Raw genomic sequence first — 144,179 nt, forward strand, 5'->3', positions numbered from 1 at the left:
AAGAATTCTTACAATGGCCCAAGCCCCTGAAATCGGAAGCCGACCAGCGAAATCCTGACAAATACTGTCAGTTCCATCGTACTTATGGTCATGACACCAATAACTGTTTCCAGTTGATTGCAGAAATCGAGAGGTTGATAAAGAGAGGGCACCTGAAGAACTTTGTAAAGAAACCAGAAGGACAGAGACCTCAACCCAATCCGGCAGTCCCAACGCCGAGAAGAGCAGGAGCTAACGCTGTGAATGACGGGTCCAGTGGAACCATCAATATGATCGTAGGAGGCACAGGAGGTCGGATGAGCCAAAGGGGGAAAAAGAGAAACCGAGAGGGAGAAAACAGCTGTGTTGAGGTCATGCAGATCATCGAACACTCTTTAGCAACCATCACTTTCTCCTCGGAGGACGCTCAGGGTGTTCAGATGCCTCATGACGACGCCCTTGTCATTGAAGCTGTCATTCAAAACTACTAGGTAAAGAAGATCTTGGTGGATGACGGAAGCAAGGTGAACCTGTTGCCTTATCAAGTCTTCCAGCAGATGGGAATTCCTGAAGAGCAACTAGTTCGGGATCAAGCCCCGATTAAAGGGATTGGAGGAACACCAGTGACGGTGGAAGGGAAAATAAAGCTAGCCCTTACTTTGGGAGAGGCTCCGAGGGCTCGCACCCATTATGTGGTGTTCCTGGTGGCTAAACTCCCCCTAAGCTACAACGCGATCCTGGGGCGACCTGTGCTGTTCGACTTTGAGGCCGTCACCAGTATCAGATATCTGGCGATGAAGTTCCCAACAGAAGCAGGGGTGGGGATAGTTCGGGAAAGCCAAGAGGAAGCAAGGTCAGTATACCTAGCTACAGTGGCAGAGCCGAGCATAACAGAGGAAGGGCTGGATTCAGAAGTCTTAGAGGTCAGGGACGAGAAAACAGAGGCAAGGACAGAGCCGGTAGGAGAACTGGAGACTTTTCCATTATCAGAGGGGGAAACAGACAAATTCTTCAGTCTCAACGCTGGCCTCACAAAAGAGCAGAAAACCGAGGTCATGACTCTGATCCAAAGTCACGCACCAAGCTTCGCCTGGAAGCCTTCTGACATGCCCGGAATTGATCCCGAAGTGATGACACATAAGCTGAATGTCCTCCCCGAAGCCAAACCAGTGAAGTAGAAGAAGAGGGTGGTAGGAAAGGAAAAGCAACAGGCTACCAGGGAGGAAGTACAGAAGTTAGAAGAGGCAGGCTTCATTAGGGAAGTCATGTACCCGCAGTGGTTAGCTAATCCTGTACTAGTCAAAAAAGCCAATGGCAAATATAGGATGTGCATAGATTTCACTGACTTGAATCAGGCTTGCCCTAAAGATTGTTATCCCCTCCCTGATATTAATAAAATGGTCGATTCTACGGCCGGTTTTGATTATATGTCGTCTTTGGACGCAATGTCTGATTATCATCAAATCCCAATGGATAGGTCGGATGAAGAAAAGACCTCGTTCATAACAGAAGATGTGACTTATTGCTATAGAGCCATGCCTTTCGGATTGAAAAATGCTGGGGCAACTTACCAAAGACTGATGAACAAAATCTTCAAAGAACAGATCGGCAAAAATGTAGAAGTTTATGTGGACGATATGGTGGTCAAGAGTCTAACTTTCCAACAGCACGTGACAGATTTGAGGGAGGTGTTCGGAGTGTTAGATCAGTACAGAATGAAGCTGAATCCAGCAAAGTGCGCCTTCTTCATCAGAGGAGGAAAATTCTTGGGATACATGGTGAGTGGGAAAGGCATCGAGCCCAACCCGGAGAAGGTAGAAGCCATACTAAATGTAACAGCCCGGAAACCGAACTGCCACCGGCACTAGGATCCAGATCGACTTAAGGTCGCCGGGACCCGTAGTAAGCCTGCTAGCCTGTCTGTATACCTGTGAAATCCCATACATGATCATACATTTGCTGTAAAAACATAAAACTTTTCTTCATTCCAAGGCTTAAACTGTGCATGCACTCTCTCTGTGCTCTACTAATCCCTACTAGAGCTCCTCATGGCTCTAGGCGGATCAAACTCATAATGTTAAGCCTGGTTTTGCTCATAAACATACAAGAATAAAGAAACATACATAAACTGATCATGTGACTCCACAAAGGGATTACAAGTCTTATAAATCAAGCACCATTCTATACATATACACTATCTCTATACAATTACATGTCCACACTAGCTATTACAAAACTCTGAACTCTTCCTGTACCCTGCTGAGTTCTCTCTGACCTCTGAACCTGCACAACTGGAGTTAGGGGAGAGGGATGAGCTACTATAGCCCAGTGAGTAGAATAGTCAAATAACAGGTGCTAAAACATGCTCTCATGGAATGCAACATATAAGCACATCACCTCGGCCGGACGGATCAAAAATCCCTCTATCTCATCTGGGGTACCTAAGTACCATGTGCCTGGTCCCCGTAGGGCTGTTCCAGGTCTTTGTGTGCCTGGTCCCCGTAGGGCTGTTCCAGGTCTTTCCTCTGAGGGCTAATGAATCCTCACGAAGTCCGTGCCGTCTCACATAAGCAATGTACAAGGAGCAGTGCCAAGTACAAGGATAAATGCAATGCATCATCTTTGTGTACACTAATGCACTCACCCTATAGCATATTCATGATGCATGAAGCATGATAAAATATTCAGTTCTCATATTAAAACATTAAGTTAAATTCCACTCACCTTTAGTTATCTCTGAACTGACTCTGCAGGTTCTGACACTGGACTCACTGCTGATTTCCCTGATTCCTCTGGTCCGTACCTACACAGGTGGACTCAAATGAGGGACCAAACTCACTCAAGAACATCTCTAAGAAACTCCCCAAAACCCCTCTAAACAATCCTCAAACCATCACCTAAAACATGCAAAAGAAAGCTAGACAGGGCACTTTCGGCGGCAGGTTCGGCGGCCGAAACCCCACTCCAGAGACGAAACTCATGCATGTTCGGCGGCACCTTCGGCGGCCGAAGGTCTCATCCAGAGACGAAACTCACACACTTTCGGCGGCCGAAAGTCCCTTTCTAAACCGAAAGCCTAGCTTTCGGGGGCAACCTTTGGCAGCCGAACTGCCTCCACAAGGGGTTCGGCGGCCGAACCTTCCTTCGGCGGCCGAACCTGGTTTTGCCCGAAGGACAGAACCCTGCTCTGTTTCATGCAAACTTTGCCCAAAAACCTACAAACATGCATATCAACTACTCCCAACTAGCATATACACATATATATGCACAAAGGGGTCTAAAACTACCCTAAACCCCCAAACAAACATAGCACATAACACGTAAACATGTGTGAACACCACAAATCACCAAAAACCTCACCTAAACCTAAACATGCATACTACCCATACAAACTTCATAAAACCTTTCAAAATCATCAAAGAAGCTCAGGATCTTCACTTACCTCTTAAAGAACTTGAGGATGAAGGATCCTAACGTGGAGATATGAAGAAAAGCTCTTCCAAAGCTCCAAGCTTCAAAACTTGGTTCTTTTGCTCAAAACCTTCATAAGTCACCAAAACTCTTAAAACTCTTGAAAGATTTGATGAAAATCATGGAAAACATGAAAGTCAACGTGGGAGAGGCTGAAATTCACCTCTGGCTGCAAGTGGAGGAGAAATAACCTCCTTCCACCGACCCTTGGCCCTTTTATAGGTGGCTGGCCAGACCACCTTCGGCAGCCGAACGTGAAGCCGCAACCATGAAATGTTCGGCGGCCGAAAGTGACCTTCGGCGGCCGAACCTTTGCATTTCTCCCTTGTTGCTTTTCTTTCCACACTCAATGCTTTTTAACATGTCAAAACATGAAAACAAGTGAAAATACCTTGGAAAACATATGCATTACCCTTCTCGAGGGTTCCGACACCCGAGATTCCGCCGGACTACAGGAATTCCGATGCCGGACTCGAGCCGGGTATTACACTAAATATGCCAGAACCGACCTGCGTAAGGGACGTCCAGAAATTGACCGGGAGAGTAGTGGCACTTAATCGATTCATGTCAAAATCGGCAGAAAAGTGTTTACCATTCTTTAGAAAGTTGAGGAAAGTGCCAAACTTCGAATGGACAGAAGACTGTCGAGAAGCCTTCAAAGAAAAAAGTTATCTCAGCTCGCCTCACGTGCTTAGTAGTCCCATAGAAGGTCAGTAACTTCTGATATACCTGGCAGCCTCTGAACAAGTAGTTAGCGCCGTATTGGTAAGCGTGGAGGAAGGAGAGCAGAAGCCTGTTTTCTATGTCAGCAAGGTGCTTAAAGATGCCGAGGTCAGATATTTGAATATTGAGAAGATAGCGTATGCTCTACTACTGGCAGTCCGGAAGTTCAGGGTTTACCTGGAAAGCCATCAAGAAGTAGTAATGACAGATCAACCATTGAAGAAGATTCTGCATAGACTAGAGACCTCAGGTCGGATGTGTAACGACCCCAAAATGGACCGTCACCGGCGCTAGGATTCAGGTCGGCTTAAGGCCGCCAGAACCCGTAGCAAGCCTGCTATACTCTCTGTGTACCTGTAAACCTCATACATGATCATACATTTTCTGTGAAAATAAAACTCTTTTCTGAACCAAGGCTTAACCTGTGCATGCACTATCTCTGTACTCTGTACTCATGTACTCTGTACTCTGTATCCCTGACTAGAGCTTGCTCTAGATGGGTTCACTCATACCTGTTAAGCCTGGTTTTTACATACAGGAAAACATATATACATATACAGATCATGTACAACACATACATCACTAGGTCAAGCAACAACTATTACATCTCGTTAATATTACATGTCCACTCTAAGCTCTTACAGATCTCTTTACTTTTCTTGTACTCTGCTGGACTGTCCCTGTACACTGTACACTGAATACTGAACCTGCAAAACTGGGGTTAAGGGAGTGGGATGAGCTCTATAGCTCAGTGAGTAGAACAGTAAAACATCTTAGTAAAATATGATCTCATGGAATGCACCATATCACAGACAAGCCACATCAAGAGTAAACCTGTCACCACGTAGTCCCAGTAACTCTGTGCCAGGGCGTAGAATCGAGCACCTGGTCTTCCTGTCATATATGTATATGTGTATATAACACCTGTGAACTTACCATTGCCAGGGCATAGTCAAAGGCTCCTGGACTTTGCTATACCTGCCAGGGCGTAGTCAAAGGCTCCTGGACTTTGCTATACGTGCCAGGGCGTAGTCAAAGGCTCCTGGACTTCCTGTCTGAGACTATTGGATCATTCAGCATTCACTCACATCACCAAAGAACAATGCAATGCAACATATTCGTGAATACTAATGCAATCAACCTATGGCATAAACATGATGCATGAGATATGCTAAAAGCAGTTTGTGGTTCAATTAAAAGTCATAAATTTAGTTTCACTCACCTCTGGCTATCTGGACTGACTGACTCTGCAGGCTCTGAACCTCTGGAGCAGTACTCACTGCTGCTCTCTCTGGTTCCTCTGGTCTGTACCTATACAGATGGGCTCAAATGAGGGACCAAACAAACGTAGAAATAACTCTCTTAAACTTCCCCAAGACTCCCCTTAAACTCACTCAACTATCCATGCAAAGCATGCAAAAGAAAGCTGGACAGGACACTTTCGGCGGCAGGTTCGGCGGCCGAATGTCCTCTCCAAAGACGAAACTCAAGCACCTTCGGCGGCACCTTCGGCGGCCGAATCCCCCAAACAGAGCCGAACATGCAAAAACACTCGGGGGCAAGCTGTGGCAACCAAGCCACCATGCAGGAGGTTCGGCGGCCGAATGAACCTTCGGCTGCCGAACCTGAGTTCATCCAGAACTCAGCTTCAGCGGCAAACCATCTTCTCCTCCCCTTCAACCACTCAAACCATATCTACTCCAACTCCTCAACATACATATACTCATGTATATGATCACAGGGGTCCAAAACTAGCTAATAACCCCAAACAACAAAACAAACATAACACATAAACATGTATACATGCATAAAACATCAAAACTACCATGAATAACCTAAACATGCTTCTCCTTCCTTTAACCCTTCAGAAAACATATAAACAGGGTCTAAAACTGCCCTTACCTCTGGAAACAGGAAGAGACACACACTGAACAAAGGAAAAATAGATCAACCTCTCTTCAAACTCTCAAAATCTCACAAGCGTAACTTTTGTTTCTCTCAACTCTCAATACCTTTGCAAGCACCTCAAACTGCTGTGAGAACAACCAAAAACATGTACAGATGAGTCATAAGAGACGTGGTCATTCCATGGCAAGAATCTGAGGCCAACACTTGTCAAAACAAACATGACTCAGCTCACTAGCCAACTCAGCTTCGGCTGCCCAATCGCATGCGAAACCATGCAACATTCGGGGGCCGAACTTACCTTTGGAAGCCGAACACTTTCGGCGGCCGAACTTACCTTCGGCGGCCGAACTTGGCTTAACTGCCTTAGGTCATTTCAACTCAAAACTCACTTCAAGTATTCTACTACATCAACACAAATCACACTACTTGAGTAAAACATAACTCCTACCCTTAGAGAGAGTCCCAACACCCCGAATTCCACCAGACAATAGGAATTCCGGTGCCGGATTCTAGCCGGGTATTACAGGATGCTAGCATGGTCCCTTGAGATCAGTCCTTACTGCCTAGAGTACCGACCTCGAACAGCTATAAAATCTCAGGCCCTTGCCGACTTCATAGCAGAGTGCACATTCAGTAAGGAACAAGGAGAATCATCTTCAGAAGTATCGGGGAAGGAAAGAAAGGAAGAACTCTTCCAAAAGTTCAGCTGGAAGTTATATGTGGACGGGGCTTCAGGCGCCGGAGGCAGCGGTGCAGGAATAATGCTTAAGGGGCCTGGAGAATTTAAGGTTTGCTACGCCCTGCGCTTAGGATTCAAGGCCTCCAATAATGTGGCGGAGTATGAAGCCCTAATAAACGGAATGATGGTGGCAATGGAGGTAGGGGCAACCGACCTCGAAGTAAATAGCGACTCACAACTGGTGGTCAATCAGATAATTGGGGCATATCAGGCCAGGGATCCAACCATGCAGAGTTATCTGGCAAAAGTAAAAGCAATAGAGGCTGAGTTCATAGATCAGGGAGTTACCATCAAATTTCAAAGAATACCACGAGAAGAAAATGAAGAAGCAGACCTGCTTAGTCAGTTGTCCAAAGAAGAACTAGAACAGCTCCTCGATGAAGTGTACATACAACATGTCCATACCCCTGCTTTTAGCAAAACAAACACGGTGCTGCAGGTAGAACAAAGCCCGACTTGGATGACCCCATACCTAGAATACCTGGAGAAGGGAAAGCTTCCCGAGGATAACGACGAGGCCAGAAAGATAGCAACTCGTGCCGCCAACTATCAAGCAATAAGGGGGACCTTGTACAGAAAAGGGAAGTCCAGCCCGTGGCTCCGGTGTGTGAGCCCGGAGGAGGCTACAAAGGTGATGGAAGAGATACACAGGGGAATATGTGGAGCTCACGAAGGGGCAGGGACATTAGCCAACAAAATATTCAGGCAAGGGTACTACTGGCCCACTGTTAAAAGGGAAGCAGAAGAGTTCGTCCGAAGGTGTGACGTATGCCAAATATTTGCTAATGCCATCAGAGTCCCAGCCACTCCTCAAGCTAGCATATCCAGCCCATGGCCATTCTCACAATGGGGAATAGACATCCTAGGACCCTTCCCCAAAACTACGGGCAGAGGAAATTCATGGTGGTGGCTGTAGAATACTTCTCAAAATGGACGGAGGCGGAAGCAATAGCCACGATCACAGCTCGCAAGATGATAGACTTTGTATGGGGAAATATTATCTGCAGATTTGGCATACCAAGAGTACTTATTTCAGACAATGGCAGACAGTTCGACTGTAGCACCTTCCAAGCATTTACGGCAAACATGGGCATATGGCACAAATTCTCCTCCATAGCTCATCCTTAAACTAATAGTCAAACAGAGGTTACCAACAGAGCTATCCTCCAGGGATTAAAGAAACGGCTGGATGGGGCAAAGGCGAACTGGGCAGAAGAGCTCAACAGTATCATATGGGCACTCCGAACTACCCCTAGAATGTCCACAAAAGAAATGCCCTTTGCACTTGCTTACGGCACAGAAGCCGTAGTCCCAGTCGAGCTGCAAATCCCCACCCATCGAGTCCAATTTGTCAGCGAGAACAGTAACGACGACAAACTAAGAAGCAACTTGGACGCTCTCGAAGAAATTAGAGAGGAAGCTCAAGTCCGAGCTGCCGCCTATCAACAACGGGTAGCCCGTTACTACAACCAAAAGATCAGGGAAAGAAGTCTAACGGTAGGGGACCTAGCCCTCAGAAACTTGGAAGCCACGGGAAGAAGAGCCGCAATGGGTAAGTTGGCACCGACCTGGGAGGGCCCATTCAGAATAACAAAAGTGGTCAGGCCGGGAGTATACCGAATTGAGGATATGCAGGGAAACCCTGAGCCCCATGCTTGGAATATCCAGCACTTGAAGAGGTATTTCCCTTAAAATATTTGTAAAGAAAAATATTATACTCTGAAAAACACAACTGAATAAAATGACTCCATTCTTTATATGATAATGTTATTTCTATTATGAATGTCACTTTTCAAAAGGAAAAAACAGAATATGAAGACCCTGTAGCAGAAAAACCTCAGGGGTAGAAGACCGGGATCCCTAAGAACTCCCAGGAAAACAAAACAAAAACGGCCAGTGAGGATCTTAAAAGACCTCCCGGAGCATGAAGACTGGGATCCCCTAGAACTCCGGGGAAAACAAAGAAGACCGGGATCCCTAAGAACTCCCGGGAAAACAAAACAAAAACGGCCAGTGAGGATCTTAAAAGACCTCCCGGAGCATGAAGACCGGGATCCCCTAGAACTCTTGGGAAAACAAAGAAGACCGGGATCCCTAAGAACTCCCGGGAAAACAAAACAAAAACGGCCGGTGAGGATCTTAAAAGACCTCCCGGAGCATGAAGACCGGGATTCTCTAGAACTCCCGGAAAAACAAAGAAGACCGGGATCCCTAAGAACTCCCGGAAAAACAAAATAAAAACGGCCGGTGAGGATCTTAAAAGACCTCCCGGAGCATGAAGACCGGGATCCCCTAGAACTCCCGGGAAAACAAAGAAGACCGGGATCCCTAAAGAATTCCTGGGAAAACAAAACAAAAACGGCCGGTGAGGATCTTAAAAGACCTCCCGGAGCATGAAGACTGGGATCCCTTAGAACTCTCGGAAAAACAAAGAAGACCGGGATCCCATAGAACTCCCGGGAGAACAAAGGAGACAAATCCTAAGTTACCGATGAAAAATCAAATTCTGACCTCCCGAAGGAGCTCGGGGCACAATAGCCAAGAGCGTCACAGCCCCAGGCCAATCTCCAAAAGCGAGCTCGGTACAGCATCAACTTCGCAAATTGACCTCTGGCGCTGAACTAGCTAGCCTAGAAAGAGGTCTGAACAGCAAAGAGTCCGGACAATACTCAAGGGTACAAGAAGCGTTGCAGATTGTAGGTATAAAAGCGTAAGCAAAAAGCAAAGAACCGATCTCCCAGCTCAGATAGACTCGCAACATGCAACATTCAGGAGGATAAATACGGGCAAAGGATCGTGTTCCTAGCTCGAGCCAGTCGGTCATGAACAAACATTTAGCAAGAACAACCCAAGCAGAAGGAAAACGACAAAAGCCGACCTCCCCGTCCCAGTGGAGCACGCAGATTGAGTGGCACCACCCGATGAAAGGTCACTTCGAAGAGGACCAGACAGCCGGGCTCACAACTAAAAAAGCAAAGTAAAATCACCTAAGAGGAGGCCATGCAAGTACAAATAAAATACAGGGATCCACTCCCTCACTATTCATGTAATAAATGTTGAGGAAGTAAAGGGGCAATCCGAGGAAAATCTAATGGCACGAAACAGATAAAACCTCAGCTCCAGTCCCCGTCAAGACAGAACTAGAGGCAGAAAGGCGAGTCCTGCGCATCATCACGACAGGTACATGATTCGACTCATTATTACACAACAGAGGCTATGTGCCCGAGCTCACATTAATAAAGTAACAAGGATAAAAACTTATAAATTGAACGACTAAAAAACAAAGCTCATAAAGCATGGTTAACCCAGCTCGGAAAGAGCTTACGGATAACTGAACTCCCGGTTAATATTTTCAGTCTTGATTAGCTGAGCGCCAAAAGATGAAAAACGATGTAGTCAATTCTTTACAAAGCTTATTAAGCCCGGCTTAAGTGTTTCTTGTCAAAATCATTAAATTTAAACAAGTCAGACTGTTTAAACAGAATAAGTAGTCAGGCCTGATAAGGCTGAAGCAATAGGCAAAGTAAATGTAAGTGAAATTTCATTAAAGACAAAAAGATATTACAACTTATTTATCTGATGAGTTTGAAGGACAAACAGTCCTTAAAGGACTTACATTTCTCGGAATGTCATCGCCTATAGTATCTTTATTTACATTTACATCTGAAGGAGATCTGGCACTCTCCAACTCAGATCTCCCAACTCCAACAACAGGCACAATCTCCAACCCTGGGCTGGGGTCTCCCTCTTCAAGCTCGGGGTCGTCACCTTCAGTTCCGAAGTCCTCCATATTGTCCCCCTGTTGCTCGGACTCTTCCCCAGAAGACCCAGCTGCAATGCGAGAGGTTCCTCTAGGCAAGGGGAAATCATCTTCCCCGTATAGCACGTCCTCACCATCAGAATCCACTTCTTTAGCTCGAAGTTCTGCCAGAGGAGTATTAAGAGCACGTCTGGCTTCTCTTAAACCCCTATTGTAGCCAGACCTGAACATACGGAAGGCTTTCTGCCAAATAGCATTCTTCATCTCCGCAGAGGCTTTATACTCGTCCATATGCGACTCACAGGCCTCAGCTATAACCACCTTTAATTCAGAAGAATCCTTATAGTCTTGGAGGTGAGCTTCACAGGCCTGCTCAATCTTTCTTTTCAGCTCATCCGACTCCTGATACTCCTCCAGACGCTTCTCGCACTCCAGCTGGATCTTATCCTCAGCATGTCTAGCCGCCTCAAGCAGGGCCGAACATTTACGATCTAAAGTCCTGACTTCATGGCTAAGCTGTTGATTACGAAGTATAGACTCCTCTGCCGATGAAGCCAGGTCTCTGATACGTTCAGAACTCGTGTTCAGCTCCTGCTCAAGGACCTCCACCCGAACCAAGGCCCTCTCCTTTTGAATGTTCACCTTATTCAGGTGAACTTGAAGCTCCTCAAAATCAGCCTTCAGGGCCTCATACTGGCGTTGGACCTCCTCCTTCTGGCTTATAGCCTCATCCCTTTTACAAAGGGTCTCCACCAGGGAGGACAGCTGCTTCAAAACTTCTTCACTTCAAATCTCTGCTGCAGCCGCCCTCTCATCAGACTCCTTGAGAACCCTGCGAGTATGAGACAACTCTGCCTCCAGGGACTTGGTATGCTCTTGCGCCTCAGCCGTTCTCTCGTCAGCTCTTTTGAGGGCCTCCAATGCAGAATGCAGCTCCGCCTGGAGGGACTGGGTATGAGCTCGAGCTGCTGTAAGGTTGCCCCTAGCATCACTAGTCGCGGACAAATTCTCCTCCAGACGAGCCTCCTCTATCCGGCGGTCCACAGATTCCCGGAGGGAGTGATCGCGGGCATCCACCTCCATGAAGAGGCCCATCACCTAAAACAAAGGAAAAAAACTGTTAAAATAAAGAAAACCAGAATGCAAACAAAGGAGGTACATTAGCTTACCATCAAAAGCATCTCCCTGATCGTGTCTCCGAGCTCCCCACGAGGTCGGGAACGGAACGCTGCTTGCTCCTTGACAGAGCGGTTGTCGAGGCCGGTCAAAAATAATACAATTCAGCTACCAACAATTTTACAACTGTAGATAGTGGTGAAAGGATCGAATCCACAGGGAATTGATACTTACCTATTTTCCTTATCAAGACCAAATAAACAAACAGAAAATAAATAGACAATGAAAATAAATTGCAAGTAAAGTAAAAAGGGGGGTTTTGAGATTGATGGGATTAAACTAATGATGAAAGCAATAAAAATAAAGCGAATAATAAAATAAAGAGAAAATAAATATGATAAAAGCTCTAGTTGAAGAATTAGATCCACTTTAGTTGATGGGATTGTTCATTGACACATATGTTCCTTTGTTGATTCAATAAATTGGCCATGGAGATTGAAGAAGCTTCTCACATCCATTATCTCTCTTTTAGATTAAATCAATTAGGGAAAGTCCTCAAATTAATTACTAATTAATAATTGCCAAAGAACGTCTTTGAGCCATAGGCCTTATACAATAGTCAATCGCATAAAGAAATAGAGAGAACCAATTCTAGTCACCCACATGCATGGAGACAACACTAGATCATGCAATTTCCTTGGTTGTGCACCAAGTGTTCTTATGGTTGAACAAATCAAGCAATTACGGACTTAAAATCATTCAAACCAACAATATATCACTTTGCAACAAAAAATCAATGGAGACCTTAAATAACAAAGCAATAATGTCCTTAAGCATGAAATCACAAGAATATTGAATAACAAAAGATAAACAATGTAGTCCAAGTCTCTCAATCCACAATACAACTAAAGCTTCACTTGTTCTTCAACTAGAAAAAAAGATTTCAGCCTCTCATGGCTGAAACAAAAAATAAAAATAAAAAAAAAAAGAAATGTAGAAGAAGAGATGTGAATTTCGTAGGTGTCTCCCAAGGGGAGCTTAAAGACCCTGTAGAGGCTTCTTATGTGGCTTTTTATAGTTGAAAAGTGTTGCCCTAGGTCATACTTACTGCCCAAGAGGTATTTTCTGCCCAAGATGTGTCTGAAAAGGAAAGAATCGCGCTTTTCGGCTTTAGAAGGAAGGCTGCGCGAAAATGCACTGCGGAAGGAAGTTGGTGCGCTCGGTTTGGTCTCAGAAAGGGAAGGAGGCGCAGATTGTGCTTCCTAAATAAGTTTAGATGCTGACCTTGCTTCCTAATTAGTGTAGAGGTTGCCCAAGGTGCTGCCCATGTGCAACTTGCTGCCCAAGTTGTTGCAAAAGAGGAAAGAATCGGACTGCAAGGCTTCAGAAGGAAGTTGGCGCGCAGATTGCCTTCAGAATAGGAAAGGAGCGTACCTTGTGCTTGGAAAGGAAGGAAGAGCGATCCAAGGCTGCCAATAGAGGAAGAAAAGTCGTGGCTTGATGTTCATAAGGAAATATGCACGTACTAAGGCTTTCAGAAGAGGAAGGACGCGCGGATCATGCTTCCAGAAGAGGTGGCGCGCGCATGGATTGCAAAAGAGGCAGGAGAATGCAGTCATTAATGTGCAGAATTGGAAAGATATCTGTCCAGTCTTTCCTTTTTAGGTGGAGCCTTCATTTGAATTTTAAACGCTGAACGCAGAAGAGGCAAGTGTGCCTTGATGAGACCTTGCTGCCTAAATTGGAAGATTTGACTGCTGCAGTACGTGCACATCTTTGAATAAGGAAAGAAAGATCTGCGATTCGAAATTCAAATAATTTCCTGACTGAGCTTTCCTTGTTTACTTTTGCTTCTGCACTTTCCTCATTTGAAGACTTTCCTTTTCTGAAAACTTGCCTTATTTGAAAACCTTCCTTTCCTGGCCCATGTTCTAATTAAGGCAGGAAAGATTCTGCAGTTCGAATTTCGGACAGTTTGTTGACTGTGCTTTCTGACTCTTTCCTTATTTGGCACTTTCCATACATGAACACTTTCCTTATTTGGAACTTTCCATATATGAAAACTTTTCTTATTTGGAACTTTCCATATTTGGCACTTTTTGGCAGTTTTAAGAGCATTTTCTCCAGATTGTCTTTTCACACCTAGTTTCTGCAAAACATGAACAAAACCACAAAATTAGGTAGAAAAGGTGTAAATAAACATCAAGATTATCATGATAAAGTGGGCTAAATTATGCTCTGTCAAATACCCCCACACCTAGCCTTTTGCTTGTCCTCAAGCAAACAAACATAGTTAAACAAACTCTCTTTGCTTTGATCCTTATTTCCACTTAAGCTCTTACTCTAGACCCCTATTTTGAATCATTGCAATAAAGAATGTATGCATCAAGGTTACTGTAACGCCCCGAAAATCGGACCGCTACCGGCGCTAGGATCCGGGTCGACTTAAGGCCGCCGGGACCCGTAGCAAGCCTGACATAAAACCTGTAAACCTGTATAATCCCATACATGATCAACAACATGCATAAAAATTAAAACTTTTCTTTCTATAAACATCAACCAAACTCAACCTGTGCATAAATATGAACATAACTTTGATCCCTCTGTGGGATCTCATCTGTGCCCTCAAAGAGGTAACATAACCTGTGTTGAGCTGGTTTACATAAACATCATCAAAACCTCTAAGATCATGTATAAAAAGGGATACAACATTCTATGGTCAAGCACACACTAACATCCATAAAACTCATTACATAACTATACTATACTTTTACATTACAATTTGATCATGTCCATTGCTAGCTATTACAAAGGCATAACTTCTTTACTCTATCCGGACTCCCGTACTATATCCTGTACCTGTAAGCCTGGGGGAAAAGGGAGAGGGGTGAGCTAAAAGCCCAGTGAGTAGAGCTAGTAAAATACATTAACACTATGCTCAAATGGAATGCATCATAACACAAACAGTTCACATAAGGGTTGGGTGAACTTGTCACCAATTAGTCCAAGTTAACTCTGTGCCAGGCCGTAGCATGGGGTCCTGGTCTTCCTGTCATACATACATTACTTACCATTATCCCAGGGCCTCCTCTGGGCTCCTGGTCTTCGAGTCCACTATCGTGCCAGGCCGTAGAATGGGGTCCTGGTCTTTCCTTACTCTGTGCCAGGCCGTAGAATGGGGTCCTGGTCTTCCTGTCTTGGACTAAATGGGTCATCCAACATTCACCCACATCAACAACAATAGATGCAATGCGACATATTCGTGAAACTAATGCAATCATCCTATTGCATAATCATGATGCATGAAACATGATAAAACATTTAATTTTAAAAGATTAAGTTTAGTCCTACTCACCTCTGGCTGACTCTGACAATACCGAAGCAGCTGAACTCACTGCTGGGGTCCTCGGTTCCTCGGGTCCGAACCTACACAGGTGGACTCAAATGAGGGACCAAACATATCTGAACATAACTCTAAAATATTCCCCAAAAACCCCCTAAAACATCCTGAAAATATCACATAAAAACATGCAAGAAATGGCTGAACAGGGCACTTTCGGCGGCAGGTTCGGCGGCCGAAAGTCCCTCCAGAGCCGAAAGTCATGCAGGTTCGGCGGCACCTTCGGCGGCCGAAACTCCCAGACAGAGACGAAACTCATGCATGTTCGGCGGCACTTTCGGCGGCCGAAACTGCCCGACAGAGACGAAAGTCTCTCTTTCGGGGGCAACTTCGGCAGCCGAAGGGCTGCCTTCCCAGCCATGTTCGGCGGCCGAAAGTGCCTTCGGCTGCCGAACCTGGTTTCTGCCAAGGGCAGAACTTGGCTCCCTTTGCACATTTCGCCTCCAAACCTTAAATCATGCATAACTTCGTTCTACAACATGCATACCACACATACATTACACCTAGGGGTCTCAAACTATCATATACCCCAACTACAACACTTCAAACACACAAAAATCAACATACATTGCTCAAATCATCAATATAACCCATAAACTCAACATATAACCTAACATGCATTTCTACCCATAGATCTTGCATAAAACTTATTTAAAACACATAAGGAGCTTAAGATCGGCCCTTACCTCTTGGAGATCGAGAGGGAGACGACCTAAACTTGGAGATCCTCGAAAATGAGCTCCTGAGTTCCCAAAGCTCCAAAACTTGTTTCAAAAGCTTAAATCTTCAAAACCAAGTGAAAATAAGTGAAAATCTTGAAAGATTTAGAGGAAGAACATCAAAAATGGGTGAGGGACGGCGGAAAGCTCACCTTGGCCGAAAATGGGAAATAGCTCGCCCGTTTTCGGCTAAGGGACCCTTTTATAGTGGCTGGCCAGACCACGTTCGGGGGCCGAATGTGCCTCCGCATGCATGCCATGTTCGGCGGCCGAACATGAGGTTCGGCGGCCGAACCTGAACTTCCCTCACTCATGCTTTCGGGGGCCTAACGTGCCTCCAAAACGCATGCATGTTCGGCGGCCGAACTTGACTTTCGGCGGCCGAACCTGGGTTTTCCTCCAACGCTATTTTCATGCAAAAACTCATTTTATTTAATACTTAAAACCATTAAAACATGAAAACATTTCATAAAATATGATTCTACCCTTCTAGAGGTCTCCGACATCCGAGATTCCACCGGATGATAGGAATTCCGATACCGGAGTCTAGCAGGGTATTACATTCTCCCCCCCTTAAGAACATTCGTCCCCGAATGTTCCTCAACTAACACATGCAAGGCATACAACACAACCTACACATAAAATACATAGAGACTAACCTTAAAAGAGATGAGGATATTGCCGGAGCATGGACTCCCGTGTCTCCCAAGTGCACTCCTCAATGTTGTGGTGGTTCCAAAGGACTTTCACCATCGGGATTTCCTTGTTTCTCAGCTTCCTGATCTGGGTGTCTAGGATCCGTACTGGCTGCTCAACATAGGTGAGATCCTCTTGGATCTCCACATCAGGCTCACTAAGAACCTTGCCCGGATCTGACACGAACCTTCTCAACATAGAAACATGGAAAACTGGGTGGATTCTTGCCATAGAAGCAGGTAAATCCAGCTTGTACGATACATTCCCAATCTTTTGCAAGACTTCGAAGGGTCCGATGTACCGCGGAGCCAGTTTACCCTTCTTCCCGAACCGAACCACTCCTTTCATTGGAGACACCTTGAGCAATACCAGATCCCCCTCCTGGAACTCTACTTGCCTTCTACGGATGTCTGCATAACTCTTCTGTCTGCTTGCAGCTGTTTTGATTCTTTCTCTGATCATGGGCACCACCCTGCTAGTAATCTCTACTAGCTCGGGTCCTGCTAAAGACCTCTCTCCTACCTCTTCCCAGCAAACAGGTGATCTGCACTTCCTTCCATATAAAGCTTCATATGGAGCCATCCCGATGCTAGCATGATGGCTGTTATTGTAGGCAAACTCCACCAAAGGTAGATGCTGCCTCCAAGAACCGCCAAAGTCCAGCACACACATTCTGAGCATATCTTCTATGGTCTGGATGGTCCTCTCTGACTGTCCGTCTGTCTGTGGATGGAAGGCAGTGCTGAAATCCAACCTAGTACCCATAGCATTCTGCAGACTCCGCCAAAATCTGGAGGTGAACTGGGGCCCTCTATCTGACACTATAGAAACAGGAACCCCATGCAGTCTGACTATCTCATCAACGTACACCTGCGCCAACTTGTCCACAGAATAGCCACTCCTGACAGGGATAAAGTGAGCAGATTTGGTGAGTCTGTCCACAATCACCCATATGGAGTCCAATCTGTTGGACGTCGCCGGTAACCCCACTACGAAGTCCATAGCTATATTCTCCCATTTCCACTCTGGAATAGGTAGCGGGTTAAGCATTCCAGCCGGCTTCTGATGTTCCAGCTTCACCCTCTGACAAACTTCGCAGGCTGACACAAACTGTGCCACTTCTCTCTTCATAGCTGGCCACCAATAAACCTTCTTCAGATCTTGATACATCTTGGTGGCTCCGGGGTGAATGCTGTATCTTGCATTATGAGCCTCTCTCATAATGTCTCCTTTTAGCCCTATGTCATCTGGTACACATAAACGACTCCCATAGCGGAGGATCCCCTTATTGTCAAACCTGAACTCGCTGCCTTTGCCCGACTGAACAGTCCTGACAATCTTTACTAACTCTGGGTCCTCATGCTGTTTCTGAGCCACCTGCTCTAGAAACACGGGTGTCACTTTCATCTGAGCAACCAAGGCACCTGTACCAGATAACTCCAACTGTAGACCTTCCTCAATGAGCTTGTAAAACTCCTTCACCACTGGTCTCCTCTCAGCCGTGATGTGGGATAGACTGCCTAGTGACTTCCGGCTTAGGGCGTCTGCCACAACATTCGCCTTACCCGGATGATACTGAATCTTGCAATCATAGTCACTCAGCAGCTCTACCCATCTCCTCTGTCTTAAGTTCAAATCTCTTTGACTCAGGATGTACTGCAGGCTTTTATGATCGGTGAAGATCTCACATTTTACCCCATAGAGGTAATGCCTCCACATCTTGAGTGCAAAGATTACTGCTGCCATCTCAAGGTCATGTGTGGGGTAATTCAACTCATGCTTCTTCAGCTGCCTAGAAGCATAAGCAATCACCCTCTCATTCTGCATAAGCACACAACCCAGTCCCACACGGGACGCATCACAAAAGACTGTAAAGTCTTCATCACTAGCTGGCAGAGCTAAAACTGGTGCTGAAGTCAACCTCTTCTTGAGCTCTTCAAAACTCTCCTCGCACTGGTCGGTCCACACAAATTTCTGATTCTTCCTGGTTAGTCTGGTTAGAGGAGCTGCTATCTTTGAGAAGTCCTGAACGAACCTCCTGTAGTAACCTGCCAAACCCAAGAAACTCCTGATCTCTGTCACTGAAGTGGGTCTAGGCCAGTTAGCCACAGTCTCTGTCTTCTTGGGGTCTACCTCAATCCCATTCTCTGACACTACATGCCCCAAGAACGAAATGCTCCTTAGCCAAAACTCACACTTGGAGAACTTGGCATACAAGCCATGCTCCCTCAAGGTCTGTAGAACCAACCTCAGATGATGGGCATGCTCCTCTGCATTCCTGGAATACACTAAGATATCATCTATGAAGACAATAACAAAGTGATCCAAGTACTGGCTAAACACTCTATTCATGAGATCCATGAATGCTGCAGGGGCGTTTGTTAACCCGAACGGCATCACAAGGAACTCAAAATGCCCATATCTGGTCCTGAAAGCCGTCTTTGGAACGTCCTCTTCCCTGATCCTCAACTGGTAGTACCCCGATCTCAGATCTATTTTGGAGAAACAACCCGCTCCTGCTAGCTGGTCGAATAGATCGTCGATCCTTGGCAATGGGTACTTATTCTTGGTAGTGACTTTGTTCAACTGCCTGTAGTCGATACAAAGTCTAAGGGATCCATCCTTCTTTCTCACAAACAAAACTGGAGCACCCCAGGGTGAGGTACTCGGTCGGATGAAGCCCTTGTCTACCAGCTCCTGTAACTGCTCCTTCAACTCTTTCAATTCTGCTGGCGCCATCCTGTAGGGAGGGATAGAGATCGGTCGGGTTCCAGGCATCAGTTCTATCTCGAACTCTATCTCCCTAGCAGGTGGTAATCCTGGCAGCTCGTCTGGGAACACATCTAAGAACTCTCTAACCACTGGCACCGAGGCGGGCTCTCTGACCTGACTATTAAGCTCTCTCACATGAGCCAAATACCCCTGACATCCCCTCCTAAGCAACCTACGAGCCTGAAGAGCTGAGATCATACCTCTAGGTGTACCCCTCCTGTCTCCTCTGAAGACGACCTCTGATCCATCCTGACCTCTGAACCTGACTACCTTGTCCCTGCAGTCCAAGGTAGCACCATGGGTAGATAACCAGTCCATCCCTAGAATGACGTCAAAGTCTGTCAAATCTAGAACCACAAGGTCGGCGGACATGCATCTCCCCTCAACAAAAACTGGACTACACTGACAGACTGACTCTGCCACTGATGGATCACACTTGGGTCCACTGACCCAGAGAGGACACTCTAACCCAGAGATCATCAATCCCAACCTCTGGACGGCTCTCGGAGCAATAAATGAATGAGATGCACCAGGGTCCATCAATACATAAACATCCGAACAACCTATGATGAGATTACCTGCCACCACGGTGTTGGATGCGTCTGCCTCCTGCTGTGTCATTGTGAAGATCCGTGCCGGAGCTGATGGACCTTCACCTCTGAAACCCGCTGAAGAAGAGGCTGCTCCTCTCCCTCTGCCTCTGCCACTGGCCTGAGTCATGGCTGGAGCTGCTGGCTGCGCAACACTGCCTGAAGCTGTCTGCTGGGACTGAGCCATCGGGGCCGCTCTTGGACAGTCTCGAGCTATATGCCCCTCCTGACCGCATCTGAAGCAGGTGTTTGTCCCAAACCGACATACTCCCTTGTGTGGTCTACCACACCTCGCACAAACTGCATTATCCGCACCAGAGCTTGAGCCACTTCCAAATCCCAGACTGGACTTAACCTTGTTCCAGAACTTATTCTTCTTGCCCTTGGGTTTACCCCATCTCTTGCTGCCTGAAGCTGCTGCACTAAGGGTAGAGGGATCTAACTTTCCCCCACCCGGAGTTTTAGAACCAGAAGCTTGTGCCACTGTCTGCTTAACTGTCCCCTGAATGATGGCACTAGCTTCCATTCTCCTAGCCATATCTACTATGGCGTGAAAACTCTCTCTATCTGCTGACTGTACCAAGGAGGAATACCTGGGATGGAGCTTCATGATATACCTCCTCGACTTCTTCTGGTCTGTGCTAAGGTCTTGCCCTGCAAATGGCAGCAACTCCATAAACCTATCGGTATATTCGTCTATACTCATGTCATCAGTTTGCCTCAACTGCTCGAATTCTATCATCTTCAATTCCCTTGAACTATCAGGGAAAGCCCATCCTGCAAACTCATTTGCAAACTCTTCCCAAGTCATGTTGTCCACTCTCGGGTTCACATAATTCTTGAACCACTCCCGTGCCTTCTTGCACTTAAGCGTGAACCCGGCCATCTGAATGGCTCTACTGTCATCCGCCCCTATCTCATCTGTAATTGCCTTGACCCGCTCCAAGTACACGAACGGATCATTACCGGTTTCAAACTGGGGAGCACCCAGCTTCATATAGTCTGTCATCTTAACCTTGCTCCCACTGACTGAGCTAGGTCTAGGTGGTTGAGCAACTGGGGCTGCTGGTTCTGCAGGTGGTGGAGGTGGTACAACATTTTCTGAGGTAGGGTTTGCTGGATTTGGATAGTAAGGTGGAGGTGGATACATTGGGTACTGAGAGTACGGTGGGTAGTATGGTGGGTATGGCATCTGTGTGGGATAAGGGGTGAAACTAGGGTAATCCGATGTACCTCCCATCGAATACCCGGGATGTTGTGAGAAATGTGGGTAGTGAGGTGGCTGTACAAATCCCGAGGCCTGAGTGCCTCCTTGGGATTCTCCCATCCCTTCTTCTGACATACTGACTCCCAAACTGCCATCCCTCCTCTGTTCTACGTCCATATCATCCCCCATATCCTCAGACGCTCCTCCCTGAACTGTTCCTCTGACTGATCTGCTTCTACCCAGATCCAGAGACCTTCTAGGGTCTCTTGCTACTCTGTCCCTGTTGGACCTGCTAGACATTGCCCTAGGCAATGCTGGAGGACGGGCGCTCATGCCCTCATCCTCAGGTGGTACTCCAGTCAATCTCGCTGATCGACGAGTTCCTCTCATCCTGTTTTCTAAAAAACCGTGCACATCACAAGCAACATTAGCATCATATGGTTCATGTGAGCACACATGAACCCTCATCACATACATCACATATCATAGCATATCATTAATGCGCATGCATAAAGTCATGGCATTTCACATCAACATGCATGACAGGACTCCACATCCTATCCTAGTGGACATGATCTTTTCCTATTGTGCTTGACCTTCTATAACCTCTATGAGCCCGACACTCTAGGTCCGACCATATGAACCTAGGGCTCTGATACCATTCTGTAACGCCCCGAAAATCGGACCGCTACCGGCGCTAGGATCCGGGTCGACTTAAGGCCGCCGGGACCCGTAGCAAGCCTGACATAAAACCTGTAAACCTGTATAATCCCATACATGATCAACAACATGCATAAAAATTAAAACTTTTCTTTCTATAAACATCAACCAAACTCAACCTGTGCATAAATATGAACATAACTTTGATCCCTCTGTGGGATCTCATCTGTGCCCTCAAAGAGGTAACATAACCTGTGTTGAGCTGGTTTACATAAACATCATCAAAACCTCTAAGATCATGTATAAAAAGGGATACAACATTCTATGGTCAAGCACACACTAACATCCATAAAACTCATTACATAACTATACTATACTTTTACATTACAATTTGATCATGTCCATTGCTAGCTATTACAAAGGCATAACTTCTTTACTCTATCCGGACTCCCGTACTATATCCTGTACCTGTAAGCCTGGGGGAAAAGGGAGAGGGGTGAGCTAAAAGCCCAGTGAGTAGAGCTAGTAAAATACATTAACACTATGCTCAAATGGAATGCATCATAACACAAACAGTTCACATAAGGGTTGGGTGAACTTGTCACCAATTAGTCCAAGTTAACTCTGTGCCAGGCCGTAGCATGGGGTCCTGGTCTTCCTGTCATACATACATTACTTACCATTATCCCAGGGCCTCCTCTGGGCTCCTGGTCTTCGAGTCCACTATCGTGCCAGGCCGTAGAATGGGGTCCTGGTCTTTCCTTACTCTGTGCCAGGCCGTAGAATGGGGTCCTGGTCTTCCTGTCTTGGACTAAATGGGTCATCCAACATTCACCCACATCAACAACAATAGATGCAATGCGACATATTCGTGAAACTAATGCAATCATCCTATTGCATAATCATGATGCATGAAACATGATAAAACATTTAATTTTAAAAGATTAAGTTTAGTCCTACTCACCTCTGGCTGACTCTGACAATACCGAAGCAGCTGAACTCACTGCTGGGGTCCTCGGTTCCTCGGGTCCGAACCTACACAGGTGGACTCAAATGAGGGACCAAACATATCTGAACATAACTCTAAAATATTCCCCAAAAACCCCCTAAAACATCCTGAAAATATCACATAAAAACATGCAAGAAATGGCTGAACAGGGCACTTTCGGCGGCAGGTTCGGCGGCCGAAAGTCCCTCCAGAGCCGAAAGTCATGCAGGTTCGGCGGCACCTTCGGCGGCCGAAACTCCCAGACAGAGACGAAACTCATGCATGTTCGGCGGCACTTTCGGCGGCCGAAACTGCCCGACAGAGACGAAAGTCTCTCTTTCGGGGGCAACTTCGGCAGCCGAAGGGCTGCCTTCCCAGCCATGTTCGGCGGCCGAAAGTGCCTTCGGCTGCCGAACCTGGTTTCTGCCAAGGGCAGAAACTTGGCTCCCTTTGCACATTTCGCCTCCAAACCTTAAATCATGCATAACTTCGTTCTACAACATGCATACCACACATACATTACACCTAGGGGTCTCAAACTATCATATACCCCAACTACAACACTTCAAACACACAAAAATCAACATACATTGCTCAAATCATCAATATAACCCATAAACTCAACATATAACCTAACATGCATTTCTACCCATAGATCTTGCATAAAACTTATTTAAAACACATAAGGAGCTTAAGATCGGCCCTTACCTCTTGGAGATCGAGAGGGAGACGACCTAAACTTGGAGATCCTCGAAAATGAGCTCCTGAGTTCCCAAAGCTCCAAAACTTGTTTCAAAAGCTTAAATCTTCAAAACCAAGTGAAAATAAGTGAAAATCTTGAAAGATTTAGAGGAAGAACATCAAAAATGGGTGAGGGACGGCGGAAAGCTCACCTTGGCCGAAAATGGGAAAAAGCTCGCCCATTTTCGGCTAAGGGACCCTTTTATAGTGGCTGGCCAGACCACGTTCGGGGGCCGAATGTGCCTCCGCATGCATGCCATGTTCGGCGGCCGAACATGAGGTTCGGCGGCCGAACCTGAACTTCCCTCACTCATGCTTTCGGGGGCCTAACGTGCCTCCAAAACGCATGCATGTTCGGCGGCCGAACTTGACTTTCGGCGGCCGAACCTGGGTTTTCCTCCAACGCTATTTTCATGCAAAAACTCATTTTATTTAATACTTAAAACCATTAAAACATGAAAACATTTCATAAAATATGATTCTACCCTTCTAGAGGTCTCCGACATCCGAGATTCCACCGGACGATAGGAATTCCGATACCGGAGTCTAGCAGGGTATTACAGTTACTTACCTCTTTCCTTGTTTCCCTTTACTTACCATGGCTAGGATTGGTTTTCCTCAAGAGAGACCATGCACATTATATATTAAGACTTTTTCTAGCTTTTGGTGTGACTTGCCCTTACCTTGAAGTACTTTATTCAGGCTTTTGCACTTTAGATCTTGCTTGGAAAGGTCACCAACCTATTTTTGATGTACTTTTAGATCTTTCAGTGGGTCACCTATCCAAGTGGCTATTTAGCCTTGTTCATAGTCTTTTGACCATTGGAACAATTTTCTCCATTTTTTTTTATGCTTTTGAGGGCTTTGCCTTTGCTGAATTTTCTTTCTCTCAATGATTTGGGCAAATCAACACCTATTGCTAAATCAAGTCATGTTAAGTTCATTCACACAATTTCATTTTTGTCATCTTCAATCGAGGGTCATCAGTATATTTTTCACCATTGGTAAGCTCCAAGATTCAATTCAAAAAGCAATTCCCAAACATGAATACATCTTATTGCAATTGATTCAACATAGGGTTAAAGAGTCATCACATCAATGGGGTCATGGAAAGAAAGTTCATCAACATAGCTCATCAATTTGAGTAAAGCAAATCAGAAAGAAGAAGACCATGGTTGATCAAACACAAACTGAAAGGAAAACTGAAAAGAAAATGCAAACTGAAAGGAAAAATGTGTCTAAAGCAAAAAATTAAAAATTTCAGAGATCCGCACCTCCACACCTAAATCATGCATTGTCCTCAATGTATAGAAAACATAAAAGAACAAAGGAAACTGAGTACTCCCCTGGTGTGGTGTTGTATGGTGCGATCCACTTGGCAAGTTGCCTCAAGTAATTGGGGGAGGAAAAAGGGTCCCAACAGAATTAAGTGAATAGTGTAGCACGCCTTTTGATTTAGTCATAACCCATCTTATTTCTTTCATGTACTCGTGAAGTAACATGATCAGTTTCTCCTCTTTCAGATGAGGTGTGCCTCTAGCCCTTATGTTTGCATTTTTTAGCACTTCGAGCTTCAATTGATATTTCTCCATATGTAGCTGCAGTTTAGCATTGAGTTCGGGCAAAACAAATTCTACCTTATCTGGAGGCTTGGGCAAGCATAGATCTGCATGCTCCTTTGGTTTGGGTGCTTGGAATACCATTTGTTCCTTGTGAGCCTGGGCTGTTTGCATTGGAAGGCTGAAAGGAGTTTCAGATTCTTCTTTCTGCGCAGAACTTACCTGAAAGGGAGGCAGAAGACCACTGATCTGCGATTGAAGCTGAAAGGACACAACTGAAAGGCTTTCAGGTACTCCTTCTTGCGCAAGGTTGGTCTGCAATGGGAGGCTGGAAGGAGTTTCATGCGATGGAAGCTGAAGAAGTGTGACTGGAAGTGTTGCAGGAATGTCCTGCGCAAGGTTGATCTGCGCACCAAGCTGAAGTGGTGCGATCTGCTTCTGTTCATTCTGCGCATGGCTGCAGTCCACCTGTTGGATGCAACAGTCAGTTTCTTTCAGTTCTGGCTCTTTCTGGCTCTCTTTCCTGCAAGGATCATCATTTAGCATATCATTTTGATTTACATAAAAAACATCTTGGCTCATAAAATCAATGATATCTAAAGCAACAAGTTCTGTTTGATCAGTTGGATTGGACAAACTATCTTCTGGTTGGGTTTCTTCAGCAACTTGTTCTTGTACTTGCCATCTTTCATCATCAGCTTGACGCTCTTCCTCTTTTCTTACCATGTCTTCTCTCCATTTGGCGGCTACTCGATCCACTTCCTGTTGGAAATTGTGCAAAGTCTCCAACATCTTATAAAGATTAGTTCTGGTATCTTCAGGTATTGCATATCTCGGCTGTCCATAGAATCTTTCACATGCATGTACTTGTTAGAGTTGTTGTTCTTCAAAAGCTTGTTCAGCTTGGTCTATAACAAAACTTCTCATAGCAGCGATTTGTTCATAAAGTTCCACAAGGCGGAAAGGTGTACTTACCGCGTCTTGTTCTATGGTTAAATCTTTCAATAAAGATGTTAGAAAAGAAAGATCAGATCTACTTACCTCATTCATGATTCAGATGTGCAATTGAGATGTTTCAGAAGATGGTTCTGCGCAGAGTACTATTTTTTTTTTTTTTTTTTTATGTTCAGATCTGGTCCTGAAAGAAAAACAAATGAGTTAAATCAATTCCCCGGCAACGGCGCCAATTTTGACAGAGCGGTTGTCGAGGCCGGTCAAAAATAATACAATTCAGCTACCAACAATTTTACAACTGTAGATAGTGGTGAAAGGATCGAATCCACAGGGAATTGATACTTACCTATTTTCCTTATCAAGACCAAATAAACAAACAGAAAATAAATAGACAATGAAAATAAATTGCAAGTAAAGTAAAAAGGGGGGTTTTGAGATTGATGGGATTAAACTAATGATGAAAGCAATAAAAATAAAGCGAATAATAAAATAAAGAGAAAATAAATATGATAAAAGCTCTAGTTGAAGAATTAGATCCACTTTAGTTGATGGGATTGTTCATTGACACATATGTTCCTTTGTTGATTCAATAAATTGGCCATGGAGATTGAAGAAGCTTCTCACATCCATTATCTCTCTTTTAGATTAAATCAATTAGGGAAAGTCCTCAAATTAATTACTAATTAACAATTGCCAAAGAACGTCTTTGAGCCACAGGCCTTATACAATAGTCAATCGCATAAAGAAATAGAGAGAACCAATTCTAGTCACCCATATGCATTGAGACAACACTAGATCATGCAATTTCCTTGGTTGTGCACCAAGTGTTCTTATGGTTGAACAAATCAAGCAATTACGGACTTAAAATCATTCAAACCAACAATATATCACTTTGCAACAAAAAATCAATGGAGACCTTAAATAACAAAGCAATAATGTCCTTAAGCATGAAATCACAAGAATATTGAATAACAAAAGATAAACAATGTAGTCCAAGTCTCTCAATCCACAATACAACTAAAGCTTCACTTGTTCTTCAACTAGAAAAAAAGATTTCAGCCTCTCATGGCTGAAACAAAAAATAAAAATTAAAAAAAAAAAGAAATGTAGAAGAAGAGATGTGAATTTCGTAGGTGTCTCCCAAGGGGAGCTTAAAGACCCTGTAGAGGCTTCTTATGTGGCTTTTTATAGTTGAAAAGTGTTGCCCTAGGTCATACTTACTGCCCAAGAGGTATTTTCTGCCCAAGATGTGTCTGAAAAGGAAAGAATCGCGCTTTTCGGCTTTAGAAGGAAGGCTGCGCGAAAATGCACTGCGGAAGGAAGTTGGTGCGCTCGGTTTGGTCTCAGAAAGGGAAGGAGGCGCAGATTGTGCTTCCTAAATAAGTTTAGATGCTGACCTTACTTCCTAATTAGTGTAGAGGTTGCCCAAGGTGCTGCCCATGTGCAACTTGCTGCCCAAGTTGTTGCAAAAGAGGAAAGAATCGGACTGCAAGGCTTCAGAAGGAAGTTGGCGCGCAGATTGCCTTCAGAATAGGAAAGGAGCGTACCTTGTGCTTGGAAAGGAAGGAAGAGCGATCCAAGGCTGCCAATAGAGGAAGAAAAGTCGTGGCTTGATGTTCATAAGGAAATATGCACGTACTAAGGCTTTCAGAAGAGGAAGGACGCGCGGATCATGCTTCCAGAAGAGGTGGCGCGCGCATGGATTGCAAAAGAGGCAGGAGAATGCAGTCATTAATGTGCAGAATTGGAAAGATATCTGTCCAGTCTTTCCTTTTTAGGTGGAGCCTTCATTTGAATTTTAAACGCTGAACGCAGAAGAGGCAAGTGTGCCTTGATGAGACCTTGCTGCCTAAATTGGAAGATTTGACTGCTGCAGTACGTGCACATCTTTGAATAAGGAAAGAAAGATCTGCGATTCGAAATTCAAATAATTTCCTGACTGAGCTTTCCTTGTTTACTTTTGCTTCTGCACTTTCCTCATTTGAAGACTTTCCTTTTCTGAAAACTTGCCTTATTTGAAAACCTTCCTTTCCTGGCCCATGTTCTAATTAAGGCAGGAAAGATTCTGCAGTTCGAATTTCGGACAGTTTGTTGACTGTGCTTTCTGACTCTTTCCTTATTTGGCACTTTCCATATATGAACACTTTCCTTATTTGGAACTTTCCATATATGAAAACTTTTCTTATTTGGAACTTTCCATATTTGGCACTTTTTGGCAGTTTTAAGAGCATTTTCTCCATATTGTCTTTTCACACCTAGTTTCTGCAAAACATGAACAAAACCACAAAATTAGGTAGAAAAGGTGTAAATAAACATCAAGATTATCATGATAAAGTGGGCTAAATTATGCTCTGTCACTCCTTAGTAGAGCTGGCTAAAAGACCAGTGAGAGCAAGCAAGCATGGATCCGAAGCCTCCAAGACGCCACCAAACATCCGTTCCTTGACAATCTCAGCAACCACGCTCGCTGGGGACTGATGGGTGATATCCTCTGCATTCAGAATATCGTTATCAGGAGCGGACATCAGTGGTATCACAAGGGCTTCTTTCTCTTTTCCAATAGGAGGGAGAGCTGGAGCTGATCCCTTGGAAGCTTTGGATTTTTTCTAAGCTGGAGCTGGGGAGGGCACTTCGAGGGAGGCAGGACGTTTGTCCCCTACCTTCTCTATGACATCCTTGTCCTTGGCAAGGTCCGACCCCACCTCTTCAAGGGCATCCCTGGTAGAAGCCTCCGGGACACTATCCTCAACAAGAATGATCTCCAGCCCTGTCCCGGGAGCCTCCTCTTCAATAACAGGGGATTCAAACCTTCCCTTTGGTGCCTCCTCAAAAGGAAGAGCAGGATCCGCCCTCACCTGTTCGATGTCCCCAGCCTGCTTCACAACAACTAGGGGAGCTCCCTCCGCATCCTCCGTAGAACCCTGACCAGACTCTGACTCCTGAACAGGTTTTAGTGCAGGAGCCGACCTGCCACGGCCAGACGGCCGAGAGGACTTGGCACCGTGGGAGCTCGACTTAGGAGCTTTAGAGGAAGCTCTGGCAGGAGGTCGCCTAACCTTCTTGGCAGAAACAACCTGAGCCACCTCTGCAGCGACCTCAGACACGCGGCGCCCAGCCAGAAGGGCATCTAAGGCGGCGTGCATACTCTTCCGGGACAGAACTAAGTTCTTCGGGGGCTTGATCTTATCTATTTTAACGTTAGAAGCTGCCAAAAAATACAAAACCAGAAAGAGTTAGCGTACTTTCTAATATCACTTACGAGGAAAAAGCGTAGTTGCTAAACAAGGCATTATACCCGTGTCCCGGATATCCCTAAGGTTAGACACGAGCATACACCTCTCTACGTCATACTTCTTGTCAACAGAAGTCAGTTGAAGATACCCCACCTGCTCGGTGAGGCTTAGTTGGGGCAGGTCGTTGATGCCCGTGGGGACATCCTTCCAGTCTAGCCCCACTCCCCACGACAAGTCGGTCTCTTTTCTCAGCTCCGCCACAAGGAAATTCTCTACCCATCCCTTTATTGAGTCCTTGTAGCCCGTGAAAAGAGACAATCCACCACGGGGGGAGAAATAGTAAAAATTCTGAGTCGCTCTAACAAGGCGAAAGAAAGTGACAAATAGACACGCTGTGGGTGTAAAACCCTAACTCAAGCAAATGGATTCAAAACAAGCCATGAACAAAATGGAGTTTGGGGACAACATCCGGGGGGTTATCCCAAAGTACCGGAAAACCTCGATGAAGAAAGGGGTAAAAGGGAAAGTCAGACCGAAATCCCTCTGCTTAAGGAAGAAGATTATGCAACGACCCCTTTGGGGATCTACCAAGCCAGGAGGGAAAGGGTTTGGAAGAACTATCCTTTCATTTCGGAGAGGAGCTCGAATAAGGTATAGTGGAGTGTCTAAGTAACTCTGAGAAATATACTTAGTTATGGAAGAAGGAGTAATGTGCGACTCGAGATTAGCAACATCGGGAAGCTTAGGACCCTCCATGGAAGAGTAAGGGAGCGTACCTGAAACGCAACGAGGTCGAAAAAGCAGACAAGAACAAGTTTCTTCAGAAGATAGAAAGAATTCAAAATGAAAGGCAATAATGAGACGAAGCGTTGCTCTGCACAATTTTGTCTTGGAGCGGCGCAGTCATTAACTACTCTCGAAGTTTACCCCCTCATCAGTTAGACAATAACTGATGAGAAGGTAAAGGGGCAATGATGACCGCTGGATTCTCCTCACCCAGTCTAGGGCCAAGCCCATGGCAATAGCTTGTCACCCGAAGGCGCACAGGCTATCTACATAAAACAAACCCAACTTGCTCAAACATTAAGATCGGGCTCCACTTGGACCTCTCACTCAGTAATAAAGACCAAGCCTGCTCATCACCTAAAAAGATAAGGAGCTCGGCTCACAGGTTAAAAACAGAGCTCACGGTTACGACTAGTCCAGCATGGAAAAAGATAAGCCTGCTCATCACCTAAAAAGATCAGGAGCTCGGCTCACAGGTTAAAAATAGAGCTCACAGTTACGACTAGTCCAGCTCGGAAAAAGATAAATAAAAAGTTCAAAGATGCAAGCAGATGGAAGCATGATAAAGACCAAACCTGCTCATTACCTAAGAAGGTCAAGAGCTTGGCTCACAGGTTAAAAACAGAGCCCACGAGTACGACTAGTCCAGCTCGGAAAAAGTAAGTCAAAAGCTTAGTTGGCTAAATGAACTCTAGTTCTGAATGACTAAGGGGGCGAGAGGGAAAAAGCAATACAGCAGATCCCTCAGAAAAAGTTACGGAGCAAGCAATCTAAGTACTTCATTTATAACAAGGAAAGAACAGCTCGAGTATGAACGCAAAACAAAAATTTCATTAAAAGAAAAACACATTACAGCATGTCACAAATACCAACACTACGGGATAAAAGGCTATCCTCAAAGGATTTACATGCCCAGATACATCATCATCTACGTTTACATCACTGTCGCCTACCCCACTATCCTAGCTTTCGATTCAGACGAATTCTCATAGTTCGGAAGATGAGCTTTGCAGGCCAGCTAAGCTCTGTCTCGTTATTATAGGGGAATTGAACAGGCCGATCCCCATAAGCACCCTTCACTGTTCCGTCATAGATAGGCGTTCTGAAGAGCAATGGAACAAGTGAATGTTGCAAACCTACACCGAAATGTGATGCACGATACACTCGTGCACACCCAAGAAAACCAGCGAAACATTCTGAAGAGCAATGGAACAAGTTAAACTTTCAATATCTTGAAACATATGTGGAAAGACATCATCAGGAGGTGGGGCAGGCTTTGTTCCTGTCGACCTAAAGTCCTCGATTGATCTCAAAGTCCAAGAGGACCTGAGAGTTCGAACAATTAGAGCAGCTGAGACTGACTTGACGCTGACGTACAGCCTTGAAGATTCGAAACCTCGAGAGCTCGGCATGGAAGCCCGAGCTGGAGCAAGGGAAAGGCAAACCATACCCCTTCCGCACAACAAAGAAAACTAAACCCGCATCTTTCGGGAGATTGGTTGAACAAGAGGAAGAAAGATCGAAAAGAGAAATCTCGCTGTTTCGTTAAGGATCCCAAGGATGAGAAGGAAATGTTAGTAATATATAGTCAGAGGCTGAGCTTTTAATGTGAAACAGGGCGACTTTATACTCTAGGCTAACAGCATCAGAATCCTTAAAGGCTATTCACCAGAAAGGAAAGAAAGTGTACCGGGAAGATAAAAGTAAGAAAGCGAGGAAAACAGCGCGCACAAAGAGCAGAGGAAAGCTAAAAATAGAAAAAAGACAGAGAAGATTTAAAGCTACAAGTGACAATAAGATGAAAGGGCAAGCCAAATTCAAACAGACGCAGTCATAATGATCCTAGGGGTTTACCCCCTCGACAGTTGGGGCAATAACTGCCGAGAAGGTAAAGGGGCAATTGATGACTTCTGAGTTCACCTCACCCCAGTCTAGGGCCAGGCCCAAGAAAATAGCCCATTACTTAGAGACCCTCAAGCCACTCGCGCCAATTGGGTCCAGTCCGCTCAGCCTCACGATCGGGCTTCATCTGGCTTTCTCCACCAGGCCGGCCTTGTCTTCACTATACCTCGGGCCTATCCCATTTGGGCCCTGCTTTATTCCTATTCTTCGGTCCAGTCCGGAACCCGAAGGAGGATTCATCCACTCGCCTTGCAGACTCGCCTACCCGCGCACAGAGAGAATCAGAGACCGTTGCGCATGGGGCAGAGATCTGATTCCCTCGTACGTCCGTATCAGCGTAGCAGGGACAGGTGGTCTAATGATACTCGTTCTGTTGGCACGTCACTAGCAGACAAAAGGAAACCTATAAAAGGAGAAATACTCGCCTCTAGGTTTAAGCTTTTTCTAAGTTTTACAGAGTCCATTGTAAAAACCCTATTTCTCTGAATCTCAGATCATCACATACTATTATTAGAATCATGCGCATGATCATAAATGCACATGTAACGATTTGGAATTGTCTTTATCAAAATATTTGTATAATCATTGTAGATAAATCTAAAATATCACAATATCTAGGAATAAGTTTAAAAGGTAAGTGTGAGTTTTTTAAATTAGCCTTTCTTTTTTTCTATATCTTCTGATATTTTAAATATTTAAAAAATTTAATCAGAGAAAAATAATTTATTACTTAAAAAAATAAAAAAATTTTTTAAAAAATCTCTTTTGAAATAATACTTAATAAGATCTCTCTATATAAATTTATTAATAAATTTTATTTTTTAAATTAAAATTAAACAATAAAAAAAATAAATTATATCGTTAAAAAATATTTTTTAAAAAACTATTTTTATAAAAAATATTTTCTATAAAAAAATTTTTTTACCTAATATTAATAACTATGTATACAATGCTAATAACTAAACTTTTTTTCTTTTCTCCATCCTTTGGCAAAGAATCCTTAACTCCACTTTGCTTGCATCTTCAGGAAGAATATGTCTTTGTACTTAGAAACAAGTTAAATGATACAGCAAAAGAGTAACTAATCAATACTCCTTGAGTTGTGGTTTTTCTACATCATCCATATACAGCTGAGAGATATATACATATAGAAAATAAATTAAAAAAGACAAAGTCTTTATTTATAGTATTAGCATACAGCGCAACCATTCGGTTTTCAAATGGAACCGAATCGAATAAATTAAAAATTGAAATTTTAGTATTTATAATAGTTAAATCGAATCGATTTTAGTCAAAAATCAAATCAAATTAAATTAGTCTGATTTAATTTAATTTAATTGGTTTGAATTTTTAATAAAATTTTTATTTTTTATATTTTAATTTTAGTATTTTAAAATTTAATTAAAATATTTTATTTTAATATGATATAATCTCTTGAAAATAATATACTATTATCATTAATCGGTTCAATTCAAATTTTTCAATTTTTTTTGATTAAAATCGAACCAAACTGAAATAATCAAAATTTTAAAATTAAAAATCAAATCAAATTAAAATGAATAAAAAATTAAACTGAATTTTTAAATTAATTTGATTCGATATTTTTTTCGATTTGAATCGAATACAACTTACCTAATTATATAAATAAAATTCATAATAAATTAAGATACAATATTTATTATAAGATTTATATATACAATAGGTAAAATTTACGTATATATTTTTCGTTAAGTATATAGAGTATCCATAAAAATTATCTTATTTGAAGTCATTGCCTAACAAAGACAGCCTAAGAATCAGAAAATATGGTTCCTAATCTAAATTTAAAATTTTCAACACACTGAATTATAAAAAAAAAAGTATTTCAAGTAATGAATTAATTTTTTTTAATATATTCATGCATTGGATATTTATAATGGATTTGTACTGGAATTATCTGTAATGGTAAAAAAGGAAAAAAATGCTGGTGAAAACTGGAAACGGGTGATTAACCAATGGAAATTAAGCTTGTCTACACGTGTAATCGCACGTGCAACCCCCTCCATCACGCTCGATTTCTCCACCACCCCTCCTGGTCCACCTCTCCTTTCCACCCCATTTCTCCCGTTCACTCACCTCCATCGACTCCGTTTTCTGTTTTTCCTTTCTTTCCCCCATCCTCTATCATTTCATATTTTCGTAGCTGAAACCGTCGAGACCAGAGAAAGGAAGATAAAACCGAAATCGGTATAAGCTACTTTGTGATTTAATTGAGTGTTCATGGCCTCGGAGATCTCCGAGCGAGTCGAGCTTGCTAAGCTATGTGGCTCCAGAGATTGGTCCAAGGCGATTCGAGTTCTCGATTCGCTCCTTGCTAAGTCCTGCACTATTCAAGACATTTGGTCTGTATTTTTTGTTTCATTTAACTGTTTTAGCTTCTTTGATCTTCATTTTCATGGCGGATAGATTGATTTTTGCTAATGTGAGCTTCTTTATCTTGTTTTTGATTGATTGTTGCAGCAATAGAGCCTTTTGTTACAGTCAATTGGAGCTTCACAAGCATGTAATTAAGGACTGTGACAGGGCGCTTCAGCTCGACCCTACTCTTCTCCAAGCTTATATCATCAAAGGTATTTCGCTTTATTCACCCTTTTTTTTAATTATATCTCTGTGAAACTTGAGCTTTAACTGCAGTCATTGGACTTCAAAATAATGAGCTTGAGGCAATTCAGTTGTGTGCTTTGTTCCAGTTTGGACAATTAGTCTGTACTGAACACTGTGATGCTGATTAAACTCTGAAACGAGGTGTTAGACTTGCATAAGTAGCCATTTCTGAGACATCTGTATGATACACTGCTCTTGCAATGACCCTAATAGTTACGTGATGGATCAGTTGTATTATATGATAGAAATATTAGCGAGTAACAATTTGGGTGTATGCAACATCCTTTTTCCTGTAATTGGGAACAGAAAACTGCATGTCGTTTTTCCTCAGTCAAAATGCACTTCTGTGTTTTGTTTTTCCCCCTCTTCTTTTTTCTGTATGTATTTCTGGATTCATCACGTTGACAACTTATATTTCTTTCTTGATCTCTTGTAGGGTCAAGTTTGCTATTGTTGTCTTGCTTATTGCCTGTATTTAGGTGACCTTATATTTGAAGTATTAACACAGAATGAAGAAACTGAAAATGGTTGAAGCTGCTGTTTTATAGCATCTGTGGCGTGTATTTATTTCTGTTGCTACTTGCTAGTTTGTTAGTAATTTGATAAGGTTTGTTAGGAAGACAATTATTCTGTTGTAACTTCTCTCAATCATGCTGCCAACTTTCAATTCTTGTATATAAAGGCTTCTCTGCTGAATGGAGAAAAGCAAGTTACAGTTTCATTTTGTTGCCTCAGTAGTCATTTCTAATAGATACTACGGCATTAGTATTATGTAGGAGAAAATTGAATACTTCAGAGGCTCATTTGAATGCACCACCAGATTAGATAATGCAATAGCTAAAATTCTGAAAGTTGAGGGGGATCTTAAACTGATTCAGTTTTCAATTTGCTGTTTAGTTTATCCAATAATATGTTGGTTTCAATTAAATTAGGACTTAATATCACCAAACTAAATAATCGAGGGATTGAGTATCAAAAACCTGAAAAATTTAGGAGCTTATTTCTGGGTTTTGCCCATTTTCCTATCCATCTTAAACATTGAAAGTTGAATTAGTACTTTTTGCATGTGGTCACAAACTTTCTTACAAGTTTCAACAAGAAAGTTGGTTACATGTTTCAACAAGAAAACTATATTATTATCTATGTTTGTTGCCCATGAAATCAAATAATAGCCATTATGTAACATAACAGCCGGTGCGTAACGGGATTTTGAGGGGCTGTTACCTGGTTCACAATTATTTATAGGTCTCTCGTGATTTGCAAGTGTAACGGCCATTTCATAACGGCAAGCCGTTACGGACCATTATGTAACTGTAATGGCTATTACAAATAATTCACCCTTTCAAAATTTTTTATTATCTACATGATTATTTTAGCTATTAATTAATTAATGATAATAATATTTAACAATGATATTGTAGTCTTTATTTGACATGTTATGCTTATCATATAGTTGTATATCTTAATTCCACTTGTATCTACTAAGATTTATTCATTTTATAAACTTTGCAAATTTTAAAAAATATTTGCATAGTTCCAGGCCATTACCTTATATTATAGCTGTTATAGGCATTTTTCTGTTACCTGCAATCATGATTGCGAATGTGGCTGCGACCGCGATTTAAAACCATATTCCCAACAGCTGATAATAAAGTTAGATTGTCTTGCCATTTGCTCTTAAATGTACATTGCTATATTGAGGATAAAAATTGCTCTTGTTTAGGTCAAAGTGAGATGCAGAATGAATGGGTCTCAGATTTGGGGCTTGAGGGTTTTCTCCTGACCTTGGCTCTCTGATTTTTGTCATCTAGGTCGTGCATTTTCATCTTTGGGAAGGAAAGATGATGCTCTTCTGGTGTGGGAACAAGGTTATGAACATGCTTTGCATCAGTCTGCTGATCTGAAACAATTGTTGGAACTCGAAGAGCTTATTAAGCTTGCAAAGCAAGACAAAAATAATAGCCGTGAAAACCATGTAACAGAATCTAGATCATCTAAAAATCTATCAGAATCTGGACATAATAACAATAGCAAATCAAGTGAAACCTCTAAGAAACAGATCAGTGAGCCTGAGGATGCATCTGATATCTGCAGCAAGTTTGGAAATAATGCTGAACGACTCAATGGGATAAGTGACAAAACTGGAGGGAAGTCACCAATGCCTGTAGCTGAATCGGAACCTTGTATGAATGGAAAATCATATGAAAGTTATATGAATAACCACAAATTAGGTGATACCCCCAAATTACGTACCGAGTCAAGAGATGCATCTGACATCTGCTGCAAGTCTTGGGATAATTTTGGCATGCAAAATGACTTGAGTGAAAAAGCTGAAGGGTGCAAAAAGGATGATAGAGCGATGGGTGGAGCTCATAAACATGATAAACTAAGTTATGATTCTGACTTTTGTAATAACTTGATCAAAACATCAGATCTGTCAAGTAATTTACCTATGCTATCTAGTAGCTCTGGTGATACAAGTGAAGTTCGCAGTAAATCCAGCAATAAAACTGAGATACCTAATGAAGGAGGTGATGAAGCCAAGAGAAATAAAAAGTTCTGTGTAACTAGGATTTCAAAGACCAAGTCCATAACTGTAGATTTTCGACTGTCAAGGGGTATAGCACAGGTGTGGATTGCCTTGTTAGATTTTGCTAAGAAGTCTACTCTTGCTTGTTATAGCATCAATTTTTTAAGTCTTGCATTCTGTTTCAGACCACAAACTGCCCTTTTGCAGGTTAATGAAGGGAAATATGCTTCTGCCATATCTATCTTTGATCAGGTAAATTGCTGTCATTCTAACATTGTGGCATTTTGACGGTTTTCTATCTTGTGGGTATGTGTCTATACCTTCCTGTTATGTTTTATTTGGTGCATTTTTTTGAGTCTTTTACACAAAAGTTAGGGGTTGGGCATCTTGTTCCAGGTTTTTTTCTGAAAGTCCAGGTTTATTTGTTAAACTTGGTTTATTTTTATTTTTTATTTTTAAAATTTTTTTCTTATGCAGATATTAAGGGAAGATCCGACATATCCTGAGGCATTAATAGGTAGAGGAACAGCATTTGCCTTCCAAAGAGAACTAGAATCTGCTATTGCTGATTTTTCCAAGGTATTTATATTTTCAATGCCATAAAAAGTAGGTAAATAAGAAATGATATCGGTTTCTACTTATAAGTGCTTTACATGATTGATATCTTAGGCTATTGAATCAAATCCATTAGCTGGTGAGGCGTGGAAGCGAAGGGGGCAGGCCCGAGCTGCCTTAGGGGAATCTGTAGGGGTGAGAATCTTGAAATATTCATTAAAGATTGGAGTCTTTATTACCCAAACGAAGAAATTGTAATTTAATTACATTGCCTATCATAGAGAAATGTGCTTTCTTTTCTTCCTGTTTGTTTCACCTTTCTTTTCATATATAAAAACTGATGTTTGGTCAATTTTATATTTTATGGGGAAAGAAGAATGCATTAAACATTCTGCAAAGCATATCTCACATGGATCTGTGCCTGTGTTCATGAATATACAATTGAATGTTTTAGTATTTTTCTTACCTTTTTCTTTCAGTTTTGTCCTTTTATTTCTTTTTCATTTAATTGACTGACTGCAAGTTCTTAGTTCTCATGATTCCACCAATACTTTTGCTTTTGTCATAACTTGTGTTTCCTCTTCATAGCAGGCCATTCAAGATTTGACTAAGGCATTGGAATTTGAACCAAATTCAGCAGATATATTGCATGAAAGGGGTAACTCTTAAATCTAGATTCTAGTCTTTTCATTTTATTTAAATATTTAATCAACTTCACTGATCTGATATGAATGCCATTCATTTCCGCTTCATCTGTCCCTTAATCGGTTTAACTGCCCATCTTGTCAGAAATACTTCTATCTGGGGAATGGGGATTATATTGGAAATCCTGTTGATGGTTATATGCATCTTTGTAGTATTTTGGTGTGAAAAGTAGTGGAACTGTTCTTGTTAAAAGTGACATTGTAGTATCCTACCACAGCTTGGAGATGTGATCCAATCAATGTACTCATGGCAACAATAAAATTTTGTTATGCACTGAAATAATGCAACGACTGCTCTTTGGCAACGGCAAACAAGTGATCTATATAATTTTTAATTATGCAGGAATTGTTAATTTCAAGTTTAAGGATTTTGATGCTGCAGTTGAAGATTTATCAGCATGCGTGAAGCTTGATGAGGATAACAAATCTGCCTACACATATTTAGTCAGTCCTGAATGTCCAATACTCTACTCATTTTATTTTATTTTTTTAAATTTTGCATTTTAGTTTGCCTTTGATGTTTGTACAATTATGCTTGGACTGAATATATATATTGAATTAATAGGGTCTGGCATTATCTTCAATCGGTGAGTATAAAAAGGCTGAGGAGGCACATTTGAAATCTATCGAACTTGATCGGAGTTTCCTTGAGGGATGGGCTCATCTAACCCAGGTAACTTTTCAAACAGTTCAACTGATCTCTTCAAGGGAAAACCATGATTTATTCATATTATTGTTATAATCCTATTCATATCAATAGATTAAATTTATAATGAATAATGTATCATAAAGATTTCCTTCTCTCAAAAGTTGGAAAATTGTTGAAGATTCATGTTGCTTCATTCCTCAATCTAGCTGGATAAAACATAGAATGGGTAGGTTAACCTTTTACCTTGTATTTCAAGTTGTAGGGTAACAGCCATATATGATGTTTGAACACTTGATGCCTTAACAAGCTTCCCTTCATAACAGTTAAATGCACATTGTTTTGTCAGTATGCCTAATTTCTTCTATCAAGAAGTATTTACTTACTGTAGCTGTAATGCTTGTACTGTTGGCAGTTCTACCAAGATTTAGCAATCTCGACAAAAGCTTTGGAATGTCTTCAAAAGGTTCTCCAAATTGACATGAGGTAGTAGGTGTCAGTCTGCACAATTTTTCAGTCTTGTTTGGAATATGTAATATTGAATTTGTGGCATCTGATTGCAATTGTGTTATACAACCGTGCCACATGAATTAGTATTCTTATGCGTTTAATAGGTTTGCAAAAGCTTATCATTTGCGTGGGCTACTGCTTCATGGGATGGGAGAGCATAGGTATGTTCTGTCAAATTATTTATTTTCTATAAATGGTTTATTTTGGGTGACTATTGTGTACCCTTGCTGATTTTGCCATCATTTTATGTAAGTCCATTTCTCTATTTTCATTGATTTTGCTGTCATTTTATGTAAGTCCATTTCTCTGTTTTCATCAATTGTTCAATTCTTCTTCCTTTACCATTTTGTGCTTTTTAATTTCATTGTCATAGGATATTTGTGGTGTTGGGAAAATCCAGGAAGAATGATTAATGGAAAATCATACTTACTGTGTATTTGTATTTTAAAAGGGTTAATTTGAGATTATGGAACATAGAAAATTGTAGTTAGAATTGACCTTATGTCCAAATTACATGGGTTTTGATTAGACAATATATGCCATTAAATGGACAAAAGGTCAATTTACCTCTCGTCTTGGCAATAAGGTTCAATTAAAATGCAAAAGTTGCGGCAATTAATTAGAATCTGAAAATGGCAAATTGGCAACTTGCCCCAAATTCTCGCATGTGCAATGCAGGAAGGACAAATATGATTGACATTTTACAATTTCCTCAAAATTTATGAAAAAATAATAATTGTTCTCTCTCTCTCTCTCTCTGTGCTCTATATTCTCTCTCCTCTTTCTTACCCATTCAATCTATTTGAATTCCCTCCAGAAAATAAGATAAAAGTTCATCAATTAATTTCTCTCTCCCAATCAGTCAATCTCACCTTGAATTAAAGATCAAAATAATAAATCTAACAAATATTCAACATTCCATAACAACACACACACGCACACACACTTATATAACTTTTTGAAAATATCTTCCTTGGAATTTTTTTAATGAAATTCTAGAAAAGAGATGAGAATTTATTACTTTCATAAAACATTAGGACTAAATAGTAATTTATTTGTGGCTTATAGTGTAATTTCTCTTTCAATTTTTTGGGCCTAATGCACCTGCTATGCATTTTGTGGCAAATTGACTTAATTTTGCAATTTCAGGATCTAATGACCCAACTTTTGTGTTTTCTCTTAAATTGGAGTTTGCTGCCTGTATGAGAGGGAAAATTAGATCTTATTCTGCCATTCAACTATTATGCCATGGATGCATATAGTTTTGCCAAACAATTGAATTTTCATCTTGAAACCAAATATCTGCAGCTTAAATCGCTAAACTTAATTATTCTGCATAGTGCTGGATTTTTTTACTTAACTTTATTAAAGTCTATCATCTAAATTGGCAAAATGCCTTGAATCCTTAAGGCCTAGTCATATGAGCTTAGGCCTTTAAATTTGACCTATTTGGCATAGCATGTATCTCAAATTTTACTTCGGAGAAATATCTAATTATTTTATTTCTTCTAATGGATTATGTATGAGTTGGAATACGGCTTGTGGGTACCACATCTGTGCACAAGAAAATCAAAGGGTATACAAGTTAAATGCAAACCAAAACAAAACAGGGAGTCTAGTCGCAAGCCCAATTCAATGTTGAGGCATGTTTATTTGTTGATCCACACTCTTTGGTACATATTTCTCAACATGGTATTGGTGTTATAGCTGTTGGGCCCAGTGGTTGGAGGTTTGGGACTTGAAAGCATGTAGGTTGAGCCTCAAGGAGCTAGACCTGTTAGTTGAGCTAGACTGAGGTGGATCCATGGGCCCGCCAGAATGAGCTAGACCTTAGTTACCACATATTGCCAATTGACAACTGGGCCTTTGAAGCTTGAGTGAAAACTTGTTGTACTTGAGGGGAAGTGTTGGAACATGGCTTATTGGAACAAGTCCTGCATCCATGATGTACAACTACAAGATAATTAAAGGCTATACAAGTTCATGGCAAACCAAACAAATTGGCTTAGGCCATTTTGGTGATGGGGAGCCCAGTTTCTCCCCCAATTCAACATGGAGGCTTGCTTGTTTGTTTATCCACACTCATGGCTTTGACTCTCAGCAATATGAATATGCTAACATATGCCCCACTCATTTTTGTGGCTATGGATCAACTTTGAATGAAGAAAAAGAAATATAATGTTTGGGAAGATCAATACAATCCTGAAGAAAAAGAAATATAATGTTTGGAGAAGATCAATCCTGAGTTATAAAGACACAACAAATGGATGGCAAAATGTATAAGTTGCAGAATGGGGGCAAAAATAAAGGACAGATTTACCCACATGAAGCATATGGGTGCTAGAGTGGTTCTTAGTTGTGCAGTTTTTTATGTCACTGTTATTAATTTCTGCCTCTTTTTCCAATTAAAGGGGCAAGTGCATGGGCAGAAATGTCTTCTCTTTTTTGGAATATGCTTGCGATAAATTTCCCAATATGCTATTACTAGGTTCCATTGAAATTAAAGTGATTTTTGTGCAATAATTTCTGTGTAAGAAAATTTTGAATTTTACTCTCCAATTTTTCATTTTTGATTGTTACTTCTTCTTCAGCATGTCATTTCCTAACTAGCTGGTTTGACATATCTAAGTAACTGGTCAACTACTTGCTATTGCAGGAAGGCTATCAAGGATTTATCAATTGGCTTGAGTATTGAAAACTCAAACATTGAATGCTTGTATTTACGAGCTTCCTGCTATCATGCTATTGGAGAATATGGAGAGGCGGTAACAAGTTATTCTTGAAAATCATTTTTTTTATTAGTTGCACCTTCATCCACAATTGTATTTCTATTTTCATTACTTGTATGTGATGGTCACAGGTGAAAGATTATGATGCAACACTAGATATGGAACTAGACTCGATGGAGAAGTTTGTGCTTCAATGCTTAGCCTTTTATCAGGTTTGGTTTGACCCAGAATATTTTAACTTTTTGAAGATTTATCACATTTTTCTTGTTTTCCCAAATATACATCTTATCTAGATGTTCAAGTACACAGGAGTTAGAAATCTGTATGTTGATGGATATATAAAATTTTGACAGAATCTATATGTGGAAACAGTATATAAACTTTTAACATGCATTTAGATATTTCTGCTTGTGTTGTGCTTTACTGTTGGTAACTTTGTTGGATATTATAAGATAGGCCTGATTGCATAAAGTATAAGAAGTTCCTTGATTGAATTGAAAAAAAAAAAAGAAGTTTCTGATAGAATTTTAGAAGAATGCCAAAATTCTGAGATTTTTATGCAAGCCAATAGGATACAGCTATCCAACCTTTTTTGTAATATAATAGTTAACTTAGCAATTTATAGATTTACAGTGCTGTAGACAAATGAGAAAACAGTCCTTATTTGAGCTTAAGGACTGAGCTGGCTATTATAGATAGGTATCTAAGATTATTTGTATCTTTTTCAGAAGGAGCTTGCTTTGTATACAGCTTCTAAAATTGGCAGTGAGTTTTGCTGGTTTGATATTGATGGAGATATTGATCCTCTCTTCAAGGTAAGTTAATAAGGCATTTATTAAAAAAAAAAATACACCAATTCCACTCGTGCATTGGGAATTATTCAATGTCCAGCTTGAAATTCTTAAACATCTTTTTATATTTGCAAGAGCTGAACTATGACCTTAAACAGGCTTCTCTTTCATAAATAATCACATGATTAAATATGAAATCATTTATTGTATGAGATAGTCGAAGAATGATGCTCGAGGAACTTATTTTCAGTTGCATGTTTCACTTGCATTATTATGATGCATGCATCATAATGGAATTTGCAGGAGTACTGGTGCAAAAGATTGCATCCCAAAAATGTGTGTGAAAAGGTTTTCCGACAACCTCCTCTTCGTGATTCTCTGAAAAGGGGCAGGCTGAGGAAGCAGGATTTTGCCATCAGTAAGCAGAAGACTGCTCTTCTAGTTGCTGCTGATTCAATTGGCAAGAAGATTCAATATGATTGTCCTGGCTTTTTACCCAACAGGCGTCAGGTAATTGATTTTGAGGGAAAAAACCTAGTCTTCGTGCTCCTCCCTGTATCTTGTACTCTTTTTTCATGTTTTCAGTTAAAATTTTGCTTTTCTCAATTCAAGGGTTATTTTTATGTCTTGTTTTCAAATGGAATCTGACCAATGCTATCTTGCGTATCTGCTTCCATCTTCTAAATGCCTCATGTGGATTCTGAACAGAAAACTGATGCTGTTTTGATTATTTAGTCACTTCAAACAAAGGATAAGTTGGCCTCTGGTAAAATTTACTATGACAATGAGTATTTATATTGGTATGGAGAAGGCAATTCCTGTTCCCTACCCTAACAAGGCAATTCCTGTTCCCTACCCTAACTTAACCTTTATTGGTCTTTAAACAACAGAGGAAATTCCCAGGAATATTTAAGCTAGTGTTCTTACTGTCTAGTCTACGTCATATGCGCAATTCAACAGATAAGGAAACAGTTCACTCATTCAGCAGATCTTTTGCGAAAGAAGCATCTAGTGACCATGATTTTCCCAATCTTAGGCAGTTTCAGTTTTCATGTTCCTCCAGTTGCTTCCCTGGCAGAAAATGCCCTTCATGAGCATAGCCCAGCAAAAGATTTAATATCTCCTACTTAAAATCCATTTAAGATTTTAAAAAATAGAAACACCTTATTGTAATGCAAGTATTGTCATCTATATTATTAGTACAATGTTAGAAGCAAGAACATTCTAACCAACTGATCCTTGTGTCTGCAATGAACTGACCTGGGATTTATATTATTGGTGGATATTCTGCTGGGTTGGTTAAAGTCCCACCTGATTTTGCTTCATAAACTGTGTGTAAGTGGACTTAATTTTGCTCTAACATTACAGTTTGTATATATTAACACCGATACTCCTCTGTTATGCTTCAGCATCGTATGGCAGGATTAGCTGCTTTTGAAATTGCACAAAAGGTTTCAAAAGCATGGCGTTCTTTGCAAGCTGAATGGAAACATTCTAATAAAAGCACGGCAAAATATGGCAAGAGAACTCGGAGAAGAATTAACATGCCCAGTCAGAATAGAGGTGGTGCTGGTTGTAGTTCAAGCGGTTTCTCAGATTCATCAACTTCTTATGGAATTGCTGAAGATAAAACATCTGGTCGCTATATGATGTCATGGCAAGATGTTTACTCTGTGGCTGTCAGATGGAGACAAATTTCTGAACCTTGTGACCCAGTTGTGTGGGTTAACAAGTTAAGGTATGCAACTTCATGCTATTAACTCTTGCCCATCGAATGATAAATCATGTTAGCGGTATGTTACATGCAATATTCATACATATTTGCAGTATATATAGTTTAAAGTATGTTCCTATTATTTGCTTTAAAATGTCTCAAATTGTAATTTCTGAACCCCTTAATCCAGTTGTTGTGTGGATTAAGTGTTTAACAAGGTATTCCAACCTCATGCTATTAACTCTTTCTCATCAAAATGAATAGAACATGTTAGCATTGAAATATGCCATATGCAACATTCATACATGATCATGATTTGAATAGTTTCACTATGTTCTTATTATTTGCTTTAGAGTTGTCTCAAATTCTGTGGTTTAGTTACCTTAGTTCTTTTCATTTTGTTGATAATGTAACATCAAGGATGCATTTTTTCTTCTCTTGTTAAATCACCAAGTCATTCTTGGAATATTTATGATACTTCTACTACCAGTTAAAATCAATCAGTTCAGCTAACACTCTCTCCAGTAATTGCATACTGAGCAGTCTAGGCCTGGATTTGACCTATCAAATTCTGGATATTGTTTAACCTTGCAATTCTAAGCCCCAATCTAGCCTCTAGAATGTCTGACTGGCGGTGTTTGGATGAATTTGTATGAATTCAGTGGTTTCTGATGAATGATCTATAACTGACTCATTTCCTTTATCCAATTTTTCCTTCTTGCATGAATTTGGCGCCTTTATGATTCAGTGAAGAGTTCAACTCTGGATTTGGGTCTCACACACCATTGATTCTTGGACAAGCAAAAGTTGTTCGCTACTATCCGAATTATGAAAGGTGACAACCTTGTTTGATTCTGTTCTACAATCAGTGTTTTAAAATGTTCATCAGTTGTTAATTCTGCAGAACATTAAATGCTGCGAAGACCATCATGAAAGAAAAAATGTTTGTGCAAAACAAAGCTGATGAAAGTATTGATATATCCAAAGATGAGAAATTACAAGATGTGAGTGCATAAATTCTCTGTTCTGATTTGTATCTTCCTCTATAAATTCTCTGTTTTGATTTAGAGAGTCTGTTGCTCTGCTATGATCTCTGAGATTGGAGAATCTTTTATTTTTTGCAATGTGGTATGTGGATGCGTAAGTCAAATCAATAATGAAGAGATCGGCATGTTGCTTAACAGTGTTGTTGTGGTTCATGGTTGGCCCCATGTGAGTGTTACATACTATAGAAAAAGGTATAGAAATAAGAAGGCAGTTGAGAGTTGGTTTGGAAGTGGCGGGAAAGGTTGTTATAGGCAGTTATTCTTTTGTAACAGTAACAGTAGCTCTAAACTGCTATATGATTTGAGAAGAGCCTTGTGTGAGATTTCATCAAAATAATATCTCACTCTCTCAATTCTCTCTTTCTTGATCCCTATCTCTCTTCTCTCTCCCTATTCTCTCTCTATCTTCTCTTCTCATCTATTCTTCTCATTTCTCTGTTAGGGTAACTAGAACCCTGGCAATGAGGCATTTTGTTCTTTTTTTTCTTTTTAAGTATTATAATAATAAATTAATAATTTTTGTGGTCTATTAAATAAATATGATCCATATTCTATTAATATGCTATTATTCCTTTTAGATAATGATCAAATTTTGCCCAACTTATCATTTTTTTAAACTTCTGATTTCTAATTAAAAAAGGTTCAATTATATGGCTAAATTTTGATAATGGGACATACAGATAATGGATGCAAAAACCTGTTCTGATCTTTACAAAGTGGTTGGTGAGGACTTCTGGTTGGCTACATGGTGCAACAGTACTGCAATCGAGGGGTAATTTTCCTTTCAATTTTAAAAATAAAATGGAGTGATATTCTATATGAAGTTTCTCATGATAACATCATTCCTGGTTGTTTACATTCCTTTCAGGAAGCGGCTTGAAGGTACAAGGATTACCCTAGTGAAGATGTAAGTTTGCTTTCCCTAATTGTTTTTAAATTTTATTTTCCCCTTATTCTTTATTTTATTTCTTTATTATATGCATTCTTGTGCAACTCTCTTTCTGGCTGGCTAAATAATTGATTGTTTCAGGGGTGAGCATGGATATGACTTTGCCATTAGAACACCATGCACGCCTTCTAGATGGGATGAGTATGATGCAGAATTGGCAATGGCATGGGAAGTAAGTTGGTGAAGTTCTCAACTTTTGAAATTATCCAATATCTGTTAGCCAAACTTCATCTCAATTTGCTAATTGAGTTGAAAGTTCATTTCAGTTTGGTTCTATATTTATCTTAGACATAATATTTTTTGCTGTGTTTAAAATCAGACAAAACACCAACAGAAATCACCATTCATAAAGGAGAAAAAGCTGCTCTGTGTGCGTTTCCATTGAGATGTTGGTCTGTTTTTGTTAGTATCTTTTTAGAACTTTTTTCCACTCTTATCTGTTAAGCCAAGTGAATAATTTTCCACTTCAAATGTGATAACTTAAAGTGTCATGGTATAGAGACACCCAGGTACTGTACTAAAAGTTTCTTAGATAATCCATATAGGTTCGACTTTATCTCTTACCAATTAACATGATATCCAATAATAAAATTTGATAGAGGTTGTGTTATGGAAGCGTTCGTGGGTAAGCACTACAACAAGTGCTCCAAACAGAATTAGAAGTCCATCAGCAGTAGAAGTTTATCTTTTTAGATTAAGAGATCTATCTCTATCTGAATTTATTAAGTAGTTAGATTAGATTTTATCTTTATCTTATTAGCCAGACAAGTAACCAAGTTCAAATTAAACTCTGCTTGTATCTGATTAGCTATCTGCATTGTAAGCCTCACTATAAAAGGGGATTATTACTAATGAATAAAATAAATAAGCAGAAAGTATTTACCAAATTCTTCCAAGATCTGGAGCTCTCTAAGGTATCCGAGCTCCCTCCATTGAGTTTGTTAAATTTGGGCCAGACTTAACTCACACCAAAAGCTAGCTCAATGAGAGGAGTGTCTATGGCTCATATAAGAAGCATATTATCCCTTTCCACAATCAATGTGGGATTCAACACCCCCTCACGCCCAGAATTTTACTGGTGCATGAAATATTTCTAGGAGGCTCAACATTGGATGGAGAGCCTCTGATACCATGTTAAATTTGGGTCATGCCTAATTCACTCCAAAAGCTAGCTTATGGGGAGGAGTGCCTATGGTCCATATACGGGGTACATTACCCCTTTTCCACAATCGATGTGGGATTCAACAAAGCTCTCATACTCCATCATAGGTTCCACTCGAAGAGAAGGGAATCGTAATAAAGGCAAGATCACAACCGAAGGCAGTTCTCTTACCCGTAAGCCCGTGACGCGATCCTTAATTAGAGAATTTAACAAATTGGTATCAGAGCCAGTTGTCATGGGAGACCAAAGAGAGGAGCTACGATCAATGCTACAGGAATCCCAAGCTTTGAATGAAGCCAGATTCGCTCAGATGGAAGCCCAGTTGAACTTGTCCAAACAACTGCAAGAATTATTGGCAGTATCTAATAGGAGCCGAGGCAAGAAGCCAATAACCAGCAGCAGTAGTCAACCGACTTCTGTTAACAAACCTGACATAAGGATTTGTAGGTACAAGGGCAGGGGTGATTCCCAAATATACAAAGCTCGATTTTTCTCAATATGATGGAAGCGGTGATCCACTGATTTGGTTACATAGATATTATCAGTTTTTCTTAAATCAATATCTTTCTTAAATCAAAACACACCTGAAGAAGATAAGGTCAAGTTGGCAGTTTTCCACATGTTAGGGGAAGCACAATTATGGGTGTACATGCTAGAACAGGAATATCCAGCTCTGTCTTGGAATGATTTCAAGGAGCTTTGCAACATGCGTTTCAGCCCTCTCCTTCGAAACAATCTGTTAGGGGAATTAGTCAACTTAAAGCAATTTGGATCCATGGAGGATTACCAACAACAATTTCAAAACTTGTTGGCCGGAGCAAAAATGGTGAGAATGGACCAGCAAGTAGATTTATTTATTGCTGGCTTAACTAAAAGTATTTGCCTTGAGGTGGAAATGCAATGCCCTTAAAACTTAGCTACAACCATGAATTGGGTCCGGACATTTGAGAAAAAACAACAATTGAGCAAAGCAAGATCTTACCAACCTTGTTATTGGGTCAGTCCGAAACCCCCCGCCATAGCGACATCTTCATCAGTTAAACAACTTTCAATTCCTAGTAACTCTATGCAATAGTCTAGCACAAGCGGTGTCACACCACCTTTCATAAAAAAATTAAGTAGAGTAGAGATGGCAGAGAAGGGTAAAAGAGCTTTGTTATAATTGTGATGAAACATACTCCTTTGGACACTAATGCAAGAAGCTGTTTTGAGTTGAGCTGGAAGAGGATGCAGCAGAGTAGTCTCTAGAATTGGTATCGGATGAGCCTGCAATTTCCTTACATGCTATTTCTGGATTAAAAAAATTCACAAACTATGCAGTTAATAGCTGAGATTAGGGGCTGTCCAATTACAATACTAGTCGACTCGATAGCACACATTATTTCATAAGTCAGGTTGCTGCCCAACGACTTAAGTTGTTGATTCAACCTCATGCTGGATTGCAGGTAGCGGTAGCCAATGTAGAGAAGGTTCCAAATACTGGGTTGTGTGTTGAACAGTGAACAATTTCCATTAGATGGTTTGTTCACCTTCCATTAGATGGTTTTGATGTGGTTCTTGGAGTACAATGGCTCAAAACTTTGGGATCTATTGTATGGGATTTCGAGGCTTTAACCATGGATTTTCTTAGAGAAGGAAAGCGGGTTACACTAGATGGCCGGCAACAAGAGCTCAAGCCACAGGTCCATTCTGTAAGAGATACAGGCGACTCCTAAAGTCAGTGTTGGCAAAATTTTCTTATTTATTTCATGAGCCGAATGGGTTGCCGCTCATAAGATTGTGTGATCATCGAATCTGTTTGTCCTCGCCTGTAATAGTAGTGCGATCATATGGCTATCCATATATGCAAAAGGATGAAATTGAAAAATAATGTGCATCTATGCTTCAACAAGGTATAATCCGTTCAATGCGCTCTCCTTTCTCATTTCCTATGTTACTTGTTAAAAAACAGGATGGTTCGTGGAGATTTTGTATGGATTATAGGGAATTAAATGCTAAGACTGTTAAAGACAAATTCTCAATTGCTGTAGTCGATGAATTGCTTGATGAGTTGTACGGTGCCCAATATTTTACCAAACTAGATTTGTGCTCCTGCTACCACCAAATTCGAATGGATACTGGGGATGTGGGAAAAACAACTTTTTGCACACAATATGGCCATTTTGAATTCTTAGTTATGCCATTTAGCCTTACTAACGCGCCTTCTACTTTTCAGGCACTTATGAATGATGTGTTTTCTCCTCATTTGAGAGTTTATACTCGTCTTTTTTTATAACATTCTAACCTACAACAAATCATGGGATGAACATATAAGCCACATTCGGGAGGTTTTCACTTTGTTACGTTCACATCATTTATTCGTAAAGCACTCTAAATGCTCTTTTGGTGCTAAATAGGTATCTTATTTAGATCATGTCATAAGTGGCGCAGATCATGTCATAAGTGGCGCAGGGACGACAGCAGATGCGAGCAAAATTTCAGTAGTAACTAAATGGGTAGAACCTCATTCTATTAAAACCCTTTGCAGTTTTCTTGGCACAGGCTACTATCGAAAGTTTATTAAAGACCGGTAATATCGCAAGTCTTCTTACAAACTTTTTGAAGAAAAATAATTTTCAACGGTATGCTGCAGCTAGAGAGGCCTTTCAACAATTAAAGGCAGCCCTTGCAAACTCTCCGGTTTTTCAATTGCCAAATTTTGATTTTGAAGAATTTTAGGAAAATTTTGAATATTCTTGTATTTCACTCTTAATTTTTACAATTGGTCTACATGACTATTTATACACAAAGAATCATATCTAAACAGGAAGCAAATAATCAAATAATAATTACAGAGATAATTAAGGATTCTAATCAAATCACATCATATCCCTAGAATCAGCTAGGGATTAGCAAATAAGTCAACACTCCTCCTCAAGATGGTGCAAAGATGCCGCACATGCCCAACTTGCAAATCAGATTATGGTAGATTTTGTTGTTAAGCCCTTTAGTAAACACATCCGCAAGTTATCCAGTAGAAGTCACATGAACTAGGCTCAAGACATCGTCTGTTAATTTTTCTTTAATGAAGTGCCGATCAATTTCAATGTACTTCGTCCGATCATGTTGGACTGGATTTTGTGCTATACTTATAGCAGCTTTATTGTCGCAATACAAAGTTATCTTGTCTCTCTTGGGCAATCTCAACTCTTTCAATAACTTCTACAACTATAAGAGTTCACACACACTTTGGGCCATTGTTCTGTATTCTGCTTCAGCATTTGACCGAGCAACAATACTTTGTTTTTTGCTCCTCCAGGTGACAAGGTTTCCTTCCACAACTGTGCAGTAGCCAGAGATGGATCTTCTGTCATCGAGAGATCCTGCTCAATCTGCATCTATAAAAGCTTCAATTCGAAGGTGACCATGTTTGGAGTAAAGAAGCCCTTTCCCTGGCCTAGATTTTAGGTATCTCAAGGTGCGAAGTACAGCCTGCATATGAGTCTTGCGAGGGTCATGTTTGAATTGGCTGGCTAAACTGATAGCATAGGCTATATCCGGTCGAGTGTGTGAGAGATAAATCAACCTTCCTACCAATCTCTGATATCTTTCAATATCCATGGACTCACTAGTTCCTACTTCCAACTTGTGATTACTTTCAATGGGAGATTTTGCTGGTTTACACCCCATCATACCGGTTTCTTCCAAAAGATTCATAATGTACTTTTTTTAGGAGATGAAGATTTCTTTTTCTGATCTAACCACCTCAATATCTAGGAAATATTGCATTTTTCCTAGATTTTTGATTTCAAATTCCTGAGCCAACGACCTTTTAATTGAGCCATTTCCTCTTTGTCATCACCTGTCACCACTATATCATCAACATACACAATAAGAAGGGTGATCTTACCCTTATGATGTTTGATAAACATAGTGTGATCAGCATTGCTTTGTTGGTAACCAAAGGACATCATGGCTCTACTAAACGTGTCAAACCAAGCTCTTGGAGATTGTTTTAGCCCATATAAAACCTTTTTTAACCTGGACACCTTTATTTGTGTCTTCTCATCAGCGAATCTAAGAGAAATTTCCGTGAACACTTCTTCCTCTAAATCTTTATGGAGGAAAGCATTCTTCACATCAAACTGTTGCAAGTCCCAGTCCAAGTTGGCTGCGCAAGATAACAGAACTCTGATTGAGTTCATTTTTGCAACTGGGGCAAATGTGTAATGGTTAGCTGCCTGCTTCCGGTGCGAAAGCCGTCCCACATCAGAAGATGATGGAAAATTGGAATTGTATATAATAGCTAGCACGAAACTACTAAATAGCTTGGGTTAACCATTTTGGGCCAAGTGGAAAGTGGGCCCAAAAGTTATTTGAGCCAGTTTGGGTTCGGTTGTTTCAATTGGTATCAGAGCTAGGTTGGGTCAGACAAATTGTGCAGAGCTAGTGGGCCTGCGAGGAAAGGGCTACCCGTGAGAGACAAGGTGGAGCCGCCCGAGGTATTAGCGAACCACAATACCCAAGGGTCCGATCCTGGTTAGCAATTATAATCGATATAGTTACGACGAGGACGTCGCAAATTTAGCGGGACCGAGTGTAATGGTCAGCTGTTCGCTTCCGGTGCGGAAGCCGTCCCACATCGGAAGATGATGGAAAATTGGAATTGTATATAATAGCTAGCACGAAACTACTAAATAACTGGGGTTAACCATTTTGAGCCAAGTGGAAAGTGGGCTCAAATGTTATTTGGGCCCGATTGTTTCAAAATGTCTCTTGGTAATCCACTCCATAGATTTGTGTGAATTCTTTAGCAACCAATTTGGCCTTAAATCGTTTAATTGTACCATCAGCTCTGTGTTTCACTGTGAACACCCACTTATAGCAAACAAGCTTCTTCCCAGTTGGAAGAGTGACAAGCTCCCAAGTCTCAGTTTTAGCCAATGCTTTCATCTCTTCAATCATTGCTTCCTTCCATTTAGGTTTTGCAAGAGCTTTCTTCCAATATTGTGGAATATACACAAAGGAAATAGACAAGGCAAAGGTTCTATAGGAAGGAGACAAGGATTCATAAGAAACAAAGTTAGAAATAGGATGTTTAGTACAAGATCTGACCATTTTTCTTTGTGCAAGAGGTTTATCTAAGTCATTGGAGCATTCAAGAGTCGTGGGTAACTTACCAGAAGAAGATTCTTGACTGGGTAACTCACCAGAAGAAGATTCTTGACTTTGAGTAGACTGCATAATGGCTTCTTATGCCTTGTCTCTCCTTGAATACCTTCTCAAATCTGGTTTGTCCAATAGACCAATTCTTTCTCCCTGATTGGACATCTCCCCTGTCTACTAGAACTCAAACTCTCTAGTTGAACCATATTATCCAGAATCACAGAATTCGGGATCACCTCTTGTTCATTATTCTCCCTGAAGAGGTGAGTGGGTGGTACTGAAGTAGGATTCAGTTTCTCGGAAGGTAACATCCATACTGACTAAGTTTTTTCCTAGAGGGAGGGTGATAACACTTGTATCCCTTCTATGTCGGAGAATACCCAACAAACACACATTTAAGGGTTTTGGGGTCCAATTTCCCTGCCATCCTAGTATGGACAAAACAAACACACCCAAATACTTTTGGTGGAATAAAGTATGAATTCTTTCCTTATCGAACCGCCAAAGGACTTATAAAGTCAAGGGTCTTGAGAGGCATTCTATTTATAAGGTAAGTAGATACAAGGATTGCATCTCCCCAATATGCTTTGGGTAGATTCATGGTGAACATAAGAGATCGAGCTACCTCCAATAGATGCCTATTTTTTCTCTCAGCAATTCCATTTTAAGCACTAGTATAAGGACAACTAGTCTGGTGTACTATCCCATTACTCTCCAAATAAGCAGAAAAACTACTATCCATGTATTCTCTTCCATTGTCAGTTTTCAAAATTTTCACCTTAGCATCAAATTAAGTACAAACCATCTTATGAAAGGATTGAAAACAAGAAAATACATCACTTTTGTCTTTAATCAGATAGACCCAAGTCCTTCGAGTGCAACAATCAATAAAGGTGACAAACTATCGATTACCAGATAAGGAGACAGTTTGAGTAGGCCCCCAAACATCAGAATGAATAGTTGTAAAAGGAATTTGACTTTTATTATGACTCAAAGGATAGGATGTTCTAGTGTGTTTAGTATAGTCACAAGCATCACAAAATAAAAAGCCAAACTGAGTTTTAGCAAACAAATTAGAATAAAGTTTTTCTAAGACAAAAAATAATGTATGCCCTAACCGTCTGTGCTACTGTATTATTTCCTGATTGACATCCTTATTTTCTTCAAAACAGGTTTGAGATATTGAAGAATTTGGATCACCCTCCAACATGTATAAGCCATCATGCAGCCTACCATTGCTAATCCTCTTCCCTGTGCGAAGATCCTAAATAACATAATGATCAGGAAAGAATTCAATTTTACAGTTAAGTGCATTGGTGATAGCATTGACAGATAAAAGGTTGACAGGAAAGTGGGGAACATGAAGGGCAGATGATAATTTAATGTTAGATGTGCAAATAACAGAACCTGTTCCGGATATGGGAGTAAAAAAGCCATCAGCAATTCTGACACTATTTTTGGTTAGAGAAAGAGAATAATTGAGAAAGCCTTTAGAAGAGTCTGTCATATGTCTATTCGCACTAGAATCGATAATCCATGGAGCATTATTAAAAGGGGAAGCATTACCTGACTTTACAAAGTTAGATGTGGCAGGATGAAGAGGTGTCAATATGAGACAAGAGGCGCTTGAGACTCTGAAGTTCATTAGGGGAAAGGAACTCAGTCGTTGTTATCTCCTTAAAGGACTCCTCCACAGTTTCTGCTAAATTAGCTTGATTTCTGGAGGTACCTCGTTTTCCTCTACAGCCTCTAGTGGGACGATCATGTAACTTCCAACAAGTCTCTTTGGTATGCCTCGGTTTCCCACAATACAGTGTAAGTGATCTTTCTCAGAAGTAGGAGGCCGTGGTATGCTCAAACTAACAGTCAACCCAGCCTTTTCAACTGGTGCAATATAGAGCATAGCATGTCGACGACTTTTCTCTTGTTGAACATGGGCGTGGGCCTCTTCTAGAGAAGAGAAAGGATTTCTTCCCAACACTTGGACCCGAATTGGATCATATTTGTTATTCAATCCTACAAGAAAATCATAGTCCCACTCCTTTTTAATCATTCTCCGAAATTTGACTGTATCTCCGGTGTAGTCTGCCTGGAAGTCTTGATAGTAATTAAGTTCCTGCCATAAGCCACATAACTCAAAATAAAATTGGGGAATAGTCATTTCTCCTTGCTTATTACTATGAATCTTATTCCGAATATCATAAATTTGGGCATCATTCCCAATCTTAGAATAAGTTAAGGACAAAGCCTTCCATATTTTTGCAGCAGTAGCAATTAACATATAGGACTTAGAGATATGAGGTTGCATAGAGTTAAGTAATCATGTCATAACAAGACAATTATCCGAGTCCATTGAGGAAAATCTGGATCACTATCATCCGGTTGCTTTTTATTACCAATGACATAGCCTTGCAGTCTTCTAACCTTGATAAACAACAAACAAGACCTTGACCAAGCAAGATAATTGGTTCCATCAAGTTTTATGGGACTAATTTGCAAAGAAGGATTATCAGAGTTTGGAATCGAGACCCTTTTACCCTCTGCCATGGTAAAGATTTATGAATCGTGAAAGAATAGGAGGTATCCAAGGTTGTACACACAAGAGAGCCCAATCGATTCACCAAAAGATCGGGTAATGGCACGGGAAGGCCGGAAAGATGGTTGGAATCGTTGCAGGAGTGATCGAAGCGGCGAAGCAGCGACAGGCGATGGGTCATGAGCTGGGAAGGGGAGGCGCGTGAGCCTCACGCGCGGGCTTTTCCGGCGTCGAAGCTGATCGATCGACCGCCGACTGTCCGGCGGTTCTCCTGGTGCCGGCGGTCAGAGGAGGGGAGGCTCCTAGATGGGTTAGTATCGAAAAAGGTAGATCTAGGGTTTTAAAATCCTAAAGAGGAAAAATTGAATTTGGACCAAAAAATCAGGAAAAGGCTTTGATACCATGAAGAATTTTGGGAAAATTTTGAATATTCTTATATTTCACTCTTAATCTTTACAATTGGTCTACATGACTATTTATACATAAAGAATCATTTATAAACAGGAAGCAAATAATCAAATAATAATTACAAAGATAAGTAAGGATCGTAATTAGATCAAATCATATCCCTATAATCAGTTAGGGATCAGCAAATAAGTCAACAGATTTTGAATTTGTGGTTGAATGCAATGCATCTGGGGGAGGTATAGGGGCTGTTTTTCAACAGCATGGTCATCCAATTGCCTTTTTTCAGTCTGAAATTGGTTGCAAGACACTTCAAACTAGCGGCGTGTGATAGCGAGCTCATTGGGCTGGCTAAAGCAGTCCAACACTGGTGTCCTTATTTATGGGGGAGGAAATTCCTTATCCATACTGACCATTATGGCCTCAAATATTTGCTTGAACAATGTCTGGCCACTTCTCAACAACATTGGATCAGTAAGTTGTGTTTTGATTTTCGGGTGGAATACAAGACATGTTCTTTAAACAAAGTGGCCGATACTCTTTCTCGTAGAGATGTACAAGATGACCATGATGGTACTCTATTTGCCATTTTGCAACCAACACCTCTGTTATTTGTGGCCGATACTCTTTCTCATAGAGATGTACAAGATGACCATGATGGTACTCTATTTGCCATTTTGCAACCAACACCTCTGTTATTTGTTGACGTGAAGGCAGAAAATGAAAACACACCAGCATTGTTACAATTGCGGGACAAGATACTCAATGGTGAATTGGATGATAGCTGAGCATTTCCAGATGGGCTAATTTATTTTCGGAACAAGGTTTACTTATTGCCTACTTCTCTAATTCATGTTATTGTAGCAGCAATTCATGATTCCACACATGAGGGGATTCAAAAGACCCTTCAACGGGTGCGGACAGATTTCTACTGGCAAGGGATGTGTTCCACAATTCGAGATTTTGAGACCTCATGTACTGTTTGCCAATGACACAACTGAAAATTTACACCTGCCCGACTGTTAGAATCTTTGCAGCTTCCATCACGGGTCTGGTCTGATATTTCAATGGATTTCATTGAGGGTCTTTTCAAAGTTAATGGCAAATCTATGTTGTTTGTGGTGGTTGATCGATTTTTCAAATTTGCTCATTTTATCACTTTATCTCATCCCTATACAGCTATTATTGTGGCACAGGCTTTTTTCTCTACTGTTTTTCGTTTGCATGGCATTCCGGAGTCCATTGTTAGTAATTCGTTTTGACTAGCAATTTTTGGAAGGAATTATTTCGACTTTGTGGCACCAAACTATCATTTTCCTCCGCTTATCACCCTCAATCTGATGGGCAAACAGAGGTGGTCAATCACACTATTGAGATATATCTCAGGTGCTTTGTTGGCGATAAATAAAAAAATTGGGTGCAATGGATGCTGTGATCGGAGTACTGTTATAATACTTCCTTGAATACCTCTCTTAAGACCTCTCTATTCAAAGTTGTTTTCGGGCTCCACCAGAGTAGACACTTTGGATCAAGCATTACAAGAAAGAGATCTAGTAGCTGAAATTCAGTCCCGGCTCCAGGAAGCTCAAGCTCGCATGAAAGAAACATACGACAAAAGTTATTGGGAGGTTCTATTTGACAAAGGTGCTTGGGTTTGGCTACGTCTCTATCCCTACAGACGTCTTTTTGTTACCAAATAACATCATCATAAATTGGCTCCTAAATTTTCGGTCCCTTCCAAGTACTAGAAAGGATTGGAGAAGTTGCCTGTAAACTAGCAGCGGACAGCAAAATTCATAACGTGTTCCACGTTTCCCTACTCAAGCCATCTAAAAGAGAACTTCCGATTGACATTCCTCCCTTGCCTCCCACACTAAATAGCTGAATCTAATCCAACTCCAGCTCGCATCATCCAATCTTGGCGGAATCATGGTTCATAGGAAATCTTAGTTGCTTGGATTGGCTGTTCCGACACTAATGCCACCTGGGAATCCTTCTCTCATTTCCAATTCGCTTATCCTTCCTTTCCACTTGAGGACAAGCTATTTCCCTAGGCAGGAGTGATGTTATGGATGCATTGTAAGCACTACAACAAGCGCTCCAAACAGAATTAGAAGTCCACCAGCAGTAGAAGTTTATCGAGATCTATCTCTATCTGAATTTATTAAGTAGTTAGATTAGATTTTATCTTTATCTTATCAGCTAGATAAGTGACCAAGTTCAAATTAAACTCTGCTTGTATCTAGTTATTTGCATTGTAAGCCTCACTATAAAAAGGGATTATTAGTAATGAATAAAATAAGTAGAAACTATTTGTCAAATTCTTCCAAGTTCTGGAGCTCTCTTCTAATGAGCTCTGAGATACCCGAGCTCCCTCCATTGAGCTCTCATACTCCATCATAGGTTCCACCCGAAGAGGAAGGAATCGTAATGAAGGCAAGGTCACTGAAGGCAGTTCTCCTACCTGCAGACCCCGTGACATGATCCTTAACAAGGGAGCTTAACAGGTTGACTATTGTATTACCATTTTGTGGTTAATTAGGAATTCCTTATCCATGGATGCACAACAAAACTAGGAAATAGCAACCCCGTAATATATACCTCTATTACTTCTTTTATTTTTAGCACATGTACTTCTTCCTTTAATCCTTGCTGACCCCTGTAATGGTGAATTCTAAGATGAACTTAGGCTACATTTGGTATGATGTATAAAAAATGTAATATTAATCAGAATTACATTGCAAATTTAATTACCTTGTCTGGTGATAGAAAAAAAAAAGTAATGTATTGATAATTATATAATGTAATCAATCATTGCATACACAAATGGGTGTAATCACAAATACTTGTTTGGTTTCATTTATTATTAACTGCCACTACCACCATAACCATCCTGCCATTGCCACTGCCACTAGTATAACCATCTAGCTACTGCCATCATCAATTATTCGCTATAATTACCCCTAATTTTGTACCACCATAAATATATTTAATATTAAAATAAAAACTTTCATTCTATTACATTACTTATTTGTAACCAAATATAGTAATGTAATGACAATTGCATTACATTATGTTACATCATTTATTACATCATATGATTGATCACACTGAATTGTTATTACGTCTACCTGACATAACCTTGATTCTCAGTGGACTATAAAAACAAGAGGTGGGATTCAAATGTAGGTCTCGTTCATATTTATATTGTATTCATGAACTAAGTCTACGGAAGAATTTCTTTATATGATGTTGGACACTGTTGAGATACTTTCTATAAATAGCCTAGAATTATAGTGATTGTATGCATAATTAGAGATATAATTGTGTGATGTGATTAGAATATGATTAGGTTATAATTAGGGAATTAATTTATTCTTGTAAGTAGTATATATACCCCAATTGGTTTGAGGGCAATCATCAAGCATTTTTTTCTCAAATTTTCTACTTCCCTCGTCTTTGTCAACATCGTTTTCATGGTATCTGAGCCAAAAAATTTAGTTCAGCTGTGAGTGGCAGATTTGCCACCTTCCTCTGGAGACTTTCTGGAAATCAGTTGGTCTCACCACTTAGCCCACCATTCTTGTCACGTTCCAATTGGCAACCTGGTGAAGCGCTACCACCAGAATCAGCTCCACGCGCCTCCACGCCCCGGCCAACCTATCTGACTCTGGTACACGCTCCGGCGCATGAACTGTTCTCCAGCAATCTTTCCTTCGGCATTGTCCCACGTCAGCGACTCCAGCCCACTCGATCCGGTCACCTGCCCACCTCTTTTTCACACGTCCCTTGTGAACAGTAGCTTCAGATATACTGTTCACAGTCACAAATTCTCTTTTGTACAAATTTAGTCCCCGTAGCCCAATTAAATATTGCTCATTCTGCTAATTCTTTTGCTTATTTAACCAAGTCTTTACTCATTGGTTCATGGATCATCGACTTTGATGCTTCTAATTATATCTCTGGTAATCTCAATCTTTTCTCTACTATTGTTTCACCTTCTAAACCATCTAAAGCTACATTAGTTAATGGTTCACAAACTCAAGTTAAAGGGATCCATAACGTATATCTCCTTCCTTTTATCCCCTTGACTAATGTTTTATTTACTCCTAAATATCCATAAAACCTAATTTCTGTTAGCAAATTGATTAAAGATTTTCATTGTTCAGTCATCTTTACTGTTGAATCTATGGTTGTGCAGAACTGGAGTATTGGAAAGATGATTGAAACAGGATATGAGTCACAAGGATTATACTATTTTTCCACTTCTCACTCTCCAACTGCTTTTGTTTCTACCACTTCCACTGAACTCATTCATAATCGTTGGGGACATCCAAGTCTGAACAAGTTACAAAACCTGGTTTTTAGTCTCTCTTCCTTGCCTTTTTTAGAATGCGAGTCTTGTCAACTTGGGAAGCAAACTCGAGCTTCTTTTTCCAAGCGAGTCAATAATAGGGCCACTTCTATGTTTGACATTGTTTATTCAGATATTTGAGGTGCAAGTCGGGTTAGTACAACCCTGGGATTTTAATATTTTGTTACCTTTATTGATAACTATTCTTGTTACGCTTGGCTTTTTCTGATGAAGAATCGTTCTGAGTTCTCTATTTTTCAGAAATTTTATGCTGAAATTCATAATCAATTTGTTGTTTGCATTAAGATATTGCGAAATGACAATGCAAGAGAATATTTGTCTTCCTTATTCACTCATTTCTTCTATTCAGGGTATTGCTCACCAAACTTCTTATTCTCATACCCCACAACAAAATGAAGATGCCGAGCGAAAAAATCGGCATTTGACTAAAACAGTCTGCACCTTACTCCTACATCAAAACGTTCCATTGCATTTTTTAAGGGAATCTGTTCTTACTGCCTGTTACTTGATTAATTGAATGCCTTCTTCTGTCTTGCAGCATCAAAGTCTTCATTCTGTTCCATTTCCTAACTAGAATCTCACCCAGTTGTCTCTACCAGAATTCCATCCAATTGTCTTTGTGTGTTTTTGGATATATATGCTTTGTCCATGATCATGCTCCTGGAAGAGACAAACTTCAGCCAAAATCAGTTAAATATGTCTTTCTCGACTATTCACAGCTTCAAAAAGGTTACAAATGCTATAACCCTATTACTAACAGATATTTTGTGTCTGCAGATATCACATTTTCTGAAACCTCTCCTTACTTTTCTTCTAGTCCAGCATACTAAACCTTTATTCCTGGAACTTTGCCTATACCTCCAAATCTTATTTCTCCTTTGCCTCAAGTGTCCATCTCCCATTTCTATACCACCTTTTTAGGTCTTCACACGTCGGCCTCACCCATCTGCTAATAACAATGACATTTCTCTCCTTAATACAGGTACTTCTAATGACTCACCTCTCGTTCCATTATCACCTACTTTGGTCATGCCTTCAGCAATAACAGCTACTCTTACTCTTTGAAAATGTATTTGCTCTTCTCGAAATCCTCATCTCATTATAATTTTGTGAGTTACCATCATTTGTCTTCTTCCTATTATACATTTGTTTCTGCTTTGTTTGCTGTCTATATACCTAAGACAGTTAGAGAAGTATTGGATCATTCTGGTTGGTGTAATGCTATGGTTGAGGAAATGACTACTCTTCATAACAATAGAATGTGGGAATTGGTATCCTTACCACCTGATAAGTCTACTGTTGGTTGTCAATGGGTTTATACTGTTAAGGTGGGACCTGAAGGCAAAATTGATCTTCTTAAAGCTCGCCTTATAACTAAAGGTTTACACATAAATTTTTGGCTTTGATTATAGTGATACTTTCTCTCTAATAGCAAAAATAGCTTCTATTCGCCTCCTTATCGTATTGGCTGCAATTAATAACTAGATCATTTATCAACTGGACATTAAAAATGCCTTTCTTCATGGAGAGCTCGCCGAAGAAGTTTACATAGAGTAACCTCCAGGATTTGTTGCTCAGGGGGGAGTCAGGCTTAGTATGTTGTTTTCGGCGCTCTTTTTATGGTTTAAAACAGTCTCCAAGAATATGGTTTGAACGATTCAGCACTGTAGTTCAACAGTTTAGAATGTCTCGAAGTAATTCTAATCATTCTATATTTTTTGGTCATAGTGGTGATAGATGCATCTACTTGGTGGTCTATGTTGATGATATTGAGGAAATAATCATGATGGAATCTCTTAGCTTAAGCAACATTTGTTTAGTCAATTCCAAACTAAAGACATGGAGAAATTGATGTATATCTTGGGGATTGAAGTGGCACAGTCTAAAACAGGTATTGCAATTTCTCAACGGAAATATCTTTTGGATATATAGGAAGAAATAAGGATGTTAGACTGTAGACATGTGGGCACTCTCGTGGATCTAAATGTTAAACTTATTCCGGAACAGGGGAGCCACTTAAAGATCCTGTTAGATATAGAAAATTAATTGACAAGTTCAATTACTTCACTATCACGCGACAAGATATTTCCTTTACTGCAACTGGGGTTTGTCAATTTCTTCAAATCTCCTACAGTAGTCACTGGGCAGGTTCTCTTTCAGATAGACGATTTATTTCAGGATATTGTATTATGATTGAAGGGAATCTTATATTTGGAAAAGTAAAAAAATAAGGTGTGGTTGCAAGATCAAGTGTAGAAGTAGAATATCGAGTTATGGCTCTGGTAACATGCGAAATCATTTGGTTAAAACAACTTCTTTAGGAATTAAAATATGGCAATATTGGCCAAATGAAGTTGATATATGATAATCAAATTGCTTTCCATATTGCATCAAATCTAGTTTTTTATGAGAGAACAAAGCATATAGAGGTGAATTGCCATTTTATTAGGCAAAAGATTGAGTCAGGATGCATTTCTATTAGTTTTGTCAACTCAAATGATTAACTAGTTAATATTTTCATAAAATCTCTTCGGGGTTCACGAATTGAATATATTTGTAATAAGGTTGGAGCATATAACATGTACACTCTAGCTTGGGAGGGAGTGTTGAGATACTTCCTGTAAATAGCCTAGATTTATAGTGATTGTTTGTGTAATTATGGATATGATTGTGTGAAATGATTGGGATATGATTATGCTATAATTAGGGAATTAATTATTCTTGTAAGTAGTATATACACCTTCATTGGCTTGAGAGTATTTTTCTCTCAAAGTTTCTACTTTCCTCTTCTTTTTCATCACTGTTCTCAGACACCTAGCCCTTAATTCCCCTGCTAAATCTCACTAATCCTGTCAAATTCAGGACTTTGCTTTTTAATGGATTTTCTGTTCATGTTAATATTATTTTATTTTCTAGCTATTAGTAATCGTGTATTTATCGAATTTGGATTGACAGGCTGTGTGCAATGCTTATTGTGGTGAAACTTATGGGTCCACTGATCTGGATGTGCTTGAAAATGTCAGAGATGCAATTTTAAGGATGACATATTACTGGTATGACGCAATACTCTCAAATGCATGACGTGTTAGTTCTTAGAAAACTTATGTTTCTCTATATGAATAAATGGGATCAAATTTCAGGTACAATTTTATGCCACTGTCTAGAGGTTCTGCTGCTGTTGGGTTCATAGTTTTGCTTGGATTACTTCTTGCTGCTAATATGGAGTTTGACGGAAAAATCCCAAAAGGGGTACAAGTGGATTGGGAAGCCATTATGAACTTTGATTCAAGCAACTTTGTGGATTCCATTAAGAGTTGGTTGTATCCATCTCTCAAGGTCACAACATCTTGGAAAGATTATCCAGACGTGGCATCAACTTTTGCAACAACAGGATCTGTTGTAGCTGCTTTGAGCTCTTACGATGATTTTTAACCTTAAGTGGTGAGTTAGCTCCATTAGTATGCTGATGACCGATTGCCTGTGCGTGAAATGCTTGTCTCCTAGGCATTTGAAGACCAAAATCTTTTGTTTTCTAATTAACCGATAAATTTATTTTCCTTTTGTTTGGGAAAAAAGAAAAAGAACCAGTAAAAAACTAGAGATTCTGTCACTGAACATCACTAGAGAGGCCCTTCCTTTAAGGTTCTTTTCCTTTCTTCTTAATTGACATGGCATATGGTGATGCTGATGCATCATGCAAAAAATATGATGAGTCGGTTTCAATTGCTATTTAAACTTGTTTCTCATGCTGTGAGAAATTGATATAGCATGAGAGAATATTCACTTTTCAGAGCAAAAACAAATAATCCCAATAAATTTAACCAATTTCAATGCTTTTCTTTTTGTGGGATAAAAAAATGGATGCAGATTCAACCTTGATACAGCGTGGAAAGCAACATGTTTTTTAAGCAGTTGGTCTTTCTGCAGTGTTAAGCGTTTTGGTGGACCTGAAGAGAACCAGCTCAGTTCATCCAAGATGCCTTAAGGTCCACACTGACCGAAAAGTCTTGTAAGCAGGCATGTTTGTTGTATGATTATGTACAGGAGGTTTGAGAATAATATAGTTTCAAACTTTTTACCCCCTTCCAGTTCTCCATACATTGAAAATAAAACTCTCATCCCCTGTTTCGTTTTACCAGGGATATGTCATAATTGATTATAATTGTGCTCTGTTAGCTTGAATATGTACTTTACTCATTTGACAATGCAAATGCTAAGTGAATGCCAATCTATTTGCCATCTTCCTGTGGCGTGGCATGGTGGTGCATCTGGAACGATTCTCACGTTTGCTGGGATATGACCGAGCTCTTACAGCAAATTTTTTTTTTTTTTTTTTTTTTTTTTTTTATAAAAAAAAATCATTTGTAGTACTTTATATTCAAATTAGATTTACTTGAAGCATTAGCTTATATTTTGAAGAATGTGCATGTGCGTTTCTGGAGCGGCATCCAATATTATCAAAACATGGCTGGAAGTAGTGGAAGACATGGATATTTGAGGTTTCGTTTGCTTTCCACTTCCATTTCCAATACATAGCTTCTCTTCTGAGCTAGCTTTTACATTTTTAGGGGCAGACCGCTTGAATTGTCTCAGAAAAGCTTGGTGTAGATATGCCTAACATTCTAGAGGCACCACAATGAATAAAGCGCATATTATTTTATGGAAACGGTTGAATTTAATTAATAATATATTGTTTTTGTTTGTGTCCTCTTGACAGTGTGCAATTAGTGAGTTAGGTACGATTTGATACTTGTAAAATCTGGATTAGGTATAATTAAAAGATTTGGTTAATTTTTCTCGTCGTCATTAGATTACGGGTCGTAATCTGGAACAGTGGACATTGATGATGCCAGGTGAAAATTTTCAAGCTTGAGCTTTGTTACTACTAATGACCCGAGTCCCTCGAAAATTCGAAGGCTAGCAAGTAAACAGCTCGGCTAAATCAGCTTAGAGAGAAAAAAAAAAAAGAAGAAAAAAATCGTCGTCCTTGCTAATCTGTAGTCGACTAAGACTGCACGGTCGCAGCTTTTTAACCCTTCTCTCCATACCCAATCAGCAGCGATTACCGCAGTTCCCTCCTACATCTTCCCTATCTGGCTTGCTTCTTCCATCTCTTTTCAGCGGACGATTACTCTAGAATAGTGCGCATTCCTGGCAAAAACAAATAGAAACTTTCATTATCTAAAATCAACCACTAACCTAATGAAACATCTAGTGCTTCTCTAAATAGACAACTACATATTAAACAGAAACAAAAATGCTGGTTTTAAATATGTGTAGACCAACCAAGAACACCTCTTTGATCCCCAGCATCATCCCTATTGGATTTATTTGCCTTTTCTTCAAGTTTGCTCTTTGACTTCACACCTGCGAAAATCCACGTGCAATTCATTTGCTTGTTGATCATGTGAGCCGCGTAGTATGGGATCTTAACATTCTTGGTCTGTTCAGATTTAATGCGGCCATTGACGAACATTAAACAGTCCATTAAGCTCTCTTTAGCCATCCCTTTCATGTCATAAGCCTGTGATCTTCTCCACAGGCTCTTTCTGTGAGGTCTCTCAGAACTGGATAGGCTTAAAGCTCTAGTGGTGTCCCTAATGGCTGCTTCTGATTTTCTAAGCAACAAATGACACTGAGCTCTGTTACTATAAAGAACTGTCCTTTCTTTTCTCATCTTTAATGGGCACAAATCCAAAGCTTTTGTGTACTTGGTGACAGCTTGTTCAAAGTACCCAGCCCAGAACTTCTTGTTTCCCTCTTGTTTTAATATGCGGGCCAAGTCTTTCCTCTCTTTCAGTTCCTGATCAGAAATCAGCTCCTCTCTCTTTCTCCTCTCCACCTTCAATTCCCATATCTCCCTTAATGCTTCCTCTGCACTTTGGCTCTTCAAACTCAAGCCCCCATATTTGATCTTGTTGTAATCTTGTAAAAGCGTCTGTGTGATTGCTTCTCCAATTTCGGTTCTTTCATTTAAGCTTCTTAGCTCGACCAAGTCGGCCAGAAACGGAGCTGCTATGTCTATGACGCTATATCTCGTATGTCTGTCTTTGAGAAGTAAGAGAAGAGAATCTATAGCCATGTACTGCCAATAATCAGAAGAACTTGAGGTTGTGCAGAGACTCAATATCACTGGTTCCAAATTTGCTATGCTTTCTCTTCCAATCTTAGTGTTGCATAAACTTCTTATGAGTCCAATCCCACCAGGTGACGTGCGGTTCCCTAAGCCACCCCACATGCTACACAGATCCTTCAAGAAGTGTTTCTTGCAGACGAGACTAAGAGATCTTCCTTTACATGCAAAGCAGTTTAAGAGATACAGAGACCAGCACTGTAACTGGCGAGCCCATTCCTCTGCCCTTGTATTCTCTATCTCTCTCTCTCCAAGCCCTCTTGTGAGCAGGTCGCAGTGGTACTTCAATCTCTTGCTATCTTTTACCCTAATAAACTTTGTGTAGATTGTTTTAAGGCAATTGCTAGCTAAGTCCATAGCCAGCTCCATGATCTCCTCTTCACGCTCAGCAATGACTTCAAAGGTTCTCTCATGGCTAGCCAAGTGACCTAGTGCTCGGACTGCAACTCTTTGCTCTACCCATGTGATCTTCCCTCTAAGAAGCTCCATTAAAGGCAAAACCACTCCTGAGATAACTGCATTCTCTGCAAATTCAGCCTTGTACATGGTGTAGGAACCAATGATATGAGCAGCGTAGTACGGGATATAGATGTTTTGGCCTCTAAGCAGCCATGCTTTATCTTTGATCCCTCTGTCTATAAGTTTCCCCATGCATTCAAAGATGCCAAGAGATGGGAATTCAGGATCGTCAGGTTGAGTCATGGCAATGTTCCAGAGCCTACTTAAGACCAACACATGTTCTTGGTCATCTCTGAGAGTCATTTCTTTGAAACACTGGACCATTTTGGCTCTTCTAAGAGATAGGTCTGGTTCATCCATGGTGCAAAAGAAACAATAAGGATCTGTGCATGTTGGGTCTGAGAGCATCTGTGATGAAGAGCAGCTGATTGAATTATTTTGGTCCATTCAAGGTTCCAAAAATGGAGTTGCCACTCTAACTAAGGTCTTAGGATGAGAAATGAGCTACAGAAGATGAGTAATAGTCACGCCTCGAAAGAGAGTATAAGATATCCATTTATTTATTTATTTTCATTTATAAGAGATTAGGTGAGTTAAAAAATAATTGGTGAATTAGCACAGTGAGATGTAATTTTTATCCCAAACAAATTAAATTTACTGTTTAATCTGAGTGTTTGATAACTAATTATTAATTAAAATATATAAAAATTAAATAACATGAATATTTAAGACGATAAACCGTTTATTTAACAGAAAAATTAAAAAGTGATTTTATAAAATACATAAATATTTTAAAATAAAGAATGATTTCTTAAAAAAATCCAAGAAGGTAGTAGTAATTATTTTTAAAGCTACTTTTTTCAGTTTGTTAATTTCTAAACGAAAAAGTCTAGTAATCCTAAATTATATTAAAATTTTCTAAGTACAAAATGTGTTGGTCTCAAGAAAGTACGGCCACCATTCATGCAATTTACATAATTATATTAAAAACAAAGCATGATTTTCCCTATTTTTAATTAAACTATGAACAGTGTCAGTTTCACATCTTCACATGGGTACATCACAAACAATCACCGTATTTCTTTTCAGAGATGTATATACATATATATTTATAACCGTAGGATTTTATCCCATCAAATCCTATTTAAATTGACCAATTCAACATTTAATTCCTAATAGGATTTAAATTGACCAATCCAACATTTAATTTCTAATCTGAACACACGGGACAGATCCACCGCAAGTTCAGATCAAACGGAAAGTAATCCAGCCCAGTGATGTGAAGTGAGAAAAAATAATTGGTTCAGTCACTTCGCAGTCCTGCTCGCATGCACATTGGAGGAATTAAATGGCCGCCTGACGTGGATAGAGACTCTAACACGTCTGTATGCACGAATCTAAATAACAGATGGCACTGTAATAGAGAATCAATTAAGCGTCATTAACTGATAAAAGAAAAATAAATATATTTTTCACCATCTAAACTTACACATACCGTAAATTTTAATTTCTAAATATTTAAACATAAATATATATATATATTTATACTATAGGATGAAATGTAATTTTCTCATAAAATTAAATTTAAAATCTCATTTATTTTTTATATTTTAAAATAAAATAAAAATCAATTAAATTATCTCTTAATATATGGATATATTTAAATATTAATTAATAATATAATTATTAATTATTTATCGAGATGTAAATAGATAGAATATCTGTGAAAATTAAAATATTTAAACACGAATCCAATTAAATAAGTAGATTAAGTTATAAGCATGTGCAATAAGTATAACTAATGTGCAACAAAAAGAAGAAACAGCAGCTAGGTTGAAATTTTCTTTTTGGGTTAGACAAGAGAAGAAGAAGAAGAAGAAAAGCCAGACAAAGGGCAAGCAGAAGCCCTATTCTATTTGAGCCACTAAGATTAAACTGGGCCCCAAATCACAAGTTTATTTTAACCAGCAGATTATATAGTTCATTTTTACATGTTCTGTTTACATAAGATAATATATTTTTAGTAAGTAAATTATTAATTAATCTCAATAAAATTAATTATTTTGTACTTTTATAACATTAATTATTTCATTTTTAATTACAAAATAATTAAAATTAAAGAAATCTTAATTATTTTACAATTTATATTAAGTTTTAAATTTTCATATTCTCAATCTAATTAAGAGGGATTAAATAGTTACGTACACTTTTGGAAAAACAATAATTAATTTATACATTTTTTGAAAATTTAGAACAGTTAATTTTCACTAAATGGCAGAATTTTCTATTTTTAAAATAATTTAAAATTACTATTATTCAGAGATAAATAATTGCTTCAAAATTAATATATTAAATTTATTATTAATATTTTTTTACAATATTTAAAATAATATAATTTTTTAAAATTAATATAAATAAATTAGTAAAATTTTTCATAATATGGAATCTAATTATTTTAAGAAAAAAAAACTAATAAAAAGTTAAAAATTTATATTAATATATGAATTTCATAATATTTTATATAAATTTTTTTCAATTTTTAATTACATATGAAATTTTTATTAGACATTTATGAAGAATTTCCCCATTCCCATCCTTATCTAGCTCAAGTGCTAATGCCACTATCATGCTGACTGGGTCTAATGTCGTTTAAGAAGAAGAAGTCTCCCATAACAGAGGAGGAGGGCCCTGTCTGTATAACTGTGAATGCCAGTGGTAAAGAGAGAGATAATTCTAAACATGTTTATCACTCTATTTCACCTTTTTTTTTTAATTATTGAAGAGCATGAAAATTATCTAGAATTAAAAGGAAACAGTTGGTTTAATATTTCTATAAATAAATTTATTAATATATTTTATTTTTAAATTAAAATTAAATTATAAAAAATAAGTTATTCAAAAATATAAATTAATTTTCACAAACAAAAGAACTTTATACAATATTATAGATTTATATCTCTCAAATTCTTTTGAATTTGATGACAATTTTAATTCTTTTGTTTACATCCTCAAATAATGGGGAAAAAAATATAAATAAAAAAATTTCAATAACTAAAAGTAAATAAAGAATAATTATAAAGAAAAAAAAAAAAAAAAAAAAGCTGAAGAATTGATGCTGATGTCAAATCGAAAAAGCATCTATTACAGGTAAGCAAATACTGGATGGGCACCTATCTTTTATAAAATTTGCTACCGATAAGCAGGATTTCCATTCTCAGTAACATAAAAATCGATAATGTAATGAAAGGTCTGATATGTGAATATATATATATATATAAATGAATAAATAATTATTTTCTTTATTTTAAAATTATTATTTATTTTTTTAATATATATAAAAAAATAAAATAAATAAAAATTATGAGATAAAAAAATATTTTTTATTTTATATATATCTATATAATAATATAATATATTAAAATAAAAAGTAAGAAGGGAATATTAGTAATACTAAAACTACCCCTTTACATATAAGAATTATACATTTATTTTTATATTCTTATTTAAACATTTTTAATTTAATTAAATAATTATATTACTATTTTATTTAAATTAAATTTGTTAAAAACTTATATTAATATTTAATAAAAATTATTAACAAGTTATATTAACATTTAGTTCCATAAATTAATTTTTTTATATAATCTAAAATAACATTGAAAACATTAATTAAAATAAAAAAATCATAAAAACTTTATGTTTTTAAGGACGAAAATTTTAAATCATCATTAATAATAAAATTAGTGATGATGCAATTATTTTTAAATAATTTATTGATCGCTAAAATATGTCTCTAAAACTTTCTAACTTAGGTTATTGATGGTACACGATAATTATTTAAAGTAGACAAAGAGATGTCATCTAACTTAGATTATTGATGGTACAAAATAATCGTTTAAAGTAGACAAAGAGATGTCATCATAAGATAAGTGCACGTGATAAAAATCTGATAAATTAATTCGCAGTTTCATTTGTAAAAAGAAAAGTATGGACGACCATGGTACCCAAAACCGATAGAAAAGAAGATCTGATCTCAAGACAAGTCGGCCTCAGTTCGAATAGACTTGCTCTCTCAATTTCAGGGCGAGACTCCATAAATAAATTATTGTTAACCACTACAATCCAGCAAATCCCCTTTACGCCTGCCATCATGGGATTTTCGACCAATTAGCCAGTGAAAATCCCTTACCAACGAATCGACTGCATTATTGCCAAATTATCAAGAAATACTATATCTATTCTCACCTTCTTACAATATAAATGGAAACAATTATAGAGGCAACTACAAAAAAACAGTAATTTAGCGACCAAAATTTTGGTCGCTAAAAGGCAGAATTTGGTCGTTATTATGAAATAGCGACCATTTAGCGACCAAAATGAAATGGTCGGTGTTTGGCCAGTCGCTAAATTTTTGGCGACAATCTGAAAATTGGTCGCTAAAATAGCGACCAATCAGCGACCATTTTTTGGTCGCTAATTTGGTGTCATGCAAATTAAATATTACAAAATAGCGACCAATCAGCGACCATTTTTTTGGTCGCTAATTTAGTGTCATGGCAAATTAAATATTACACAATAGCGACCAATTAGCGACCATTTTTTTGGTCGCTAATTTGGTGTCATGGTAAATTAAATATTACAAAATAGCGACCAATCAGGGACCATTTTTTGATCGCTAAATTTTGATCGCGAAATAATTGTTGTTTTGATCGCTATTTCATTGTTATTTGATTGCCTCATAAAAAAACATTTGGTCATTATTTCATTGCAAATTAATAATAAAATCAAAAAAATATTTGTTATTTAATTTGCTTTTGTGGCTGATTTATCATTAATATTGACCCAAAAAATTTCACAGCTTTGACTTTTTTTTTTTTTGTCGAATTCACAGTTGACTAAATTCCACAACAATAAGATAGTTAATAAAACAGTACAAATGGACCTTAATCAGTTCTCTGAGAGGGCCAATAAAAAAAATCCTAACTCTATTGCTTAATGTTGACTAGATCCTAAGGTATCATCATGTCCTGAACCAACCAATCAAATCCCTCAAGCAGCCCCTCCCCTGTGTATGCGCTACAGCCCACGATTTTCCAATGCCTGGTTTTGTCCATATTCTCCAGGTTTAGTACCTGCAGAAGTTTTGTAAACTCCATTTTAGAATTTCAAAAGACGAAAGCAAGGCTATAAATCACACATAATAACTTTGGAAGAAAAGAAAAGGGAAACTAAAAGAACAAACCTAACTTGTGAAGAAAATCACCAAGAGAGAGCGAGTCAAACAAAGAACAAAGGCAAATTAAGGAAATTGCATTATTTTCTTTAATTGTCATAATCTAAAACTGCTAAATAGCAGAAAATTTGCCCTATTTATAGAGCTTAAGGACCTAATCAAATTAGGAATAGAATTACATCTAATTATAAATATTAAATAAATTAAAATTAGGAAATAAAAATAATAAATAAATAAAAGTTAAAAATAAGACAGGCTGCTAAATTTCAAAATTAATCTCAGCAACTCAGTGTCTTCAACACACTAAATGCTGACCAACTGGCAGTAGACTTCTATGCCCCACATGATAGGAAACAAATAAAGCAATTGCATCGTCATTGACTATTTTGCAGGAAGAAACCATAAAGATGTAATAGGATAAACGAATAAATAAAAGAGTGATCAATAAATAAAAGATTGATCTCATGTAATAAATAAATTACAAGTCATTTGGGTTTTAATGCACATTGCAGGAACTTCATACATAGAGGTAAACTAATCTTTTGATTTTATGATAATAGGTTTTGAACCAATTCCTTCCTTAGCAAGTTTGACTAAAATTCAAACTACTATTAGATTGACTAAAATTCAAGAAACATGATATTTTTATAACTGCTCGTATGCAATCTAACCATGAAACACAGGAAATAAATAAATGATAGATAAATCTATTTGATTTCCGATCAGGCCATCCCAATGATAATATAATAAAGAAAAAATGAAGCAAAGTAGGTAAAGAAAAAGCTAACCTCCCAAACAATCATGGCATCCTGATTGGTCCCTTTCTTGCCTTGTTGTGTAAACAGTGAAGCAATATTGCTGGACCCATTTAAGAACAATCTCCCAGGAATCAAACATTTAATGTAATGTACAGAGCTTATCATTCCTTGGGAAAAAGGGAAAAGAAAACGCATGAAGAAATTTAAAAAGTTAAAATTTCAACATTGACTCCTCATTTGCAGGCTACTCAAAATCTAAATAAATTGCAGAAGAACAATGATCAGCACAGATGTACATTCCCAGTGAAGCACAATACATCAAGATCCCATCCCAAATGATTAGATCCAATACAATACACATCACAGATCCAACAAAAAGAGTGAAAAGAATTATCAAAATCCATTAGAAGGAAAGTATCACGAATGTGATTCGCAATAACATTCCCAGTTCTAGCTTCTTAAAAAAAAATAGATATAAGTAAAATTAAGCAAGAAATGTGAATTAATCAAAGCTAAATAGCTGAACACAACAAAAAATACTTCACATTAAGCAACAGATCTAAACAGAAACAACAAATAATGAGTTGGATCATAGACTAACAACAAAAAATTAAAACTGCAGCAGATCACGACAAAGAGAAAGAAGAATTGACTCACAAATCCAATTCAGGTCAAGGTGAAGCAAGCCCAGAGAAGGAATGCAAATTCTGGAGAGAGAGACTGAGACAATGAAAGAGAGAAGAAATCAGAGAGAAATAAATAGATCTCACAAACCTGCAGTGACCGAGGACGCGGCGAGGAGCAGCACCGGACAGCAAGACTGGAGCAGAGGAAGCGGCGGAGAAGAGCAGGAACCGAACGCAGAAACGACGTTGACAGCGTGGAGCACGATCGGCGGGAGGCGCACCAGATGAGTGACGTAGAGGCCGAATGGGGGAGGGGAGGGCGGCAGTAGACTTTGAGAGTTGAGAGAGATTTAGGGTTGGGTTTTATGGGTTATTTTGATTGCAGGTTTGTTTATTTATGTTTATTTTTTATCTTTCAATTAAGATTTTATTTTTATAGTTTATATTATTTAAAATGTTTTATATTATATTTTTATTAATTTTGCCTTTAATAGTACAATTAAGATTAGGGATTAATTAGATATTAGGAATTAGAGATTAGGATTAGAAATTAGATTAGAGTAGCTATGTAAACGGATCGGGTATTTTTGGGTATCCGATCCGACCGAACTCTAATAGGACGGATTTGGATAGTTATAATTGGGTTTGGGTTTTAAAAATAATACCCGTTGCGGGTTCGGATTGGATTCGGGTTTTATGTACAGGGTACCCACTACCCGAATCCATTTATATAAATAATTAATCTAATATAAAAAATATATTTTATAATAATATTTATAAATTTTTTTATATATTTTTATTTAAAAATTTAAATTTAAATATTCTTTAGAAATATTATATTTTTTAAATGAAAATTATTAATGAAAAATATTTTTTATATAAATTATTAATTAAAATATATAAGATTAAACGGGTTCGGGTTTTATTCGGATAATAATAATCGGGTTTGGGACGGATTCGGATAGTTTAAATTAATTTTTAATCGGGTTCGGGTTCGGGTAGTTTAATTTTCACGGGTACCCTACCCGTTTACATCCCTAGATTAGAGGATCCCTTAAATTGTCAAAGCGACGTCGTTTTATATACCGAATTGAAATTACTTAATTTAAAATTTTAAATAAAATAAAATTTAATTAAAAATTAAATTAAAATTTTAAAAATAAAATGGTCGCTGATTGATCGCTATTTTAGAGATTAAAATTAAGGATTAGGGTTAGGGATTATGAATTAGGGATCAGGACTTCGGGATTAGGAATTAGAAATTAGGGTTAATTTTATTATGAATTAGGGATTAATTAGGAATTAGGGTTAGAGATTACAAATTAGGAATTACGAATTAGGGTTAATTTTATTAGGGATTAGGGATTAATTAGATATTAGGGATTAGAGATTAGGATTAGGAATTAGGTTAGAGTAGGGATGTAAACGGATCGGGTATTTTCGGGTATCCGATCCGACCGAACCCTAATAGGACGGATTTGGGTAGTTATAATCGGGTTTGGGACGGGTTCGGGTTTTAAAAATAATATCCGTTGCAGGTTCGGATCAGATTCGGATTTTATGTACAGGGTACCCACTATCCGAATTCGTTTATATAAATAATTAAACGGGTTCAGATTTTATTCGGATAATAATAATCGGGTTTGGAACGGATTTGGATAGTTTAAATTAATTTTTAATTGGGTTCGGAACGGGTTCGGATATTACTAATATAAATTGGGTTTGGGTTCGGGTAGTTTAATTTTCACGGTACCCTATCCGTTTACATCCCTAAATTAGAGCATCCTTAAATTATCAAAACGACGTCGTTTTATATACCGAATTGAAATTACTTAATTTAAAATTTTAAATAAAATAAAATTTAATTAAAAATTAAATTAAAATTTTAAAAATAAAATGGTCGCTGATTGGTCGCTATTTAGCGACTAATTATTTTAGTCGCTAAATATGGTCGCTAAATATCCCCACCCAAAAAGTTGTCGCAATTTCGTCGCAAATATGGTCGCTAATAACTCGCGCCATTAATTCCCGCTAAATTAGCGACCATTTTATATTTGGTCGCTAAATAGCGACCAATTAACGACCAAAAATTGGTCGTTAAGCTTTTTGTTAAATAAAAATATTATTTCATTCATTCAGTCGCAGAATGGTCGCTGATTGGTAGCTATATAGCGACAAAAAAATTTGGTTGCTGATTGGTAGCTATATATACAATTCTCTAGTAAAGAGAGAGATAATTCTAAACATGTTTATCACTCTATTTCACCTTTTTTTTTAATTATTGAAGAGCATGAAAATTTTCTAGAATTTAAAGGAAACAGTTGGTTTAATATTTCTATAAATAAATTTATTAATATATTTTATTTTTAAATTAAAATTAAATTATAAAAAATAAGTTATTCAAAAATATAAATTAATTTTCACAAACAAAAGAACTTTATACAATATTATAGATTTATATCTCTCAAATTCTTTTGAATTTGATGACAATTTTAATTCTTTTGTTTACATCCTCAAATAATGGGGAAAAAAATATAAATAAAAAAATTTCAATAACTAAAAGTAAATAAAGAATAATTATAAAGAAAAAAAAAAAAAAAAAAAAGCTGAAGAATTGATGCTGATGTCAAATCGAAAAAGCATCTATTACAGGTAAGCAAATACTGGATGGGCACCTATCTTTTATAAAATTTGCTACCGATAAGCAGGATTTCCATTCTCAGTAACATAAAAATCGATAATGTAATGAAAGGTCTGATATGTGAATATATATATATATAAATGAATAAATAATTATTTTCTTTATTTTAAAATTATTATTTATTTTTTAATATATATAAAAAATAAAATAAATAAAAATTATGAGATAAAAAAATATTTTTTATTTTATATATATCTATATAATAATATAATATATTAAAATAAAAAGTAAGAAGGGAATATTAGTAATACTAAAACTACCCCTTTACATATAAGAATTATACATTTATTTTTATATTCTTATTTAAACATTTTTAATTTAATTAAATAATTATATTACTATTTTATTTAAATTAAATTTGTTAAAAACTTATATTAATATTTAATAAAAATTATTAACAAGTTATATTAACATTTAGTTCCATAAATTAATTTTTTTATATAATCTAAAATAACATTGAAAACATTAATTAAAATAAAAAAATCATAAAAACTTTATGTTTTTAAGGGCGAAAATTTTAAATCATCATTAATAATAAAATTAGTGACGACGCAATTATTTTTAAATAATTTATTGATCGCTAAAATATGTCTCTAAAACTTTTTAACTTAGGTTATTGATGGTACATGATAATTGTTTAAAGTAGACATAGAGATGTCATTTAACTTAGGTTATTGATGGTACAAGATAATAGTTTAAAGTAGACAAAGAGATGTCATCAGAAGATAGGTGCACGTGATAACAATAAGATAAATTAATACGCAGTTTCATTTGTAAAAATAAAAGCACGGACGACCATAGTACCCAAAATTGATAGAAAAGAAGATCTGATTTCAAAACAAGTCGGCCTCAGTTCGAACAAACTTGCTCACTCAATTTCAGGACGAGACTCCATAAATAAATTATTGTTAACCACTACAATCCAGCAAATCCCCTTTACGCCTGCCATCACGGGATTTTCGACCAATTAGCCAATAAAAATCCTTTACCAACGAATCGACTGCATTATTGTCAAATTATCAGGAAATACTATATCTATTCTCACCTTCTTACAATATAAATGAGAAACAATTATAGGGGCAAAGGTATGCAATTCTTTGGCACAAATACTCTCAAGTTCTTCATTCACCCTATTCTCCAGAGTACTAACTTGAGCGTCGGAGTGGCTGCCATAAGCACCCGCCACCTCACATTCTCTCTCTTGCAGGTCTAGCCAATCACATCACAGCTCCACTCCGGGCACATCATCATTTTGGTTTCAACAATATCATTTGGTTCTGCTGCCGAAAAATCTATTGAATCCTTTCTGTTCATCTACATTAAAGCTCGATCTCTTATTCTTTTTCTCTTAGAAAGAAATCTCTCTCTTCACTCTCTTTGAATGACCGGTAGTTCACAAGCTGCTGCTAAGGTTGTTGTCAATGAGGACGCCATCATTTATTTCACTCCTGACAGTAGACAAAATACATCTCCTATGGCCAACGAAACAGATTTCAACAATCTGAGCATTGAGCAAATATTACAGTATGTTAGAAGGTTGCATGTTATTTTCGAGTAATATAAAACTCGAAAGAAGACGTCACTCATAGCTCCCAGAAAAAGGGAGGAAACCTCTATTGATACATTAAGAACTCGGACAAAGGTAATCCAAATGCTGTCCAAAGACAAGTTCAAGGAAGGAGAACCATCAGATGATGTTTCGAAGGACGTCAGCTGGAAGTTGGTACGGGCTGCTTAAAGGTGCTAGGAAGGAAGGAAGAGGACAAAAGTACGGGCCAAAAGCAAGGCCAAAATCCAGAGAAGTATGGATATAAGAGAGACCATAAAAGTTGCCTGGTCTTCCGAGGAAGGAACGACTAAGGTAAGTATAAGAAATATATTCTATTGAACAACTCACGAACGCATATTTTAATGTGGATTAGGAAAATAACAAGAAGATCAGATGACCTCTCAAACTCAACCCTAAAAAAGCCAAAAAAAATGAGGCAGGACCAAGTACTGCTATTTTTATGAAGATCACGGACATGTAACAAAGGAGTGCCGAAAATTGAAAAACGAAATCAAGAGATTAATAAGGAACGGCACCCTTCCAAAAGTTCATCAAAAAGAGTAGAAAATGTTGATGGATCATTCCAAAATGAATAACAAAAAGAAAAGGCCAGCTAATTTGGTACCAGCTAATAGGAAAATAAGAAATGATAATATACAAAGAAAAAAAAGAGAGAAGGTCGGCATCTCAGTACAGGTCTGCTTAGGTCAGCCTCTTCGCATAGGTCTGCTTAGGTTAGTCTCTCTGTGCAAGTCTGCTTAGGTAAGCCTCTCTGCACCATTTCATTATCAAAACGTTGTCGTCTTGCTTCTATTTAAGATTTTTCAAGGCTCAAACTCGAGGTAACAATTTCCGAAACCACCCCTGACAATGAACTTATAGGGGTTATTCATAAAATTGCAGGAGGACCAAGTGTTAATAGGGATGGCAATAAGGAGAATGTCATAAATGTTCAGCTCCTGGATCAAACTCCGCGTTTTGAAATCGGTCCAGTCAGACGATCGAGTCTTTTACTTTACAAAAATGTTTGTGATTTATGAAAATGTTAGGATGCATTCTTAAAACTTTTTTTTTACAGGAAAGTTAGAAATGTTGGATGGATGAAAGCATGGAGATAAGAACCAAGGCTACAAGGCAAGAATCCACCAAGCCATCCGGGCATAGGTTCTACATAACAAGGCCACAAGGCCATTCGGGCATGAGTCCTGTATAATAAGGCTGCAAGGCCATCCGGGCGCCGGTCCCACATAACAAGACCACAAAGCCATCCGGGCATGAGTCTCTCATAACAAGGCCACAATGCCATAATCCAGGCGTTGGATAGCGGAAATAGAAATAAACAAAGGCCATAAGGCAATTGTCAGGCCATAATCCGGATGTTAGACTGTATAAATAGAGGCAAATGAAAGCCATAAGTCGGAAATCCGTTAGGTTAGAAGACCGGGTGTTAGTCCTACTGAAACAAGGCCATAATTCAAAAAACCATCAGACTAGAAGACTAGACGTTGAACCCACTAATCAAGGCATCTCATATCAGGCCGTAAGGAAACTTACGCTAGGCCAACTAATCGGGTAGTAGTCCTGCTTCACAAAAAGATTTTAAGGCATTTGATTCTTGAAAGCTCATTAGGACTAGAGAAAGCCCGAAAGCACGTCAGGGCTAGAGAATACTCGAAAGTTCATTAGGGTTAGAGAAAGCCCGAAAGCACGCTAGAGCTGAAAAAATGCCTATAAGCTTGTTAGGGTTAGAGAAAGCCTGAAAACTCGATAGAGCTAGAGAAAGCTCGGAAGCACGTTAGGGCTAGAGAATGCCCGAAAGCTCGTCAAGGCTAGAAAATGAGCTCACAAGAAAGTCCGAAAGCATGTCAGGGCTAGAAAATGCCCATGAGCTTGTCAAGGCTAGAGAATACCCGAAAACTCGTCAGGGCTAAAAAAAGCCCAGAAGCTCGTCAGGGCTAGTCGGGACAAGAAAATACTTGAAAGTATGCTAGAGTTGAAAAATGCCCGAAAGCTCGATAAGACTGGAAAAGGCCAAGGAGCTCGTAAGGGCTAGAAGATGCTCGGATGATTCCACGGCTGGTTGGCATTAGAAAGAGCCCGAAAACTCATCAATACTATATCACTCGAATCAATTTCTGCTAGACAAGATCTTAGACCTAATTGGTCGATAGGGCAAGTAAGAAAGCAAAGACATCATGTGCTTAGTCCGGACAAACAAGCCACATACCCTAGATCATAAAGATAATTGTCACCTTCAAATCTAAATAATCAAAGACCAACGGAAGAGACCTCTATTGTTACATAATAATCGTCCAAAGTAGGCAGTGAGCTGTCACCATAAGACAGGGCCACGTGGTAAGAATCTGATAAACTAATACGCGGTCCCACCCATAGAAAGGAAGGGCCAGACAACCATGGTTTTCGAAACCGAAAGAAAAAAAGACCCGACCTCAGGTTGAACAGAATCACCCTCTCAACTTCAGTGTGAGACTCCATAAGAAAGTTACATTAACAGTTACAATCCAGTAGATTCCCTTTATGCCTGCGATCATGGGATTTCCGACCAATTAGCCGGTGAAGATCCCTTATCAACGAGCTGGTTGTATCATTATCGGATTATTAGAAAATATTATATTTATCCCCACATTCTTACAGTATAAATGGAGAACGGTCATAGAGGTAAAGATATGCAATTTTCTAGCATAAATACTCTCAAGTTTTTCATTCACCCTATTCTCCAGAATACTAACTTGAGGCTTGGAATGGTTGTCGTGGGAACGCATCACCTTATATTCTCTCTCTTGCAGATCTAACCAATCATAGTATAATTCCACTTCGATCGCATCATCATTTTGAGCAACATCAGCGATATTTTAAAATTTTTAAGTATAAAATTATTATCATTAATAATTATTAGTGGCAAATATCTTATTTGATAAATTAAATTTATAAAGATTTATTTTTTAATATTATTATTTAATTATGTTAAAATAATTTTAAAATATTAATTTTTATTTATTATAATTAAAATTTAAATACTATTAAAAATATTAAAATAAAAGAATAAAAATTTCACAAATAATGATTATAAATAAAATAATTGATATTTATTTTATCTATAATATATTTTATAATTATACTATAATAATTTTTGAAAGAAATTAATAACTTTATCATACAATAAGTATTATTATATAAATAAAAGTTTTATATTTTACTACGACATTTATAATGATAAATTAATTAACGTAAACATATCTTATAAATTTTATATCATAACAATTTTTAAATAAATTTTAATTAGATTTAGTTTTACAGATTTATTATTACAATAATAGAATACCAAAATTAATTATTTTTATAAATGGCTAAGCTTTAAAATTAATAATTTTATGTAAAATAAAAATTATTAATTTGTATAGGTTGAAGGATTCATAGAGTTGAAATTAAAAGCGAACTTAATTTATTGAAAAATAATTTTAATTAGTTAAAATTAATTTTATTTTAATTAAATTATTAAGTATTTATTAAATTGAAATCCTAAACAAACTAATTTTATTTATTTCTATGCCTAAATAAATACACTCACATTTATCAATTAATTTTATTTTTTATATTCAATAAATTTAGCTATTCATAATATTTATATTTATTATATATAATATAAAAAATAAGAAAGAGGATAATAGCACTATCTAATAGGTATATGATTGTGTATATATTATTAATTTGTTTTTATTCATTGATAAAAATTATTTTGTAATTATTTAATTTTAAAACCTAATTTATCTCTATAACTAACCATAATCTATTGTTATATCAAAACTCTATTATCTTTTTCTGTATATAATTTATTAAAATAATATAATCTTCATGGATTGTGATAATAATCATATTATAATATTATTAGAACTTATGTAAATTTAGTTAAAATTTAGCTTTTAATTCCTTAGATATAAATCCAAGTTATGGAAATACATTAATATTTACTTATATAAAAATTAAATAGTTATATTTTAAAATAATAAAAAATATTTTAATTAGTATAAAAATTATAAAAATTAATTAATTAATTTTATTAAAATTTAAAGATTTTATATTAATGTTTTCTATATAAAATTTACATCATTGCTGATGGAGATTACCAAATTATCTTAATTCTAAATTCTATTTCAAATAGTTAACATCCCATGAAATATTTTAAAATTTTAAAATAACACAAAATTAATTTTTCTAGTAAAATTAAGAAGTCCAAATATATGTTCTACATTTTTTTTATTCTATGCAATAAATTTAATGCAATTCTTTTTGTCTGTCCTTGTTTTTCCTTTGCCATTTTATAATATTTTTATTTATAAATTCATACAATTTTAATTAAATTATTCATTAAAGTAATTTATATATCTAAAATAGTAAATCCTTCAACTAATTTTCTATATATAGAATACATATGCAGATAATTTAGATATGAGTTCCGCGTTATAATACGTTGCGTAGAAATATAAACGATTTTTAATCTAAAAACACAAACTGCGTTTTTAGTAGTTATTTTAGAAGATGCATTTTTTGGATTATTTAACATGAACTGGTTATATTTAGAAACAGGCGAAGCTGGCTCGTTGTTGTCAATGGAACAACCCAAAATTAAAACCACATTTAACTTGGATTTATATCAAAATATTAAAAAATTATTATTTAATGTTTATATTACTATAAAACTATTGAGTCGGTTTTTATATTTTAAAAGGTGGATTATATATTTTTTCTAAAAAAATTTAACTAAAAGGCCTTTAATTTTGAGATTTCAACTAAAAAATAAATTTTGTTGAAAATTGAAATATGAAATCAAAAGTTTAATAATGACGACACCCTTTGAAAATTTATCAGAAAGTAGAAAAGGTTGATGATCATTCTAAAATGAATAACAAAAAGAAAAGGTCAGCTAATAGGAAAATAAGAAATGATAATATACAAAGGAAAAAATAAAAAAGAGAGAGGAGGTCAGCCTTTTAGCACAGGTCTGCTTAGATCGACCTCTTCTCACATGTCTGCTTAGGTTGGTCTCTCTATGTAGGTATGCTTAGGTCAGCCTCTCCGCATCGTTTCATTTTCAAAATGCTGATGTCTTGCTTCTAATTAAGATTTTTCAAGGTTCGAACTCGAGGTAACAATTTCTGAAATCACCCCTGACAGTGAACTTGTGGGGATTACTCATGCAATTGCAGGAGGACCAAGTGTTAATAGAGATGGCAATAAGGAGAATTTCACAGATGTTTAGCTTCTAGATCAAACTCTGAGTTTTGAAATCGGTCAAATCAGACGATCGAGTCTTTTACTTTACAAAAATGTTTGTGATTTATGAAAATGTTAGCATGCATTCTTCAAACTTTTCTTTTTGATAATAAAGTTAGAAACGTTGGATGGATGAAAGCGTGGAGATAAGAACGCCAAGCCATCCGAGAATGGGTCCGCATATCAGGGCCACAAGGCCATCCAGACGTCGGTCTCGCATAATAAGGCCATAAGGCCATCCGAACATGGGTCCCATATAATAAGGCTCCAAGGCTATCCGGGGGCCGGTCTCGTATAACAAGACTACAAAGCCATCCGGACATGGGTCCCTCATAACAAGGCCACAAGGGCATAATCTGGATGTTGGACCATGGAAACATAAATAAACAAAGGCCATAAGGCAATTGTCAGGCCATAATCTAGGTGTTAGAATGTATAAATAGAGGCAAATGAAAGCCACAAGTCGGGAATCCGTCAAGCCAGAAGACTAGGTGTTAGTCCTACTGAAATGAGGCCATAATTCAGGAAACCATGAAACTAGAAGACCGGGCATTGGACTCACTAATCAAGGCATCTCATACCAGGCCGTAAGGCAACTTATGCCAGACCAACTAATCGGGTAGTTGTAATACCCGGCTAGACCCCGACACCGGAATTTCTACCTTCCAGCAGAATCTCCGTTGGAATCCGGAATTCTCGGATGTCGGAGCCTTCTAGAAGGGTAAAATAAAGGTTTTCTAAAATGTTTTTACATGATTTTATGGTTTTATTGAAGAAAGAAAATTGAGTTTTGAAAGAAAAAGACCAAGGAGGAAAACCCAGGTTCGGCTGCCGAACTTCAAGTTCGGCCGCCGAACATAGGGGGTTTGCGGAGGCACCTTTGGCCCCCGAAGGTGGTCTGACCAGCCACCTATAAAAGGCCTCTTGTCCGAAAATGAGCGAGTTTTCTTTCTTAATTTTCGAGCATAGGTGAGATTTCGCCCTCCTTGGGTTGATTTTATGTTTTCCTTCAAATCTTTCAAGTTTTTGACAAGCTTTCATCTTGTTTTGAAGTTTTTAAGCTAAGATCAAGTTTTTGAAACTTGGAGACCCTCGGAGCTCGATTTCTCCCAATCTCCAAGTTTGGATCACTTCTCCTCTCAATCTTTAAGAGGTAAGCATAGATCCTCATCTTCTTTTATGTTTTAAGTAAGTTTTGAGGGGTTTTAAAGGTTGTAATGCATGTTTAGAGTAGATGTAAAATGTTAGGGTTTATGTTAGTTAATTGATAAATGTATGCTTGATGTGATGTTTGTTGGGGTATAGGCTAGTTTTATGCCCCTATATGCTTGAATAAGTGTTTATGCATGTTTTAGAATAGTTGAATGCATGTTGGGAAGTTGAGATGGCTGAATGTGGGATGGCAGAATCAGGTTCTGCCACTCAGAAGGATCCAGGTTCGGCCGCTGAAGCAAGGTTCGGCCGCCGAACCTGCCAGGGAAGGCAGTTTAGGCCGCCTAAACTCGCCCCCGAAAGTTTAGACTTTCGGCTCTGGAGGGGAGTTTCGGCCGCCGAACCTGCCCCCGAAAGTGGGTGACTTTCGGCTCTGTAGGGACCTTCGGCCGCCGAACCTGCCACCGAAAGTCCCCTGTCCAGCCTTCCTTTGCATGTTTTCTATGCATGTTTTGGTGATGTTTTAGAGGGTTTTTGGGGAGTTGTTTAGAGTCATGTTAGAGTTTGTTTGGTCCCTCATTTGAGTCCATCTGTATAGGATCGGACCCGAGGAACCGAGGAGGCCAGCAGTGTTAGCTGTTTCAGAGTCAGCCAGAGGTGAGTAGAACACAACTCTTTTTTTTGCAAGCAAATAAACTTTTAAGCATGATCATGCATCATACATGCCATGTATGAAATATGTTATTTTGTATTAGAATTCACGAATATGATGCATTGCATAATATGATGTTGATGTGGATGGATGTTGGATGACCCATTGGCCCTTGATATGATATGATATGATATGGTATGGAAGTCTAGGTCAAGGCCCATTCTATGCCCCTGGCACATTGGATATGTTATGTTATGATATATTAAGCGAAAGTCCTGAGGAGCTCCTGTTGTGGGCAGGGCACATTGGATTATGTAGAGGGTCATCGGTGACAAGTCCATCCTTGATGAGATTTGTTTGTGATGTGATGCATTTCATGATGGCATATGTTTAATGAACTATTTTTACTGTTCTGCTCACTGGCCTTTAGTAGCTCACCCCGTTCCCCTAACCTCCAGGCTTACAGGTTTAGGATAGACCGGGAAGTCGTCAAGGTTGAAGGCTATGTTAAGTGTATTAGATTAGTAGTGGACATGTAATGTAAAATGATGTAAAGTAATGCTTTATGGTTTAGTGTTGTGCTTGGCCCTAATAGTAGTGTTAATCCCTTTTTGTACATGACCTATATGAAATGTTTTAATGATGAGTTATGTTGAACCAGGCTTGAGATATGATATGTTGCCCCACTAGAGCATTTGATGAGGGCTCTAGTGTGGGGTTTTATATTTACAGTTATGGTGCATGCACAGGTCAAGCTTGGTATGTGAAAAGTTTAAATTTTTTATGCAAAAGTATGATCATGTATGGGATTTTATCAGATGTACAGGATGTATGTAGGCTTGCTATGGGTCTCGGCGACCTTAAGTCGATCTGGATCCTAGCGCCGGTAACAGTCCGATTTTCGGGTCGTTACAAAGTGGTATCAGAGCCCTAGGTTCATATGGTCGGACCTAGAGTATTAGGCTCATAGATGTTATAGAAGGGCAAGCACAATAGGAAAAATCATGTCCACTAGGATAAGATATAGAGTCCTATCTTGATGATGATGTGAAATGTCATGATTTTATGCATGAGCATTAATGTTATGCTATGTATGATGTGGGTTCATGTGTTTCCACATGAACCATATGATGTTAATATTTATGTGTATATGTTTGTAACGACCCGAAAATTCGGACCGCTACCGGCGATAGGATCTAGGTCGGCATAAGGCCGCCGGGACCCGTAGCAAGCCTAACATTTATCCTGTAAACCTGTTTAATCCCATACATGATCAACACATACTTAATAATTTTGAACTTTTCCTTATCATTCATTCATTCTTTCATTTATTCACCAAACTCAACCTGTGCATGCACTATACATAAACATAGTCATAAACATTAACTCCTCTTTGGAGTCTCATCATTGCCCCAATGGGGTGACATAACATGTATTGAGTTTGGTTTACAATAATCATCATTAAACATTAAGATCATGCATTAGAAAGGGATTAACATAATACTATGGTCAAGCACAACTCTAAACCTTCATAAGCATTATTACATGACATTCTATATCATACTTTTACGTGACTGTACTCGACATAACATAACAACATTTATCATGTCCACACTAGCTATTACACGACCATGACTTCATTACTCTTGCTGACCTCCTGGTCTATCCTGTACCTGCAAACCTGGGGGTTAAGGGAGAGGGGTGAGCTACTAGAGCCCAGTGAGCAGAATAATAGAACATAGCATTTAAAACATATGATATCATGGAATGCATCACAGCACAAACATTTCACATCAAGGATGAACTTGTCACCAGTCAGCCCCCTATAAAGTCTAAACATGCCAGGGGCGTAGAGCAGGCACGCCTGGACTTCCATAGCATAACATACATATCCAATCATGCCGGGGGCGTAGTGCAGGCCACACCCGGACTTTCTCTTACATTGTGCCAGGGGTGTAGAGCAGGCACGCCTGGACTTCCATATCATATCATCATATCATAACATATGAGGGCTAATGGATCATTCAACATTCATCCACATCAACAACATAATATGCAATGCAACATATTCGTGGATTCTAATGCAAGCACCCTAGTATATCTCATGGCATTCATGATGCGTGAATCATGCTAAAACATTTATTATTTACTTTGAAAACATAGAGAGTTATTCCACTCACCTCTGGCTAGCTCTGACAAGACTCAAAAGCAGCTATCTCACTGTTGGGGTCCTCGGTTCCTCGGGTCCGAACCTACACAGGTGGACTCAAATGAGGGACCAAACATCCAAGAACATAACTCTAAAATACTTCCCAAAAACCCCCTAAAACACCTTAAAACAATCATGGAAATCATGCAAAGGAGGGCTGAACAGGGCACTTTCGGCGGCAGGTTCGGCGGCCGAAAGGCCCTCCAGAGACGAAACTCATGCATGTTCAGTGGCACCTTCGGCGGCCGAAACTCCCTTCCAGAGCCGAAAGTCCACTTTCTGGGGCAGGGTTCGGCAGCCGATACATGCTACCAGAGGCAGGTTCGGCGGCCGAAAGAGCCTTCGGCGGCCGAAAGAGCCTTTGGCTGCCGAACCTGAGTTTCTTCCCAAGGGCAGAAACTCAGCTCAACATGCATAAACGCCACCCAACTCATTCAATCATGCATTTCCCTATTCTACAACATGCATACTCAATCATACAAGCTCATTGGGGCTCCAAACTATCCTAAACCCCATCTACAACACATCAAACATGCATATCCAACATACATTGTTCATAAACGCACAGTAAACCCATAAACTCCACATAAACCTACACATGCATTTCTACCCCAAGAAACTTCATAAAACTTACTTAAAACGTTAAAGGAACTATGGATCTACTCTTACCTCTTGAAGAACGAGAGGAGAGACGATCCAACTTGGAGATGGGGAGAAATCCGCTCCTTGGTCTCCAAGTTTTCAAAACTTGCTCTTTTTGTTCAAATATCTTCAAATCAACATAAAGCTTGTTAAAACATGAGAGATCGAAGGAAAAACATCTAAAAGGAACCATGGGAGAGCAAGAACTCACCGTGGACGAAAATGGGGAGAAAACTCGCCCGTTTCGGCCATGGAGCTCTTATATAGGGGCTGGCAGACCACCTTTCGGCAGCCTAAAGTGCCTCCAAAACTCATGCAAGTTCGGCGGCCGAACAAGAGGTTCGGCGGCCGAACAAGAGGTTCGGCGACCGAACCTTTGAAACTTTTGGAAGCCTAACTTGCCCCCCTAAACCATCCCACGTTCGGCGGCCGAACTTGAGGTTCGGCGGCCGAACTTGGAAATGTCTCCTTGGTCTTTTTCATTTAAAACTCAATTTCCTTTTTGCTTAAAACCATAAAATACATTAAAACATTTATGAAAATATGCTTTTACCCTTCTAGAGGTTTCCGACATCCGAGATTCCATCGGACGGTAGGAATTCCGACACCGGAGTCTAGCCGGGTATTACAATGTTGTTTTTCAGAAGCAGGATGAGAGGCTCACGTCGATCCGCTAGATTGACAGGAGCTCCACTGGAAAATGAGGGCATGGATGCCCGTCCCCCTACTTTGCCAAGGGCAATGTCTTGTAAATCAAGTAGAGAGGGAACGTCAAGGGACCCTAGAAGGTCTTTTGATGTAAGCAGAAGGGGAACAGTTCAGGGTGGTATGTCAGCTGATGTGAGGGGATCAGAGGAGGATGAACAGAGAAGAGATGGTAGCTTGGGCATGAGCATGTCAGAAGAGGGCATGGGAGAATCTCAAAGAGGCGCTCAGGCCTCGGGGTTTGGTTATCCACCCCAATATCAACCCTTTCCACAGGGCCCAGGGTATCCGATGGGGAGTACATCGGATTACTCCAGCTTTAACCCATATCCCTCCTACATGCCTTACCCTCCTTTTTACCCACCATATCCCCAGTACCCTATGTATCCACCCTCACCCTTCTATCCAAATCCAGCAAACCCTAACCCAGGGAATGCTACACCTCCTCCACCACCAGCAGAACCTATAGCCCTTGAAATCCAAAAATCAAAACTTGGCTCATCTGTGGGGAGCAAGGTAAAGATGACAGATTACCTGAAGCTGGATGCTCCCAAGTTCAAGACAGGTGATGATCCGTTTGAGTATCTCAAAACGGTAAAAATGATAACAGATGAGTTGGGAGCAAATGATAATAGAGCCATTCAGATGGCAGGATTCACGTTGAAATGCAAGAAAGCAAGAGAATGGTTCAAAAACTATGTGGACCCGAGGTTGGAGAGCTTATCCTGTGAGCAGTTTGCAAATGAGTTTGCTGGATGGGTGTTTTCAAACAGTTCTAGAGAGCTAAAAGTTATTGAGTTTGAGCAGCTAAGGCAGACAGAGGAGAGGAGTGTCGACGAGTACACAGACAAGTTTCTGGAGTTGCTGCAATATGTGGGCCAGGCATATGACTCAGATCAAAAGAAAGCTAAGAGGTATACCATGAGGCTCCACCCTAGGTATTCCTCTCTGATCCTAGCAGTGGAGAGAGAGGACTTTCACACCATAGTGGATGCAGCACGAAAGATGGAGGCTAGTACCATTATACAGGGGTCAGTTAAGCAGACAGTGGCACAGTCTTCGGGTTCCAAGACCCCAGGCGGGGGAAAGTTAGATCCCTATTCTCTGAGTGCAGCAGCTTCAGGCAGTAAAAAGTGGGGTAAAGCCAAACCCAAGAAGAATAAGTTCTGGAATCGGTTGAAGTCCGGTCTGGGTTTAGGTGGTGGCTCGAGCTCAGGTTCAGATGTATAATACCCGGCTAGACCCCGGCATCGAAATTCTTGCTTTCCGGCGGAATCTCGGATGTCGGAACCCTCTAGAAGGGTAAAATCATGTTTTTATAAAATATTTTTACGTGTTTTATGCTTTGAATGAAGAAATTGAGTTTTGAAAGAAAAGATTAAAGGCTGGAAAAGCTAGGTTCGACCGCCGAACCCCATGTTCGGCCGCCGAACGTTGGTGACTTGCGGGAGCTCTTTTGGCCTCCGAAGGTGGTCTGGCCAGCCACCTATAAAAGGCCCCTTGTCCGAAAATAGACGAGTTTTCTCTCTCTATTTTCGGGCAAAGGTGAGATTTCACCCTCCTTTGGTTGATTTTGAGTTTTTCCTCAAATCCTTCAAGTTTTAACAAATTTTAACTTGGTTTTGAAGATTTTTGAGCTAAGAACGAAGTTTTGAAGCTTGGAGATCCCAGAGCTCGATTTTCCCTATCTCCGAGTTTGGATCGCCTCCCCGCTCGATTTTTAAAAGGTAAGAGTAGATCCTACCCTTCTTTTATATTTTTAGTAAGTTTTGAGGGATTTGAAGGGTGTTGGATGCATGATTAGAGTAATTGTAAATTTTAGGGTTTATGTGAGTTAAATGATGAAATGTGTGTTTAATGTATGTTAAATGTTGTTGTTGTTGGGGTATAGGTTAGTTTTAAGCCCCTAAATGCTTAAGAATGTGTTTATGCATGAGTTGGTTTGAGTTGAGAGGTTTGGAATGGCTAAATGCCGCCGAAAGTGCCCTGTCCAGCCTTCCTTTGCATGTTTTCTATGAATGTTTTATGATGTTTTAGGGGGTTTTTGGGGAGATGTTTAGAGTTATATTAGAGTTTGTTTGGTCTCTCATTTGAGTCCACCTGTGTAGATTCGGACCCGAGGAACCGAGGACCCTATCAGTGAGATAGCTGCTTTAGAGTCTTTTCAGAGTCAGCCTAAGGTGAGTAGAATGGATAATTATGTTTCAAAGCAAATAAATTTCGAGCATGTTCATGCATCACGAATACCATGATATATACTAGGTTGTTTGCATTAGAATTCACGAATATGTTGCATTGCATACTATGATGTTTGTAATACCCGGCTAGATCTTGGCATCAGAATCCCGACTTTTCGGCAGAATCTCCGTCGAAATCTGGACTTCAAGGATGCTGGAGCCTTCTAGAAGGGTAAAATAAAAGTTTTCTAAAATGTTTTTAAGTGTTTTAAGGTATTGAATGAGAAAGAAATTAAGTTTTGAAAAGAAAAGACTATGGAGGCAGAACCCAGGTTCGGCCGCCGAACATGGGATAGTTTAGGGGGCACGTTAGGCTGCCGAAGGTGGTGGAGCTGTGGAGACAGCTTAGGCCACCGAAGGTGGTTGACCGGCCACCTATAAAAGGCCCTCAGACCAAAAATGGGCGAGTTTTCTCCCCATTTTGGAGCTAAGGTGAGTTCATGTCCTCCTTTGGTTGCTTTCATGTTCTTTCTTCAAATCTTTCAAGTTTTAACAAGTTTTAGCTTGGGTTTTGAAGTTGTGAGCTTAAGATCAAGTTTTGGGAGCTTGGAGACCCAAGGAGTTGTTTCCTCCTATCTCCAAGTTAGGGATCGCACCAACCCTCGATCTTCAAGAGGTAAGTGTGGATCTTTGCCTTCCTTTATGTTTTAATGAAGTTTTATGAAGTTTTGATGCTTGTGTGTGGGTAGATGTGCATGTTAAGGTTTATGTGGGTTTTATGCTCAATGTATGTTTATGTGATGTTATGTTGAGAGGTTTAAGCTAGTTTATGCCCTATATGCATGTGGGAGTGTGTATGCATATTTGGGAGAGAGCATGTGAGGTTTTGGGTTGTTTTGGAAGGTTTGGAAGGCTATTTGTGCATGAGGAAGCTGAGTTCTGCCATTCTGGAAGAACTGAGGTTCGGCAGCCGAAGGCCCTTTCGGCCGCCGAACTTGCCTGTGGTGGCTTGTTTTGGCTGCCGAACCCTGCCCCCGAAAGTTGGACTTTCGGCTCTGGAGGGGAGTTTCGGCCGCCGAAGGTGCCGCCGAACATGCATGAGTTTTGTCTCTGGAAGGGACTTTCGGCCACCGAAGGTGCCGCCGAAAGTGGCTGAGTTTCGGCTCTGGAGGGACTTTCGGCCGCCGAACCTGCCGCCGAAAGTGCCCTATCCAGCCTTCCTTTGCATGATTTCTATGATATTTTAGGGGGTTTTTGGGGAGTTGTTTAGAGTCTTGTTAGTGTGTGTTTGGTGCCTCATTTGAGTCCACCTGTGTAGGATCGGACCCAAGGAACCGAGGAGGCTAGCAGTGTTAGCTGTTGTAGAGTCAGTCCAGCGTTTGCCAGAGGTGAGTGGAACTAACTCAAATGTTTTAAGCATGTTCACGCATCATGAATACCATGTATATGTATTAGGCTATTGCATTAGATTTCACGAAGATGTTGCATTGCATAATTTGCTAATGATGTGGATGGACCAAGGCGACCCCAATAGCCCTAGATATGATATGTTAATGAAGTCTTGAGGAGCCCCACCGAGGGCCGGGCACTAATGAAGTCTTGAGGAGCCCCTTCGAGGGCCGGGCACCATGATATGTTACAGACGTCCTGAGGAGCTCCTTCGAGGGCCGGGCATAGACAGAGGGAGTTTTGGAGGTCATGTCCATCCATGATGTGAAATGTTTGTGCTGTGACGCATTCCATAAAAGCATGTTTTATTATAATGTTTATTGTTCTGCTCACTGGGCTTTTTAGCTCACCCCTTTCCCCTAATCCCCAGGCTTGCAGGTCAGAGGTAGTCCAGGAAGACACCCAGGGTAAAGGTTATGGCTTTGTAATAGATTAGCATGTTAGCGTGAACATGTAATGTAAATTGATATAATGCATTGTAAGATAATGTAATGTAAAGTAGAGTAAGGTTTTATGGTTTAGTATTGTGCTTGGCCCTAAGGTCTGGTTAATCCTTTTTTGTACATGATGTATGTTATGTTTTTATTGTTGAGAAGTGAACCAGGCTTAATGTATGTAATGTTGACCCAGCTAGAGCATTTGATGAGGGCTCTAGCATGGGGGTTTTTATGTTTACAGTTATGTAGCATACGAATCAAGCTTGGTATATGAAAGGTTTTAAAGTTTTTATATTTATGTCTGATCATGTATGGGATTATACCAGTTGTACAAGATGTATGTTAGGCTTGCTACGGGTCCCGGTGGCCTTAAGCCGATCTGGATCCTAGCGTCGGTAGCGGTCCGGTTTTCGGGTCGTTACAGATTGGTATCAGAGCCCTAGGTTCATATGGTCGGACCTAGAGTGTGTTGGGCTCATAGAGGTCATAGAAGGGCAAGCGCAATAGGCAAAATCATGTCCACTAGGATAAGATGTAGAGTCCTGTCTTGATTGATGATGTGAAATGCCATGATTTTATGCATGTGCATTAATGTTATGCTATGTATGTGATGCAGGTCCATGTGTTTCCACATGAACCGTATGATGCTAATGTTTGTATGATTGTGTGTTGTTCTTCAGAGGAGCTAGGATGCGTGGCACTCGTCAATCTGTGGAATCGATTGGAGTTCCGTCTGAGAGGGAAGGTATGGACACCTTTCCCTCTACTCTGCCAAGAGCACAGTCGTGTAGAGTCGGCAGATGGGGAACATCAAGGGACTTTGGAAGGTCTTTTGATATAAGCAGAGAAGGAATGGATCTAAGGAGAATGTCTGCAGATGCGAGAGAAGTAGAGATGGATGTTCAAAGGAGAGATGGAGGCTTGGATGTGAGTATGTTTGAAGAAGGAATGGGGGAGTCTCAAGAAGACGCTCAGACTCAGGATTCCAGAATCTCAGGTTCAGGAAGAATTGATCCCTCCACTCTGAGTACAGCCGCCACAAGAAGTAAAAAGTGGGGCAGAACCCTTAGAAAGTCGAAAAAGAACAAGTTTTGGAAAAGGTTGAAGTCCAGTCTGGGTTTTGGTAGTGGCTCAAGCTCTGGCTCAAGCAGTTCAAGATGCTTGAGATGTGTAAGGCCGCACAAGGGAGTCTGTCTGATTGGGACGACAGCATGTTTTAGATGCGGTCAGGAGGGGCACATGGTTCGTGAGTGTCCCATTGCGCCCTGGTTCAGCCAGCAGCTCTAGCCATGTTGCAGGTCAGTGGTCGAGGCAGAGGGAGAGGGTCAGCCTCTTCTTCAGTAGGTTCCCGCGGAGAAGGTCCGTCAGCTCCAGCTCGGATCTTCACCCAAGCTCAGCAGGAGGCAAACACATCGAACATGGTGGTGTCAGGTACGCTCACTTTTGAATGTTCTGATGTGTATGTTTTTGTGAACCCTGGTGTTTCTCTTTCTTTAGTTGCTCTAGGAGCTGTCGAGAGGTTGAGTTGATAACTTCTGGGCTAGAGTGTCCTCTTTGGGTCAGTGAACCCAAGTGTGATCCATCTGTGGCAGAGTCAGTCTGTCGGTCCAGTTCAGTGTTAGTTGAGGGTAGATGCCTTCCACCCGACCTTGAGGTCCTAGACTTGACTATCTGGACGTCATTCTAGGGATGGATTGGTTTTTCTACTCGTGGTGCTACCTTGGGCTGTAGAGACAAGGTAGTCAGGTTCAGAGGACAGGATGGGTCAGAGGTAGTCTGTTGAGGGGACATTGTAAGGATGCCTAGAGGTTTGATGTCAGCCTATCAGGCTCGTAGGGTGCGTAGGAGGGGTTGTCAGAGGGTTCTAGCTCTTGTTTGAGAGTTTAGCAGTCAGGTCAGGGAACCAGCCTCCGTGTCTGTTGTTGAGAGAGAGTTCTTAGATGTCTTCCCAGACGAGCTGTCAGGTTTACCACCTGCTAGGGAGATAAAGTTTGGACATAGAAGTGATGTCAAGAATCAAGTTCATCTCTATTCTTCTCTACAGGATGGCACCTGCAGAGTTGTAGAAGTTGAAGGAGCAGTTGCAAGAGCTTGGTAGACAAGGGTTTTATCCGGCCTAGTACCTCACTCTGGATTGCTCCAGTGTTGTTATGGGAAAAGCAGGATGGATCCTTGAGACCCTGTGTCGACTTCAGGCAGTTGAACCAGGTCGCTACCAAGAACAGGTATTCCCTACCTGTTGAGGGTTAGAGAAGAAGTCAGTTTAGTAGAGAAGAAAGGAGAAGAGAAAGGATCAGAGTAGCGCAGTGGAAGCGTGTTGAGTTCAGGAGGAGCGTGGGGTATTGCTATGGTGTCTCCAATAAAGAGGTGATCTGTTGTGGGTCGAAGGGTAAAGTAGCTCCAAGATACATCTGACCCTTTGAAGTCCTGCAAATGATTGGGGATGTATCTTATAAGCTAGATTTACCTACTTTAATGGAGAAAATCCATTCGGATTTCCATGTTCCTGTGTTATGGAAGTTTGTGTCAGATCCAAGTGAGGTTCTTAAAGAACCAGAGGTGGAGATCTTAGGAGATCTCACCTATGTTGAGCAGCTAGTGCGGATCATAGACACACAAGTCAGAAAGCGGAGGAACAAGGAAATCCCGATGGTGGTAGCCCTTTGGAATCACCACATAATAGAAAAGTATGCCTGAGAGACCCGGGAATTCATGCTCCAGCAGTACCCGTATCTCTTAGGAGAGGTTTTTAGGCTTTGCTTGCTTGATTGCTTGCTTATTTGTTTGTTGTTTGAACATTCGAGGATAAATGTTCTTAAAGGGGGGAAGAATGTAATACCCGGCTAGATCCTGGCATCGGAATCCCGACTTTTCGGCGGAATCTCAGTTGGAATCTGGACTTCAAGGATGCCGGAGCCTTCTAGAAGGGTAAAATAAAAGTTTTCTAAAATGTTTTTAAGTGTTTTAAGGTATTGAATGAGAAAGAAATTGAGTTTTAAAAAGAAAAGACCATGGAGGCAGAACCCAGGTTCGGCCGCCGAACATGGGATAGTTTAGGGGGCACGTTAGGCTGCCGAAGGTGGTGGAGCTGTGGAGACAGCTTAGGCCGCCGAAGGTGGTTGACCGGCCACCTATAAAAGGCCCTCAGACCGAAAATGGGCGAGTTTTCTCCCCATTCTCAAGCTAAGGTGAGTTCATGTCCTCCTTTGGTTGCTTTCATGTTCTTTCTTCAAATCTTTCAAGTTTTAACAAGTTTTAGCTTGGGTTTTGAAGTTGTGAGCTTAAGATCAAGTTTTGGGAGCTTGGAGACCCAAGGAGTTGTTTCCTCCTATCTCCAAGTTAGGGATCGCACCAACCCTTGATCTTCAAGAGGTAAGTGTGGATCTTTGCCTTCCTTTATGTTTTAATGAAGTTTATGAAGTTTTGATGCTTGTGTGTGGGTAGATGTGCATGTTAAGGTTTATGTGGGTTTTATGCTCAATGTATGTTTATGTGATGTTATGTTGAGAGGTTTAAGCTAGTTTATGCCCTATATGCATGTGGGAGTGTGTATGCATGTTTGGGAGAGAGCATGTGAGGTTTTGGGTTGTTTTGGAAGGTTTGGAAGGCTGTTTGTGCATGAGGAAGCTGAGTTCTGCCATTCTGGAAGAACTCAGGTTCGGCAGCCGAAGGCCTTTTCGGCCGCCGAACCTGCCTGTGGTGGCTTGTTTTGCCTGCCGAACCCTGCCCCCGAAAGTTAGACTTTCGGCTCTGGAGGGGAGTTTCGGCCGCCGAAGGTGCCGCCGAACATGCATGAGTTTCTTCTTTGGAAGGGACTTTCGGCCGCTGAAGGTGCCGCCGAAAGTGGCTGAGTTTCGGCTCTGGAGGGACTTTCGGCCGCCGAACCTGCCGTCGAAAGTGCACTGTCCAGCCTTGCTTTGCATGATTTCTATGATGTTTTAGAGGGTTTTTGGGGAGTTGTTTAGAATCTTGTTAGAGTGTGTTTGGTGCCTCATTTGAGTCCACCTGTGTAGGATCGGACCCTAGGAACCGACGAGGCCAGCAGTGCTAGCTGTTGCAGAGTCAGTCCAGCGTCTGCCAGAGGTGAGTAGAACTAACTCAAATGTTTTAAGCATGTTCACGCATCATGAATACCATGCATATGTATTAGGCTGTTGCATTAGATTTCACGAAGATGTTGCATTGCATAATTTGCTGATGATGTGGATGGACCAAAGCGACCCCAATAGCCCTAGATATGATATGTTGATGAAGTCTTGAGGAGCCCCACCGAGGGCTGGGCACTAATGAAGTCCTGAAGAGCCCGTTCGAGGGCCGGGCACCATGATATGTTACAGAAGTCCTGAGGAGCTCCTTCGAGGGCCGGGCACAGACAGAGGGAGTTTTGGAGGTCATGTCCATCCGTGATGTGAAATGTTTGTGCTATGACGCATTCCATAAAAGCATGTTTTATTATAATGTTTATTGTTCTGCTCATTGGGCTTTTTAGCTCACCCCTTTCCCCTAACCTCCAGGCTTGCAGGTCAGAGGTAGTCCAGGAAGATGCCAATGGTAAAGGTTATGGCTTTGTAATAGATTAGCATGTTAGCGTGGACATGTAATGTAAATTGATATAATGCATTGTAAGATAATGTAATGTAATGTAATGTAATGAAATGTAAAGTAGAGTAAGGTTTTATGGTTTAGTATTGTGCTTGGCCCTAAGGTCTGGTTAATCCTTTTTTGTTTATGATGTATGTTATGTTTTTATTGTTGAGAAGTGAACCAGGCTTAATGTATGTAATGTTGACCCAGCTAGAGCATTTGATGAGGGCTCTAGCATGGGGGTTTTTATGTTTACCGTTATGTAGCATACGAATCAAGCTTGGTATATGAAAGGTTTTAAAGTTTTTATGTTTATGTCTGATCATGTATGGGATTATACCAGTTGTACAGGATGTATGTTAGGCTTGCTACGGGTCCCGGCGGCCTTAAGCCGATCTGGATCCTAGCGCCAGTATCGGTCCGGTTTCCGGGTCGTTACAATGTTGATATGGATTGGATGACCCATTAGCCCTCGATATGATATGATTACGATGATACGATACGGAAGTCCAGTGAGGCCCATTCTACGCCCCTGGCACAGATCAAGAGAAAGACCAGTGAGGCCCATTCTATGCCCCCGGCACATTGGAATGTTATGTTATGTTATGTTAAGAGAAAGACTAGTGAGGCCCATTCTACACCCCTGGCACAGTTGGATATGTAGAGGGCTATTGGTGACAACTCCATCCTTGATGTGATTTGTTTGTGATGTGATGCATTTCATGAAAGCATGTGTTTAATATATTGTTTTACTATTCTGCTCATTGGGCTCTAGTAGCTCACCCCTTTCCCTTAACCCCCAGGTTTGCAGGTTCGGGATAGACCAGGAAGTCAGCAAGAGTGAAAGTTTTATGTATGTAATAGTTTAGTGTGGACATGAAAGATAATGAAATGTAATGTGATGTAAAGTATTGTACATTAATGTTATGAGGTTTAGAATTGTGCTTGGCCCTAATGTAATGTTAAATCCCTTTTGTACATGATCTTATGTTAATGTTCTAATGATAATATGTCAAACCAATCTTGATATATGTAATGTTGACCCAACTAGAGCATTTGATGAGGGCTCTAGTATAGGGTTTGTTTGTTAATGTTATGGTGCATGCACAGATCAAGCTAGGTGGATGAAAAAGTTTAAAATTTTTATGTAAATGTATGATCATGTATGGGATTTATCAGGTATGATAGGTTGTATGTTAGGCTTGCTATGGGTCCCAGCGACCTTAAGTCGATCTGGATCCTAGCGCCGGTAGCGGTCCGGTTTCTGGGTTGTTACAGAGTGGTATCAGAGCCCTAGGTTCATATGGTCGGACCTAGAGAGTGTCGGGCTCATAGATGTTCTAGAAGGGCAAGCACAAAAGGAAAATCATGTCCACTAGGATAGGATGTAGAGTCCTGCCTTGAATGATGATGTGAAATGCCATGATGACATGCATGTGCATTAGTGATATGTGATGTATGTGATGCGGGTTCATGTGTTTCCACATGAACCATATGATGCTAATGTTTTATGTGATGTGTGCTATTTTTCAGAAGCAGAATGAGAGGTACTCGTCGATCTGCAAGATTGACTGGAGTCCCACCAGAAAGCGAGGGCATGGATGCCCGCCCCCCTGCATTGCCAAGGGCAATGTCCTGCAGGTCTAGTAGGGAGAGAGTGTCAAGGGACCCTAGAAGGTCTTTTGATGCAAGCAGAAGGGGAGCAGTTCAAGGAGGAGTGTCAGCTGAGGGGGATGAAATGGATGTTGACCAGAGAAGGGATGGAAGTCTGGGTGTGAGCATGTCTGAAGAGGGCATGGGAGAATCTCAAGGAGGCACTCAGGCCTCGGGGTTTGCTCAACTACCCCAATATCAACCCTTTCCACAGGGCCCCGGGTATTCGATGGGAGGTACATCGGATTACCCCAGCTTCAACCCTTATCCATCCTTCATGCTTTACCCACCTTTCTATCCACCATACCCCCAGTACCCCATGTATCCACCCTTACCTTTCTATCCAAATGTAGCAAACCCTAATCCAGGGAATGTTGCAACTCCTCCACCACCCCCTGAACCTGTAGCTCCTAAAGTCCAAGTACCCAAATCTAGCTCATCTGGGGGGAGCATAGTTAAGATGACTGATTATTTGAAGCTGGATGCTCCCAAGTTCAAGACGGGAGATGATCCATTTGAGTACCTGAAGACAGTAAAAATGATTACAGATGAGTTAGGGGCAGATGATTGTAGAGCCATTCAGATGGCGGGGTTCACACTTAAATGCAAAAAGGCCCGTGAGTGGTTTAAAAACTATGTGGACCCAAGATTGGACAGTTTAACCTGGGAGGAGTTTGCTAATGAATTTGCAAGATGGGCTTTCCCTGATAGCTCAAGGGAATTGAAGATAATTGAGTTTGAACAGTTAAGGCAGACTGAAGAGATGAGTGAGGATGAGTTTACGAATAAGTTCTTGGAGCTGTTGCCGTTTGTGAAGCAAACTTATGATACAGATCAGAAGAAAGCAAGGAGGTATACCATGAGGCTCCACTCTAGGTATTCCTCCCTAATTCTTGCAGCAGAGAGGGAGAGCATCCACACTATAGTGGATGCAGCACGGAAGATGGAGGCTAGTGCCATCATTCAGGGGACAGTTAAGCAATCTGTGGCACAGTCTTCAGGTTCAAAGACCCTATGTAATACCCGGCTAGACCCCGGCATCGGAATTCCTGCCTTTCAGCGGAATCTCGGATGTCCGAACTCTCTAGAAGGGTAGAATTATGTTTTTTCTAAAATGTTTTCATGTGTTTTAAGGTTTTAAGTAAGAAAGAAATTGAGTTTGTGAAAGAAAGGAAGGAAATTCAGGTTCGGCCGCCGAACCTCATGTTCGGCCGCCGAACATGGTGGAGTTTAAGGAGCACTTTTGGCCCCCGAAGGTGGTCTGACCAGCCACCTATAAAAGACCCCTTGTCTGAAAATGGGCGAGTTTCCTTCTCAATTTTCAGGCAGAGGTGAGTCCAAACCCTTCCATGGTTAGTTTTGATGTTTTCCTTCAAATCTTTTAAGCTTTTAACAAGCTTTCATCTTGTTTTGAAGTTTTTAAGCTCAAAATCCAAGCTGTGAAGCTTGGAGACCTCCGGAACCCGTTTTCCTCAAATCTCCAAGTTGGGTCGCGCCTTCTCTCGATCTTCAGGAGGTAAGCGTCTATCCTCACCGTCTTTGATGTTTTAAGCAAGTGTTATGAAGGGTTACGGGGTAAAGATGCATGATTAGGCTAGTTGTAAAAGTGGTAGGGTTTATGGTAGTTTGAGGATAAATGCATATTAAATGTGTTGCTATGTTAATGTTGTTGGGGTATAGGTTAGTTTTAGAATGTGTTTATGCATGTTTTTGCATGGTTTAGTTTGAGTTTAGAAGGTTTTGGGTGGTTGGATGCATGTTGGTGGCTTGGGTTCTGCCTACTGGAGGACCCAGGTTCGACTGCCGAAACCATGTTCGGCTGCCGAACCTGCTTGAGGAGGCAGTTCTAGCTGCCGAACCCTGCCCCCGAAAGTTTGGACTTTCAGCTCTGGAGGGGATTTTGGGCCGTTGAACCTGCCCCCGAAGGTTGGTGAGTTTCGGCTCTGGAACCACTTTTGGTCGCCGAACCTGTCGCCGAAAGTGGCTGAGTTTCGGCTTTGGAGGGACTTTCGGTCGCCGAACCTGCCGCAGAAAGTGCCCTGTTCAACCGTCCTTTGCATGTTTTCTATGCATATTTTATGATATTTTAGGGGGTTTTTGGGGGGATGTTTAGAGTTATGTTAGTGTATGTTAGGTCCCTCATTTGAGTCCACCTGTGTAGGTTCGGACCCGATGAATCGAGGACCCCAGCAGTGAGATAGCTGCTTCAGAGTCTTTTCAGAGTTAGCCTGAGGTGAGTAGAATGGATCATTATGTTTCAAAATAAATAAATTTCGAGCATGTTCATGCATCACGAATGCCATGATATATACTAGGTTGTTTGCATTAGAATTCACGAATATGTTGCATTGCATACTATGATGTTGATGTGGATGGATGTTGGATGATCCATTAGTCCTCGATATGATATGATATGATATGGTACGGAAGTCCAGGTCGAGGCCCATTCTACGCCCTTGGCACATTGGAATGTTATGTTATGTTATGTTAAGAGAAAGTTCAGGTCGAGGCCCATTCTACGCCCCTGGCACTATTGGATATGTAGAGGGCTATTGGTGACAAGTCCATCCTTGATGTGATTTGTTTGTGATGTGATGCATTTCATGAAAGCATGAATTTTAATATACTGTTTTACTATTCTGCTCACTAGGCTCTAGTGGCTCACCCCTTTTCCTTAACTCCCAGGTTTGCAGGTTCGGGATAGATCAGGAAGTCAGCAAGAGTAAAAGTTTTATGTATGTAATAGTTAGTTGTGGACATAAAAGATAATGTAATGTAATGTAGAGTATTGTATAGAATTGTAATGAGGATTAGTATTGTGCTTGACCCTAGAGTTTATGGTTAATCCCTTTTGATACATGATCTTTATGTAATGTTTTATTAATGTGATGTAAACCAAGCTTGATGTATGTAATGTCGACCCAACTAGAGCATTTGATGAGGGCTCTAGTGTGGGGTTTTTATGTATTCAGTTTCAGTGCATGCACAGGTCAAGCTTGGTAGATGGAAAGTTTAAATTTTTTTTATGAAAATGTATGATCATGTATGGGATTCATCAGGTATGACAGGTTATATGTAAGGCTTGCTACGGGTCCTGGCGACCTTAAGTTGATATGGATCCTAGCGCCGGTAGCGGTCCGATTTTGGGTCATTACACCCCAGGCAGGGGAAAGCTAGATCCCACTTCTATGAGTGCAACAGCTTCAGGCAGTAAGAGGTGGAGTAGCACCACCAAAAAGCCAAAGAAGAATAAGTTCTGGAATCGCTTGAAATCAGGTCTGGGACTCGGTGGTGGCTCGAGCTCGGGTTCAGATGGTGCAGAGTGTTTGAGGTGTGGTAAGCTACACAAGGGAGTGTGTCGGTTTGGGACTACAGCCTGCTTCAGATGTGGGCAGGAGGGACACATGGCACGGGAGTGTCCTAGGGCACCTTTTATGGCACCATCCCAATAGACAGCTTCTGGTAGTGTGGCTCATCCAGTAGCTCCAGCCGTGACTTAGGGCAGTGGCAGAGGCAGAGGGAGAGGGGCAGCCTATTCTTCAGCAGGTTCCCGAGGTGAAGGTCCATCAGCTCCAGCTCGGATCTTCACTATGACACAGCAGGAGGCGAACACATCCAACACCGTAGTGTCAGGTAATCTCATCATTGGTTGTTCCAATGTGTATGCTTTAATGGACCCTGGTGCATCTCATTCTTTTGTTGCTCCGAGAGCCGTTGAGAGGTTGGGTTTGATAGTCTCTGGGTTAGAGTGTCCCCTCTGGGTCAGTGGACCCAAGTGTGATCCATCAGTGGCAGAGTCAGTCTGCCGGTATAGTCCAGTGTTTGTTGAGAGTAGATGCCTTCCAACCGACCTTGTGGTTCTAGATTTGACGGATTTTGATCTCATTCTAGGGATGGATTGGCTATCTGCTCATGGTGCTACCTTGGACTGCAGAGACAAGGTAGTCAGGTTCAGAGATCAGGATGGGTCAGAGGTTGTCTTCAGAGGAGACGGGAGGGGTATGCCTAGAGGTCTGATATTAGCCCTACAAGCTCATAGGTTGCTCAAAAGAGGTTGTCAAGGGTTTCTAGCTCATGTGAGAGAGCTGGATAGTCAGGTTAGGGAGCCCGCCTCAGTGCCCGTGGTCAGAGAGTTTCCAGATATCTTCCCAAATGAGCTTTCAGGACTACCACCTGCTCGGAAGATAGAGTTTGAAATAGAATTGATGCCTGAAACCAGACCGATCTCTATCCCTCCCTACAGGATGGCACCAGCAGTGTTGAAGGAGCTAAAGGAGCAGTTGCAAGAGTTGGTAGACAAGGGTTCCATCCAACCAAGTACCTCACCTTGGGGTGCTCCAGTGCTATTTGTGAAGAAGAAGGATGGATCCTTGAGACTTTGTATCGACTACAGGCAGTTGAACAAAGTCACTACCAAGAATAAGTATCCGTTACCTAGGATCGATGATCTATTTGACCAGCTAGCAGGAGCAAGTTGTTTCTCCAAGATAGATCTGAGATCCGGGTACCACCAGCTGAGAATAAGAGAAGAAGATGTGCCGAAGACGGTGTTTAGGACCAGATATGGGCATTATGAGTTCCTAGTAATGCCGTTCGGGCTGACCAATGCCCCTGCAGCATTCATGGATCTCATGAACAGAGCTTTCAGTCAGTATCTGGATCACTTTGTTATTGTCTTCATTGATGATATCTTAGTGTATTCCAGAAATGCAGAGGAGCATGCCCATCATCTGAGGTTAGTTTTGCAGACCCTGAGGGAGCATGGCTTGTATGCCAAGTTCTCCAAGTGTGAATTCTGGTTGAGGAGCATCTCATTCTTGGGGCATGTTGTATTAGAAAACGGGATTGAAGTGGACCCCAAGAAGGTGGAAGCTGTAGCTAACTGGCCCAGACCCATTACAGTAACATAGATCAAGAGCTTTTTGGGTTTGGCAGGTTACTACAGGAGGTTCATTCAGGACTTCTCTAAAATTACCGCTCCTATGACCAGATTAACCAAGAATAATCAGAGGTTCGTGTGGTCTGAACAATGTGAAGAAAGCTTTGAAGAGCTAAAGAAAAGGTTAACATCAGCACCGGTGTTAGCTCTGCCTACCAGTAATGAAGACTTTACAGTGTTTTGTGATGCGTCCCGTGTGGGACTGGGTTGTGTGCTGATGCAAAATGAGAGGGTAATTGCTTATGCTTCTAGGCAGCTGAAGAAGCATGAGTTGAATTATCCTACACATGACCTAGAGATGGTAGCTGTGATCTTTGCACTCAAGATGTGGAGGCATTACCTGTATGGGGTTAAATGTGAGATCTTCACTGATCATAAAAGCTTGCAGTACATCTTGAGTCAGAGAGAGTTGAACCTGAGGCAGAAAAGATGGGTAGAACTACTTAGTGACTATGATTGCAAGATTCAGTACCATTCGGGTAAGGCAAATGTTGTGGCAAATGCCCTAAGCTGGAAATCACTTGGCAGTCTATCCCATATCGCAACAGAGAGGAGACCGGTGGTGAGGGAATTCTATAAGCTCATTAATGAAGGGTTGTAGTTGGAGTTGACTGGTACAGGTGCTTTGATAGCCCAGATGAGGGTGACACCCGTGTTTCTGGAGCAGGTGGCTCAGAAACAGCATGAGGACCCCGAGTTGGTGAAGATAGCAAGAGTAGTCCAAGCAAGCAAGAATGAAGAGTTCAGATTTGACAACAAGGGGATCCTCGGCTATGGGAGTAGATTATTTGTACCAGATGACGTGAGTCTGAAAGGTGACATTATGAGGGAAGCTTATAATGCTAGATACAGTGTTCACCCTGGAGCCACCAAGATGTATCAAGATCTGAAGAGAGTTTATTGGTGGCCAGCTATGAAGAGAGAAGTAGCACAGTTCGTGTCCGCCTGCGAAGTATGTCAGAGGGTGAAGTTGGAACATCAGAAGCTGGCTGGAATGCTTAACCCACTACCGATTCCAGAGTGGAAATGGGAGAAAATAGCTATGGATTCCATGGTGGGGTTAACGGCAACGTCCAACAGATTAGACTCCATATGGGTGATTGTGGACAGACTGACCAAATCTGCTCACTTCATCCCTGTCAAGAGCGGCTACTCTGTGGATAAATTGGCGCAAGTGTTTGTTGATGAAGTGGTCAGGCTGCATGGGGCTCCTGTTTCAATAGTGTCAGATAGGGGACCCCAGTTCACCTCCAGGTTTTGGCGGAGTCTGCAGAATGCTATGGGTACCAGGCTAGATTTTAGCACTGCTTTCCATCCACAGACTGACGGGCAGTCAGAGAGGACCATCCAGACAATTGAAGATATGCTCAGAATGTGTGTGCTAGATTTTGGCGGTTCTTGGAGGCAGCATCTACCTTTGGTGGAGTTTGCCTACAACAACAGCTATCATGCTAGCATAGGGATGGCTCCATATGAAGCTTTGTATGGAAGGAAGTGCAGGTCACCTTTCTGCTGGGAAGAAGTGGGAGAACGGTCCTTAGCAGGGCCTGAGCTAGTAGAGATCACTAACAGAGTAGTAACAATTATCAGAGAAAGGATCAGAACTGCTGTGAGCAGGCAAAAGAGTTATGCAGATGTCCGCAGGAAGCATGTAGAGTTTTAGGAGGGAGATTTGGTGTTGCTCAAGGTGTCTCCTATGAAAGGGGTGATTCATTTTGGGAAGAAAGGTAAGCTAGCTCCACGATACATCGGACCCTTTGAAATCTTGCAAAAGATTCGAAATTTATCGTACAAGCTGGACCTACCTGCCTCAATGGAGAGAATCCATCCGGTTTTCCATGTTTCCATGTTACGAAAGTTCGTGTCAGATCCAGGCAAGGTTCTTAGTGAGCTTGATGTGGAGATCCTAGGAGATCTCACATATGTTGAGCAGCCAATGCGGATCCTAGACACACAGGTCAGAAAGCTGAGGAACAAGGAAATCCCGATGGTGAAAGTCCTTTGGAATCACCATAATGTAGAAGAATGTACCTGGGAGACACGGGAGTCTATGCTCCAGCAATACCCTCATCTCTTTTAAGGTTAGTATCTATGTGTTGTTATGTGTTTATGTGTGTTATGCCATGTTATGCTTGTTTGGTGAACATTCAGGGACGAATGTTCTCAAGGGGGGGAGAATGTAATATCTGGCTAGACCCCGGCATCGGAATTCCTGCCTTCCGGCGGAATCTCGAATGTCGAAACTCTCTAGAAGGGTAGAATTATGTTTTTTCTAAAATTTTTTCATGTGTTTTAAGGTTTTAAGTAAGAAAGAAATTGAGTTTTTGAAAGAAAAGCACCAAGGAAGGAAATCAAGGTTCGGCCGCCGAAACTCATGTTCGGCCGCCGAACATGGTGGAGTTTAGGTAGCACCTTTGGCCCCCGAAGGTGGTCTGGCCAGCCACCTATAAAAGGCCCCATGTTCGAAAATGGCTGAGTTTCCTTCTCCATTTTCGGGCAGAGGTGAGTCCAAACCCTTTCATGGTTAGTTTTGATGTTTACCTTCAAATCTTTTAAGCTTTTAACAAGCTTTCATCTTGTTTTGAAGTTTTTAAGCTCAAAATCGAAGCTGTGAAGCTTGGAGACCTTCAGAACCTGTTTTCCCCAAATCTCCAAGTTGGGTCACGCCTTCTCTCGATCTTCAGGAGGTAAGCGTCGATCCTCACCGTCTTTGATGTTTTAAGCAAGTGTTATGAAGGGTTATGGGGTAAAGATGCATGATTAGGCTAGTTGTAAAAGTGGTAGGGTTTATGGTAGTTTGAGGATAAATGCATATTAAATGTGTTGCTATGTTAATGTTGTTGGGGTATAGGTTAGTTTTAGAATGTGTTTATGCATGTTTTTGCATGGTTAAGTTTGAGTTTAGAAGGTTTTGGGTGGCTGGATGCATGTTGGTGGCTTGGGTTCTGCCTATTGGAGGACCCAGGTTCGACTGCCGAAACCATGTTCGGCTGCCGAACCTGCTTGAGGAGGCAGTTCTAGCTGCCGAACCCTGCCCCTGAAAGTTTGGACTTTCGGCTCTGGAGGGGATTTTGGGCCGCCGAACCTGCCCCCGAAGGTTGGTGAGTTTCGGCTCTGGAACCACTTTTGGTCGCTGAACCTGTCGCCGAAAGTGGCTGAGTTTCGGCTTTGGAGGGACTTTCGATCGCCGAACCTGCCGCAGAAAGTGCCCTGTTCAACCGTCCTTTGCATGTTTTCTATGCATATTTTATGATATTTTAGGGGGTTTTTGGGGGGATGTTTAGAGTTATGTTAGTGTATGTTAGGTCCCTCATTTGAGTCCACCTGTGTAGGTTCGGACCCGATGAACCGAGGACCCCAGCAGTGAGATAGCTGCTTCAGAGTCTTTTCAGAGTTAGCCTGAGGTGAGTAGAATGGATCATTATGTTTCAAAATAAATAAATTTCGAGCATGTTCATGCATCACGAATGCCATGATATATACTAGGTTGTTTGCATTAGAATTCACGAATATGTTGCATTGCATACTATGATGTTGATGTGGATGGATGTTGGATGATCCATTAGTCCTCGATATGATATGATATGGTATGGTACGGAAGTCCAGGTCGAGGCCCATTCTACGCCCCTAGCACATTGGAATGTTATGTTATGTTATGTTAAGAGAAAGTTCAGGTCAAGGCCCATTCTACGCCCCTGGCACTATTGGATATGTAGAGGGCTATTGGTGACAAGTCCATCCTTGATGTGATTTGTTTGTGATGTGATGCATTTCATGAAAGCATGAATTTTAATATACTGTTTTACTATTCTGCTCACTAGGCTCTAGTGGCTCACCCCTTTTCCTTAACTCCCAGGTTTGCAGGTTCGGGATAGATCAGGAAGTCAGCAAGAGTAAAAGTTTTATGTATGTAATAGTTAGTTGTGGACATAAAAGATAATGTAATGTAGAGTATTGTATAGAATTGTATTGAGGATTAGTATTGTGCTTGACCCTAGAGTTTATGGTTAATCCCTTTTGATACATGATCTTTATGTAATGTTTTATTAATGTGATGTAAACCAAGCTTGATGTATGTAATGTCGACCCAACTAGAGCATTTGATGAGGGCTCTAGTGTGGGGTTTTTATGTATTCAGTTTCAGTGCATGCACAGGTCAAACTTGGTAGATGGAAAGTTTAAATTTTTTTTATGAAAATGTATGATCATGTATGGGATTCATCAGGTATGACAGGTTGTATGTAAGGCTTGCTACGGGTCCTGGCGACCTTAAGTTGATATGGATCCTAGCGCCGGTAGCGGTCCGATTTTGGGTCGTTACACCCCAGGCAGGGGAAAGCTAGATCCCACTTCTATGAGTGCAACAGCTTCAGGCAGTAAGAGGTGGAGTAGCACCACCAAAAAGCCAAAGAAGAATAAGTTCTGGAATCGCTTGAAATCAGGTCTGGGACTCGGTGGTGGCTCGAGCTCGGGTTCAGATGGTGCAGAGTGTTTGAGGTGTGGTAAGCTACACAAGGGAGTGTGTCGGTTTGGGACTACAGCCTGCTTCAGATGTGGGCAGGAGGGACACATGGCACGGGAGTGTCCTAGGGCACCTTTTATGGCACCATCCCAATAGACAGCTTCTGGTAGTGTGGCTCATCCAGTAGCTCCAGTCGTGACTTAGGGCAGTGGCAGAGGCAGAGGGAGAGGGGCAGCCTATTCTTCAGCAGGTTCCCGAGGTGAAGGTCCATCAGCTCCAGCTCGGATCTTCACTATGACACAGCAGGAGGCGAACACATCCAACACCGTAGTGTCAGGTAATCTCATCATTGGTTGTTCCAATGTGTATGCTTTAATGGACCCTGGTGCATCTCATTCTTTTGTTGCTCCGAGAGCCGTTGAGAGGTTGGATTTGATAGTCTCTGGGTTAGAGTGTCCCCTCTGGGTCAGTGGACCCAAGTGTGATCCATCAGTGGCAGAGTCAGTCTGCCGGTATAGTCCAGTGTTTGTTGAGAGTAGATGCCTTCCAACCGACCTTTTGGTTCTAGACTTGACGGATTTTGATGTCATTCTAGGGATGGATTGGCTATCTGCTCATGGTGCTACCTTGGACTGCAGAGACAAGGTAGTCAGGTTTAGAGATCAGGATGGGTCAGAGGTTGTCTTCAAAGGAGACAAGAGGGGTACGCCTAGAGGTCTGATATCAGCCCTACAGGCTCTTAGGTAACTCAGGAGAGGTTGTCAGGGGTTTCTAGCTCATGTGAGAGAGCTTGGTAGTCAGGTTAGGGAGCCCGCCTCAGTGCCCGTGGTCAGAGAGTTTCCAGATGTCTTTCCAGACGAGCTTCCAGAACTACCACCTGCTAGGGAGATAGAGTTTGAAATAGAATTGATGCTTGGAACTAGACCAATCTCTATCCCTCCCTACAGGATGGCACCAGCAGAGTTGAAGGAGCTAAAGGATCAGTTGCAAGAGCTGGTAGAAAAGGGATTCATTCGACCGAGTACCTCACCTTGGGGTGCTCCAGTGCTGTTTGTAAGGAAGAAGGATGGATCCTTGAGACTTTGTATCGACTACAGGCAGTTGAAAAAAGTCACTACCAAGAATAAGTATCTATTACCTAGGATCGACGATCTATTCGACCAGCTAGCAGGAGCAGGCTGTTTCTCCAAGATAGATCTGAGATCCGGGTACTACCAGCTAAGAATCAGAGAAGAAGATGTGCCGAAGACGGCGTTCAGGACCAGATATGGGCATTATGAGTTCCTAGTAATGCCGTTCGGGCTAACCAATGCCCCTACAACATTCATGGATCTCATGAACAGAGTGTTTAGCCAGTATCTGGATCACTTTGTTATTGTCTTCATTGATGATATCTTAGTGTATTCCAGGAATGCAGAGGAGGATGCCCATCATCTGAGGTTAGTTTTACAGACCCTGAGGGAGCACGGCTTGTATGCCAAGTTCTCCAAGTGTGAATTTTGGTTGAGGAGCATCTCATTCTTGGGGCATGTTGTATCAGAAAAAGGGATTGAAGCGGACCCTAAGAAGATAGAAGCTGTAGCTAACTGGCCCAGACCCACTACGGTAACAGAGATCAAAAGCTTTTTGGGTTTGGCAGGTTACTACAGGAGGTTCGTTTAGGACTTCTCTAAAGTTGCCGCTCCTATGACCAGATTAACCAAGAAGAATCAGAGGTTTGTGTGGTCTGATCAGTGCGAGGAAAGCTTCGAAGAGCTGAAGAAAAGATTGACGTCAGCACCGGTGTTAGCTCTGCCTACCAGTAAAGAAGACTTCACAGTGTTTTGTGATGCGTCCCATGTGGGACTGGGTTGTGTGTTGATGCAAAATGAGAGGGTAATTGCTTATGCTTCTAGCCAACTGAAGAAGCATGAGTTGAATTATCCTACACATGACCTAGAAATGGCGACTGTGATCTTTGCACTCAAGATTTGGAGGCATTACCTTTATGGGGTCAAATGTGAGATCTTCACAGATCATAAAAGCTTGCAGTACATATTGAGTCAGAGAGAGTTGAACCTGAGGCAGAGAATATGGGTAGAACTGCTCATTGACTATGATTGCAAGATTCAGTACCATCCGGGTAAGGCAAATGTTGTGGCAGATGCCCTAAGCCGGAAATCACTTGGCAGTCTATCCCATATTGCAGCAGAGAGGAGACCGGTGGTGAGGGAATTCTATAAGCTCATTAATGAAGGGCTGCAGTTGGAGTCGTCAAGTACAGGTGCTTTGATAGCTAAGATGAGAGTGACACCCGTGTTTCTGGAGCAGGTGGCTCAGAAATAGCATGAGGACCCAAAGTTAGTGAAAATTGCAAGGACTGTTCAGTCAGACAAGAATGAAGAGTTTAGATTTGACAGCAAAGGGATCCTTCGCTATGGGAATAGGTTATGTGTACCAGACGATGTGAGTGTAAAGGGAGACATTATGAGGGAAGCTCATAATGCCAGGTACAGTGTTCACCCTGGAGCCACCAAAATGTATCAAGATCTAAAGAAAGTTTATTCGTGGCCAGCTATGAAAAGAGAAGTGGCACAGTTCGTGTCCGCCTGCGAAGTATGTCAGAGGGTGAAGCTGGAACATCAGAAGTCGGCTGCAATGCTTAACCCACTGCCGATTCCAGAGTGAAAATGGGAGAATATAGCTATGGACTTTGTGGTGGGGTTACCGGTAACGTCCAACAGACTAGACTCCATATGGGTGATTGTGGACAAACTGACCAAATCTGCTCACTTCATCCCTGTCAGGAGTGGCTATTTTGTGGACAAATTTGCGCAGGTGTTTGTTGATGAAGTGGTTAGGCTGCATGGGGCTCCCGTTTCAATAGTGTCAGATAGGGGACCCCAGTTCATCTTTAGGTTCTGGCAGAGTCTGCAGAATGCTATGGGTACCAGGCTGGATTTTAGCACTGCTTTCCATCCACAGACTGACGGACAGTCAAAGAGGACCATTGTAATACCCGGCTAGATTCAGGCATCGGAATTCCTACCGTCTGGTGGAATCTCGGATGTCGGAGCCTTCTAGAAGGGTAAAACAAGGTTTTCTAAAATGTTTTTACATGTTTTGAGGGATTTGAGCAAGAGACAATTGAGTTTTGAAAAGAACAGACTAAGGAGGCATGTGCCAGGTTCGGCCGCCGAGAGTGAAGTTCGGCCGCCGAACATGGGATAGTTTAGGGGGCACGTTAGGCTTCCGAAAGTGGCTTTCTTTCGGCCGCCGAACCCCATGTTCGGCCGCCGAACGTGGTGAGGTTTTGGAAGCAGGTTTGGCCGCCGGAATGGTTGACCAGGCCACCTATAAAAGGCCCCTTGTCCAGAAAATGGGGGAGTTTTCTCTCCATTCTTGGGCTAAGGTGAGTTCATGCTCTCCTTTGGTTGTTTTTATGATGTTTCTTCAAATCTCTCAAGGTTTTCATGAGTTTTACCTTTTTTTTGAAGAGTTGTGAGCTTTGCTCATGGTTTTGGAGCTTGGAGACTTTTGGAGCTTGGATTCTCCAGATCTTTAAGTTTGGATCGCCTCTCCTCTCGTTCTTCAAGAGGTAAGTGTAGATCCTTAGCTTTTATGATGTTTTAAATGAGTTTTATGAAGGGAAAAGGGTTAGGAATGCATGAGTTGCATGGTTGTGCATGATAGGTTGTATGTACCCTTTATGCATATTTATGTGTATATGGTTGTTGGTAGGGGTTTAGACTAGTTTTTAAGCCCCTATATGCATGGTTAAGGGCATATGCATGTTTTGGAGAGGTTGGATGCATGTTTTGGGTGTTTGGAAGGTTTGGAAGGTTTGTGAGGCTTGTATGCATAAGAGGCTGAGTTCTGATGAACACAGGTTCGGCCGCCGAAGGCCGCCGAACTTGCCTGTGGATGCATGGTTTGGCCGCCTAACCTTGCCCCCGAAAGTTGAGTTTCAGATCTGGAGCAGACTTTCGGCCGCCGAAGGTGCCGCCGAAAGTGCCTGACTTTCGGATCTGGAGGGGGGGTTCGGCCGCCGAAGGTGCCCTGTCCAGCCTTCCTTTGCCCTTTTTCCATGCATGTTTATGATGTTTTAGGGGGGTTTTGGGGGAATGTTTAGAGTTATGTTAGAGTGGTTTGGTACCTCATTTGAGTCCTCCATTGTAGGATTGGACCTGAGGAACCGAGGAGCCCACAGAGTTAGCTGGTCCAGAGTTAGCCCAGCAGTTGCTAAAGGTGAGTGGAACTGAACTGTATTTTTTTAAATAAATGAATGTTTTAGCATGTTCCATGCATCACAAATTCCATGTTTATAGTAGGGTGTATTGCATTAGTGTTCACGAAGATGACGCATTGCATTGGTTATTGTACATGTGGATGGACAACAGGACGACTCATTAGCCCTCTAGTTTTATTGCATGTAACAGAAGTCCTGAGGAGCCCCTTGAGGGCCGGGCACAGAGCTATGTATGTAACAGAAGTCCTGAGGAGCTCCTTCGAGGGCCGGGCACAGAGTAGAGGGAGTTTTGAGTCAGTCCATCCTTTATGTGATTTACTGTGATGTGATGCATTCCATGATGGCATATGTTTTACAGTTTTTATAGTTCTGCTCACTGGGCTTTATAGCTCACCCCATTCCCTTAACCCCATGTTTTTAGGGCCAGAGAAGTCAGAGTCAGCAAGAGTATGAGCATGGCTATGGTTATGTTTATGTAATAGAAGTGTAGTGGACATGATGTAAAGTAAGGTTATGTAATGTAAAGCCATGTATTGTATATAGAGTTATAGTATTGTGCTTGGCCCTAGTGTATGGTTAATCCCTTTGTACATGGATCTTTTATATGTTTTATGATGAGATGTGTTGAACCAGGCTTAACATGTGATATGTTAACCCAACTGGAGCATTTGATGAGGGCTCCAGTAAGGGGTTTTTATGTTTACAGCTACAGAGTGGTACCAGAGCAAGTATCGCTTACAGAGTGGTTACAGAGCATGCTCAGGTTAAGCTTGGTATATAGAGAAAAGTTTTCAGTTTTTATGTTTATGTTTGATCATGTATGGGATTCTACCAGATGTACAGAGTGCATAGCAGGCTTGCTACGGGTCCCGGCAACCTTAAGTCGATCTGGATCCTAGCGCCGGTAGCGGTCCGGTTTCTGGACTATTACAACCATCCAGACAATAGAAGATATGCTCAGAATGTGTGTGCTAGATTTTGGCGGTTCTTGGAGGCAGCATCTACCCTTAGTGGAGTTTGCCTACAATAATAGCTATCATGCTAGCACAGGGATGGCTCCACATGAAGCTTTGTATGGGAGGAAGTGCAGGTCACCTGTCTGCTGGGAAGAAGTTGGAGAAAGGGCCTTGGCATGGCCTGAGCTAGTAGAGATCACCAGCAGAGTAGTGCCCATTATCAGAGAAAGGATCAGAACTGCTGTGAGCAGGCAAAAGAGTTATGCAGATGTCCGCAGGAAGCATATAGAGTTTCAGGAGGGAGATTTGGTGTTGCTCAAGGTGTCTCCTATGAAAGGGGTGATTCATTTTGGGAAGAAAGGTAAGCGAGCTCCACGGTACATCGGACCCTTTGAGATCTTGCAAAAGATTGGGAATGTATCGTACAAGTTGGACTTACTTGCTTCAATGGAAAGAATCCATCTGGTTTTCCATGTTTCCATGTTACGGAAGTTTGTGTTAGATCTAGGCAAGGTTCTTAGTGAGCCTGATGTGGAGATCCTAGGAGATCTCACCTATGTTGAGCAGCCAGTGCGGATCTTAGACACGCAGATCAGAAAGCTGAGGAATAAGGAAATCACGATGGTGAAAGTCCTTTGGAATCACCACAACATAGAAGAATGTACCTGGGAGACACGGGAGTCTATGCTCCAGTAATACCCTCATCTCTTTTAAGGTTAGTATCTATGTGTTTCTATGTGTTTTTATGTGTGTTATGCCATGTTATGCTTGTTTGGTGAACATTTGGGGACGAATGTTCTTAAGGGGGGAGAATGTAATACCCGGCTAGATCCCAGCATCGGAATTCCTGCTTTCCAGCGGAATCTCGGATGTCGAAACCCTCTAGAAGGGTAAAATCATGTTTTTATAAAATGTTTTTACGTATTTTATGCTTTGAATGAAGAAAGAAATTGAGTTTTGAAAGAAAAGATCAAAGGCTGGAAAAGCTTGGTTCGGCCGCGGAACCCCATGTTCAGCCGCCGAACGTTGGTGACTTGCGGGAGCTCTTTTGGCCTCCGAAGGTGGTCTGGCCAGCCACCTATAAAAGGCCCCTTGTCCGAAAATGGGCGAGTTTTCTCTCTCTATTTTCGGGCAAAGGTGAGATTTCGCCCTCCTTTGGTTGATTTTGAGTTTTTCCTCAAATCCTTCAAGTTTTAACAAGTTTTAACTTGGTTTTGAAGATTTTTGAGCTAAAAACAAAGTTTTGAAGCTTGGAGATCCCGGAGCTCGATTTTCCCCATCTCTGAGTTTGGATCGCCTCCCCTCTCGATTTTCAAGAGGTAAGAGTAGATCCTACCCTTCTTTTATGTTTTTAGTAAGTTTTGAGGGGTTTGAAGGGTGTTGGATGCATGATTAGAGTAGTTGTAAATGTTAGGGTTTATGTGAGTTAAATGATGAAAGTGTGTTTAATGTATGTTAAATGTTGTTGTTGTTGGCGTATAGGTTAGTTTTAAGCCCCTAAATGCTTAAGAATGTGTTTATGCATGAGTTGGTTTGAGTTGAGAGGTTTGGAATGGCTGGATGCATGTTTCTGGCTTGGGTTCTACCTTCTGGAGGACCCAGGTTCGGTTGCCGAAGCCATGTTCGGCCGCCGAACCTGCCTATGGAGGTGGTTTGGCCGCCTAAACTTGCCCCCGAAAGTTTGGACTTTCGGCTCTAGAAGGAAGTTTCGGCCGCCGAACCTGCCGCCGAAGGTTGGTGACTTTCGGCTCTGGACAGACTTTCGGCCGCCGAACCCTGCCCCCGAAAGTGCCTGACTTTCAGCTTTGGAGGGACTTTCGGCCGCCGAACCTGCCGCCGAAAGTGCCCTGTCCAACCTTCCTTTGCATGTTTTCTATGAATGTTTTATGATGTTTTAGGGGATTTTTGGGGATATGTTTAGAGTTATATTAGAGTTTGTTTGGTCCCTCATTTGAGTCCATCTGTGTAGGTTCCGACCCGAGGAACCGAGGACCCCAGCAGTGAGATAGCTGCTTCAGAGTCTTTTCAGAGTCAGCCTGAGGTGAGTAGAATGGATAATTATGTTTCAAAGCAAATAAATTTCGAGCATGTTCATGCATCGCGAATACCATGATATATAATAGGTTGTTTGCATTAGAATTCACGAATATGTTGCATTGCATATTATGATGTTGATGTGGATTGGATGACCCATTTGTAATACCCGACTAGATTCCGGCATCGGAATCCCTACCTCTCGGCCGAATCTCTGTTGGAATCTGGAATTTTGATGATGCCAGAGTCTTCTAGAGGGGTAAAATGTGGTTTCTAAAATGTTTTTACTGATTTCATGGTTTTAAATGAAAAAGAATTGAGTTTTGAAAAGAAAAGACCAAGGAGGCTTTTGCCAGGTTCGGCCGCCGAAAGTAAAGTTCGGCCGCCGAACATGGGAAGGTTTCGGGAGTGCTTTTGGCCTCCGAAAGCCTTGTTTGAACGAGCCAAGGTTCGGCCGCCGAACCTCAAGTTCGGCCGCCGAACATGCATGAGTTTAGGGGGCACGTTAGACTGCCGAAGGTGGTTCAGCAGGCCACCTATAAAGAGCCCTCAGATCGGAAATGGGCGAGTTTTCTCCCCATTCTCGAGCTCAGGTGAGTTTTGGTCCTCCTTTGGTCGTTTTCATGTTTTCTTTACCCATTCCCCAAGTTTTTCATGAGATCTACCCTTGTTTTGGAGTTTTGAAGCCAAATAGAAGTTTGGAGCTTGGAGACCCAAGGGGTTTGTTTCCTCCCATCTCCAAGTTAGAGATCACACCAACCCTCGATCTTCAAGAGGTAAGTGTAGATCTATGCTTTCCTTTATGTTTTAATGAAGTTTTAAGTAAGTTTAAAGATGTTTTGATGGTTGAGTATGGGTAGATATGCATGTTAGGGTTTATGTGGGTTTTGTGCCCAATGCGTGTTTATGTGATGTTATGTTGAAGGTTTGAGCTAGTTTATGCATGTGGGAGAGTGTATGCATGATTGGGAAAGAGCAAGTGAGATTATGGGTTGTTTTGATGGTTTTGGCCTATGTGGGTCATAAGCTATCTATGTATGCTTTTGATGTTGTTTTTGGAGTTTAATCAAGTTGTTAAGCTCCTTTGTGCATGGTTAAGAGTTTATGCATGTTTTTAAGAAGTTGGGTGCTTGTTTTGGGGTGTTTGGAAGGTTTGGGAGGCTGGTATGCACGAGGGCTGAGTTCTGGAAGAACTCAGGTTCGGCCGTCGAAGGTAGTTTCGGCCGCCGAACCTGCCTATGGATGCATGGATTGGCCGCCAAACCTTGCCCCCGAAAGTTGTGTTTCGGAGCTGGAGCAGACTTTCGACCGCCGAAGGTGATATTCGGCCGCCGAAAGTGCTTGACTTTCGTCTCTGGAGAGAGGGTTCGGCCGCCGAACTTGTCGCCGAACCTGCATGGCTTTCGGCTCTGGAAGGAATCTTCAGCCGCCGAAAGTGCCCTGTCCAGCCTTTTCTTGAGTGTTTTCTATGCATGTTTAAGTGATGTTTAAGGGGGGTTTTTGGGGAATTGTTTATAAGTTATTTAGAGTTGGTTGGCACCTCATTCGAGTCCACTTGTGTAGGATCGGACCCAAGGGACCGATGAGGCCATCAGTGTTAGCAGTTGCAGAGTCAGTCCAGCGTCTGCCAGAGGTGAGTGGAACTAAACTTAATGCCTTAAATTAAGAAATTAAATGTTTTTAGAGCATGATCCATGCATCATAAAATGCCATGATATGTATTAAGTTGTTTTGCATTAGAATCCACGAATTTGATGCATTGCATAAAATGTTGTTGATGTGGATGGATATTGGATGATCCTTAGCCATCAATATGAGATGAGATAACATGATATGAGATGATATGGCATGAGATGGAAAGACCAGGTGTGGCCTAGTCGCCCCTGGCATTATGTGTATGAAAGGAAAGACCAAGTGTGGCCTAATCGCCCCTGGCGTAGTCGGACATGTTATGATATGAGCTAGTTCAGGGAAGCCCAGGTGAGGCCTAACCGCCCCTGGCGTAGTTGGACATATTTCTATATGTAGAGGGCTATTGGTGACAAGTTCATCCTTGATGTGATATGTTTGTGATGTGATGCATTCCATGATAGCATACGTTAAAATGAACTGTTTTTCTTTTATGGTTTCTGCTCACTGGGCTGTATAGCTCACCCCTCTCCCCTAACCCCAGGTTTGCAGGGTCAGAGTTAGTTCAGGAAGACAACAGGATATGGCTATGGTTATGATGTGTAATAGAATAGTAGTGGACATGATGTAATGTAAGGTTATGTAATGATGTAAAAGAATTCTATTGTATATGATATTATGTAATGTGTTCAGAGTTATAGTATTGTGCTCGGCCCGAGTTGGATAATCCCTATGTACATGAGTTTTATATTATGTTGATATATGTGTTGAACCGAGTTTGACATAGGGTATGCTGACCCTAGGGGTTCTATGAGTTCAGTCATAGTGCATACACAGGTCAAGCTGGGTAAAGGTAAAGTTTTAAATGTTTTATGGAAACGTTTGATCATGTTTGGGATTATACCAACTGTACAAGATGCATAGTAGGCTTGCTACGGGTCCCGACGGCCTTATGCCGATCTGGATCCTAGCGCCGGTAGCGGTCCGATTTTCGGGTCGTTATACCATTAGCCCTCGATATGATATGATGACGATGATACGGTACGGAAGTCCAGTGAGGCCCATTCTACGCCCCCGGCACATTGGAATGTTATGTTATGTTATGTTAAGAGAAAGACCAGTGAGACCCATTCTACGCCCATGGCACAGTTGGATATGTAGAGGGCTATTGGTGACAAGTCCATCCTTGATGTGATTTGTTTGTGATGTGATGCATTTCATGAAAGCATGTGTTTAATATATTGTTTTATTATTATGCTCACTGGGCTCTAGTAGCTCACCCCTTTCCCTTAACCCCCAGGTTTGCAGGTTCGGGATAGACCAGGAAGTCAGCAAGAGTGAAAGTTTTATGTATGTAATAGTTTAGTGTGGACATGAAAGATAATGAAATGTAATGTGATGTAAAGTATTGTACATTAATGTTATGAGGTTTAGAATTGTGCTTAGCCCTAATGTAATGTTAAATCCCTTTTGTACATGATCTTATGTTAATGTTCTAATGATGATATGTCAAACCAAGCTTGATATATGTAATGTTGACCCAACTAGAGCATTTGATGAGGGCTCTAGTATAGGGTTTGTTTGTTAATGTTATGGTGCATGCACAGATCAAGCTTGGTGGATGAAAAAGTTTAAAATTTTTATGTAAATGTATGATCATGTATGGGATTTATCAGGTATGACAGGTTGTATGTTAGGCTTGCTACGGGTCCCGGCGACCTTAAGTCGATCTGGATCCTAGCGCCGGTAGCGGTCCGGTTTCCGGGTCGTTACAAGATGGTTCAGAATGCTTAGGTGTGGTAAGCCACACAAGGGAGTATGCCGGTTTGGGACAACAGCTTGCTTCAGGTGTGGGCAGGAGGGACACATAGCACGGGAGTGTCCTAGGGCACCTTTTATGGCACCATCCCAGCAGACAGCTTCGGGTAGTGTAGCTCAGCCAGTAGCTCCAGCCTTGACACAGGGTAGTGGCAGAGGTAGAGGGAGAGGGGCAGCCTCTTCTTTAGCAGGTTCCCGGGGTGAAGGTCCATCAGCTCCAGCTTGGATCTTTACTATGACACAGCAGGAGGCAAACACGTCAAACACCGTGGTGTTAGGTAATCTCATCATTGGTTGTTTAGATGTGTATGCTTTAATGGACCTTGGTGCATCTCATTCTTTTGTTGCTCCGAGAGCCGTAGAGAGGTTGGGTTTGATAGTCTCTGGGTTAGAGTGTCCCCTCTGGGTCAGTGGACCCAAGTGTGACCCATCAGTGGCAGAGTCAGTCTGCCGGTTCAGTCCAGTGTTTGTTGAGGGTAGATGCCTTCTAGCCGACCTTGTGGTTCTAGATTTGACGGATTTTGATGTCATTCTAGGAATGGATTGGCTATCTACTCATGGTGCTACCTTGGACTGCAGAGACAAGGTAGTCAGGTTCAGAGATCAGGATGGGTCAGAGGTTGTCTTCAAAGGAGACAGGAGGGGTATGCCTAGAGGTCTGATATCAGCCCTGCAGGCTCGTAGGTTGCTCAGGAGGGGTTGTCAGGGGTTTCTAGCTCATGTGAGAGAGCTGGATAGTCAGGTTAGGGAGCCCGCCTCAGTGCCCGTAGTCAGAGAATTTCCAAATGTCTTCCCAAACGAGCTTCTAGGACTACCACCTGCTAGGGAGATAGAGTTCGAAATAGAAGTGATGCCTGGAACCAGACCAATCTCTATCCCTCCCTACAGGATGGCACCAGCAGAGTTGAAGGAGCTAAAGGAGCAGTTACAAGAGTTGGTAGACAAGGGTTTCATCCGACCGAGTACCTCACCTTAGGGTGCTCCAGTGCTGTTCGTAAAAAAGAAGGATGGATCCTTGAGACTTTGTATAGACTACAGGCAGTTGAACAAAGTCACTACCAAGAACAAGTATCCTCTACCCAGGATCGACGATCTATTTGACCAGCTAGCAGGAGCAGGTTGTTTTTCTAAGATAGATCTGAGATCTGGGTACCATCAGCTGAGAATCAGAGAAGAAGATGTGTCGAAGACGGCGTTCAGGACCAGATATGAGCATTATGAGTTCCAAGTGATGTCGTTTGGGCTAACCAATGCCCCTGCAGCATTCATGGATCTCATGAACAGAGTTTTTAGCCAGTATTTGGATCACTTTGTTATTGTCTTCATTGATGATATCTTAGTGTATTCCAGAAACGCAGAGGAGCATGCCCATCATATGAGGATAGTTTTGTAGACCCTGAGGGAGCATGGCCTGTATGCCAAGTTCTCCAAGTGTGAGTTCTAATTGAAGAGCATTTCCTTCTTGGGACATGTTGTGTCAGAAAAGGGAATTGAAGTAGACCCCAAGAAAGGTGGAAGCTGTAGCTAACTGGCCTAGACCCACTACAGTTACAGAAATTAAGAGCTTTCTGGGTTTGGCAGGTTACTACAGGAGGTTTGTTCAGGACTTCTCCAAAACTGCCGCTCCTATGACCAGATTGACCAAGAAGAACAAGAGGTTTGTGTGGTCTGAACAGTGTGAGGAAAGCTTTGAAGAGCTGAAGAAAAAGGTTAACGTCAGCACCGGTGTTAGCTCTGCCTACCAGTAATGAAGACTTCACAGTGTTTTGTGATGCGTCCCAAGTGGGACTAGGTTGTGTGTTGATGCAAAATGAGAGGGTAATTGCTTATGCTTCTAGGCAGTTGAAGAAGCATGAGTTGAATTATCCAACACATGATCTAGAAATGGCAGCTGTGATCTTTGCACTCAAGATGTGGAGGCATTACCTTTATGGGGTTAAATGTGAGATCTTCACAGATCATAAAAGCTTGCAGTACATCTTGAGTCAGAGAGAGTTGAATCTGAGGCAGAGAAGATGGGTAGAACTGCTTAGTGACTATGATTGCAAAATTCAGTACCATCCGGGTAAGACAAATGTTGTGGCAGATGCCCTAAGCCGGAAATCACTTGGCAGTTTGTCCTATATTACAGCAGAGAGGAGACCGGTGGTGAGGGAATTCTATAAGCTCATTAATGAAGGGCTGCAATTGGAGTTGTCTGGTACAGGTGCTTTGATAGCTCAGATGAGAGTGACACCCGTGTTTCTGCAGCAGGTGGCTCAGAAACAGCATGAGGACCCAGAGTTGGTGAAGATAGCCAGAGCTGTCCAGGCAGGCAAGAATGAAGAGTTTAGATTTGACAACAAGGGGATCCTCCGCTACGGGAGCAGGTTATGTGTACCAGATGACGTGAGTCTGAAGGGAGACATTATGAGGGAAGCTCATAATGCCATATACAGTGTTCACCCTGGAGCCACCAAGATGTACCCGGATCTGAAAAGAGTTTATTGGTGGCCAGCTATGAAAAGAGAAGTGGCACAGTTTGTGTCCGCCTGCGAGGTATGTCAGAGGGTGAAGATGGAACATCAGAAGCCGGCTGGAATGCTTAACCCACTGCCGATTCTAGAGTGGAAATGGGAGAATATAGCTATGGATTTCGTGGTAGGGTTATCGGCAACGTCCAACAGATTGGACTCCATATGGGTGATTGTAGACAGACTGACCAAATCTGCTCACTTCATCCCTGTCAGGAGCGGCTATTCTATGGACAAGTTGGCGCAGGTGTATGTTGAAGAAGTGGTCAGGTTGCATGGGACTCCCGTTTCAATAGTGTCAGATAGAGGACCCCAGTTCATCTCTAGGTTTTGGCGGAGTCTGCAGAACGCTATGGGTACCAGGCTAGATTTTAGCACTGCTTTCCATCCACAGACTGATGGACAGTCAGAGAGGACCATCCAAACCATAGAAGATATGCTCAGAATGTGTGTCCTAGATTTTGGCGGTTCTTGGAGTCAGCATCTACCCTTGGTGGAGTTTGCCTACAATAACAGCTATCATGCTAGCATAGGGATGGCTCCATATGAAGCTTTGTATGGAAGGAAGTGCAGGTCACCTATCTGCTGGGAAGAAGTTGGAGAAAGGGCCTTAGCAGGGCCTGAGCTAGTAGAGATCACCAGCAGAGTAGTGCCCGTTATCAAAGAAAGGATCAAGACTGCTGTGAGTCGGCAGAATAGTTATGCAGATGTCCGCAGGAAGCATGTAGAGTTTCATGAGGGAGATATGGTGTTGCTCAAGGTGTCTCCTATGAAAAGGGTGATTCGTTTTGGGAAGAAAGGTAAGCTAGCTCCACGGTACATCGAACCCTTTGAGATCTTGCTGAGGATTGGGAATGTATCGTACAAGCTGGACCTACCTGCTTCAATGGAGAGAATTCATCTGGTTTTCCATTTTTCCATGTTACGGAAGTTTGTGTCGGATCCGGACAAGGTTCTTAATGAGCCTGATGTGGAGATCCTAGGAGATCTCACCTATGTTGAGCAGTCGGTGCGAATCCTAGACACGCAGATCAGAAAGCTGAGGAACAAGGAAATCTCAATGGTGAAAGTCCGTTGGAATCACCACAACATAGAAGAATGTATCTGGGAGACATGGGAGTCTATGCTCCAGCAATACCCCTATCTCTTTTAAGGTTAGTGTTTGTTGTTATGTGCTTCCTTATTGTTATGTGTGTTATGCCATGCTATGCTTGTGTGTTGAACATTCGGGGACGAATGTTCTTAAGGGGGGAAGAATGTAATACCCGGCTAGACCCCGGCACCGGAATTCCTACCTTCCGGCGAAATCTCCGTTGGAATCCGGAATTCTCGGATGTCGGAGCCTTCTAGAAGGGTAAAATAAAGGTTTTCTAAAATATTTTTACATGATTTTATGGTTTTATTGAAGAAAGAAACTTGAGTTTTGAAAGGAAAAGACCAAGGAGGAAAACCCAGGTTCGGCAGTCGAACATGGGGGGTTTGCGAAGGCACCTTTGGCCTCCGAAGGTGGTCTGGCCAACCACCTATAAAAGGCCCCTTGTCCGAAAATGGGTGAGTTTTCTCTCTCAATTTTCGGGCATAGGTGAGATTTCGCCCTCCTTGGGTTGATTTTATGTTTTCTTTCAAATCTTTCAAGTTTTTGACAAGTTTTCATCTTGTTTTGAAGTTTTTAAGCTAAGATCAAGTTTTTGAAGCTTGGAGATCCCCGGAGCTCGATTTCTCCCAATCTCCAAGTTTGGATCACCTCTCCTCTCGATCTTCAAGAGGTAAGCGTAGATCCTCATCTTCTTTTATGTTTTAAGTAAGTTTTGAGGGGTTTTAAAGGTTGTAATGCATGTTTAGAGTAGATGTAAAATGTTAGGGTTTATGTTAGTTAATTGATAAACATATGCTTGATGTGATGTTTGTTGGGGTATAGGCTAGTTTTATGCCCCTATATGTTTGAATAAGTATTTATGCATGTTTTAGAATAGTTGAATGCATGTTGGGAAGTTGGGATGACTGAATGTGGGATGGCAGAATCGAGTTTTGCCACTCAGAAGGATCCAGGTTCGGCCGCCGAAGCAAGGTTCGGCTGCCGAACCTACCAGGGAAGGAAGTTTAGGCCGCCTAAACTCGCCCCCGGAAGTTTAGACTTTCGGCTCTGGAGGGGAGTTTCGGCCGCTGAACCTACCCCTGAAAGTGGGTGACTTTCGACTCTGTAGGGACCTTCAGCTGCCGAACCTGCCGCCGAAAGTCCCCTGTAACAGCCCGGAAACCGATACCCCTCTGTAACGGCCCGAACCGCCACCGGCGCTAGGATCCAGATCGGCTTAAGGCCGCCGGGACCCGTAGCAAGCCAAACATACCTCCTATCACCTGGTCAAATCCCATACATGAACAAAACTTTAAACATAAAAACTGAAACATCTGATGTACAAACCGAGCCTGACCTGTATGCGACATAACTGAAAACATAAAGAAACCCCTTACTAGAGCCCTCATCACTCTAGCTGGGTCAACACGACATACATCAAGCCGGAATCACATCCAAAGAACTAGAACCTAACCTGTGCATGCATCAAACCACAAACATAAGACCTCCTCTAGGGTCCTCATCCATTACCATAGCGTGGTAAACAACACATGCCACAAGACTAGTTCAAACATAACTCAACAATAAACCAAAACATACATCATGTATTAAACAGGGACCAACCAAGTCTCAGGGCCAAGCACAGTACTAATCCATAAACATAACTCTACTATACTTTACATACATTATCTTAATTTACATTACATCAACTTATATTACATGTCCACTTCTAAAACTACTAAACTGAAACATAAACATAAACTACCACATTACAAACACACGTCACTTTATCTTTACCCTGCTGACTTCTGAGCTCTGACTTAAGCCTGCAACACTGGGGTTAGGGGAAAGGGGTGAGCTAAAAAGCCCAGTGAGTAGAAACATAGAAAACAGTTCATTAATTACATGCTTTCATGAAATGCATCATAACACAGAGAAATCACATAATCTTGTCCGCCTCGGGGCTTATGCAATATTTATTCCCCACGGACCCTGGTTTCTGAGAGTCTGTCTTTTTGCATGCATCTTTCCTCTCAGAGGATGGACATGACATCAAAAATCCCTCTGTCGGTGCCCGGCTCCCCCATAGGAGCTCACAAAGGCCTGTAACATACATGACATGGTGTCTGGTCCACAGAGAGCTCACATGGACTTTCCTACATGTACTTGTCCGGCTCTCAAAGGACTAAGACAAGACTCGTGACAGATATGGGCTATTGAAGTCGCCTCGGTCCACCCTTCCTCCATCAACATCAAATAATGCAATGCGTCATATTCGTGAAACTAGTGCAATCAACCTACTACATATAATCATGATGCATGAACATGCTTTAGGCATTAGATTTTGTGCATAGAAGATTAAGTTTAGTTCTACTCACCTCCTAGCAGACGCTGACTGACTCTGCAACTGCTAACACTGATGGCCTCCTCGGTCTCTCGGGTCTGATCCTACACAGGTGGACTCGAATGAGGTGCCAAACACATTCTAACAACTCATAAACAACTCCCCAAAAACCCCTCTAAACATCACTTAAACATGCATAGGAAACAACCTTGAAAAGGCTGGACAGGGCACTTTCGGCGGCACCTTCGGCGGCCGAAAGTCCCTTCCAGAGACGAAACTCGGGTAAGTTCGGCGGCAGGTTCGGCGGCCGAAACCCCTGGACAGAAACGAAAGTCCCTCCTTCGGGGGCACGTTCGGCAGCCTAAAGACTGCCTCCCATGCAGGTTCGGCGGCCGAAGCTCCTTTCGGCGGCCGAACCTGGTCCCCTCTGGACGACAGGTCCGATTCTGCCAAGCCAAAAACCCAACTCAAATATACCCAAATCCTCACATCCTCTCTCCCAATCATGCATACTCACTCCCACAAGCATAAAGGAGTATAAACTAACATAAACTCCTCAACACAAACGTCACATAACATACATTGGGTATAAAACCCACATAAACCTTAAACATGCATTTCTACCCAAACTCAACCATCAAACTCTATAAAACTTACTTAAAACTTTATTAAACATAAGGAAAACAAGGATCTACACTAACCTCTTGGAGATCGAGGGTTGGTGTGACCCGAACCTTGGAGATGTGGAGGAAACTAGCTCTGGGGTCTCCAAGCTCCAAATCTTTGATCCAAGCTTAAAACTCTTCAAAACCAAGAATGAAACTCATAAAAACCATAGAAGATGAAGGAAAACGTGAAATCGACCAAGGGAGGACATGAACACACCTGGGCACGAGAATGGGGAGAAACTCGCCCATTTTCGGTCTGAGAGCCTTTTATAGGCGACCGGCTGAGCCACATTCGGCGGCCAAACCAGCACCCTAAAGTCCCCCATGTTCGGCGGCCGAACTTGAGGTTCGGCAGCCGAACCTGGTTTCTGCCCAACTCAACTTTCGGAAGCCAAAAGTCCATCCGAAACCTTCTCATGTTCGGCGGCCGAACATCACCTTCGGCGGCCGAACCTGGGTTCTTCCTCCTTGGCCTTCTTCTCTTCAAAACTCAATTCATTTTCATTTAAAATCATGAAATCATGTGAAAACATTTTAGAAAACACATTTTACCCCTTCTAGAGAGATCCAACACCCTAGATTCCGCCGGAAGGCAGGAATCCCGATGCCGGATTCTAGCCGGGTATTACATCCCCTGTCCAGCCTTCCTTTGCATGTTTTCTATGCCGCCGAAAGTCCCCTGTCCAGCCTTCCTTTGTATGTTTTCTATGCATGTTTTGGTGATGTTTTTGGGGGTTTTTGGGGAGTTGTTTAGAGTCATATTAGAGTTTGTTTGGTCCCTCATTTGAGTCCACCTGTATAGGATCGGACCCGAGGAACCGAGGAGGCCAGCAGTGTTAGCTGTTTCAGAGTCAGCCAGAGGTGAGTAGAACACAACTCTTTTTATTACAAGCAAATAAACTTTTAAGCATGATCATGCATCATACATGCCATGTATGAAATAGGTTGTTTTGCATTAGAATTCACGAATATGATGCATTGCATAATATGATGTTGATGTGGATGGATGTTGGATGACCCATTGGCCCTTGATATGATATAATATGATATGGTATGGAAGTCCAGGTCGAGACCCATTCTACGCTCCTGGCACAGAGTAAGAGAAAGTCCAGGTCGAGGCCCATTCTATGCCCCTGGCACATTGGATATGTTATGTTATGATATGTTAAGCGAAAGTCCTGAGGAGCTCCCGTTGTGGGCCGGGCACATTGGATTATGTAGAGGGTCATTGGTGACAAGTCCATCCTTGATATGATTTGTTTGTGATGTGATGCATTTCATGATGGCATATGTTTAATGAACTGTTTTTACTGTTCTGTTCACTGGGTTTTAGTAGCTCACCCCTTTCCCCTAACCCCCAGGCTTGCAGGTTCAGGATAGACCGGGAAGTAGTCAAGGTTGAAGGCTATGTTAAGTGTATTAGATTAGTAGTGGACATGTAATGTAAAATGATGTAAGGTAATAATGTAAAGTAATGCTTTATGGTTTAGTGTTGTGCTTGGCCCTAATAGTAGTGTTAATCCCTTTTTATACATGACCTATATGAAATGTTTTAATGATGAGTTATGTTGAACCAGGCTTGACATATGATATGTTGCCCCACTAGAGCATTTGATGAGGGCTCTAGTGTGGGGTTTTATGTTTACAGTTATGGTGCATGCACAGGTCAAGCTTGGTATGTGAAAAGTTTAAAGTTTTTATGTAAAAGTATGATCATGTATGGGATTTTATCAGATATACAGGATGTATGTAGGCTTGCTACGGGTCCCGGCAACCTTAAGTCGATATGGATCCTAGCGCCGATAACGGTCCGGTTTCCGGGTCGTTACAGTTGTAATATCCGGCTAGACTCAGGTATCGGAATTCCTACCGTCCGGTGGAATCTCGGATGTCGGAAGCCTCTAGAAGGGTAAAATCATGTTTTTATAAAAATTTTTAATGTATTTTATGATTTTAAGTAAGAAGAAAATTGAGTTTTGAATGAAAAAGACCATGGGGGCATTTCCAGGTTCGGCCGCCGAACCTCAAGTTCGGCCGCCAAATATTGGATAATTTAGGGGGGCAAGTTAGGCTTCCAAAAGTAGCAAAGGTTCGGCCGCCGAACTTGCATGAGTTTTGGAGGCACTTTAGGCTGCCGAAGGGTGGTCTGGCCAGCCCCTATATAAGGGCTCCATGGCCGAAACGAACGAGTTTTCTCTCCATTTTCGGCCACGGTGAGTTCTTGCTCTCCCATGGTTCGTTTTTGATGTTTTTCCTCCAATCTTTCAAGTTTTAACAAGTTTTATCTTGGTTTGAAGATTTTTTTGAGCAAAAGCAGTGAAGTTGTAGAACTTGGAGACCCAAGGAGCGAGATCTCTCCCATCTCCGATTTTGATCGTCTTCCCTCTCGATCTTCAAGAGGTAAGAGTAGATCCTCACTTCTTTTCATGTTTTGGTTAAGTTTCATAAAGTTTCTTGGGGTAGAAATGCATGTTTAGGTTAATGTTGTGTTTGGGAGCAATGTAAGTTGTTTATGTATGTTTGATGTGTTGTAGTTGGGGTTTAGGATAGTTTGAAGCCCCTAGGAGCTTATGTATGTGTGTATGCATATTGTGGAAGTGTTGGTTTTGAGTTGAATGAATTGGGAGGCACTTGTGCATGAAAGAGGCTAAGTTCTGCCCTTTGGAAGAACTCAGGTTCGGCAGCCGAAGGGACTTTCGGCCGCCGAACCTGCCCGTGGAGGCAAGCTTGTGGCTGCCGAACCCTGCCCCCGAAAGTGGACTTTCGGCTCTGGAAGGGAGTTTCGGCCGCCGAAGGTGCCGCCGAACATGCATGAGTTTTGTCTCTGAAGGGAACCTTTGGCCGCCGAAAGTGCCGCCGAAGGTGCATGACTTTCGGCTCTATAGGGCCTTTCGGCCGCCGAACCTGCCGCCGAAAGTGCCCTGTCCAGCCTTCCTTTGCATGATTTCTATGATTTTTTAAGGTGTTTTAGGGGGTTTTTTGGGGAGTATTTTAGAGTCATGTTCACGTATGTTTGGTCCCTCATTTGAGTCCACCTGTGTAGGTTCGGACCCGAGGAATCGAGGACCCCAGCAGTGAGTCAGCTGCTTCAGAGTCTTGTCAGAGCTAGCCTAAGGTGAGTAGAATGACTCTTTATGTTTCAAAGCAAATAATAAATGTTTTAGCATGATTCACGCATCATGAATGACATGAGATATATTAGGTTGTTTGCATTAGAATTCACGAATATGTTGTATTGCATATTATGTTGTTGATGTGGATGAACATTGAATGATCCATTAGTCCTCGTATGATATGGTATGTGTAATACCCGGCTGGACTCCGGTATTGGAATTCCTACCGTCCGGTGGAATCTCGGGAGTCAGAGACTTCTAAAAGGATAAAACCATGTTTTTATAAAATGTTTTAATGTAAATTATGTTTTTAAACAAGAAAGAAAATGAGTTTTTGCATGAAAATAGCATTGGAGGAAAACTCGGGTTTGGCCGCCGAACCTCAAGTTCGGCCGCCGAACATGCATGCGCTTCGGGAGTGCTTTAGGCCCCCGAAGGCATAAGTGAGGGAAGTCCAGGTTCGGCCGCCGAACCTTATGTTCAGCCGCCGAACATGGCATGCATGCGGAGGCACGTTAGGCCCCCGAAAGTGGCCTGGCCAGCCACCTATAAAGGGGTCCCCATGTCCGAACGGGTGAGCTTTTCCTCCCCATTTTCGGCCAAGGTGAGTCTCCGCCGCTCTCATGCCGATCTTGAGTTCTTCCTTCAAATCTTCCATGATTTTTATGAGTTTTCACCTTTGTTTTGAAGATTTTTAAGCAAATAGCAAGTTTTGGAGCTTGGAGGTTCAAGGAACTCGATCTCTCCCATCTTCGAGCTAGGATCGTTTTTCCTCTCGATCTTCAAGACGTAAGAGCCGATCTTGAGCTCATTATATATTTTAAACAAGTTTCAAGTTGATTCTTGGGGTAGAAATGCATGCTTAGGTTAGTTGAGCTTTGTTAAGTTTTGTGTTGTGTTTATGGATAATGTAGGTTGCTGAGCTGCTTTTGATGTGTTGTAGTTGGGGTTTAGGATAGTTTGAAGCCCCTAGGAGCTTATGTATGTGTTTATGCATGTTTTGGTTGAGTTGTATGCATGATTGAAGGTTTTGGGAGGCAAATGTGCATAAGAGCCGAGTTTCTGCCAATTTGGGAGAAACTCAGGTTCGGCAGCCGAAGGGACTTTTGGCCGCCGAACCTGCCTGTGGAGGCAAGCTTTCGGCTGCCGAAGCCTGCCCTGAAAGTGGACTTTCGTCTCTGGAGGGGACTTTCGGCCGCCGAAGGTGCCGCCGAACATGCATGAGTTTCGCCTCTAGAGAGAACCTTCGGCCGCCGAAAGTGCCGCCGAAGGTGAATGACTTTCGGGTCTGGAGGGACTTTCGGCCGCCGAACCTGCCGCCGAAAGTGTCCTGTTCAGCCCTCCTTTGCATGAATTCTTTGATTGTTTTGAGGTGTTTTAGGGGGGGTTTTGGGGGATATTTTTAGAGTCATGTTCTAGTATGTTTGGTCCCTTATTTGAGTCCACCTGTGTAGGTTCGGACCCAAGGAACCGAGGACCCCAGCAGTGAGTCAGCTGCTTCAGTTCATTGTCAGAGTTAGCCTGAGGTGAGTAGAATAAACCTTATGTTTTAAAATTAATGCAAGTTTAGCATGAATCATGCATCACGAATGCCATGTGATATAATAGGTTGTTGCATTAGAATCCACGAATATGTTGCACTGCATTCTTTGTTGTGGATATGGGTGAATGCTGTATGATCCAATTAGTCCCTAAGGAAAGACCAGGACCCCATTCTACGGCCTGGCACGGTATGAAAGACCAGGACCCCATTCTACGGCCTGGCACGGTATGGAACGCGTAGACCAGGTGCCCAGATGAGGCCCTGGGGCAATGGTAAGTAATGTTATGATATGACAGGAAGACCAGGACCCCATTCTACGGCCTGGCATGGATATGATGCTGGGACTATTTGGTGACAGGTTCACCCTTGATGTGATTTTTCTGTGATATGATGTATTACATGATGGCATATGTTTTAAATGTTTTAGTATTCTGCTCACTGGGCTCTAGTAGCTCACCCCTTTCCCTATATCCCCCAGGTTTACAGGTACGGGCTAGTTCAAGGAGTCAAGAAGAGTAAAGTCTTGTGATTTGTAATAGTTAGATGTGGACATGATGATTTGTAAAATGATGTAAGGTTATGATCAGTCATGTTATGTAATATTAATATTGAGGATTAGAATTGTGCTTGACCATAGTATGTTTGAATAATCCCATGTATATACATGATCTATGTTTTATGATGTTTACGTTCAACCAAGCTTGATATTTGATGAGATACCCCATTGGAGCATGTGATGAGACTCCAGTGTGTGGTTTATGTTTATGTTTATGTGCATGCACAAGTTGAGCTTGGTAAAAGAAAAGAAAAAGTTCTCATGTTTATGTATATGTGTGATCATGTATGAGATTTGACAGGTATTCAGGATGTATGTTTGGCTTGCTACGGGTCCCGGCGACCTTATGTTGATCTGGATCCTAGCGCCGGTAGCAATCCGGTTTCCGGGTCGTTTCAGAGTGGTATCAGAGCCCTAGGTTCATATGATCGGACCTATAGTGTGTCGGGCTCATAGGTGTCATAGAAGGTCAAGCACAATAGGATGATCATGTCCACTAGTCATGTCTTGAATGATGATGTGAAATGCCATAATTATATGCATGTGCATTAATGTTATGCTATGATATGTGATGTATGTGATGCGGGTTCATGTGTTTGCACATGAACCATTTGATGCTAATGTTCTATATGATGTGTACTGTTTTTCAGAAAACAGGATGAGAGGAACTCGTCGATCTGCACAATTGACTGGAGTACCACCCCAGGACGAGGGCTCTGATGCCCGTCCTCCTGCATTGCCTAGGGCAATGTCAAGTAGGTCCAGCAGAGAAAGAGCAGTAAGAGACCCTAGAAGGTCTTTGGATCTGGGTAGAAGCAAATCAGTGAGGGGAACAGTGCAAGGGGATATGTCAGAGGATGTGGGGGATCAGATGGATGTGGATCAGAGGAGGGATGGCAGTCTCAGAGTAAGTATGTCGGAAGAGGGGATGGGAGAGTCCCAAGGAGGCACTCAGGCCTCGGAATTTGTTCAGCCACCTTACTACCCACCCTTTTCATAAAATCTCGGGTATTCGATGGGAGGTACATCGGATTACCCCAGTTTTAACCCTTATCACTCTCAGATGCCATACCCGCCTTTCTACCCACCGTACCCACAGTACCCTATGTATCCACCCCCACCCTACCATCCAGGTACAGCAAACCCTACCCCAGGGGATGCTGCACCTCCTCCACCGCCAGCAGCACTTACTGTCCCAAAAACCCAAATGCCTAAACCTAGCTCATCTGGGGGGAGCAAGGTCAAGATGACCGATTACATGAAGCTGGGTGCTCCCCAGTTTGAAACCGGTGATGACCCGTTTGTGTACCTCGAGAGGGTCAAGACAATTACAGATGAGATAGGAGCTGATGACAGTAGAGCCATTCAGATGGCTGGGTTCACACTAAAATGCAAGAAGGCCCGAGAGTGGTTTAAGAACTATGTGAACCCGAGGTTGGACATCCTATCATGGGAGGAGTTTGCAAATGAGTTTGCAGGATGGGCTTTCCCTGATAGTTCAAGAGAATTGAAGATGATTGAGTTAGAGCAGCTGAGGCAAACGGATGAGATGAGTGTGGATGAGTATATAGACAGATTCTTGGAGCTGTTGTTGTTTGCTGGGCAGAATCTGGATACAGATCAGAAAAAGTCAAGGAGGTATATTATGAAGCTCCATTCCAGGTATTCCTCCTTGATTCAGTCAGCAGAGAGGGAGAGTTTCCATGCCATAGTGGATATGGCTCAGAGGATGGAGGCTAGTGCAATAATCGAGGGGAAAGTCAAGCAATCAGTGGCACAGCCTTCTGGTTCCAAGACCCCAGGTGGGGGAAAGTTAGACCCTTCTTCTCTGAGTTCAGGCAGTAAGAGATGGGGCAAAGCCAAGTCTAAGAAGAACAAGTTCTGGAGCAAGATCAAGTCAGGTCTGGGATTAGGGAGTGGCTCAAGCTCTGGTGCAGATAATGCAGTATGCAAGAAGTGTGGGAAGCCGCACAAAGGAGTATGTCTTGTTGGGACGATAGCCTGCTTCAGATGTGGTCAGGAGGGACACATGGCCCGGGAGTCTCCTAGGGCAGCTTTTGGGGCACAGTCTCAGCAGACAGCTTCAGGTAGTGTGGCACAGCCAGTAGCTCCAGCCGCGACTCAAGCTAGTGGCAGAGGCAGAGGGAGAGGGGCAGCCTCTTCTTCAGCGGGTTTCAGGGGTGAGGGTCCATCAGCTCCGGCACGGATCTTCACCATGACTCAGCAGGAGGCAAACACATCCAACACCGTGGTGTCAGGTAATCTCATCATTGGTTGTTCCGATGTGTATGCATTATTGGACCCTGGTGCATCTCATTCTTTCATTGCTCCGAGGGCCGTCGAGAGGTTGGGATTGATGGTCTCTGGGTTAGAGTGTCCCCTATGGGTTAGTGGACCCAAGTGTGACTCGTCAGTGGCAGAGTCAGTCTGCCAATGTAGTCCAGTTTTTGTGGAGGGAAGATGCCTGTCCGCCGACCTTATGGTTCTAGATTTGATAGATTTTGACGTCATTCTAGGGATGGACTGGTTATCTACCCATGGTGCTACCTTGGATTGCAGAGGCAAGGTAGTCAGGTTCAGATGTCAGGATGGGTCAGAGGTTGTCTTCAGAGGAGACAGGAGGGGTACACCTAGAGGTTTGATATCAGCCCTACAGGCTCGTAGGCTCCTCAGGAGGGGTTGTCAGGGTTTTCTTGCTCATGTGAGAGAGCTGGATAGTCATGTCAGAGAACCCGCCTCAGTGCCAGTGGTCAGAGAGTTTTTAGATGTGTTCCCAGACGAGCTGCCAGGTTTACCACCTGCAAGGGAGATAGAGTTCGAGATAGAATTGATGCCTGGAACCAGACCAATCTCTATCCCTCCCTACAGGATGGCACCAGCAGAATTGAAGGAGCTTAAGGCGCAGTTGCAAGAGCTGGTAGACAAGGGCTTCATCCGACCGAGTACCTCACCTTGGGATGCCCCAGTATTGTTTGTGAGAAAGAAGGATGGATCCCTCAGACTTTGTATCGACTACAGGCAGTTGAACAAGGTCACTACCAAGAATAAGTACCCGTTGCCAAGGATCGACGATCTATTCGACCAGCTAGCAGGAGCAGGTTGTTTCTCCAAGATAGATCTGAGATCAGGGTACCATCAGCTGAGGATAAGGGAAGAGGATGTACCGAAGACAACCTTCAGGACCAGATATGGGCATTTTGAGTTCCTTGTGATGTCGTTTGGGTTAACCAACGCCCCTGCAGCATTCATGGATCTCATGAACAGGGTTTTCAGTCAGTATCTGGATCACTTTGTTATTGTCTTCATAGATGATATCTTAGTGTATTCCAAGAATGCAGAGGAGCATGCCCATCATCTGAGGTTAGTTCTGCAGACTTTGCGGGAACACGGCTTGTATGCCAAGTTCTCCAAATGTGAGTTCTGGCTAAGGAGCATATCATTCTTGGGGCACGTTGTGTCAGAAAATGGGATTGAAGTGGACCCCAAGAAGGTAGAAGCTGTGGCTAACTGGCCTAGACCCACTTCAGTGGCAGAGATCAGGAGTTTCTTGGGTTTGGCAGGTTACTACAGGAGGTTCATTCAGGACTTCTCTAAAATTGCAGCTCCTTTGACCAGATTAACCAGGAAGAATCAGAAGTTTGTGTGGACCGACCAGTGCGAAGAGAGTTTTGAAGAGCTTAAGATGAGGTTAACGTCAGCACCGGTGTTAGCTTTGCCTAACAATCAGGAGAATTTCACAGTGTTCTGTGATGCATCCCGAGTGGGATTGGGTTGTGTGCTAATGCAGAATCAAAGGGTGATTGCTTATGCTTCTAGACAGCTGAAGAAGCATGAGTTGAATTACCCTACACATGACCTGGAAATGGCAGCCGTAATCTTTGCACTCAAGATGTGGAGGCATTACCTTTATGGGGTAAAATGTGAGATCTTCACCGATCATAAAAGCCTGCAGTACATCCTGAGTCAAAGAGATTTGAACTTGAGACAGAGAAGATGGGTAGAGCTGCTGAGTGATTACGATTGCAAGATTCAGTACCATCCGGGTAAGGCGAATGTGGTGGCAGATGCCCTAAGCCGGAAATCACTAGGCAGCTTATCCCACATCACGACTGAGAGGAGACCGGTGGTGAAAGAGTTTTACAAGCTCATTGAGGAAGGTCTACAGCTAGAGTTGTCTGGTACAGGTACTTTGATAGCCCAGATGAGAGTGACACCTGTGTTCCTGGAGCAGGTGGCTCAAAAAACAACATGAGGACCCAGAGTTAGTAAAGATTGCCAGGACGATTCAGTCAGGCAAGAATGAAGAGTTCAGATTCGACAGCAAGGGGATCCTCCGTTATGGGAATAGACTATGTGTACCAGATGACATCAGTTTAAAGGGAGACATTATGAGGAAAGCTCATAATGCCAAGTACAGTGTTCACCCTGGAGCCACCAAGATGTATCAAGATCTGAAGAGAGTGTATTGGTGGCCAGCTATGAAGAGAGAAGTGGCACAGTTTGTGTCAGCCTGCGAAGTATGTTAGAGGGTGAAGCTGGAACATCAGAAGCCGGCTGGAATGCTTAACCCACTACCTATTCCATAGTGGAAATGGGAGAATATAGCTATGGACTTCGTGTTGGGGTTACCGGCAGCATCCAACAGATTAGACTCCATATGGGTGATTGTGGACAGACTGACCAAATCTGCTCACTTCATCCCTGTCAGGAGCAACTACTCAGTGGACAAGTTGGCGCAGGTGTATGTTGAAGAAGTGGTCAGGTTGCATGGGGCTCCCGTTTCAATAGTGTCAGATAGAGGACCCCAGTTCACCTCCAGGTTTTGGCAGAGTCTGTAGAATGCTATGGGTACCAGGCTAGATTTTAGCACTGCTTTCCATCCACAGACTGATGGACAGTCAGAGAGGACCATCCAGACGATAGAAGATATGCTCAGAATGTGTGTGCTAGATTTTGGCGGTTCTTAGAGGCAGCATCTACCGTTGGTGGAGTTTGCCTACAATAACAGCTATCATGCTAGCATAGGGATGGCTCCATATGAAGCTTTATATGGGAGGAAGGGCAGGTCACCTGTTTGCTGGGAAGAAGTGGGGGAAAAGGCCTTGGCAGGCCCTAAGCTTATTGAGATCACCAGCAGGGTGGTACCCATTATCAGAGAGAGGATCAGAACTACTATGAGCAGACAGAAGAGCTATGCAGACATCCGCAGGAGACAGGTAGAATTTCAGGAGGGAGATCTGGTATTGCTCAAAGTGTCTCCTATGAAAGGAGTGGTTCGTTTTGGGAAGAAAGGTAAGCTAGCCCCACGATACATTGGACCCTTTAAAATCTTGTAGAAGATTGGGAATGTGTTGTACAAGCTGGATTTACCTACTTCAATGCAAAGAATCCATCCTGTTTTCCATGTTTCCATGTTGAGGAAGTTCGTGTCAGATCCGGGCAAGGTTCTTAGTGAGCCTGATGTGGAGATCCAAGAAGATCTCACCTATGTTGAACAGCCAGTGCGGATTCTTGACACCCAAATCAGGAAGCTGAGAAATAAGGAAACCCCGATGGTGAAAGTCCTTTGGAACCACCACAATATGGAAGAATGCACCTGGGAGACACGGGAGTCCATGCTCCAGCAATACCCTTATCTTTTCTAAGGTTAGTTTCTTGTATGTTTCATGTGTTTTATGTGTATGATGTGTTATATGCCTTGCATATGCTAGTTGAGGAACATTCGGGGACGAATGTTCTTAAAGGGGGGAGAATGTAATACCCGGCTGGACTCCGATATCGGAATTCCTACCGTCCGGTGGAATCTCGGGAGTCGGAGACTTCTAAAAGGGTAAAACCATGTTTTTATAAAATATTTTAATATAAATTATATTTTTAAGCAAGAAAGAAAATGAGTTTTTGCATGAAAATAGCATTGGAGGAAAATTCGGGTTCGGCCGTCGAACCTCAAGTTCGGCCGCCGAACATGCATGCGCTTCGGGAGTGCTTTAGGCCCCCGAAGGCATAAGTGAGGGAAGTCCAGGTTCGGCCGCCGAACCTTATGTTCGGCCGCTGAACATGGCATGCATGCGGAGGCACGTTAGGCCCCCGAAAGTGGCTTGGACAGCCACCTATAAAGGGGTCCCTATGTCCGAACGGGTGAGCTTTTTCTCCCCATTTTCGGCCAAGGTGAGTCTCCGCCGCTCTCATGCCGATCTTGAGTTCTTCCTTCAAATCTTCCATGATTTTTATGAGTTTTCACCTTTGTTTTGAAGATTTTTAAGCAAATAGCAAGTTTTGGAGCTTGGAGGTTCAAGGAACTCGATCTCTCCCATCTCCGAACTAGGATCGTTTTTCCTCTCGATCTTCAAGAGGTAAGAGCCGATCTTGAGCTCATTATATGTTTTAAACAAGTTTCAAGTTGATTCTTGGGGTAGAAATGCATGCTTAGGTTAGTTGAGCTTTGTTAAGTTTTGTGTTTATGGATAATGTAGGTTGCTGAGCTGCTTTTGATGTGTTGTAGTTGGGGTTTAGGATAGTTTGAAGCCCCTAGGAGCTTATGTATGTGTTTAATCATGTTTTGGTTGAGTTGTATGCATGATTGAAGGTTTTGGGAGGCAAATGTGCATAAGAGCCGAGTTTCTGCCACTTTGGGAGAAACTCAGGTTCGGCAGCCGAAAGGACTTTCGGCCGTCGAACCTGCTTGTGGAGGCAAGCTTTCGGCTGCCGAAACCTGCCCCGAAAGTGGACTTTCATCTCTGGAGGGGACTTTCGGCTGCCGAAGGTACCGCCGAACATGCATGAGTTTCGCCTCTAGAGAGAACCTTCGGCCGCCGAAAGTGCCGCCGAAGGAGCATGACTTTCGGCTCTGGAGGGACTTTCGGCCGCCGAACCTGCCGCCGAAAGTGCCCTGTTCAGCCCTCCTTTGCATGAATTCTTTGATTGTTTTGAGGTGTTTTAGGGGGTTATTGGGGGATATTTTTAGAGTCATGTTCTAGTATGTTTGGTCCCTTATTTGAGTCCACCTGTGTAGGTTCGGACCCAAGGAACCGAGGACCCCAGCAGTGAGTCAGCTGCTTCAGTTCATTGTCAGAGTTAGCCTGAGGTGAGTAGAATAAACCTTATGTTTTAAAATTAATGCAAGTTTAGCATGAATCATGCATCACGAATGCCATGTGATATAATAGGTTATTTGTAACAGCCCGGAAATCCGGACCGCTACCGGCGCTAGGATCCAGATCGGCGTAAGGCCGCCGGGACCCGTAGCAAGCCTGACATATATCCTGTAAACCTGTAAATCCCAGACATGATCAACAAAACTCATAAACCTGTAAACATTCTCATATAACAACCAAGCTCAACCTGTACATAAACATAAACATATCATAAACCTCCACTGGAGCCCTCATCAATTGCTCCAATGGGGTAACTCATCATACATAAGCTTGGTGGAAACATAACCTCATATCTCATATCATAAAGACCATGTACATGCAAGTGGGATTAACAATCTGTATTGGTCAAGCACAACTCTATCCTCAATATTCAAATTACATAATCATAACTTAAAACTCTTTTACATTACATCATAAAACAATTGTCATGTCCACAATCTAACTATTACATAACATCACTTCATACTCTGGCTAACCTCCTGGTCTACCTTGTACCTGCACATCTGGGGTTAGGGGAGAGGGGTGAGCTATAAAGCCCAGTGAGCAGAATAGAGAAAACATATATTAAAATATTTCATGCTTCCATGAAATGCAACCCATCACAAACATATCACATAAGGATGGTATTGTCACCTATAGTCCTCAACATAGTCCAATCGTGCCAGGGGCGTAGAATGGGCCTCACTGGTCTTTCTCTTACATACATAACATAACATAACATTCCAATATGCCAGGGGCGTAGAATGGGCCTCACTGGTCTTTCTCTTAACATAGTCCAGGGGCGTAGAATGGGCCTCACTGGCAATCCGTACCGTATCATCATCATATCATACCATAGGAGGACTAGAGGATCATCCAATAGCCAATCCGCATCCACATCATATTATGCAATGCAACATATTCGTGAATACTAATGCAAACAACCTAAGATATCACATGGCATATATGATGCATGAACATGCTCCAAAAAGTTATATTTCATTTATTTAAAAACTTAAAGTTCATTCCACTCACCTCTTAGCTGAAGCTCAACAGACTCTGAAGCAGCTATCTCACTGCTGGGGTCCCTGACTCCTCGGGTCCGAACCTACACAGGTGGACTCAAATGAGGGACCGAACATTCATGAACATGACTCTAAAATACTCCCCAAAAACCCCCTGGAACATCATGAAAACATCACATAGAATTATGCATGAAATGGCTGAACAGTGCACTTTCGGCGGCACCTTCGGCGGCCGAAAGTCCTGGACAGATCCGAAAGTCAGGCACTTTCGGCGGCCGAAAGTCCCAGACAGAGACGAAAGTCTCTTTTCGGGGGCAACTTCGGCAGCCGAATGCTGCCTCCAAAAGAGGGTTCGGCGGCCGAAAGTCACTTCGGCGGCCGAACCTGAGCTTCTCCCGAAGGGCAGAAACTCAGCTCCTCTATGCACACTTTGCCTCCCAAGCTCAAATCATGTAAAAACCAGTTCTAAAACATGCATACCTCACATACATTACACCTAGGGGTCTCAAACTATCATATACCCCAACTACAACACTTCAAACAACACATAAACAAGCTACATTGTTCATCAAAGCATCAAAACCCATAAACTCAACATATACCCTAACATGCATTTCTACCCATAGATCTTGCATAAAACTTATTTAAAACACATAAGGAGCTTAAGATCGGCTCTTACCTCTTGAAGATCGAGAGGGAGACGACCTAAACTTGGAGATCCACGAAAATGAGCTCCTGAGTTCCCAAAGCTCCAAAACTTTGTTTCAAAAGCTTAAATCTTCAAAACCAAGGGAAAACAAGTGAAAATCTTGAAAGATTTAGAGGAAGAACATCAAAAATGGGTGAGGGGCGGCGGAAAGCTCACCTTGGCCGAAAATGGGGAAAAGCTCGCCCGTTTTCGGCTAAGGGACCCTTTTATAGTGGCTGGCCAGACCATGTTCGGGGGCCGAATGTGCCTCTGCATGCATGCCATGTTCGGCGGCCGAACATGAGGTTCGGCGGCCGAACCTGGACTTCCCTCACTCATGCTTTCGGGGGCCTAACGTGCCTCCAAAATGCATGCATGTTCGGCGGCCGAACTTGCCTTTCGGCGGCCGAACCTGAGTTTTCCTCCAATGCTATTTTCATGTAAAAACTCATTTTCTTTTATACTTAAAACATTAAAATACATAAAAACATTTTATAAAACGTGTTCTTACCCTTCTAGAGATTTCCGACGTTCGAGATCCCACCGGACGGTAGGGATTTCGATACCGGAGTCTAGCCGGGTATTACATTCTCCCCCCCTTAAGAACATTCGTCCCCGAATGTTCCTCGACTAGTACATAGCATAACAAACATCATAACATACATACATACATATAAAACACATAGGGACTAACCTTAAAAGAGGTGGGGATATTGCTGGAGCATAGACTCCCGTGTCTCCCAAGTGCATTCTTCTATGTTGTGGTGGTTCCAAAGGACTTTCACCATTGGGATTTCCTTGTTTCTCAACTTTCTGATTTGAGTGTCAAGGATCCGCACTGGCTGCTCTACATAGGTGAGATCCTCTTGGATCTCTACATCAGGCTCACTAAGAACCTTGCTCGGATCTGACACGTACTTTCTTAACATGGAAACATGGAAAACCGGATGGATTCTGTCCATAGATGCAGGCAAGTCCAGCTTGTACGATACACTCCCAATCTTTTGCAAGACTTCGAAGGGTCCGATGTACCGTGGAGCTAGCTTACCCTTTTTACCAAACCGAACCACCCCTTTCATTGGAGACACCTTGAGCAATACTAGATCCCCCTCCTGAAACTCTACTAGTCTTCTGCGGATGTCTGCATAACTCTTCTGTCTGCTCGCAGCTGTCTTAATTCTCTCTCTGATGATGGGTACCACCCTGCTGGTGATCTCTACTAACTCAGGCCCTGCCAAGGCCTTTTCTCCAACTTCCTCCCAGCAAACAGGTGACCTGCACTTCCTTCCATATAAAGCTTCATATGGAGCCATCCCGATGCTAGCATGATGACTGTTATTGTAGGCAAACTCCACCAAAGGTAGATGCTGCCTCCAAGAACCGCCAAAGTCCAGCACACACATTCTTAGCATATCTTCTATGGTCTGGATGGTCCTCTCTGACTGTCCGTCTGTCTGTGGATGGAAGGCAGTACTGAAATCCAACCTGGTACCCATGGCATCCTGCAGACTCCGCCAAAACCTGGAGGTGAACTGGGGCCCTCTATCCGACACTATAGAAATGGGAACCCCATGCAGTCTGACAATCTCGTTTACATACACCTGCGCTAACTTGTCCACAGAATAGCCACTCCTGACAGGGATGAAGTGAGCAGATTTGGTGAGTCTGTCCACAATCACCCATATGGAGTCCAATCTGTTGGACGCTGCCGGTAACCCCACTACGAAGTCCATAGCTATATTCTCCCATTTCCACTCTGGAATAGGTAGCGGGTTAAGCATTCCAGCTGGCTTCTGATGTTCCAGCTTCACCCTCTGACATACTTCGCAGGCGGACACAAACTATGCCACTTCTTTCTTCATCGCTGGCCACCAATAAACCTTCTTTAAATCTTGATACATCTTGGTGGCTCCGGGGTGAACGCTGTATCTTGCATTATGAGCTTCTCTCATAATGTCTCCCTTAAGCCCTATGTCATCTGGTACACATAATCTGCTCCCATAGCGGAGGATCCCCTTACTGTCAAATCTGAACTCATTATCTTTGCCCGACTGAACAGTCCTGGCAATCTTCACTAACTCTGGGTCCTCATGCTGTTTCTGAGCCACCTGCTCCAGAAACACGGGTGTCACCTTCATCTGTGCAATCAAAGTACTTGTACCAGACAACTCCAACTGTAGACCTTCATTCATGAGCTTGTAAAACTCCTTCACCACTGGTCTTCTCTCCGCCGTGATGTGGGATAAACTGCCAAGTGATTTCCGGCTTAGGGCGTCTGCCACAACATTCGCCTTACCTGGATGGTACTGAATCTTGCAATCATAGTCACTCAGCAGTTCTACCCATCTCCTCTGTCTCAAATTCAAATCTCTCTGACTCAAGATGTGCTGCAGGCTCTTATGATCTGTGAAGATCTCACATTTTACCCCATAGAGGTAATGCCTCCACATCTTGAGTGCAAAGATGACTGCTGCCATCTCAAGATCGTGTGTGGGGTAATTCAACTCATGCCTCTTCAGCTGTCTAGAAGCATAAGCGATCACCTTGCCATTCTGCATCAACACACAACCCAAACCTACTCTGGATGCATCACAGAACACTGTGAAGTCCTCATTGCTAGTTGGCAGAGCTAACACTGGTGCTGAAGTCAACCTCTTCTTAAGCTCTTCGAAACTCTCTTCACACTGGTCGGTCCATACGAACCTCTGGTTCTTTCTGGTCAATCTGGTTAGAGGAGCTGCAATCTTTGAGAAGTCCTGAACGAACCTCCTGTAATAACCAGCCAAACCCAAGAAACTTCTGATCTCAGTCACTGTGGTGGGTCTAGGCCAGTTAGTCACAGCCTCCACTTTCTTGGGGTCTACCTCTATTCCATTCTCTGACACTACATGCCCCAAGAATGAGATGCTCCTCAACCAGAACTCACACTTGGAGAACTTGGCATACAAGCCATGTTCCCTCAAGGTCTGCAGAACAATCCTCAGATGATGGGCATGCTCCTCTGCATTCCTGGAATACACTAAGATATCATCTATGAAGACAATAACAAAGTGGTCCAGGTACTGTCTAAACACTCTGTTCATGAGGTCCATGAATGCTGCAGGGGCGTTTGTTAACCCGAACGGCATCACAAGGAACTCAAAATGCCCATATCTGGTCCTGAAAGTTGTCTTCGGCACATCTTCTTCCCTGATCCTCAACTGATGATACCCGGACCTCAGATCTATTTTGGAGAAACAACCCGCTCCTGCTAGCTGGTCGAATAGATCGTCGATCCTTGGCAATGGGTACTTGTTCTTGGTAGTGACTTTGTTCAACTGCCTGTAGTCGATACAAAGTCTAAGGGATCCATCCTTCTTTCTTACAAACAACACTGGAGCACCCCAGGGTGAGGTACTCGGTCGGATGAAGCCCTTGTCTACCAATTCTTGCAACTGTTCTTTCAATTCTTTCAACTCAGCTGGTGCCATCCTGTAGGGAGGGATAGAGATCGGTCGGGTTCCATGCATCAGTTCTATCTCGAACTCTATCTCCCTAGCAGGTGGTAAACCTGGAAGCTCGTCTGGAAACACATCTAAAAACTCATTAACCACTGGCACTGCGGCGGGCTCTCTAATCTGACTATCTAGCTCTCTCACATGAGCCAAATACCCCTGACATCCCCTCCTAAGCAACCTACGAGCCTAAAGAGATGAGATCAAACCTCTAGGTGTACCCCTCCTGTCTCCTCTGAAGACTACCTCTGATCCATCCTGACCTCTGAACCTGACTACCTTGTCCCTGCAGTCCAAGGTAGCACCATGGGTAGATAACCAGTCCATCCCTAGAATGACGTCAAAATCTGTCAACTCTAGAACCACAAGGTCGACGGACATGCATCTCCCCTCAACAAACACTGGACTACATTGGCAGACTGACTCTGCCACTGATGGATCACACTTGGGTCCACTGACCCAGAGAGGACACTCTAACCCAGAAGTCATCAATCCCAACCTCTCTACGGCCCTCGGAGCAATAAAAGAATGAGATGCACCAGGGTCCATCAATACATACACATCAGAACAACCAATGATGAGATTACCTGCCACCACGGTGTTGGATGTGTTAGCCTCTTGCTGTGTCATTGTGAAGATCCTTGCTGGAGCTGACGGACCTTCACCTCTGAAGCCCGCTGAAGAAGAGGCTGCTCCTCTCCCTCTACCTCTGCCACTGGCTTGAGTTGGTGCTGGAGCTACTGGCTGAGCTACACTGCCTGAACCTGTCTGCTGGGACTGTGCCATAACAGCTGCTCTAGGACAATCCCAAGCCATATGTCCCTCTTGCCCACATCTGAAGCAGGCTCTGGACCCATAGAGGCACACTCCCCTGTGTGGCTTACCACACTTCACACATGCTACATTGTCTGCTCCTGAGCTCGAGCCACTTCCTAATCCCATACCTGACTTGATCTTGCTCCAGAACTTGTTCTTCTTCTGCTTCTTGGTGGTACTGCTCCACCTCTTACTACCTGAACTTAAAGAAGAAGGATCCACTTTTCCCCTACCTGGGGTTTTGGAACCGGAAGGCTGTGCTGCTGACTGTTTGACATTTCCCTCGATGATAGCACTAGCCTCCATCCTCCTAGCCATATCCACTATGGCATGAAAACTCTCTCTATCTGCTGACTGTACCAAGGAGGAATACCTGGGATGGAGCTTCATG

At 41.5% G+C, this 144,179-nt stretch overlaps 2 protein-coding genes and 1 long non-coding RNA gene across 9 annotated transcripts; 1 reads left to right on the top strand and 2 right to left on the bottom strand.

The window, feature by feature from the left end:
- Positions 1 to 33,968: 33,968 nt before the first annotated feature.
- Positions 33,969 to 64,582, top strand: LOC110627290 (suppressor of RPS4-RLD 1). 6 transcript variants are annotated; one of them, XM_021773548.2, is made up of 24 exons: positions 33,969 to 34,284; positions 34,403 to 34,512; positions 36,358 to 37,175; positions 37,284 to 37,328; positions 37,554 to 37,655; positions 37,746 to 37,826; positions 38,220 to 38,289; positions 38,679 to 38,779; positions 38,901 to 39,008; positions 39,397 to 39,467; positions 39,596 to 39,652; positions 42,148 to 42,256; positions 42,352 to 42,432; positions 42,949 to 43,035; positions 43,315 to 43,521; positions 44,421 to 44,749; positions 45,474 to 45,560; positions 45,630 to 45,729; positions 46,452 to 46,543; positions 46,640 to 46,678; positions 46,802 to 46,892; positions 63,299 to 63,396; positions 63,484 to 63,784; positions 64,271 to 64,582. In XM_021773548.2, exons 1-23 carry the CDS (start codon positions 34,163 to 34,165, stop codon positions 63,773 to 63,775), a joined length of 3,297 nt encoding a protein of 1,098 aa, XP_021629240.1. In that variant the 5' UTR covers positions 33,969 to 34,162; the 3' UTR covers positions 63,776 to 63,784; positions 64,271 to 64,582. The 6 variants fall into 6 exon arrangements, with proteins under 6 accessions (XP_021629240.1, XP_021629242.1, XP_043804683.1 ...); XM_021773547.2 differs by having other exon boundaries at positions 33,970 to 34,284; positions 64,211 to 64,582; XM_021773549.2 differs by having other exon boundaries at positions 33,970 to 34,284; positions 38,223 to 38,289; positions 64,211 to 64,582.
- Positions 64,583 to 65,298: 716 nt separating this feature from the next.
- Positions 65,299 to 67,469, bottom strand: LOC110628038. Of its 2 annotated transcripts, none has more exons than XM_043948750.1 (2): positions 65,639 to 67,469; positions 65,299 to 65,494 (listed from the first exon to the last, which is right to left on the bottom strand). In XM_043948750.1, the coding sequence occupies exons 1-2, from the start codon at positions 67,380 to 67,382 to the stop codon at positions 65,472 to 65,474; spliced, it is 1,767 nt and encodes a 588-aa protein (XP_043804685.1). In that variant the 5' UTR covers positions 67,383 to 67,469; the 3' UTR covers positions 65,299 to 65,471. The 2 variants fall into 2 exon arrangements, with proteins under 2 accessions (XP_043804685.1, XP_021630174.1); XM_021774482.2 differs by having other exon boundaries at positions 65,630 to 67,469.
- A 4,560-nt stretch (positions 67,470 to 72,029) lies between these two features.
- On the bottom strand, positions 72,030 to 73,931 carry LOC122721344. The gene is made up of 3 exons (XR_006347905.1): positions 73,584 to 73,931; positions 72,957 to 73,093; positions 72,030 to 72,067 (listed from the first exon to the last, which is right to left on the bottom strand). It is a non-coding gene; the product is annotated as an uncharacterized LOC122721344 (long non-coding RNA).
- Positions 73,932 to 144,179: the final 70,248 nt, after the last annotated feature.

The sequence above is a fragment of the Manihot esculenta genome, chromosome 12, assembly GCF_001659605.2.
Source record: "Manihot esculenta cultivar AM560-2 chromosome 12, M.esculenta_v8, whole genome shotgun sequence".
NCBI classification, from domain to species: Eukaryota; Viridiplantae; Streptophyta; class Magnoliopsida; order Malpighiales; family Euphorbiaceae; genus Manihot; species Manihot esculenta.

Bases quoted from the DNA above. Each gene is read 5' to 3' on its own strand.
- LOC110627290 (XM_021773548.2), top strand. From the start codon at position 34,163: ATGGCCTCGGAGATCTCCGAGCGAGTCGAGCTTGCTAAGCTATGTGGC. The intron at 34,285-34,402 runs GTCTGTATTTTT...TGATTGTTGCAG, and splicing joins TGCACTATTCAAGACATTTG to CAATAGAGCCTTTTGTTACA. The intron at 46,893-63,298 runs GTAAGTTGGTGA...TTGGATTGACAG, and splicing joins AATTGGCAATGGCATGGGAA to GCTGTGTGCAATGCTTATTG.
- LOC110628038 (XM_021774482.2), bottom strand. From the start codon at position 67,382: ATGGACCAAAATAATTCAATCAGCTGCTCTTCATCACAGATGCTCTCA. The intron at 65,495-65,629 runs GTTGGTCTACAC...TGTTTTTGCCAG, and splicing joins GGATCAAAGAGGTGTTCTTG to GAATGCGCACTATTCTAGAG.